Source organism: Dipodomys merriami, unplaced genomic scaffold (genome assembly GCF_024711535.1).
Source record: "Dipodomys merriami isolate MVZ:Mamm:240054 unplaced genomic scaffold, mDipMer1.0.p SCAF_407, whole genome shotgun sequence".
NCBI lineage: Eukaryota > Metazoa > Chordata > Mammalia > Rodentia > Heteromyidae > Dipodomys > Dipodomys merriami.
Genome location: NW_027205682.1, coordinates 750,162 through 894,340, shown reverse-complemented (window position 1 = coordinate 894,340; position 144,179 = coordinate 750,162). Strand labels below are relative to the sequence as shown.

The following is a 144,179-nucleotide window of genomic DNA, read 5'->3' as shown; positions in this document are numbered from 1 at the left end:
CAAATTCCAATGACTTGTCTTTGATGTCACAAATTAGTATATGCCAGAGCTGGGTCTTTTATCCTGGTCTTTCCAATTTATCCTTTCCAATTTTATCCTGGCCTTTCCAATTTGCTCATCCTCAAATAATACTCCATTTGTGTGTGTAGCCTTTGTCATCCCCTACCCTCACCCTCCTTGCTTTTTTTTTTTTTGCCAGTCTTTGGGCTTGAACTCAGTGCCTGAGCTCTGTCCCTGAGCCTCTCTTTGCTCAAGGCTAGCACTCTCCCACTTGAGCCACAGTGCCACTTCTGTTTATGTGGTTCTGAGGAATCGAACCCAGTGCTTTATGCATGCTAGGCAAGAATTCTACCACTAAGTCATATTCCCAGCCCCATACCCTCACATTCCTCTAGCATGGAATCAACAACACCCACAGGTATGATTAAGTACACGGCTCTATTTGGTGAGGAAACTGTCTGTGTTTGAGTCTCATCTTCACTACTGAAGTTGGAATGAAATGTTTGTGGGGCCAAGATTCAAGTTTTGTGATCTTGGCCCTGGGTGATCATTTTTTCTGTGTTCCAGTGGCCAAGGTAATCATTACCTATCTCTTGGGTCTGTTAGCAAGTTCACATAGCAAAAGGTGGGTTGGTTCCTGGGATATATAATCAGCAACCATTAAAGTCAGCTGTTTCATTGAGTAAAGATGGCAACCTACGGCTGGGTGTCTCATTCAGTGGTAAAGCCTATATTTATTTAGCATGGTGAGGAGGAAGAGGGAGGGGAAGAAAGAGGAGGAAGAACCAAGAGGAAGAAGGAGAAGAGGTGGAAGGTGGCTAGCCTCAAACCTATAATCCTAGCTACTCAAGTGGCTAAGATCTGAGGATGTGTTTCAAATCAGCCAGGAAGGGAAGTCTGTGAAACTCTTACCTCTAATAAACTATTCAGGAAAAGCTGGAAATGGCACTGTGCCTCAAGTGGTAGAGCACTAACCTTGATTGAGCCCAAAGAGGCTCAGGGCCAGTGCTCAGGAACTGAGTGCAAATCCCATAACTGGCAAAAATAAATAAATAAATAAAACTGGAGGTAGAAGGAAAAGAGGCAGATTAGGTTGTGTTAGTCATATGTTTTGATGTTGTTGCCATAACAAAATACTTGACCCAAATAAGGGAGAAAGGATTTATTTTGCTCAGTGTCAAGAGATTTCAGGCAATCAGGACAAAGCAGAATAACTCATGGAAGCCAGGGAGCACTGGGAGGGATAAGAGGGAAAGAGAATGCCTGGATTGCAGGCCCCTTTGAATTCCATATGGAACACCAGCCTAAAGGATGGTGCTACCCACAAGCAGGAGGGATTTCTGCTTCAGTTAATCTGCTAGGGAAGGTCCCCCTCCCCAGATTGGTGCTTTACTAATCAGCTGGGTGCATCTAAATCCAATTAAATTGATTCCAATTAAGTTCAACCTCAAGGTTAACCACCACAGATGTCAACTTCATTTGTTTGTATATTTACCTTCCTTGTTCTTTCAAAACTCACCTATCATATGTCATTCTGGAGGGTTTTTTTTTCACTATTAGACTACTTTGTATGTGTGTGTATGAGTGTATGCATGCATGCATGCATGCATGGACATGTGCTGATTCTGTGGCTTGAACTCAGGCTCTAAGACCTCTCCCTCAGCTTTTGTGTTTAGATAAGGTTGATGCCCTACCATTAGAGCTAGGCTTCCACTTCCGGCTTTTTGGTGGTTCTTATGAGATAAGAGTCTCACCAGCCAGGCTATAATGGCTCACACTTGTAGCTGCTCATTAGGCTGATATCTGAGGATTGAGGCTCAAAGCCAACCAGAGTAAGCCTCTTATCTCCAATTAACCACCAGCTGTAGAGCACTAGCCTTGAGGAAAAGTTGTTCAAGGCAACACCCAGACCCTGATTTCAAACCCCATGATTGACAAAAAACTAAAAACTCACTAGCTTTCCTACCTGAGCTGGCTTTGAACTCTGATCCATAGATCTTAGTCTCCTGTAGCTAGGATTATAGGTGTGAGTGAGCCACTGGCACCCAGCTTTCAGACTTTGAGATAATGGATGTTCCTAAAATCGCCAGAACTTTTTGCCTTTAATGGAGCCTGCAAGATGCAGAACAGGGTCAAAGCTGGGTGTGGAGTGGCTCTGCCCAGTGAAGAGGGTAGAGGGGAAAAAAATAAAAGGTCAAAGACAGTTCAAAGAAAGGAACAAAAGAAACTGAATATATTAGTTATATACTTAGGGTTTCATTATGACATTTTCATATATGTTTATAATGTATTCTATTCCTTATTCTCTTCATCATGATGTAAAATAATTTGGACGTTTCATTGTTTTATTCTTATACATGCAAATAATATGTTTATTCTCTTTCTGTCAAAGTATATAGAACCATTTACAAAAACAGTGCAATGAAGTAGGTTAAAATTATTTTAGGAAGGAGAGTGAATGAGGGAGAATGATTGAGTGGGGCTGATGAAGTAAATTATATTATTGTATTGAAATATTACCATGAAGCCAGGCGCCAGTGGCTCACGCCTATAATCCTAGCTACTCAGGAGGCTAAGACCTGAGGATCATGGTTCAAAGCCAGCATGGGCAGAAAAGCAAGAGCAGGAAAGTCCAAAGAGACTCTTATCTCCAATTAACCACCAGAAAACAGGAAGTGGTGCTGTGGCTCTAGTGGTAGAGTGCTCACCTTGAGCTGAAGAGCTCAGGGACAGCGCCCAGGCCCAGAGTTAAGCCACACAACTTACCACCCCCCAAAAAAAAATGTTATCATGAAACTCCCTGCATAACTGATAGATGTTAGTAAAAATATTTGTTTTTTAAAAAGAACAGTAGATAGCCATACATAATGATACATAATGGTGAAACAACAAGTAGTTATATCCTAAAATAAATATATATATACTCTCATCAATTTTAAGTTGCACTGTACTAGAGTTCCTTGTAAGGTCAATTTGACAATAGAAATGTAAGTATCTATGTAGAAAGGAAGGGGTGTAATTATTTTTTGTGCAGATAAAATTATCTTTTTATTTGTGCAATCCTGGGCTATTTGTGCAATCCTGGGCCTAAAACTCTGGGATAGTGTGTTATCCCCCGAGATTTTTACTCAAGGCTAGAGTTTTCCCACTTGGTTTTTTGATGGTTAATTGGAGGTAAGTCTCATATACTTCTTTGTCCAGACTGGCTTTCACTGTAGTACTCAGAAGTCAATCTTCTGAGAAACTCAGATTAGAGGCAACAGCCACTGGTGCCCAAAGCTAACATTTTCTTTTATTTAGAAAATCACAAAACTCATTAAAAGTAATTATGGTCAATAACTGAATTCACTGAACTAACAGGGTATAATGTATGTATAAAAATAATGAACTTGCTGGGAAAGTGGCTCATTGGTAGAGCGCTTGCCTTGCATGCATGAGGCCCTGGGTTTGATTCCTCAGCACAACATAAGTAGGGGAAAAAAAAGCTGGAAGTGGTGCTGTGGCTCAAGTTGTAGAGTGCTAGCCTTGAGCTGAAGAGCTGAGGGACAGTGCCCAGGCCCACAGTTCAGGCCCCATGACCGGACCTCCCTCCAAAAATAATAATGAACTTTCCTTTGTGAGCAATGAACAATTTTAAAATAATGTAGGGAGTCAGTTCTGTTTATACTAGTATAAAAAATAAAACATTTTATGTAATCTCGAAAAATGAAAACTGCACTGTATAGCTAGTCTTCAAAGCACCCCGTTTTTACCTGATCCTTGCCTCCTTGCCTCTCAGTAATTTACTTTTATAGAAGGAAATTATTCTTTCCTTTATATTAGTATAGATACTCTCAATTTGAAGCTTATACTTATAAATATGCCCTATGATCTCCATTTTTATGAGGAATAGATCAGGTCCACAAAAGAGACATGAAGTTCCCATACACTGGAGGACTGAATATCAGGCATGAACGTTTCCTATCCAGTCTTTCCAAATCATACTTTATCATCCAAAATCACAAGAAACCTTTAAGAGAGAAGCATGGAAACTCAGATATGAGGGAGGGAGACAGTAGATTTATTGCTGATTGATAAGGTCTGGGAAGACTAGTTAGAGGTCCCTTAGATATATAGCCTAGAGTTACTGAGTGGAACTTTTAGGACAAGAGGTAGGAATTCAAAACAAAGTAGGGTGTGCAAAGCAAGACAAAAACAGACTGGATTGAGGCAAGTGATAAAACGTCACCACAACTCAGACCTACCCTAAACTTCATTCCTCTACTCAAACCCATATTCACCCTGATTACAGCAATCCAGCATTTCTTGAAGGGCAATAGAGGTAATATACCATGCTCTGAGAAACTCCTTTAGGAGTTTCACTAGTTAGCTGAAGAAATTAATGAAGAAAAGGCAAGTAGAACACAGCAAATTCAAACAGACAGTGCCAAAGGTCTGAGTTCAAGCAACAGGACCAATAGCAACAAACACATTAAAGGAAAGTCAAAATTCAGAAACAACCAACCAAAAATGCCTTATTGTTTTGTTGATGGAATTTGGTAGTTTCTGGGAAATTAGTTAATAGATTAATTTTGAGAAATCTAATGACACAAGCATTGTGTTTTATATCTACCTAACAGTCATACCGTTTCATTCCAGTGTATACATTTGAGCAGTGGAAAATGATCCAAGAATCAATTTAGTGGCTGTGACTCTCTTTACAGTGAGAGGGTAGTTATTCCAAAATTTAAGGCAAAACAGAGACATAGTTTACATTCAGCAGAACATATGTGTTAAACAAAAATAAAAAATGAAAACAACAATCTCATAACCTCAATTACATTATTAGAACAAAGAACTAAAATGCCAACTCATTTAATACTCCCCAAACATTTCCTTTCTCTGTTTGGTCTTGGAATTTTTCAGGAAGCAAACTGATTTTTCAAGAAGAAACTCAACTTACAGTTGGGAGAGGAAGGTCCCCATGCATCTAAGCAAGCCTAGGGTCAAGCATTGGTCCAAGCTCTGCAAGGAGCCTACTTCCTCAAGGATGGCTCATCACTTTGTGGGAATTATAATCTCAATTGCACTTAGATACTTTGAGTGTGTGTGTGTGTGTGTGTGTGTGTGTGTGTGTGTGTGTGTGTGTGTGTGTGTGTGTGTGTGTGTGTGTAGATCCTTCTGCGTGTGTGTGTGTGTGTGTGTAGATCCTTCTGCGTGTGTGTGTGTGTGTGTGTGTGTGTGTGTGTGTGTGTAGATCCTTCTTCATGTGCGCCTCCCCACCCATGATTGGTGTTTTCCATTTATAAATTGTGGTTCCTGGCCCTTTGCATTGCTGTTGGAAGTGCTCTGAAGTGCAGTTTTGCATTCAGTAGGTGAAAGCCCCAAGACAGGCACTCAGCCTCTCTTCAGTGGACTTTGGGAGTTGTAACTGTAAGAGATCTCAAGCTACAGATCCGATGTCAGGCACTAACTGCAAGTTGGGCACAGGACCCAGTGGTTCTACCTTGCAGGTGTTCCTCCAGTCTGGGGTTGATGATTTGTTTGGGAGTCATGAACTTGTGCTGCCATTAGCCTGTGTGCTTCTAGACACCAGAATCTGGCTTCTGAAGCTCCAAGAGCAATTTGGGTGTTTCTCCAGACTAGGAGACCCTGGAACTTTATGTTTATTATTTATTATGACCTAGAGATTTTGTTGTTAACCCATGTGACTTTAATTCACTTTGCCCTGCTGTAACATGAGCATGGTAACAATTGCAGTAAAATTGTAAAGTGTGTGCCTTGAATCTTCTTATATTGCAGTTCTATTTTGGGGTTATATTTTGTTGTTTATCTGAGAGGCATTTTTACTCTGCTTCTGTTTGTTAGCCTTCTTAGCACTTCTGGCTTGTTTACTCATGTTTGTACATAACCTTGTTTTTAGAGAAAGGTCTACATGAGATATTGGAGTAGTGTGTGCTGGTCCTATAGTTTCAGGAATGAAGCCTAGCAAGGAGGGCACCCTACAAATAGAAATCTCCCTCCTAAAGAACAGAGGCAGAAAAGCACAGGAAGGTGAAGATGTTTTTAGCTTTCCTTCCCCTAAGCAATAATTGTTCTACTTCTTGAAGCAATCACTTGATGCTTTTGAAAGGAGCAATCACTTGCCGCTTTTGAAAGGTTTAGACCAACTTTCAGGAGGGAAGGTGAGCTGAGCTGAGGAATAAGCCAGAGCATAGTTATCAGAGGGTACAGGAGGGTATGGTTTAGGGTAGAAGGAAAACTATCACAACTGAAAGTATCGGTCTAGGTACCAATCCCTAATCCAATTCTCAATGATTTATTCAGCTTCTTTCCACAATTATTTATAGTATGTGATCTGTCATACTTATCTTCAGTGCCCCATCTGTGGATTTGCTGATGCTAGCTCTAACATGTTGGTACTTCCTGGCAGTTCAGAGAGTTGAAGAGACCTTTGGCCTTCTAAGAAAATTGTAGAAGAAACCTTGAGAAAATATATATTGCTCAAGGTTGTATGCTTTGTAGATGTTGTATATCCTGAAGATTTAGCTAGTATTACCCATTTGCCACAATCTTCTTAAAAAAGTAATAATTCACTTAGGAAATTCCTTTTGGAAATTGAAGTTAATAAGGCATAAACATTCCTTAAAATACCTTATAGGAACATGTTGGTCCTATTTTTGTGCACTTCTTATGGCATTTGCAACTTTAAAATGTTACTAACATGGATATTCTCTACTTTCTTTTTTTTTTTTTTTGTTTTTTGGGTTTTTTTTGTTGGGGGAGGGGGGTTGGTCGTGGGGCCTGAACTCTGGGCCTGGGTGCTGTCCCTCAGCTCTTCAGCTCAAGGCTAGCATTCTACCACTTGAGCCACAGCGCCACTTCCAGCTTTTTTCTTTTTGCTTATGTGGTGCTGAGGAATCTAGCCCAGGGCCTCATGCATGCAAGGCAAGCGCTCTACACTGAGCCATCTTCCCAGCTCCTCTACTTTCTGTTGTTGATAAATTACAATTTCTCCAAAAGAATAATGAGCATATTTTACACCACTTAAAATGAGAGAGTGCCTAAAAATATATTCCAAGACAATTGATAAACTATAATTAAAATACAATGCCCTCTTTTTATGTGCTAGTCCCAGTTCTTGAGATCAAGGTCTAAACACTATGAACTTCTTTTGCTCAAGGGTAATGTTTACCACTTAAGCCACATCTCTACTCCCAGCTATAATTGGTAGTAATATGTCTAATAAAATAATCTGAAATAGAAATTTTTTAATGAATATAAATTAAAGGTTTATTACAAAATGCAAAATGTTAATTTCTCATTGTCATTGATTCAAGAAAACAAAGTCATGACCCCTGGATGCAGCTGGGGCCAGTAGAGACCAGTATGCAGGCTGGGAGTCAGAAGCCAAGCTTAAGAACGAGCTGACAGACACTGATTCACAACCTCTAGTAGGTGGGTGTTCTCCAGGGCAGCTGCTACTCGCTCCTTATCTGTAAGCTGTTTGTTCACTGCATGCTCCGAGGCGTGGGTTCCTGAGGTAATGTGCACATCCATCTTGAAACGCTGGGGAAGGGATCGCAGAAGCTTGACTTTGATAGACAAACCAATAAGGGTGGCCATGCTGCAGTGCAGAATGGTGGGCGTGAAGGCCACCGCCACTGTGCTCTCAGGGTCTCTAACCTGAACCCAAACTTGCTCTACTACGTTCAACTCCTCTAGGGTCAGGGGATGCCCTGGGTCATTGATGGAGCGAGTAAGATCGAAGATCTCTGGTGCATCAGTGCTGTAGGGAACCTCCTCGTCCTCCTCCCCTGCAGTCACGGGCCACTCCCCAGAGCGCTCATAGATGAGGGGGTTTGCATTCTCCAGCAGGCCACGGCCACCGCCTACCATCCAGCAACTGCGGCCAACCTGAAATAGAAATTTTTTAATGTTTAAGGAGTGATCTTCAGTCACTTATGTTTATGATGATAGTCCAAATCCCAAAAGAAAAAAATGCCCACCCTGAAATATATTTCACTCCCAGTGTCAAGCATTGTGAATATAGACACATTGCCAATAATTAAATCTTTTAAAGTTTTTTAAAGTATGAAAGCATTCAGGTGATGCGGACAAAACCAGTAGTAAGATACAAACGTTGCTTTAAAATGATTCATATTGTCTTTCCTAAAACATCCTCACTGAAATCTGCAGAGTAGATTCTCATTCTTGGCAAATATCACCGTAAAGTTCTTTTTTTTTTTCACCAATAGAGAATTCAACATAATTATCTCTAATTTTATTACCAAACATTTATATAGGTGATCAAGGACTTTGTAGGTCTATGTGTTTCTGTGTTTTCTCACAGAGCAATTATGTATGGTCAGTAAGATGGTGTTTCAGATTTTACTTCCTTTTTTTTTCCTTTTTTATTGTCAAGGTGATTTGCAGAGGGGTTGCAGTTATATAAGTAAGGTAATGAGTACATTTCTTTTCAAACTTGTTCTTCCTTCCCTCAATTTTCTTTTACTTTCCCTCCCCTACAACCCAGTTCATGTTATTTTAGATTAGCAAATTTCCATTCTAAGTAATTGTGTAAAAAAAAAAAACCAGAACTGTGGATAATAGCAATTCCTGTGTGATAAACCAACAAGTATAAGCAAAAGTTCACAGCTATTTAATTCATTATATTTAACTTTTATGAATCTAAAATTTGGGGTGTCCTCAGCTTAGTCTTTTGTGTTAATGTTGTTTAAGAAACATAGAAAACTTTAATATTCTGGGTCCTTTGCTGAGGGTGGTTGGTTGGGAATGTGTCACTCCTATGAACAGTATTAGATGTTGCATCTTTATTAGGCCCTGTATCTCCAGCAGGATGGCCAAGGTTCTTTTTTTGGGGGGGGGGGTCCGGTCATGGGGCCTCAGCTCTTCAGCTCCAGGCTAGCGCTCTACCACTTTAGCCACAGTGCCACTTCTGGCTTTTTTCTTTTTCTTTTTTTTTTGAGAGTAGAATTCTGTTTTATTTAAAGATAGGATTTTAAAGGATTGGGACTTCTGGGTATGTTTTTTTTTTCTTTCTTTCTTTTTAACTGTAAAATGGGGTCAAAGTTAGTTTCATATTGAGCTGGAAGATTTTCCTCCTATGAACCTAATGCAGGCTGAGTTCTCTGTTACCTCTTGACCAAGCAATTCTGACGTGGTTGCTGTTCCATGGCTTCATGGAAGGACGTGAACGCATGCATGCATGTATGTATGTATGCATGTATGTATGTATATATATGTATTTATTTTTGTGCCAGTCCTGGGCTGAAACTCATGCACTGTCCCTGAGCTTTTTTGCTCAAGGCTAGTACCACTTGACCCACAGCATCACTCCTAGCTGTGTGTGTATGTGTGTGTGTGTGTGTGTGTGTGTGTGTGTGTGTGTGTATGTGTGTGTGTGTGTGTGTGTGTGTGTGTGTGTGATTAATTGGAGATATGAGTCTGAGTTTTCTACCCAGGCTGGCTTTGAACTGAAATCTTCAGATCTCAGCCTCCTAAGTAGCTAGGATTATAGGCCTGAACCATAGGCTCCTGGCTTTATTTATTTTTTTAAATCTACAAATGGGGTGACATTTTTGTTCTTTGTCTACAAACATTTCCTCTTTCTGCCTATGTTTACAACATGTGTCTCATCGAAGGCCTGCTACCTGGAGTTGGCCTATAGACATGCTATGTTACAATCCCTTGTATCCTATTTCACAACCCTTAGAGGATGCCCCAAACCACAAACGGAACTGAGCCTTGAAGGACCAATGGTTTTCCTATCCATGTACACCTAGGATAATGTTTCGTTTGTAAACTAGGCACAATAAGGGATTGGCAAAAACAACAATCACAACAACAAACTGTAAGAAGTTAGTTAATTTTTGGAATCCTCCACTTAGTATTTTCAGACTGCATTTGCTTGTAGAAGCCGAGAAATGAGGTCATGTGCTCTAGGGGCTGCTTCCAGCCAATAGCTGACCATTAAAACATTCTTCCAGTTCCTTCCATTTTCATCCCCAAATTGAAAGCAATGGTAACAGCCTCAGGTAGTTGATCACATTTTCCTTTGCTCTGCTTATTGAATCAGATGAAAGCAGTTGGGGAATCTCTAAATTCAATAGAGTATTAGAAGGAAGAGTGACAGCCAGGAACTTCTCACTGATGAGTAACAGACAGACCAATTTCACTCGTAAGTCTTCATTCACAACATCCACCAGATCTTGTAGCCAATGCAACTTCATCTACAAACTGCTGGCCCATGATAGGTGCTGTTGCGGTTTGAATGTGCAGTGGAAACTTAAATCCCCAAATGGTTTCATGCTCATTATTAAAGAGCTTGAAGTTGTGAGTCCAAGCTCTTTCTCTCTCATTGCCCCTTCCTCTTCTGCTTTCTGCTATGAGATGATGCAGCATGAAGGGTCCCTCTATCTTGCATTTCCCAGCTTAACTCCACGGCTGGTCTTCAAAACCCCAGGGCCTGCTTCCAATCCGGGCTTTGACAGCATAAGCCATTGACAGGCTGAAGGCCTTGTCATTGCTCCCTTTCCACTTTGGACATGTTACTTCTCCAGGACTTGAAATGTGCAACTTAGAATCTCTTCCAAATAGGGAGCATCCTCAGTGCTGGTAAGTAGTTTGCAGGGTCCCTAAGACTGTTCACTTCAGCAGGACCAAGGCTTTGGCGGTCAGTGGCACTTACCCCAGGCCCTTCTGCATACCCAGATGACAAACATACAACCAGTCTAATGGAACTGTAGGCTGTCAGGGAAGCTATCCCAGGGAGGTGTCACCACAAAGTCCAACAGGAGGTGCTGGAGGAAGCACTGCTTTCTGGAGACTACATCCCACTGCCTGCTGCAGAAATCAGGGTACTGGGGAGTGCGCGGCCTTTTGGGCCGGGAGGTGAGGCGAGGCCGGGGCTGGGCGGGGCCGTGCTCCAGGCCCCAGAGTTCTCTGAGTTCTCTGTGGCCAGGCCCCTCCCGCATCCTGCTGCCGGTGGCAGGGGTCGCCCCAGCTTTTTTCTTTTTGCTTATGTGGTGCTGAGGAATCAAACCCAGGGCCTCATGCATGCAAGGCAAGCGCTCTACCACTGAGCCACCTTCCCAGCCCCCAAGGTTCTTAATTTGACTGTTTAGGAAAGTGAGAATTAGGAGCTTCTCAAACCTGTGTTTGCATCATCTTTACTGGTGTCAAGCAGGTTCAATGGCAAATAGCAAGTCATTGCACAAGGGTGCTCTGAGTATTTCGATACAGGGAATTAGGCCATTTGACAACCATTATTGGAACACTATAACATTAGAAAAACCAATTGTATATATTTTTTCCGGTATAACTCTGGGTGAGAAAAATTAAGTTATAACATACATGCATTCCATGGTGTCTAAGTATGTATGAGGTAGAGCACAAATGGTCACTGGAGTCCTAAGATGGATACCTGTGCATTAATAGATTAATAGCTCATGTGTCCCTAAGTGTATTTCAGTAATAACTAGTTTTAGTAAAAATGTGATATAATTTTTTTTGGTTTCAATTATTCAATTATTTTGTGGGAACATTAGTTTTTATGAATTCTACATGTATATTAAACATAGACATGAATTGCTTTTATACTATACCAACTAATGGACTGTGGATTTGTCTTTAGTGTTCAATGCTTTACTTCACACTTGAAACAATCTTCCCTTATAAGAAGGCTTTATGCTTTTCCAGCTTATGTATAATGGTTTGAGCAGGAAAATCTGGGGCAAAATCACACAGGTTTTTTCCTGACTCTGTAATTTGGCTTATCTTCCAGCCATGCTTCCAGAATCATCTGTTCATTGTCAACAGCAAGAAAGAATGAACGGATCTCTGGTGAGTTGCTTTTTATTCCTCTTTACTGTACATTCCATTTTATGAACCTAAGTATGTCTAAGATTTAAAAACAGAAAAAACAGGTCCAGCTTGAGGAACATGTTCATAAATTAATTAAAAATTGCTTATAGATTTAGTAGTTTATAAAATCTCACCTTTTGTCTTGAGTGCAGATTTGCTTGTTTCCAATGTTTTAAAATTTATTTATTGAGATGAAGTGATTACTTAAATTTCCACAATATTTTGGGATAGTTAGCCAAAGTCAAAACACATTTTTAACTTTACAAGGCTAATTGTCATCATCATGGTCTATGAAGCTTGTGAACTCTACAAACTTTGACAATACAACTATCTCTTCCATGTCGGGTGATATGCACATTTCTTTCTTTGTGCTTAGTGTAAGCTATTCCCTCTTTCTCTCTCATTCCCTCCCTTGCACCACTGCCCTTGAGTTGTGTATGTAGTTCACTTTCATGGATGTCCAGGGCAGCTGATAGACCCCTTTGCTGTATTTTATCACTTGTTTCTTTCTGATTCTATACCCTCCTCCTAGATTTCCTCATATGTGCACTTGTATATCAGGGAGACCATATGTCAGCTTGGCTTATTTTGCTCAACATGATTTGTTCTAGTTCTATTTTCCTACAAATGTCATTATTTTGTCCTTTCTAATGGCTACATAAAAAATTCCATTGTATATAGGTACCACAATTTTGGATCCATTCATCTGTAGTGGGCATCTGTGTTGTTTCCATATCTTGGCTATTGTGAAAAGTGCAGCAATGAACATGGAGGTGCATGTGTCCTTGTATCCTGGTTCCTGTTGCTCAGGGTAGATACCTAGGAGTGATATAGCTGGGTCATAGGTAAGGTGTATGTTTAGTTTTCTGAGGAACCTCCAGACTGCTTTTTCCAGAGTGGTTGCATTAGTTACATTCCCACTGCTAATGCATTCCCACCACTAATCTTTCTCCACATCCCCACCTTCATTTGTTGTTGTTTGAATTTAGGATCTAAGCCATTCTGACTATGGTAAGGTGGTACCTCAGGGTTGTTTTTATTTGCATTTCCTTTATGCCCTGGGATGATGAACATTTCCTGTGTTTAATTGCCATTTTTATCTCTTCTTCTGAGAAATTTCCCTTTAGATCCCTTTCCCATTTAATTATTGGTTTGTTAGATTTGGGAGAGATTAGTTTCTTGAGTTCCCTGTATATAGTGGATATTAGGCCTTTGTCTGGTATATTGCTGGTAAATATCTTTTCCCAGTTGTTTGGCTGTCTTTCTAGTTTGGTAGCTATGTCTGTAGCTGTGCAGAAACTTTATTTTAAGGTAGTCCCAGTTGTCGAGTCTCTCTCCAATTGTTGTGACCCTGGGACTCTCTGTTCAAGAAGGTACTGCTTGTGTCTTTAAGTTCCAGTGTCTCTCCTACTCTGTCCTGCGGTAGTTTCAGAGTTTGAGGTTTGATGTTAAGATCTTTAATCCATTTTGAGTTGATATTAGTGCATGGTATTAGGCTGGGGTCCACTATAGTTTTCTGCATGTGGCTGCCCAGTTTTCCCAGCACCAATCGTTGAAGAGACTATGTTTTTTCCAGTGTATGTCTTTAGCTCCTTTGTCAAACAGCAGCTGATGGTAAGTATGTGGTTTTATTTCTAGGTCTTCTAGTCTATTCCATTGGTTTTCAGGTCTATTTTAGTGCCAACACAAAGCTGTTTTGTTATTATGACTCTATAGAAGAGCTTGAAATCTGGTATTGTGATACCTCCTGCTTTGCTCCTTTTGCCTAGGATTGCTTTGGGTATTCTAGGTCTTTTGCAGTTCCTGATGAATTTTTGGGTTGTTTTCTCTATTTCCATAAAGAATGTCATTGGGATTTTTATTGGAACTGCATTGAATTTGTATATCATTTTTGGCAGGATGGCCATTTTCACAATATTGATTCTGCCTATCCAAGAACATGGAAGGTCTTTCCATTTCCTGATGTCCTCTTTAATTTCTTTCTTTAGGCTTTTATAGTTTTCACTAAATAGGTCCTTTACATCTTTGGTTAGGTTAATTCCTAGCCATTTGGAGGTTATTATGAATGATGTTGTTTTCCTGATTTCCCTTTCTTCTTGTATATTGTTGATATACTGAAAGGCAACTGATTTTTGTGCACTAGTTTCATATCCTGCTACTTTGCTCAAGTGACTTATAAGTTCTGTGAGTTTGGGAGTGGAATTTTGGGGGTCGTTTAGGTATAAGATCATGTCATCTGCAAATAGGGATAGTTTAATTTCTTCCTTCCTTTTGTGGCTCTCTTTAATGTCCTTTTCTTACCTTATTGCTCTGGCTAAGGATTCCAGAACTATTTATTCTAGATTTTCTACTCACTAGCTTTCATTATTTTTCTCGCTCTCTCTTTTTGTATCTATTTTTCTATCACTTTTTCATTTTCTTTCTCTCAGGGCCTCTTCCATCCATCTGTCTCTTTTTTTCTTTTCTTCAACTGATCTATCTGGGAACTAGTTTTTCTTACTGATCAATTTAATTTGCTGATGTGGCTCTTAGAATTCAGATTTTTATTATCCATTATATAGGGAAAGTGTTGCCTAGATAGTTCTATGGGATTCCAGAGCCAAAGAAAATTAGAAAAACCTAAAGACATATACACATAGAGAGATTGTTAGTTATTTCATTATAATTTTGATATGAATTTTTCTCATTACTATTATTTACTATTTGCATATATTCTTCAGTTTTTTTCCCATTTTAAAATCAGATTTTCTGTGCAGTAGTTTTGGATTGGTTTTATATTTTCTAATGCATTCCAGTAATTAACATATTTAGAAATATTTGAGAACATTTTCTTTTATACCATGTTTTTTCTTTTTGGTTCATTGTACCTTTTGAAGGAAAAGTTTTAAGTGTATGAATTTAAATAATGTTTAGCTTTGTATCAGATACTTTTGGTGTCCTATCCAAGGAGTTACTGTCAAATCTAATGTCATGAAGCTTTTCTTCCCTCCTCTCTTCTTTTCTTCCTGCCCTTTCCCTCTCTTTCCCTCCTCTCCACACCTCTCTTGCCCCTCTTCTTTCTTCTTTTCCCTACCCCTTTGCTCCTCTTCTCTCCCTGTTCCACTTTTTCTTTTCTCTTTAGCTCTGAGATGAGGATTGCTGTGTTGTCACAGTTGGTATCTAACTTGGAAACTCATTTGATATTCCTACCTCAATCACCATCATACCTTTCTTGGGCTAGTACTGGATCTTGAACTCACAGCCCTCATAGTCAGTTAGCTTCTTCATTCAATGTTGGGCCCATCACTTTAGCCATGAGTCCAACCTGCTTATTAGCTGCTTAAATTGAGTTGTCTACTCAGGCTGGTTTATAGACCTCAGCCTCCAAAGTAAGTAGGATAGGATACCAGTTGAGCCAGAAGCAATTGTTTTGTTTATTCTTACCTGAATATTTAACATTAACAGTTAATTGGATATTACAATGAAACAAGATTATTGTTATTGGTTTATGCAGAATTAATATTCAACCTAAACTCAAATATTTCATGATTCAAATTAAGTGTTGTATTTTATTTCAAATAATCTTTTCAAGAAATATTTTATTACTCCCTCACCTATAGTCTATATTGTAGGAGGTAGGCAGTGTTTACAAAAATTCATGCTAGCAGTTCTTTTTTACTTAGGAAGGAAGTATCAGAATATCTATGACCTTACTACATTCTTTAGAAAATTAATAACAAAAATGATTGACATAGGATATTGTTATTGTGGGAACTAAGTCAAATCTTGTATGGCCTTATCAATCATTAGCTACTTTCTTGAGTACTATTACTCCATTTAACATTAACCTGGACACTGTGCTTTTTGTAGATCTACTAAAGTGGTATGTAGTCCATGTGATGTCCTTAATGTGTTTTGATTGCTTACAACAATACTTTTTAATAGAAGATCTAAATAGGCTCTTCACTGGGAAGAAAAAGTAATTTTTTTTACTATATTGTTACCCTAATATGTAGTAAATTTTATCAAAACATCTTTCTGGTACCTACTTATATTTAATGTTATCATGTCAGGTTATTAGCTCCTTAGAATTGTTATCTTCTTTCTCTTGCTAGCACCAAAAATGTGTTCTGATTTATTAGGGAATCTTTGTATTTTAATTAGTGTTAACATAGAGGCAAAATATTTGATTTTTAATTCTCCCAATGTATAGATGACACAAAATACATGTTAAAAGGGTGAAATTCCGGACCTACTGTTCCCATGACTGAAGGCTAATTATTTGATGGAAATATACCCTCACAGAAGCTGGTGTCATTTGATGATTTGTCTGTGGACTTTAGCTGGGAGGAGTGGATGGACCTGGACACTGCTCAGAGGACCTTGTATAGAGATGTAATGCTGGAGACCTACAACAACCTGGTGTCTTTGGGTGAGCAAAAGTCATACTAATTTGCAAAGTCAAATGATTTGTTTTCAGTAGATATCTGAATATTTCTCAGATTTTCAATAGTATTTAAATGTAAAGTTCCAGTGTGTGAGAAGTATCATGTCTTCCAAAGGAAAACTTCAACTTTATCATGTAACTCTTGAGGCAATTTTATTCTCATTCTTCAAGGAGCAAATCAGAAATTTGACAAAAGTTTTAAACTATGCTCCACTAACAGGAGACTGTCTTCCAAACTTGAGGTGATTATTTTAGGTGGTATACAGTAGAAGAGGTATGACTATTGGAAATATGAACTGGAAATCACTAGTTGAAAGTGGCTATTTATAATCCAAACCTGTCCCTGGGTGCAATGGTTCAGGCCTATAATCCTAGCTACTCAGAAGGCTGAATCTGGGGAATTTCAGTTTGAAGCCAGCAATGGCTGAATAGTCCCCATGAGACTCTTATCTCCAATTAACCACTCAAAAATTAAAAGTGTAGAGGGGACTTAAACTTTTACAATGCTATCATAGAGCACAAGGGCCGAGATTAAGCAACAAAACCAGTAAAATAAATCCAAAGCTGGGGGAAAGTCAATCATGAAGCCAGTGAAAACTGAGAAACAACATTTAAGAGCAACATTGTGAACAGGATGTCTGAGATGTTAGAGGAATAATGACTCAGCATGAACAATAGTTCTGCACTGGTTCTTATTAACAGAGCACTGTGTTCCTAAACCTAACTTGATTGTCAAGCTGGAGCAAGGTGTAGAACCATGGATAGGAGAAGCCTCAGACAAGAATTTCTCAGGTAAGTTAATGCACCTTGCATAGTGACATTGGATCCAGCCCCCAGTTGGTAAGTTCATCTTGTGCTGAACTGAGCAATAATGTTCCTAGTCAGAGAATTATGTGATCCTTTATCTCCTTTGTGAATCAAGAATTAATATGGAGATACCCTGAATTCTGTGTGGCAGTTGAGTTATAGTTAGCAATTCTCTTTCTCTGTATGGAAATCATTCTGAAACAAACCAACAAAAAGTAATGGAGGAAATGAGATATCATTTTCTTTGAAACTAGCACAATCCGGGTAAGTGGAAATAAGGAGTACTTCTGGGCTACTATCCTTTGAGAAAGCAAATTTCTTTTTTTGGCGGGGGGGGGGTCCAGTCGTGGGCCTGAACTCTGGGCCTGGGTACTGTCCCTCAGCACTTTTCAACATAAGGCTAGTGCTCTACCATTTGAGCCACAGTGCCACTTTCCGGCTTTTTTTTTCTGCTTATGTGGTGCTGAGGAATCAAACCCAGGGCCTCATGCATGCAAGGCAAGCGCTGTACCACTGAGCCACCTTCCCAGCCCCAGAGAAGGCAAATTTCTTATCAGTCATGGTTGGCAGAGACTGGGATTCAGAACCAAAGATTTTAGTATAGAGAGGATAATTGAGTGATCTTTACCTGGAGGATATTTGGTCTTCCATGAATCTAAAAGGCAGGAGTGTTAGAAAAGGAATTTTGATGAAACTTTGTTAAAGATGGAGAGAAATGGTTTTTAAAATTCTCAAAGGGACCTAAAAGTAATTCTTACTAAGAAGTTAGAACTGAAGAGATATAGGTATGAATCCTTACTTCTGAGAACAATTCCTGTTTAAGTGAAAGGACAAGGGGTGTATAAAACATTCTTTTGGTCTCTGAATCTAGAAAATATTACTTTTCCTAACCTACTAGTTAAGAAAAAAGCAGCACAGTACATAAATTTTTTCAAGAAAAATGAAAAACACAGCAGCTATCCCCTTATGATCAAACAAAAGTATATTTGAGAAAAACAACACCGTAATTACTAAAGGCAGATGGCTAGTACTTGGCTTAAAATTCTAGCAGCACATAGTTGAGTGATTTGAGTAAATATTTCCTCTGATATAAAAGAAGAAAAAATTTAAACACAAAAACATTATTTTCCACTGGAAGTAATCAGTATTACTTCAATACATTTGAGAAAAAAGCATATATTTTCTATAAATCATTTCTGACTTTGATATTTTAAAATCTCTAACAGTTACAATGAAATAAATGTCTACACTAAGTGAACTTTGGATTTTACTTATTTTTTATATTTTTTTCTATGACTCATCTTAGATGTCCCAGGAATTGAGGATGTGATTAAGATGTGCCAGAAAAGTCCAGATGAATGTCTGTGTGAAGCAACAGTCACGAAAATTAACACAGTGGAGGAAAGGGTGAGATTAGTAATGACCCTTAATTTGAGCTCAAAACATAAGCCAGAGGTGATTAGAAATAATGTGAACTCCTTAGAGATAAGGACTGAGGATTTCATTGAGTATCAGTATAGTGAGCCTGATGAGATGCATGCTGCATGTAGGCCTGGTGTGTCTCCTGTAATTGAAGAATCCTGCAGATATTCAGAACATTTTAGTCAAAAGTATGAGAACTCCAAATGAGCTGCAGAATTTTGAATATGGAGAAGGGAAGTATTAAACTCAGAGACCATATTCTTTTTTAAAATTTTTCTTATTTAAAAAGCTTTTTTGTCAGTTGTGGGGCTTGAACTCAGGGTCTGTGCACTGTCCCTCAGCTCTTCAGCTCAACGCAGTGCTCTACCACCTGAGCCACAGCACCAATTCCTGTTTTCTGGTACTTTATTGGAGATAAGAGTCTCACAGACTTTCCTGCCCTGCCTGGCTTTGAACCACAGTTCTTAGATCTCAGCCTCTTGAGTAACCAGGATTACAGCATAAACCACCAGTGCCTGGGTTAGAGATCATATTCTTTTTTTTTTTTTGGTCATGGGGCTTGAACTCTGGGCTTGGGTGCTGTCCTTGTGCTCTTCAGCTCAAGGTAAGCACTTTACCGCTTGAGTCACAGCACCACTTTCGTTTTTCTAGCAGTTTATTGGAGATAAGAGTCTCATGAACCTTCCTTCCTGCCCGGGCTGGCTTTGAACCGCAATCCTCAGATCTCAGCCTCCTGAGTAGCTAGGATTACAGGCGTGAGCCACCAGCGCCCGGCTAGAGATCATATTTTTTAGATGTAACTGGGTTTGTGTGAGAGAGACCTTCCACTTAGTAAATATAGAAAATACTATAAGTCAGCTCTCCTTGTCTAAGAAATACTTCAGAGAGTAAGGAGAGCACCTGAATGTATGGTCTGTACGAAAACATTCTACTTTAGCCTTATAGTCACTACACATCAGAAAATATACTCAGGACAGAATCCTTGTCCATGTAGTGGACATTAGTCCATTAGTCTTTCACTAAAGCAATATACCTTACAAAACCTCAGAGCAAAGCTCCAGAGGAGTAGTCTGATGAGTTTCCAATTTGCAAAATTTATCTTTCAGAAGTCAGACCTGACTTTCCAGCCTGAAACACGCACAGTAGAGCTACCCTATGCATATGAGGAATGTAGGAAATTTCCCACCCAGAAGTCATCTCTCAGCAGGCATCGGAGAACTCACACAGAAGAGAAAACTTCTGAATGCAAGAAATGTGGAAAGACCTTCAGGCAGTCATACCTCATTTTTCATCAGAGAACACACACAGGAGAGAAACCTTATGAATGTAACAAATGTGGAAAATCTTTCAGACACAAGGCAAACTTTACTGTCCATTGGAGAATCCATACAGGAGAGAAACCTTATGACTGTGACAACTGTGGAAACTCCTTCAGACATAAGTCAGGCCTCACTTTGCATCAGAGAAGACACACAGGAGAGAAACCTTATAAATGTGACAAATGTGGAAGGTCTTTCACCTGTAAGACACACCTTCATGTTCACCACAGAATACACACAGGAGAGAAACCTTATAAATGTGACAAATGTGGAAGGTCTTTCACCCGTAAGACACACCTTCATGTTCACCACAGAATACACACAGGAGAGAAACCTTATGCATGTATAAAATGTGGACAGTCTTTCACCCGTAAGGCATCCCTTCATGTTCATCAAAGAACACACACAGGAGAGAAACCTTATGAATGTGACAACTGTGGAAACACCTTCAGACAGAAGTCAGACCTCACTTTGCATCAGAGAAGACACACAGGAGAGAAACCTTATAAATGTGACAAATGTGGAAGGTCTTTCTCCCATAAGACACACCTTCATGTTCACCACAGAATACACACAGGAGAGAAACCTTATAAATGTGACAAATGTGGAAGGTCTTTCACCCGTAAGACACACCTTCATGCTCATCAAAGAACACACACAGGAGAGAAACCTTATGAATGTAACAAATGTGGAAAATCTTTCAGACACAAGGCAAACTTTACTGTTCATTGGAGAATCCATACAGGAGAGAAACCTTATGAATGTGACAACTGTGGAAACACCTTCAGACAGAAGTCAGACCTCACTTTGCATCAGAGAAGACACACAGCAGAGAAACCTTATAAATGTGACAAATGTGGAAGGTCTTTCGCCCGTAAGACACACCTTCATGTTCACCACAGAATACACACAGGAGAGAAACCTTATGCCTGTATAAAATGTGGACAGTCTTTCACCCGTAAGGCATGCCTTCATGCTCATCAAAGAACACACACAGGAGAGAAACCTTATGAATGTAACAAATGTGGAAAATCTTTCAGACACAAGGCAAACTTTACTGTTCATTGGAGAATCCATACAGGAGAGAAACCTTTTGAATGTGACAACTGTGGAAACACCTTCAGACAGAAGTCAGACCTCACTTTGCATCAGAGAAGACACACAGCAGAGAAACCTTATAAATGTGACAAATGTGGAAGGTCTTTCGCCCGTAAGACACACCTTCATGTTCACCACAGAATACACACAGGAGAGAAACTGATGCCTGTATAAAATGTGGACAGTCTTTCACCCGTAAGGCATACCTTCATGTTCATCAAAGAACACACACAGGAGAGAAACCTTATGAATGTAACAAATGTGGAAAGTCTTGCAACTGGAAGGCAGAACTTACTATTCATCAGAGAACACACACAGGAGAGAAGCCTTATGAATGTAAGATGTATGAAAAGTCCTTTACCTGAAAGTCAACCCTCAACAAACAAAAGAATTCACACAGGTGAGAAACCATATAAATGTAACGAATGTGCAAAGTCTTTCATCCAGAAGACAGAACTTCATGTCCATCAGAGAATACACACTGCAGAGAAACCTTATGAATGTAAGATATGTGAAAAGTCCTTTACCCAAAAGTCAACCCTCAACAAACAAAAGAATTCACACAGGTGAGAAACCATATAAATGTAACGAATGTGCAAAGTCTTTCATCCAGAAGACAGAACTTCGTGTCCATCAGAGAATACACACTGCAGAGAAACCTTATGAATGTAAGATATGTGAAAAATCCTTTACCCAGAAGTCAAACCTCAAGAGGCATAAGAGAATTCACACAGGTGAGAAACCTTATGAATGCAATAAATGTGGAAAGTCTTTCAGCCGGAAGTCACATGTCACTTTGCATCAGAGAACACATACAGGATAGAAACCTTATGAATGCAACAACTATGGAAAGATTTTAAGTGGAGGTCACACATGATAGAATTCACACAGTTGAGAAACCTTATAGATGTAACAAATGTGGAAAATCATTTAACCAGAACCTCCCAACTCAGCAGGCATAAGTGAATTCATACACATGAGAAATCTTAGGAATATAACAAATGTGGAAGATCTTTCACCTGGAAAAAACTCAATTTATATCAGAGAACCCACACTGGATAGAAGCCTCATGCATGTAGCAAATGTGCAGTTTTTCACTCAGAAGGCACAGCTTAGGATTCTTCATTGACTACCCACAGGAGAGACATATTATGAATACAACAAATGTGGAAAGTTTTTCAAGAAGACATAGGTCAGTTTGTCTCAGAAAATACCCAGAGGACAGAAGCCATATGAATGTAACAAATATGGAAATTCCTTAGCCATTAAAGCATAGCTGAGCCCTGGATTCAAATAGAACATGACATCTATACAATGAATAGATTATTCTATGCCACAGTTCCATGTTGGTTGTTGTGGACATGTTACTCCTGCCTATGTTATTCCAATTGTCTAACCATGGGAAAGTCAAGTGAGCCTTAACTCTACATCCTTTATATTGCAGCTCATAGATAATATCTACTGTTTCCTGTGATCTCAACCCAGCCCTGAGGGAAGGGTAGATTGTTTTTAAATACTTCCTCAGAATCCCAACACTCCTGAGTAATGGTAATGAGAAAAGAATCTAGTTGAGTGCTGGAGAGCTATCTCCTGGAACCCTTCATTCCTCTGTATAATGTCATGGAATCCAAAGCCAGAGCAAGTTTTTTTCCCTTTCTTCAAATCTTCATCAACTTATCCTGGAAATACTGATGCTCTAGTAGATAGCCTAAGCCAGGAAAAGATTCAAATCATGAATGCCTACCAAGTCTACATTTCCACTCCTGGCGAAAAATAGGTCACCTTCTTCGAAATGGACTTTTTCTGAAGGACATGAGGAAGAGCACACTTGTACAATCCACTCACCATCTTGCTGTCAAAGACCTCTAGGGAGCCTTTCTGATCAGTAGGTGACCCCACCTGTGACCATTGTTCTACGTGGCTCCCAAGATGGTTCACAGATCAGAACATCCTGAACCAATTACCAATTGATATCTGTGCCAAGAATTCACTTTTCCTTGACTCATTGGCCCCGGTTAGTCTTTTGTCCTACTGAAGTGATGCTATGAAGGGAATGACAACTTTCTGCTGATTACTGATGTGAGTCAAACACGCCAGGGGTCAAGGTCAGCTGAGAAAAGTTATCTGCCTCTTCAGGTACTCCTCAACAATCAGGGGCCCAGTCAGTCTTACCCTCACCAGGTGCTTCAGGATAGATACCCAGTCACTCCCACAGTCCTTAACTCACTGAGAACCATCCAAGCTATTTTCCCTTCATCATCCACTATGCACTCTACTGACCTGATGACACTACGCCTTGTGACTACTTCCTCAGGATCCCCCTAGTCACAGGGACAAAGTTATCTTCTCTCTTTCAGGGACAGTTATCCTCTCTCTCTCTCTCTCTCTCTCTCTCTCTCTCTCTCTCTCTCTCTCTCTCTCTCTCTCTCTCTCCTCTCTCTCTCTCTCTCTCTCTCTCTCTCTCTCTCTCTCTCTCTCTCTCTCTCTCTCTCTCTCTCTCTCTCTCTCTCTCTCTCTCTCTTTCTCACACACACACACACACAAACACACTACTCTGAAAACCCTTGTAAAATTTCTGGATTTCCATGTCTAATGTTTTCTATTTGGACATCAACACAAATAAGATGATGCACAATTTGTTTCATGATATTCTATTACTATATTTATCTTTTTTTGTTTGTGCTCATAGAGAGCTTTAAACTCATGGCACATTAGTCTTTGGTTTTTATGCTCAAGCTTGGTGCTCTACTCCTTATGCCACATATCAAATTTTGATATTGTTCTATTTTGTATCACGAGTCCTTCTGATAAGGGCAGTGAAGGTGTGCCCCCTGTTACATTTTCTCTTCTAAGATGTTTACAAAAAGATGTTTACATTCAAAGAACTACAATATTTTAAATTAGAAAAGTATTTTTAAAAATGGTTTCATTGCAGAACCTTAAGTCAAAATGTAGTATTTTGTTGCATATTTAAAAATAAGTAAAGATATTGTTTGGTTTTTTTTCTTTCTTCCTTTTTTTTTGTCTTTCCTGGGCCTGGGCACTGTACCTCAGCTCTTCAGCTCAAGGCTAGCGTTCTACCATTTCAGCCACATCACCACTTCTGGCTTTTTCTGCTTATGTGGTGCTGAGGAATCAAACCCAGGGCCTAATGCATATAAGGCAAGCACTCTACCACTGAGCCACCTTCCCAGCCCCTATTAGAGAATTTTTAAAAAGATGAGGAATAGCTGGGCACTGGTAGCTCACACCTGAAATCCTAGCTTTTCAGAAGGCTGAGATCTGAGGATCATGGTTGAAAGCCAGCCCAGGAAGGAAAGTCCATGAGACTCTTATCTCCAATAAAAACCACTCAAAAACTGGAAGTGGCGCTGTGGCTCAAGCAGTAGAGAGCTCCCCTTGAGCTGAGAAGCACAGGGATAGAGCCCAAGCCCAGAGTTCAAGTCCCACGACTGACCAAAAAAAAAAAAAAAAGATGAGGAATATAGATTAAGTAACATTGAGCAGTCTCTTGTAAAAGCAGCATTCAGAAACTCTAAACATACCTCCATAACAATAGTAAAGATTTCCCATTTCTCAGAATTTTAGAAGGAACCTGAGCATATCCCAACTGTTCACAAATGTGAACCTCTTGGCTCTCAATGACAGTTGGAGTTGAAGGCAAGACTTCATTCTTCATCTCATTGTGGTAAGAGGTCATAGAATGTTCACATTGAGCACCTGCCAACATACACATTGACATCGTATTGTTTCAAAAATAAATCCCACAACCACATGTTACTATAATGTCTGGATATGAAATCATTTTAAAATGGCAAAAGAGAGCATCAATCAAAATGTACTTTCATTGATTGAAAATTTCAGTGTGAATTAAAAAAAAAACAATAAAATTGGATTGGAGGAAACGCCATCACTGGAGCCCGTGAACTTCAAGATCCAGGGCCAAGTCTCAGCCTTAATGCCACTCCTGCCACCACCCAGAAGCCACTGAAACCCTGTCTGTCCTCCACCACCTACTCAGGACACAAAATCCAGTCATGGGTACAAATGAGCTGGTACAGAAGGCCAAACTGACCTAGCAGGCTGAGCAATATGGTGACATGAAGTCTCACTGAGCAAAGAGCTGAATTGTCTAATGATTAAAGGAATCTTCTCTCAGTTGCTTACAGAAATGTTATAGATGCCTATAGGTCATCTTAGAGGGTCATTTCAAGTATTGAGCAAAAAAATGGAAGGTGCTGAGAAAAACAGCAGATGATGAAGAACATAGAATCAAGAATGAGCTAGGAGATAGCTACAATGATGCACTGTCACTTTTGGAAAAGTTCTCTATCCCTAGTGCTTCACAAGCAGAAAGCAGTCTTGTATTTGAAAATGAAGAGAGACTACTACCACTACTTGGCTGAGATTGCTGCTGCTGATGACAAGAAAGGGATTGTGAATCGTTCATAACCAGCATACCAAGAAGCTTTTGAGATCAGCCAAAAGGAAATGCAAGCTGAGTGCTAGTGGTTCACACCTGTAATCCTAGCTACTCAGGAGGCTTAGATCTGAGCATCACCGTTCAAAGCCAGCCCAGCCTGGGCAGGAATGTCTGAGAGACTTTTGTTTTTCTTGTGAAAATAGTGTACAGAGGGGTTACAATTACATGAGCAAGGTAATGAGTACATTTCATATCAAGCATTGTTGCCTCCTCCTTTGTTTCCCCATCCCATCCCTTCCTATCCCCCCCTCACATCTCATCACACCCTCCACCCCCATGTGCCAAAATTGTAAAATTCGTTTTTCGGCATAACGTGTTGTACTTCATATTGTTGCAATGGGTCCACCTGTATCCCTATTTAAACAATTTGTTTTTTCCTTTCCCCTCCACAAATTATACAACATCAAATACAGTGAAAACAGGGGTTATACCATCAGGGAGGGACATACAAAGCAATAAAGAAATCTTATAAATATGTTAGAAACAATAGCAAGATAGAAACATTTGAGACTCTTATATCTGATAAACCTCTCAGAAAACCAGAAGTGGCGCTGTGGCTCAAGTAGTAGAGCACTAGCTTTGAGCTGAAGAGCTGAGAGACAGTGCACAGACCCAGAGTTCAAGCTTCACAACTGATAAACCTATCAGTTTGGGTCTGCCCCTTAACTTCTCAGTGTTTTATTATGAAATTCTGAACTCCCCAGAGGAAGCTAGCTTTCTTGCAAAGACAGCTTTTGATGAAGTCATTGCTGAACTTGATACATTCAGTGAAGAGTGGTTCAAAGACTGCACGCTAATAACGTAGTTACTGAGCGAAAAGTTGACATTGTGGATATAAGATGAAGTGAAAGCAGGAGAAGGAGGGGAAAATTAATTGGCTTTCCAACTTTTGTCTGCCTCATTCTAAAATTTATACAGTAGACCATTTGTCATCCATACTGTCCCACAAATAGTTTGTCGTTTATGATTTATGACAGGTTTACGTTGCTTCTATTTGAATTTCTATATTTCCCAGGGTTTTTTTTGTTGCTTAATATTAGGGGAATAGATATTGCCCATTAACATTTAGTAAGCTATCTGTTTTCATCTTGAGATGACCAATATGAGGATGTAGAATTTTTATACAAGTTGTAAATGTTTGGCATGTACTTTGGTACATGGTGACTTCACAAAGGCCAGTGTTAAAACTGCTTCCAGGTCAAAGTGAAGAAATTTTCCTACATATTGGTTTGTACTGGTGGAGAATAAAAGGGAAAACTGGTTCCAGGCACAGGTGTAGTTATTCTGGATATTAGAAAGTTTGGGCGCACTTGCAGGGCTGTGGTACAAACATATTCCATGGCTGTTACATGCTGGAATCATGTATTTCTGTGGAAGAGTTATCTCAGTGTGCACAACTTAGAGTACAGCACTAGAAGTATTCTTTGACACAAAGTTGCGTCTCAATTAACTCTGGATAAGGGCAGAAATGGTTCACATTCCATTATTTGTAATGTTTGCTCATTATTTTTGCTACACATTTTATTTGTATTTAAATGTTTTAGGCAACCTACAAACAAATGTAAAAGTAAAGATGCAGTGAAAATGAACTGTTTGGTAATCATTATTACTACTTTCTCTACAACTTTCATGTAAATTAGTCTTTTGGTTTTGAAACACCTCAAAAGAAATTGTACATTATTATAAACTTGTTCCTTACTCCCTTTTGGCAGCTAATGGGCTTTCACCAAGTTTAAAGTGCAAAGTTTATCACAATAGCAAAAATACTAATCTATCTAATGACCATCTCCTACAGAGCCAAGTTTTTCCTTTGGGAGGGGAAAATTGATTTGAAAAGTAATATGTTCCAGTTAAAATTTTGATATATAGCATTTTCTAACTTAGGAAGCCACAACGTTTTTGACCCATCATGACATTGGTTAGCATTAACTATAAATTCTGTTTTGGTTTTTGAGAATTTCTTGATTCTGTTTGCCTTCTGATTTTGGTCATCTTATTTGTCAGGTGCACAGGATTACCTTCCTTTTTTTTAGTCTTCTGTCTTGTCACCAACCATTCCTCCTTGGTGGCCATGTGCTTTGGAAAAGGTCACATGACTTTTCTGGCTCTACTTACTGTCTAAGATCCCTTGCTTTCTTTGCTTGCATCCCACAAACTATTAACCTCATCCTCTACTGCAGCATATCTCACCTTACTTGATGAGACTGTATATCTCCTATAAACTCTATCCCAAATGGTCTGCCATTGTTTGCCTTTAAATCTTCTCTAAGTAATGATGGGTCTGAGTTATACCAAATCTCACCCTACAGAGTATTTCCTCAGAATGTTACAGAAGACACCAAATAAAAGTGCCATTTTAAAAGACAGGTGGGGCTGAGAAGGTGGCTCAGTGATAGAGTGCTTGCCTCACAAGCATAAGGCCCTAGTTTCTATTCCTCAGCACCACATGCACAGAAAAAGTCAGAAGTGGTGCTGTGGCTCAAGTGGTAGAGCACTCACCTCAAGCTGAAGAGCTGAGGGACAGTGCCCAGGCCCCACGACCAAGAAAAAAAAAAGATATATTTTTTTTCTTTCAGAATGTAAGATCCTCCAGAGCAGGGACAATATTTTCTGTATGTTCTATTATGTCAGTACACTGTAAATGCTCAATAAATATTGATTATTGGAGGCAAAAAAAATCTGCTGTCATTGGAAATATCAACTATACCAATTACTATTCTTGAGTTTGATATAGTTCTAAAATAAAAACTGCCATTCTTTCAAAGAAACAGACACATATGTGTATATAAACACACATACAATGCTTTGGAGTAATCAGATTACATTTCATTAATATGAAATATTAAATCAGTGTTTTGTATAAATCAGTACAAACTCATCCAGTCAATTGAATCCATCCAGACTCCTTCATAACACCTGTAAACTTATCAGATCTTTTGCACAAGCATTAGTCCTCCTGAGTTAGCTGGTCAGGAGAAGCCACAACAGGACACAAGGTGTATTATCAGGGCCTTAAAAATAGGCCCACAAAAGAGGTGTGATCAGTTTTGAAAGAAGGGATGGATATCAGTAAGATTATTAAATTATTTGGGATTGAAAATCAAAGAAATGAAGATCTCTACAAAGAAGGGGACTAAAAAGAAAGGAAACACCTCTGAGGTCCAATCAGTCCAGTGTTCATGTACAAGTCTTCCAGGGGTGATGGGCCACAGTGTGATGCCCAGGGGCCCACATGCTTAACTGCTCAAGGCAGGATGAGATGAAGTCTGGGAGCCTGTATACAGGAAGGCTGAAGGTCAAGGTGATAGGAGGCAGAACCTCTATAAGAGGGGCCCTTTGTGTGTAATCCTCGTTACTCAGGAGGCTGAGATCTGAGGATCAGGGTTCAAAGCCAGCCCAGGCAAAAAAAAAATCTATAAAACTTTTTTTTTTTTTTTTTTTGCTACTCCTATGGCTTGAACTCAGCATCTGGGAGCTATCCAGAGCTCTTTTGCTCAAAGGTAGCACTCTATGCCACAGCACCACTTCTAGATTTTTCTGTAAATAATTGGAGATAGGAAACTAACAGATTTTCTTGCCCAGGCTGGCTTTGAACTGACATCCTCAGATACCAGCCTCCTGAGAAGCTAGAATTAAAGGCCTGAGCAATTGACACCTAGCTCATACGAAACTCTTATCTCCAAGTAATCACCAAAAGGCCAGAAGTGGAGGTGTGGTTCAATTGGTAGAGTGCTAGCCTTGAGCATATATATTAAGGGACAGCACCCTGGCTTGAGATCAAGCCCCAGGATCAACAGAAGGAATAGAAAAGAAATAATCTGAAAATCACAAGCCAGGAAGATGCAGGATATGGAGCAGAAGGAGTCTACTGTGTTTATGTAGGAGATAGACAAGGTGAGACCCAATGAGACCAGAGGTCTGTGGAGCAGGTAAGACACTTGCCTAAGTGTCTCCTAGAATGGCAACATGCAGCATTTTGCATCTTTACCAGCAGGTGGCACTAAAACAACAAGGTTAGGCAGGCCTAGTTGGTTGGATCTGAGTAATGAGCAGGTGATTTTGTATATTTGTCAGGTGTTGGGGGTGGAATGGGGTGAACTGAGGCCCTTCAGGATTCCTTCATTCTTCCATTATCTTGCTCATCATTCCATTTTACAGATGAGGAAAGCTCTGAGCTGATTTTTTAAATTAGTTATTTGCCTGATTTTTGCTAGCATTGGGGCTTTAACTCAGAGTCTGTCACTCTTACTTGGCTTTTCTTCTCAAGGCTGGCACTCTTCCCACTGGAGCCATATGTTCACTTTTGGGATTTTGCTGGTTCATGGGAGAAAAGAATCTCTCAAATATATCTGCTGGGGCTGGCTTTGAACTGAGATCTTCAGATCTCTGCCTCCCCGAATAGATAGGATTACAGTCGTAAGCCATCAGTGAGTTGTTTTAGAGATGATTTTTTAAAGTAATATTTTTTCTTTTTCTTTTTATTGTGAAAATACTGTACAGAGGGGTTACAATTACATGGGCAAGATAATGAGTACATTTCTTATAAGATAATATTTCTGTGTTCATCCATGGTGTGTGTGTGTGTACCCTCGTGCACACATACACACACACACACACACACACACACACACACACACACACAGAGAAGCAGGGACATTGTCCAAGCCCAGTCAAAGGACAGAGCAATGTTCACACCAACCATTTATTGTCCAGTGGTCTTAGATTTTGGGTGAGGGGAGGGGAGTGTTCTGTTACTCCCTGCCTTTTGGGCTATTCCTATTCCTTCCTGGTGACTACTTTGTTTCTCATCACAGACTCCCAAAACTCTCCTAGGGAGAACATCCTTTCTACCAGAATGGGAGTTCAGGGCTGCCACCCCCAAGAGCTCATGTCTTTCTTTCCAGCTGTAGGCTTTCTCATTATGGGAAGAACATGGGCTCACGAGCCAGGGATCATAAATTAGCCACCTTTACTGCCTTAACCTGAAACCTGCCACATCCCTAGATGGAGGCTGGACACACAGACTTCATTCCTTCATTCTGCAAGCCATTCCTTTGCCATACTGCACATGGCAGCATGCGTGATCTGGGAAGGGTCTCAGATCAGCTTTCTGGACAAAAGCAGATAAATAGTAACAAACAGATATGGAAAAATAACATAGGAAGGATTCTGGAGGCGGAGAACTAAGGATCTTGGTTCAAAGACAACTTGGGTAGGAAAAGTCCCTAGACTTACCTTCAAAGAACCAGCAAATATTCCAAAGTTGGGCTGTGTTTAAAGTGGCAGAGTTCCAGCCTTGATCAAAAAAGTTAAGGGATAGTGACTAGGTTCTGAGTTGAAGCCTCATTACCAACAATAATAGATAGATAGATAGATAGATAGATAGATAGATAGATAGATAGATAGATAGATAGATAGATAGATAGATAGATAGATTTTCTGTGTACTGGTATTAGCTACTCAGGAGACTGGGAGTGAGGCAAGAATCATGGTGTGCAGCCAGACAGGAAAGTCCATAAGACACTTATCTCCAATTAACTATCAAAAAGCTGAAAGCAGAGCTGTGGCTCAAGAGATACAGAGATAACCTTGAGTAGAAAAGCTGAGGGACAATGTGCAGGTCCTAAGTTCAATTCCCAGGATGAGCGTGCACACATGCACACATGCATACATACACACACGTGTGCATGCGTGCATACACACACACACACACAGAGGAAGATACAGTAGTATGACCATGGGGTATGGGGTATAGAGGGGGTGGCTGACTGGGAGCCATGTTTTGGGTGTGGTGCTGGGGACAGAACTGGAGGAAGGGTCTCCTAAAGGCCTAAGAATGGGGACTTCAGTAACAGGAAGAGCCAGCATCCAAATCTAAGGGAGAACAGCAAACGGGGAGGAGACAGAACTCTCTACACAGTTCTAGATTGTTCTGCAAGGTCCTAGTGTGGTAGGCAGGTGAATGAATGTTCTCTTCATGGCCTTCATCACTCTGGCTGTTAGTGGACCCCCTTGGTGTGTATGCAGGTCCTTGGTGTGTATGTATGCAGGTCCTGGGGCTTGAATTCAGAGCCTGGACATTGACCTTGAGCTGTTTATGCTCAAGGCTAGCATGCTACTTTTTGAGGAACATCTGTGCTTCCAGCTTTTTAGTAATTAAAGGGAAATGAGTGTCTCATAGCTCATGCCTGTAATCCTAGCTACTCAGGGAGCTAAGATATGAGGATCATGGTTCAAAGCTAGCCCAAACAGGAAATTCCATGAGACTTTTATCTATAATTAACCAAACGAAAACTAGAAGTGTTGCTATGGCTCCAAGTGGTAGAGTGCTAGCCTTGAGCAAAAGAGTTCAGGAACACCTAGGTCCTGAGTTCAAGCCTTGGTACTGACTCCCTCCTACCCCCTGTAGTAACTCAAAAAAAGAAGTCTCACAAACTTTCATGCTCAGGTTGGCTTTGAACCATGATCTTCAGATTTCAGCCTCCTGAGTAGCTAAGATTACAGGTGTGAACCACCAGCATCTACCTCACTTGACTTTTCACTCAAGACAGCCCTCTACCACTTGAGACACAGCTCCACTTCCAGGTTGTTGTTGTTGTTGTTGTTGTTTTGAGTAACTGGACATAAGAGTCTGTTGGATTTTTCATCATTCTCTGATCTCAGCCTCCTGAGTAGTGAGAATTACAGGTGTGAGTAACGAGCACCTGGCTACAGCTCTCTTCTTGTCCATTTTTCAGTCCCGCCAACCTCCCTAGCTTCCTGCCCTGGCTTTTCACTCCCTTGCTATCATTGGTGTTGATTGTCACTCCCTCCTATTTTGAATGAATCACTCAGTCTCTGGTCCTAGGAATCTACTGCAATGCTATTATGATGAGTAGGGCAAACATAAGGAAATAAGCCAGGGATAGACAGTATGGAATCTGAGCCTGCTACCTCTTACATCTGCCACAGTATGAGTGATCTTGGGGCTTCTGATAATGCCACTGCCCTCTTGGAGACCTCTAAGGAGTTAGATGAATGCCCACTCACTGCAGACATGCCAAGTCCTGGGGTGCAGGGCACTAGGCTCCTCCTGTACCCTACTGCCACCACTGGGACTGTGAGAGGTCACCTCTGTCTTCTGAGCCTTCATTTCCTCCATAGTTCACAGACATTGTCCTTAAACCCTTGCATTCCAATCCCTTCTCCTTTCTCCTGGATCTTTGCCAGAAGTCTCAGACTTATGATTTTTGGGCTTTGCTTTCAGCTAAGCCGATCTGTCTGGTGCCAGCCTGGAAATCACACCATTATCATCATCCTTTCTTCATAGAGAAGAGAATGAATGGGGATTAAAGGTTTGTGATGATGAGATGGGAAAATGGAGACCCAGTCTTTGAATCAGGAGTTTGTTAAAGAATATTAAAAACATGGAAGTGGCTCTGTGGCTCACGCGGTAGAGCACTCGCCTTGAGCTGAAGAGTGCAAGGACAGTACCAGGCCCAGAGTTCAAGACCCACGACAGACAAAAAAAAAAAAAATATTAAGAACAAGCCAGGCACTGGTTCCTGCCTGCCATTCAAGCAACTTAAAGAGGCTGAGATCTAAAGACCTTGGTTTGTAGTCAGCCTGGGCAAAAAAGCTTGTGAGATTCTTACCGACAATTAAGTTTTAAAAAGTCAGAAATGGGGGCTGAGAAGATGGCTTAGTGGTAAAGCGCTTGCCTTGCATGCCTGAGGCCCTGGGTTCGATTTCTCAGCACCACATAAGCAAAAAGAAAAAAGCCGGAAGTGGTGCTGTGGCTCAAGCAGTAGAGTGCTAGCCTTGAGCTGAAGAGCTGAGGGACAGTGCCCAGGCCGAGTTCAGGCCCCACAACCCGAACCAAAAAAAAAAAAAAAAAAAAAAAAGTCAGAAATGGAAGTGTGGCTTAAGTGGTAAATACCAGACTTGAGCAGAAAATCTAAGCAAGAGAGCAAGCCCTATTATCAGAGCACTCGCACATGCATGCACACACACACACACACACACACACACACACACACACACACACACACACACACACACACACAAACACACACACACATACATACACACACAATAAAATGTGTTTTAAATACTGACCCATAAACCAGCACTTCCAGGTGAATCTATTCTTTTTTCAAAACCCTTGGCTAAGGCTTTGGCTTCATCAGCTTGAGGTCCCAGAATAAATAGCATCAACACTGAAGATCCCTAAAAAAGCCAAAGTAAGGACACCTGGTAGGAAATTTTGTATCCCACCAGGAAGGTTGAAGACACAGACCACAGTTTGTTAAAATAAATACTTAAATAAAAAGGGACGAGGATGTTGGTGGCTCATGCTCGTAATCCTAGCTACTTGTGGGACAGAGATCTGAGGATCACTATTCGAAGCAAATCTGGGCAGAAATGTCTATGAGTTTCTTTTTTTTTTGGGTCCAGTCGTGGGGCCTGAACTCTGGGCCTGGGCGCTGTCCCTCAGCTCTTCAGCTCAAGGCTAGTACTCTAACACTTGAGCCACAGTGCCACTTCCGGCTTTTTTTTTTCTTTTTGCTTATGTGGTGCTGGGGAATCGAACCCAGGGCCTCAGGCATGCAAGGCAAGCGCTCTACCACTGAGCCACCTTCCCAGCCTGTCTATGAGTTTCTTTCTTGCTTGCTTGCTTTCGTTTTTATTTTTTGCCAGTCTTGGGCCTTAAACTCTAGGCGTGGGCACTGTCCCTAAACTTTTGCCTAAGGATTGCGCTCTATCACTTGAGCCATATAGCCACATCTGGCTCTTTCTGTGATTGACTGGAGATAAGAATCTCCTGAACTTTCCTGCCTTTACTGGCTTTTAAACCCAGATTCTCAGATCTCTGCCTCCTGAGTAGCTAGGATTACAGGTGGGAGCCACCAGGATAGGCTTGTCTGAGACTCTTTTTTTTTGTCGGTCGTGGGGCTTGAACTCTGGGCCTGGGCGTAGTCCCTCAGCTCTTCAGCTCAAGGCGAGCGCTCTACCACTTGAGCTACAGCGCCACTAGTCTGAGACTCTTATCTCCAGTTACCCACCAAGAAAACTGAATGGGGAGGCTGTGGTTCAAGGGGTTGAGTGCTAGCATAAGCAATAAAACCTCAAGGACAGGACCCAAACCTTGAGTTCAAGGCACAGGACCACACAAAAATAATAAAGAGAGAAGTAGCAAGGGGACAGTGGGAGGAGAGACTTACCATTCATCAAATACAATAGTCTAGAAGCTGACAAGGTGCTGACCCAAGTCACAACTAATCATCTATTTGAGGAAGCACAGTGACAACCAAGTAAATAAGCAAATATGTGAAGCAACCATAGCAAGATCAACAGTGCAGGTGAGAGGGCTTTAAAGGGGTCATTGTGAGTCAAGTGCTGGTGGCTCACACCTGTTATCCTAACTACTCAGGAGGCTGAGATTTGAGGATCCTGTTTCAAAGCCAGCCCAGGCACTAAAGTGTAGGGAGCCGAGGCGAGACTCCGCCCACTCCCTTGCAGCTTTGAGGTTTCCACCCCAGACGGTGCTTGGCGGGAGGCCTGGGCTGTGCGCGTGCACGAGCCAGGTAGAGTTCCCAGCCAATCCCATGACACCTGGTGACGGTGAAAGGCAGGCGACCAACAATAGAAAGACCCGTGTTCCAATTCCCTATATAAGCGGCTGTATTTCGGGTGCACGCTCTCTCGCGCCCAAGCTCTCCTACAACTAAAAGGCTCTCCAATAAAGCGTGATCTGAGAAGACTCCTGGTGTGGTGGTCGTTTTTCCTCGCTGGTCACTACAACTGGTGCTGAAACCCGGGAACGAACCTGGGACGGGACCCGCGCGAGAGGCCGAATTGGAGCCAGAACTCAACACGCGGAGAGGAGACGTCGGTAAATATCCCCCGGTATGCTGTTCAATGTAGATTTAGATATTTATTGGTTGCTTGCATTGCTTCTTCCTTTGTGGCTTGTCTTTTTGATGGTGCGCACTTGCCTCGAGGAGGGAGGGTTTGATTTAATCCAGGAAGGACGCAAAGTACTAACGCAGCATCAGGATAGTCTATCAGAGTCAGCATACAGTAAGGGGGAGGAAAATAGGCCTAAAAGAAAAAGGGAAAAAAGAGAAAAGGATCCTAAAGAATTAAAGCAAGAGGGGCTGCAGCCCTCACAAAAGGAGAAGGGTTTCAGAGAGGAGGGGGTCTCAAGGAGACTCCCTTGCCCTTCTTTAAAAGCAAACCGGTTCTCAGCCCTACATGTGGAAGGGCGGGACCAAGAATATAGTAATCTTGTGAGTGACTCAGAGGAAGAAATGTTAGAGGAGGAGGGAGAGCAGCTCGATCCAGCTGATAGTGAAGACTTAGAAGAGGCTGCGGCGGAGCACGTGGCAGACAGATATGGAGGGTGGCGCCCCCTAGGGGTGGGAGTACCGCAGCAGCCAGGGAGAGGAAACGGAGCTGCCCCTCACCCGTCGGCCCCCCCGCCGTGCCCGCCGGCAGGGAAGAGTCACTTTATAAAAGGCAGCACCTGGTCGCCGTTAGCGGCCGCCTTTCCAGTTTTTGAAAATCCCATTACTAATGAGAGAATTCTTGAGCCGGTTTCCTACTTCCAGCTTAAGGATTTAGTTGAGGCAGTCCGGACTTATGGAGTGACGGCCAATTATACCACTGCCTTGCTTCGAAGGCTAACTATTAATGCTATGATTCTGTGGGAACAAAAACTGTTCAATATTTTCCTAAATTAGTGGCTAAACAGGCAATTTTGATCTGAGAAAAAAATAAAATAAAATAAAAATAAAAAAAAATAGAGGCAATTTTGGGTATAAAGTATTGTTTGATGCACTTTGCAAAAATTCCAGATAAATTAATTATTCCATACACCCGTGAGCAAGTTGAAATTTTAGCAGCCACAATGGATATGTGGGCAATTCTTGTTTGCTCATTTCCAAATGTAATTGATAATCATTATCCTAAGCATCCTCTGCTTGCCATAGTTAACAAAAATTTAGTGTATTTTCCTGTTGTCACTTCAAAGGAGCCCTTGGTTGATGCTCTGACCATCTTTACGGATGGATCAAAATCTGGACAAGGTGCCTTTTTTGTTCAAGGACACAAACAGCCGGTAGTTTTTAATTTTCGGCCGAATGTCCCACAGGCTGTTGAATGTTTAATTGTGCTTGAAGTTTTTAAAAGATTTGATCAACCTTTTAACTTATTTTCTGATTCATTATATGTTGTAAATGCCGTTGCTTCTCTTGAAGTTGCTGCTTCAGTTAAGCAGGCCAGTACAATTTCTAATGTTTTGTTACAGATTCAGTCCCTTATCTTAAACAGAAAACATCCTTTTTATATTGGACATATTCGCGCCCACTCTATGTTACTGGGCCCAATGGCAAAGTGTAATGATTTGGTGGACCAGGCAACTCGGGCTGTGGCTCTGGTCGCTGCTGATCCTGTAGAATTGGCAAAAGACTTTCATAGATTGTATCATGTACCTGCTAATACCCTTAGGAAAAGATATAATTTGTCCAGGCATGTGGCAAGAGATATTGTTAAAGCCTGTAAATCTTGTGTTACCTTTCTTCATCCTCCCCATGTGGGGGTAAACCCCAGGGGGTTGAGACCAAACGCCCTATGGCAAATGGATGTTACTCATCTGACGGAATTTGGTAAGTTGAAATATTTACATGTGTCTGTGGACACCTTTTCCGGTGTCATTCATGCCACACCTTTGGCAGGAGAAAAGGTGTCTCACGTCAGAATACACTGCTTAGAAGCTTGGGCAGCTTGGGGAAAGCCCCTTAGACTCAAGACGGATAATGGCCCTGCTTATACTTCCCATGGTTTTCGCGCCTTTTGCGCACAAATGCAGGTTGCCCACACCACCGGATTGCCCTACAATCCTCAAGGACAAGGTATAGTGGAAAGAGCTAATAGAAGCATAAAAGAAATGCTTCAAAAACAAAAAGGGGGAGTTGCTGAGTCCGCGTCCCCCAGGGAAAGACTTTTCTCTTGCGCTCTTTACCCTTAATTTTTTAATTCTAAATGACAACGATCAGTCTGCCGCAGATCGGCATATGACAAGAGACTCCATGGATACTAAAGACATGGTTATGTGGAAGGATGTTATTAATAATAAATGGTATGGACCGGATCCGGTAATAACGAGATCCAGGGGAGCTGTTTGTGTTTTTCCACAGAGTCAAGAAGTACCTCACTGGGTGCCAACGAGACTGACCAGGCCGGTGGAGACTGCAGAAAAACCCCCTCTTGAAGATGCAGCTGATCTTCTTGCTGTTAGCAACAGTGCTAATAGCAATCCCTGTGATAGCTAAACCAATGATGCTGTGGGCTGTTACAATTTACTGACTGGATTGCCTCTGTGGTGTCCTTTGTCAAAGAGCGGGTGGGAGTCGGAATGTTTTTAGCCTGCTGCTTGGGAGGATGCGTGGTCTGCCTATGGTTGGTCTGTCGCCTTCGAGCCCAAACCAGAAGGGACAAGGTTGTTATCTCGCAAGCATTAGCCGCTTTGGAGAGTGGATCCTCACCCCAGATTTGGCTGTCGGCCCTAAGAGGCAGTTAAGCCTTACCATTCTGCATAGCCTTAGCACCCCGAGGGATCAGGGGATCCCATTGCACTGGGACAGGTATGCAATTTGCAATTTGGGACAGGGTGCAAGGCAAGTGCACTGTACTTGAGGAGATGGTTCTCATCTCCTCAAGAAGAGCATGCTGGGTTGCAAGTGGGTTGATGCCCAAGATCCCACCTCTGCAAAAAAGGCATCGGACGGGCCTGGTCATCACTGGGGAAGGCGCGCCCCTCAGGCGAAGGCCAGTGCAAGGTCCTCTCATTAATGTCTTAGACAGAGGCCCAACCTCTACTCTTACCTGTTGCCATAAAACAAAGAAGGGGGAACTGTAGGGAGCCGAGGCGAGACTCCGCCCACTCCCTTGCAGCTTTGAGGTTTCCACCCCAGACGGTGCTTGGCGGGAGGCCTGGGCTGTGCGCGTGCACGAGCCAGGTAGAGTTCCCAGCCAATCCCATGACACCTGGTGACGGTGAAAGGCAGGCGACCAACAATAGAAAGACCCGTGTTCCAATTCCCTATATAAGCGGCTGTATTTCGGGTGCACGCTCTCTCGCGCCCAAGCTCTCCTACAACTAAAAGGCTCTCCAATAAAGCGTGATCTGAGAAGACTCCTGGTGTGGTGGTCGTTTTTCCTCGCTGGTCGAGTAGACGGTCACTACACTAAAGTCCATGAGACTTTTATCTTCAATACACTACTTAAAAAAGCTGTGGCTCAAGTGGTAGAGCACTAGCCTTAAGCTCAAGGACAGGGCCCAGGCCCTGAGTTCAAGCCCCAGTCCTCAGACTTCAGCTTCCTGAGTAGATAGGATTACATATGTGAGCCACCACAGCCAGGCAACCTTTTACTATATATTATCTCATTTAATGCCCATGGCTGCCCCAATAGGAGGGCTCAGTCTGAAAGTATCAGTTCTCATTTACTTTCAGTCAATGATCAGGTCTGTTTTTCCACTGAAAGTAGTCTTGTCTCTGGGAGGAGGATAAAAATCCCTTGTTTGGTGCATCCTATATTACAAAAGTGATGAAAGGGGCTGGGAAGGTGGCTCAGTGGTAGAGTGCTTGCCTTGCATGCATGAGGCCCTGGGTTCGATTCCTCAGCACCACATAAGCAAAAAGAAAAAAGCCAGAAGTGGCGCTGTGCTTCAAGTGGTAGAGCGCTAGCCTTGAGCTGAAGAGCTGAGGGAGAGCGCCCAGGCCCAGAGTTCAGGCCCCATGACCAGAACCAAAAAAAAAATAAAAAAGTGATGAAAGGGCATGAGATTAAATCTGGGTTCTTAAAGTATTGTGGGGAAGCCTGGCCTGGTTTGCAACTTTGATTAAAAAGTGACTCTGTGAAGATAAAAGGAAAACAAAACACACCTCAACTCCAATTTCCTTCAGAGTACTCTAGGAAGCTAGTTGAAGAGAGGTGAAGGGGAGAGAGACTAAATAATTTCCTTCCTTTTATGACTTTGACTGCTATACTTCCTTCAAGCAGTAATTACTGAATACAATAGCTACAATGTACCTAGCTGGGGAAGGTCCTCAGTTTACTTTCCCAAGGTGGAGAAGTATATGAGCTAAAATCTTCAGGTCTCAGCTTTACTTTGGCTGCTTGGCTCAGGGAAGAGGGGGACCTTTTCTGAAAATTCTTCTGTCCAGAAAGAGCTCTAGTTTATTCTCAATAAACACTAGCAGGTGCTGCTAGAGATAAGGATGGTATAGAATAGTTTGTGACCTAGGAGCTCACATCCTCAGGAGGGAGGCCCAAACTGAGACCTGCTCTGTGGAGAAATCAAAGAACTAGTGAGAAAATGAATATTTTAGGTCAGCAGGCAAGGGAAGGGGTTGCTGAGGTAGAACTTCTGCTCCTGTTCCTGAGAAAATGGAGAGAACTACACAAAGGTTTATTGTGTGTGTGTGTGTGTGTGTGTGTGTGTGTGTGTGTGTGTGTGTGTGTGTGTGTATGCATGCCAGGGGGCTTGAACTCCAGGTCTCATGCCCTTGCTTAGCTTTTCGTGCAAGGCAGATCCTCTACCACTTGAGCCAAACCTCCACTTTGAGGTGTTTTGCTAGTTTATTGGAGATAGGAGTCTGTCAGCTTTGTCTGCCCAGTCTGGCTTTTAACAAGTATCCTCAGATCTCAGCCTACTGAGTAGCTAGGGTTATAAGCAGAAGCCTTCAAGTATCCAGGTCCACACAAAGGTTTAGAGAAGAAATTTCTAGAAGTTTGCAAAGGCCCTGCCTGATTTGTTAACTTTTTGGGTATTTATTTAGTTAGGAAAACAGCAAGATCAGCCTAACTAGGAGAAAAGCAAAAGGTGTAAATCGGTCATATCATATGGACCTTGCAGGCTGTAAGGATTCTTGTGGATTGTTAATGTGAAGGAAAAGTACTGGTGAGTCCCCACAGTTCACCTGGGGTTCTAGCCGCTCCTCTGGCTACTCTGTTACAGCAGTGTGCCCAATATAAAAGAACTATAATATTAGTCATCGCATCATTCACAGTAGTGGAAAGGTAGGAGCAACCCAAATGTCCATGGATGAATAAACAAAATGTGATCTATGCATCCAATGAAATACTATTCAATCTTAAAAAGGAATGGCATTCGGACCCATGCTACATGAATGAATCTATATATTGTAAGTGAAATAAACCAGATATAAAAAATGACAATTTGTTTCCACATCCATAGTTAAACAATAGTAAAAATAAATAAATAAAAGTCAAATTTGCTGGGTACCCATGGGTCACATTTATAATACTAGCTTCTCAGTGGGCTGAGAACTGAGGATGGAGGCTTGAAGCCAGGCTAGGCAGAAAAATCTCTGGGGCTCTTAACCCAATTATACCAAAAAGTCAGAAGTAGAAGTGGGACTCAACAGTAGAATATCAGCCTTGCGCAAAAAAAATTCAACTTCGAGTGGAGAATGAGTCGGTCAGTGCGGGTGAGAAAGAGCAAGCTTTCTGGGTGCAACAGCACTGTGGCAGAGCAGAGCACACAAAGCCAGCCCTAGGCTGATGAGGAAGGGCAGAAAAGACAGCAGAAGTTTGATTACTTTTATTGGCCAGCCCTGTGGGTTGACCCCAGGGCCTGGGTCCTGCTCCTGACCCTCATTGTGCTTAAGGCTAGTGCTCTACCACTTGAGCCACAGCCCTGACCTGCTTTTGGCTTTTTCTGAGTCTTTATTGGAAATAACACTTTCATGGACTTCCTGCCAGACTGGCTTCAGAGATTGATCCTCAGATCGCGACCTCCCGAGTAGCTAGGCATACAGGCATGAGCTACTACTTCCCCCCCATTTCATTAACTCTTGTGTGTCATCCCCAGGAATGTGCACTGGAACCAAGGTGACCCAAGCCTTCAGGGGAGCCCCAGACCCCGGGGGCTGAGCAAAGGTGCGACTCCAGCATTATCTCCAAAGCCCAAGGAACTCGATTCCAGTGACCATTAGCAGCAGCAGAGGAGGCAGGGATCAGACTGGAGTGCACTCCAACTGCACCAAAATGCACCAGGAGCACCAATGCCCAGCGAGCACCAATTAGCTCCCAACAACCCAACTCCGCCTCTTTCTCACTGCCCAGTGGGTGAGGGAGCTACCGGGGAGCAGGATGCACGGTCGCAGCTTCAGAAGAGGGACTGAAGAACGCAAAAAATCATATATATATATATATATAATGACAGCACCTAACAGCCATTTTTGCTTCTGTATGAATTGCTTTGTACTGGATGATTGTATGGTTTTTGTATGATTTTAACTGTGACTGGTTTTAGTTACTTAGTAGTGGAATGTCAGCCTGGGAGCCTAGAGTTGCTTAGTAAAAGACTTCAAAGGGTTTACAGCCCTGACCAAGGGGCAAAGTCCTCAGAATTATCCCCACAGCTGCAACGCCCCTCCTGGAGGCTGAGGCAGTAAAGCCCTAGGGAAGAATTATAATGTTTTAAGAAACCTAAGCAACTCCATTTTTGTTTAACACTCCATCTCAGTTCTGCGACTTGACTCGTGATCCACTTTAGCCCCAATGCTAGGAATTTATGACAGAAAGCCATGCACAATCCTTGGAGCCATAGATGGCATTTGCTTAAGGCAGGTGTTAGCCCCCAAGTGGTGTTGCCCCCCACCCACCTAGGACTAAGAGTTGTTAACCAACTCATTCTTCAGTGCCCGGGGCAAGGCATGCCATGCATTCTGTTGGTCCGGGTGTGACGTAACCTTTTTCGGTCAAGCTATGGACCAAGGACATTTTTTCTGTAAAGGTCAACCAATCATTATTTGCCCAGTTTAGCTTGCTTTAAATGTAAATGTTAACCAATCATGTAATTTCTTATGTAAAAGTTCCTTAAAGTTGTTGGTTCAATACTATAAAAACGGCCCTGAGGCTCAGGGCCTCTTAGTGTCACCAGTTACCATGTGCCCGGAGGACCAAGCTCGAGCTTGCAATAAACCGGCTCTTTGTTGCTTGCATTGATCGTGGTCTCTGGTGGTCTTCTGGGGGTCCCCGAATTTTGGTATAACAGGACCTCTAGTGTTGGACCCACAGTTGGCACCCAGATAGACTTGAATCTGCACGCGAAGGTGAAGGCGAGTGATACAAGCATTTGCTAGCAAGTGTAGAATAGGGAATCATGGGTCTGTGGTGGCTTCACAGTGCCCAACACTTGCATTGGCGGCGCCAACTTACCCTGCAGCTGTGACTCAGTGGTATGGCCCAGCTTGCTAGTCAGGCAGCGGTGGAAATGCTATAGAGTCAGAGTGGGGACAGCGCCATTGCTGTCTTGGGTTTGGTTAGTTGTTGCCGCTGCCACCACGTGGACACACGGTCAGGTCTGACTGTCCATATTGGCCACATGGTGATTGTAGAGTCTGGCATGTAATCTTCATGCTGGGGGAGGAAAACCAGCCTCCCAGATGAGAGGCGTGCCCGGATCCCTGGAGGCAGGGGTGGGCACTTGGCTGATAGGTTATTGAACCTGTCAGTCCAATGCCTGGGACTGGGAATTTCCGGTGGATCTGCCCGTGCTCGGATCTTTTTAGGCCAGGTGGTGGGCGTGTCCGGATCCCTGGGGTGAGCACTTGGCTGATAGGTTATTGAACCTGTCAGTCTAGTGCCTGGGACTGCGAATTTCAGGTGGATCTGCCTGTGCTCCGATCTTTTTAGGCCCAGACCAGCTTAAGTCTTGCCACGTGTGTCTCCCTAGTCGAGTGCTGGGTCCTGTCTCATCTCTGGTCATCATGCCATGGTAATTCAGATCTCCATGGAAGCTGAATTGCCTTGTTGGTATTGGTTTTATTTCTTTCCTCTTTAGCATGTTTGCTAGCTGGTTTATGTGTATTTGGGGGGCTGTGGGCCTTTGTAACAACGGGCGGCCTGCAGCCTTTTAACTGTGTAATAAAGACTCCAGTATTTCATATTCCAGAATGTGGCTTCAGGGATAGCTCACAACACAGCTAGTGCGGAGCAGGGCTGCCGGGCTCTGAAGGGGCTTTTTCAGGCGGTGGTACTGATGGCCCTGGTCTTCCTGCCCAATGTGGGGCCGTGGCCTTTGGACCGTGAGAGGCAGCTCGGTGGCACCCGTGGGGGTTCAGAAAAAGTGCTGGTTCTAGCTGCGGGCAGGTGAGTGCCTCGGTCCGGTATGGCATGGAATGCTGCGCCCCCCCTTCTCCAAATACTTTTCTACTGCCCCTTCTTGCTCCTTCTCCTCCTGTCGGAGTCCTCAGAGGTAGCATGGGAAAAGTCTGCACTTTTTCCCACTTTTTTCCCCCAGATGGGGCAAATTGAGGCTCCAAGGATGAAAATGTGTCCACTCAATTGAGTCAGAATTAGAACCCAGGGCCATTGGTGCCCCAGTCTGGGACTCTTATTTCAAATTTCCATGCTTTACAGTCAGTCCTCCTTTCTGTTGCCCTCTCTCGTCCCCTGACCTCATCCAATGTTCTCTTTCTGGAGAGAACCCTGTATCCCAGGGTATCATGCCTTCTGTAGGACTGGTTCCCTCATCTCTGCTCTCCTCCCTCATCCCCCCCCCACCTCACCTGATCCTGTTGTTTCTGCTCAGGTCAGTCCCTTTTTCATTTTACCATTTGCACAGGGGCCCCTGGGCCTCCCTGCTCCCCTCTCCCTATTTGGCTTTCCCCATTCCTTTTTTTTTCAGATCCTGTGGATTCCTTGGGGAGTGAGTACAGAGATCCTCTTGGAGCTTCAGGTGCATTGGATAGGGCTAAAGGTGAGTTTCTGGTTCCTGAGGAACTTGCCACCTTTAACTCTCCAGGAGTATGGAAGTGTCCTGGTGGAGGGATTCCCAAAATGTCCCAAAGCACAATTCCTTGAGGGTAGAATGCCACATGCCTTCCTCCTCTCCTCTGAATTGACGGGACTTGGTATTTTTTGCATTTCAAACTGTGATCATTTTTGTTATTGCCTTTTTGAAACTTAATCATGTACCTGTACCTGTGTACATGCATTAGGCTAAATTTGCATTTTTCTGTGTGTGTGTGTGTGTTCAGATCCTGGGACTTGAACTCAGGGCCTGGGTGCTGTCCTTTAGTGTTTTTCACTCATGGCCCGTGCTCTGCCGCCTGATCCACAGCTCCACTTCCGGCTTTTTGGTGGTTCATTGGAGATAAGTCATACAGATTTCACTGGCTTAGAACAAGGATTCTCATATTTCAGCCTTCTGAGTAGCTAGGATGGCATGTGTGAACCATTGGCTTTGACTGCTCCCTCACATCATTCCAACTCCCTTATCTCCTAGCAAGTCTATGGGTACTTAAATTGCTTCCTATAGTGGGGCATTTCAGATTTGCTTATGGGATTTTTCCTGGTCCCATAAGAAGTGGGTAATTTGTGTATCAGGATCTGACTTGACTGACTGTTGGCTGGACTCAAAGGAAGAGGCTGAATTTTTTTTTGTTGGGGGGGGGGTCCTGTCGTGGGGCCTGAACTCTGGGCCTGGGTGCTGTCCCTCAGCTCTTCAGCTCAAGGCTAGCACTCTACCACATGAGCCAGAGCACCACTTCCGGCTTTTTTCTTTTTGCTTATGTGGTGCTGAGGAATGGAACCCAAGGCCTCATGCATGCAAGACAAGCACTCTACCACTGAATTTTTGAGGTTGATGCTTTTCCTTTCTCCTCAGTCTCTGGCTGATCTCTGGCCATTCTGGTGTGTTGAGTACAGAGGGCTCTTTGCCACAGGGCTAATCAGTGGAGATTAGCAAATGCTCTAGTTAATACCTTGAGGTTAACTTGGCAGCTAGAAGTATGTCCTGTAGTAGTTAATTGCCCTTGTCAGTGTTTGAATTGTGTGAGTTGTGTGTTCTGTATTTTGCATATGCCGGACCCTCTGCATTTCATACATGTGTCAGAGTCAGAAAGACAAAGACTTAAATGAAACTCTTGCTTCCTAACAACCACAATGGAACTGGGAATGGAGGGAGCCTCTGTAGCATGTGCAGTGGAGTGGGGAAAGGAGGTGAGCCACAGATAACCTAGCCCGGATCTCTCTTTGAGACCTCTCCTCTTTCCCAACTTCATATGGGAACTGAAGGAAAGCTGGTAACCAGAGCTGCTAACACTAGCCCAGGGCCTGCAGGCAGGGTTAAGCTCCAGAGCTGCTAACACTAGCCCAGGGCCTGCAGGCAGGGTTAAGCTCTCCTCAGCAGGGATGATTAGCAGGTCTGGCCTTATTCTGGAGGAATGGAGCTGGCAGCAGGGGAGGTTCAGGAGCCTCTAGAGAAGCTCACCCCCACTTCAGGGTGATGGGTCCTAGGTATGAGCCTAGCTCCAAGGTTTCTCAGTGGGCCCTGGCCTTATGGATTACCAGAGTGCTAGTTAATAAAGGAATATAGTTAGTTAGCTGGGCACCAGTAGCTCATGCCTGTAATCCTACCTACTCAGGAGGCTGAGAACTAAGCTCATGATTCAAAAACAGCCTTGGCAGAAAAGTCTGAAACTTTGCTCTCCTATTAACTACTAAAAAGCCACAAAGTGGATCTATGGCTCAAGTGATAGGAGCACAGAAGCTCAGGGACAGGATCCAGGCCCTGAGTTTAAGCCCTAGGACCAGTCCCCAAAATAAAACAAAACTGAAACACAAAGTTACTCTGTGCTATGGCTGGCAATTCTAGGTGCTAGTAGGACTCTCATTCCAGAAACCTATAAGGAAACTAGGGTTCTGTGGGGCTTGAACTTGTTTAAGATCCCTACCATGAGCTAGATTACCATTGGCCTTCCTGGACTTGTGCCCAAGGCTATCTAATTATTGGGCATGTACAGCCTTTTAATTTAACTTTCATTTCCTTGCAAGTGAGCTGCGGCTAAAGTGGTAGAGCATCAGCCTAGAGAGAAAAGGTTATGAGAGAGCACACAGACCCAGACTTCAAGCTCCAGCACTGGCACAAATAAACGCACTCTCTTTTCCACCTATATGAGCCATGGAGAGACTGGTGTTGGAGTGAATGCAGTTGTGCTCTTTTGCTTACTAACTGGTGGGTCTTTATGTACTTTATAGTGCCAGCTGTGGCTTGAAATCATGGCCTGGGTACTATAAACTGAGCTTTTTTGCTCAGTTCTACCACTTAAGCTACAGCTCTAATTCTAGGTTTTTAGGTGGCTCATTGGAGGTAAGAGTCTCATGAACTTTCCTGCCCAGACTGGTTTGACCCATGATTTTCAGATCTCGGCCTCTCCTGAATAGCTAGGATAACAGATGTGGGCCACCAGCACCTGGCTTAGCTGGCTAAAATGCAAAAACCACCTGGAGGCAGGCCCAGAGACTTGGATTTAGTTGGTCAGGTTGGGGCTGGCACTATGCTGTGTGTCTGTGTCTGTACGTGCTTGTGTAGTTGCCTAAACACAGGACCTCATATTCTATTTTGTTGTTGTTGATGCTGGGGTTGAACTCAGGAACTAGGGAAATATCCATGAGAGTCTTTTTCTCAAGGCTACCACTGAGCCACAGCTCTATTTCCAGCTTTTTCTGAGTAATTTACTGAAGATAGAATTTCATGGAGTTTTGTGCCCAGGCTGGCTTTGAACTGTGATCCCCAGCATCCTGAGTAGCAGCAGCAAGGATTACAGGTATGAGCCAGCAGGTCCCAGCTCATATTTGTAAAGAAGGATGAAGTAGTGATTATCTTTTATCATAAAGCTTGCCTCTGGGCATAAATAGTTTGTGTACTACTTGTTGTTGTTATTGTTGTTATCACGTCAGAGGTGGGGATGGAACTCAGGACCTTGTACTTATCAGGACAGGCTTCTCCAAGAGCTAAATCCCCAGCCCCACCTCATATTTTTTATTGTTTTTTTCCCCTCACAATTGGTGCTCTACCAGATGAGCCCCATCTCTATTTCTGTTTTATGTTTTTGATTTTTTTTCTTGTTAATTGGAGGTAAGAGTGTCAGACTTGCCTGCCCAGGCTGGCTTTGAACTGCAATCCTCTCATCTCAACCTCAGGAAGTAGAATGGTGGGCTTCCAGAGGCTGGGAAAAGGCATGGATGGGTGCTGCTAATTAAAAGGTACCCAATTTCAGTTTGGGATACTGAGAAAGTTCTAGAAGTTGGTATCAGTGAGGTTGCTTGAAATGTGACTGTACTTAAAGCCACTTCTACTTGGTTTGTATAGCATGTTTTATGCTATACTTATTTTCACACAATGAGAGAATAATTAACATTGCAGCCAGAGAGGGGCTGGACAAGAAGGGTTGGCAGGAGGTGTAAAGTTCACTCATTCAGTTTCTCACCACCAAATATCTGTTGTTGGACCATTTGTGCTGGGCCTGTGCCAAGTTGGAACAAAGGCAGTGGGTGGTTGCTTGGAACTGGTGGTCTATTATTTGAGCCACACTTATACTTCTGGCTTTTTGCAGGTTAATTGGAGATTAATCTCTCAGATTTAGCTGCCATGGCTTGCTTTGAACTTAATATACTATCTTAAACTCATGAGTGGAACCTGCTCTCTCTCATTTTTTTTTTTTTTTTGTCAGTCGTGGGGCTTGAACTCTGGGCTTGGGTGCTGTCCTTGTGATCTTCAGCTCAAGGCGAGCGCTCTACCCGCTTGAGTCACAGCACCACTTCCGGTTTTCTAGTGGTTTATTGGAGATAAGTGTCTCATGAACTTTCCTGCCCGGGCTGGCTTTGAACCATGATCCTCAGATCTCAGCCTCCTGAGTAGCTAAGATTACAGGCATGAGCCACCAGCTCCCGGCCTGCTCTTTTTTTTTTTTTTTTGATGTTTTTGGTTATCAGGCTGGGCACTGACCCTGGGCACTGACCCTGAGTTCTTCTGCTTAAGGCTAGTTTTCTACCACTTAGATCCACTGCACTACTTTTGGTTTTCTGGTGATTAATTAGATTTGAGAGTCTCACAGACTTTGCTGCTCATTAGCCTTTATCTTCAATCCTCTGATCTCAGCCTCCTGAGTAGTTAGGATTACAGGCAGGAGCCCCTGCACCTTGCTGGAGACCTGCTCTTCTATGAGGGAAGGGGCTCGGATTATCTCCATTTTACAGATGTAGAAACAGAGGCAAAAAAATTAAAATGACTTGTCTATGATGTCATGAGTTAGTAAATGCCAGAGCTGGGACTTTTATCTTTTAGCAAAGCTCACCCTCAAATAATACTCCATTTGTGTGTGGCCTTTGTCATCCCATCATATTCCTGTACCAAGGAATCAACACCCACAGGTGTGATTAAGAACATGGCCCTGTCTGGTGAGGAGAGTGCCTGGGTTCGAGTCTCATGTTCACTATTGAATATGGATTGAGATGTTTGTATGGCCAAGATTCAAGTTTTATGATCTTGGCCCTGGCCAATCATTTGTTCTGTGTTCCAGTGGCCAGGTCTGTAAGACTAGGATAATTTATTACCAAGTTCACCCATTAAAGTCAGCTTTATAGTTCATTTGAGTGAAGATGGCAACCTTGGGCTGAGTATCTCATTCAGTGGTATTCTGTACATTTTTAGCATGGTGGGAAGGAGGAGGGAGGTGAGGATAGAGGAAGAAGAACCAAGAGGAAGAGGTAGAGGTGGAAGTTGGCCAGGTATCAGTGGGTGGAGCCAGTAATCCTAGTTACTCAGGGGGCTAACATCTGAAGATGATAGTTCAAACCAGCCAGTACAGGAAAGTCTAAGATTTTTGTTGTTGTTGTTGTTGTCAGTCATGGGGCTTGAACTCTGGACTTGGGTGCTGTCCCTGCACTCTTCAGCTCAAGGCTGAGCGCTTTACCACTTGAGCCACAGCGCCACTTCCAGTTTTCTAGTGGCTTATTGGAGATAAGAGTCTCAAGGACTTTCCTACCTGGGCTGGCTTTGAACCTTGATCCTCAGATCTCAGCCTCCTGAGTAGCTAGATTTACAGGCGTGAGCCACGAGTGCCCGCCAAGATTTTTATCTCAAACTACTCAGAAAAGACTGGAAGTGGAACTGTGGCTCAAGTGGTAAAGTACTAGCCTTTTTTTGTGTGTGTGGGGTCTGGTCCTGGGGCCTGGGCGCTGTCCCTCAGCTCTTCAGCTCAAGGCTAGCACTCTACCACTTGGGTCCCAGCGCCACTTCTGGCTTTTTTCTTTTTTGCTTATGTGGTGCTGAGGAATCGAACCCAGGGCCTCATGCATGCAAGGCAAGTGCTGTACCACTGAACAACCTTCCCAGCCCCAAAGCACTAGCCTTCATTGAACACAAAGAGGCTCATGGACAGTGCTCAGGCTCTAAGTTCAAGCCCCAAGACTAGCGAAAAAGTAAGAGACAAAAGCAGAAAAGATAGGGTTTTGTGTTAGTAATATAGTTTGTTGTTGCTGCGACAAAATACTTGACAGAAATAACCTAAGGGAAAAAGGATTTCTTTTGCTTCATGTCAGAGGCAATCTTGGCAAAGCAGAACAACTCATGGTAGCCAGGGAGTTAGGGGAAGGGGTAAGAGTGGGAAAGAGAATGCCTGCCTGCATTGCAGTATTCTCTCCCCCACCCTACTTTAATTTCATATGGCAAGCCTGCCTATGGAATGGTGCGACCTATATGCAGGAGAGATTCAGTTAATCTGATATCCAGCCCAACCCCCCCCACACACACACACAAAGGCGTGCTTTACTCATCAGCTGGATGCATCTAAACCAATCGATCTCAATTAAGTTCATCCTCAAGATTTAACCATCACAGATGTCAGCTTCATTTGCCTCCAGATTTACCTTACTTGTTCTCTCACAACTCACCTATAATTTGTCATTGTTGGGTTTTGTTTTGTTATGTTTTGTTGGTTATGGGGCTTGGGCCTGGGCTCTGTCCCTAAGCTCTTCAGCTTAAGGCTAGCAGTCTACCACCTGAGCCACAGTGCCACTTTGAGTTTTCTGAGTGGCTTATTGGAGATAGGAGTCTCACAGACTTGCCTGCCTGGGTTGGCTTTGAACTATGATCCTCAGATCTCAGCCTCCTGAGTAGCTAGGATTACAGGCATGAGCCACCAGCACCCAGCTTCATTGTTGGTTTTTTTTAAGCACTCTTAAACTACTATGTGTGTGTGTGTGTATGTATGCACCTGCACGCATGTGTACACATGCTGATACTGTGGCTGGAACTCAGCCTCTGTGAGTGAGTTCTTCCTTTTGTATTCAAGATAAGGCTGATGCTACCACTTGAGCCATGCCTCCATTTCGTTTTTTTTAGGCCAGGCTCAAGTGGCTCACACTGTAATCCTAGCTACTCAAAAGGCTTGATATCTGATGTTGAGGTTCAAAGCCAGCCAGAGCAGGGCTTTTATCTCCAATTAGCAACCTACTGTGATTTAAAGTGGTAGACCACTTGCCCTGAGGAATAGGAGTTCTGGTGGGTACAGCAACCAGGCCCTGAGTTCAAATTCCACAAACAACAACAAAAAAAAAACTGAAAACTCTCATGAACTTTCTTGCCTGACCTGAGCTGACTTTGAAACGTGATCCTTAGATCTGAGGCTCCTGAATAGCTAGGATTACAGGTGTATGTGAGCCACTGGCACCCAGCTTTTAAATTCTGAGATAATGGATGTTCCTAGAATTGCCAGAACTTTTTGCCTTGAATGGAGCCTGCAAGATGCAGAACAGGGTCAAAGCTGGGTGTAGAGTGGCTCTGCCCAATGGAAAGGGCAGAACTGATCATCTTTGCAAGCTGAGTGGCTTAGACAACAGTTGTTAACCCTCCCCTGGGGTCCACATCGGTCAGACCTTGGGGCCTTCCAGAGCAGCTTTGTAAGTCACAGGGGGGGGGGGCGATGTTGTATATAGAGTTATTCAGTCAACTAATCCAGTAAACAGGATCAGCAGGACCTAGCTGGATTTATGGATTGCCAGAGGGCCTTTCACTGAAGGAGATGTGCCTGCTTGTGGCTCTTCTGCTCACCACTGGCCAAGCTTGAACTCAGTATCTGAACACTGTTCCTGGGCTCTTTGGCTCCAGACTGCTACTCTACCACTAGAGCCATAGCTCCATTTCTGGTTTTCTGGTGGTTAATTGAACATAACAGTCTTATGGACTTTCATGCCCAGGTTGTCTTTGAATTGTAATCTTCAGATCTCAGCTTGCTGGGTAGCTAGGATCACAGGTATGAGGTACCAGCTCCCAGCCATTTTTTTTTTTTGAGCCCAAGTTTTTCTGTTTGTAGAATAGTGATGTTCTGAGTACATTTGCAGTATTGTTATTTTGTGTTTCTGTGTGTCTGTGTCTGTGTCTAATGGTCCTGGGACTTGAACTCCGGGCCTGAGTACTCTCCCTAAGCTGTTTTTTTGTTTGTTTGTTTTTGTTTTGTTTTGTTTTTTTGCCCAAGGTTAATGCTCTACCACTTGAGTCTAAGCTCCATTGCTGGCCTTTTGGTAATTAGTTGAGTAGCTAAGAAACAGGCCTAAGCCACCAATGAGAAAGGTACATTTTACCAAAACAAATATGCTTACATCCAAAACAAGAATACACATGTCATGTCAGGTACCCATGGCTCATGTCTGTAATCGTAGCTCCTGTGTGAGCCCTGTGACAGGCTCTACCTTTTAACAGCAGTCATTTTTCCTCACTTACTTACTGTCTCCAGAATTCTTTCATTAGCTGGGCACCAGTTGCTCATGCCTGTAATCCTCACTACTCAGGAGGCTGATATCTGAGGATCACTGTTCAAAGCCAGCCTGGGCAGGAAAGTCCCTGTGAGACTCTTAGTTCCAATGAACCACTGTAAAACTGGAAGTGGAGCTTTTTGGCTCAAGTGGTAGAGTGCTAGCCTTGAGAACAAAAACTCATGGATAGCACCCAGATCAAGATTTTAAACCCCAGGACCAGAAAAAAAAATTCCTGCATTGTGCAGAAGTGACAGTACATACCACTAATCAATACTTAGAGGATTGAGTGTGATTAAGATTCCTTCCTAAGCCAGGGACCAGTGGTTCACGTCTATAATCCTAGCTACTCAGGCAGCTGAGATCTGATAATCAAGGTTTAAAGCCAGCCTGGGCAGGAAAGTCTGTGAGGCCCTTATCTCCAATTAACCACCTTTTGAAAAGCCAGAAATGGAGGTGTCACTCAAGTGGTAGATCACTAGCCTTAAACAAAAGATCAAGGAGGGGACCCAGACCTTGACTTCAAGCCCCAGAATTGGCACACATGCACAATTTTTTCCTATGGTTTCTGTTCTCTTGGCCTCTGCATGCAGGCCATGAAGCATGGCTGGTGTAGATTCAGAACCACTGCTGCCTTGTTGGTTGCCAATGATGCCCATTGAGCAATGCCCTCTGACCCTTTTACCATTTCCATGGCTCTGCTCCTCAGCCCTCAACACCTGTGGCTTTCTTTAGAGGAGAAAGCAAAATAGAGGGATGACCAAATGGATTAGGGCAGCAGGAGGAGATTGTTCACTGCAACTCAAGGCTCTCCAAGTTCAGGTTTGCACAGAACCCCATATCACCCCGTTATACTTTGCTTCTGCTGCTGATCCCCTGGAACATCTTACACCTTACATATAATCATTTCATGGACTCCCTGGAAACCTTGAGGAAGCATCACTCCTTCATTGCTGTCTATTCTTCTTCTCTGTCCACATACTGACTTCACTGAGTATATCCCTCTTCCCCTGCATTCCTTCAGTCTCCATGGAAGTGCATTGAAGGGACATAGGCATGTAAATGAGAGTCACTGTCTGACAGATCTATTGTGTGTATGTGTGTGTGTGTGTGTGTGTGTGTGTGTGTGTGTGTGTGTGTGTGTGTGTGTGTGTGTGTGTGATTCCTAGGGTTTGAATTCAAATCTGGGTGATGCCCCTGAGTTTTTTGGCTCAAAACTCGTGCTCTGCCGGGTGCTGGTGGCTCACGCCTGTAATCCTAGCTACTCAGGAGGCTGAGATCTGAGGATTACTGTTCAAAGCCAGCCCGGGCAGGAAAGATTGTGAGACTCCTATCTCCAATAAACCACCAGAAAACCGGAAATGGCGCTGTAGCTCAAGTGGTAGAGTGCTCGCCTTGAACTGACGAGCTGAAGGACAGCGCCCAGGCCCAGAGTTCAAGCCCCATGACCGACAAACAAAACAAAACAAAACAAAACAAAACACACAAAAAAACTCGTGCTCTACCACTTGAGCCACAGCTCCATATCCAGGTTTTTGGTAGTCGATTGTAGATAAGATTCCACTTGCTTTCCTTCCCAGGCTGTCTTTGAACCATGATCCTTAGATCTCAGCCTCCTGATTCAGCTAGGTTTACATGCATGAGCCACAGGTGCCTGTCCCTAAGCCTTTTTAATTTACCTTCAAGGTCACTGAAAGCCCAAGAGTTCTTCAGACAATCTGACAACTCTCCAGGAATCATAACTGTCCTTGATTCTCTGCCCTCATGAGGGCGCTCTGAGTATTTGGATACAAGGAAATGTGCCATTTGACAATTATCATTGAAACAGTATAACACAAAAAATATGTGTTGTGTACATTTTCCCTCTATAAATTTAGGTGAAAAATACTGAGTTACAATATTCGTGTTCTCCATGGTGTTTAAATATGTAAATGAATGTTAGAATACAAATGCTCAGTGGAGTTCTAGGATATCTTTGCATTAGTAGAATAATAGATCATACATCTCTAAGTGTATTTGAGTAATGGCTAGTTTTAGTGAAGATGTGACTTTTTGATTATTCAATTATTTTTGTAGGAACATCAGTTTTTATTAATTCTGTATGTACATTAACGGAGAAATGAATTGCTTTTGTACTATCTGTTAGGGTATATTAGACTTTGCAAGAGAACCATGCAAACATCCAGGTACAAAGAACAAAGAAAGTATTATTGACAGCAGTGGAACTGGCAAGACCCCTTCTCACAAGTGAAGAATGAGAAGTGCAGGCTATTGTTTGCGGTGACCTATATAACTCGGGGCTAGGAGGTGGAGACCCCAGTGTGGACATGTGGACCAAGGGATCCATCATGGTGGACTAGGATTTATGGCTGCTTGCCCAAATAGTAGATAAGGGGCTCTGCAGCTGCCCAGACCTTAAGGTCACTCTAGGGAGTTCTTGCTGCCCTATATCGTAGTAGCTACCCCAGAAGAGTGCCATCTCAAGATAAAGGGGGCTTGGAGGGAGGCTGATTATTAACTGCCTAGTGTTGACCAGGAAGGGAGCATGCCAAGCTGTGGAAAGGGGAAGGAGCATGCTTAGCTATGGGAAAGAAGCTTATTGGGCTAACAGTATCTAGCAACTAAGGACTGTGGATTTGTCTTTAGTGGAGAGTTTGATGCTTTACTTGAGACATAAAAGATTCTTCTCCCATAAGAAGGCCTTTCCTCCCATGTATAATGTTTCGAGCAGGAAAATTTCAGTAAAATTACACTGGTTCTTTCCTGACTACCTCATTTGCCTTCTCTCCCAGCCATGCTTCCTGCATCTTCTGTTCATTGTCAACAGCAAGAAAGAATGAAAGACTCTCTGGTGAGTTGCATTTTATTTCTCATTTTGTATTACATTCCATCTTATGAACTTAAAGGTGTCCAAGATTTAAAAACAGAAAAACAGATCCAGCTTCAGGAACATGTTCATAAATCACATAAAGATGGCTATTAGGTTTAGCATATTATAAAATCTGACATTCTGTCTATGTTAAGTGCAGATTTGCTTCACCTTGTTTCTAGTTTTTCTTATGTGAGAAAAAGTATTCACACTGTTATGTGATTCAGTAACCTAGAGGAGGTGATATCTAATGGAAGATGAAGGTTCCCTAGCAACTTGTCAGAGATCCCATCATAAGTAACATTGAACTATCTTAATGAAGTCTTTGGTCACACACACCTTTGAATGTTTTAGAGGACTGAGTAAGTAAGCAATATGTACTTAAATTACTCTTCATACCTTATTGGACTGCTTCATGGTCATTTTCTTACTTGAAACTTAGGCTATAGGCGATGATACGGTCTATGATTTTTCTAGAAATCCCTCTATTTTTTCTAAGGTGTCCTCACAAGATTCCCCCCTCCCCCTACTATTTTGTTTCAATCTTTGTTTTCTGCTCTCTAGCTTTGCTTATTTGTATTTTTCTTTATGTATCTATTTTTCTTTCTGTATTTTTTTTCTCCCAGCCTGTCTTTCCTCCATCTGTCTCTCACTTTTTACTTTTCTTCGAATGCTGTGTCTGGGAACTAGTTTTTCTTACAAATTTTCCTTTGCTGCATTGGCTCTTAGAATTGACATTTTTCTTATGGTTTGATTTTTCCGTATTCCCTTTGAAGACAGGTCTTGCTATGCAGTCTAGCTTGCTCTTGAAATTTTATGTAGCCTAGGCTGGCTGGTAATCCCAAATTCAGAAAGTATAGGTATATTCCATCCTTTTTGGCTACATTAACCATTACATACGGCCACATTGTTTTATGGTTATGCCTTCCATCCATCTACAGCATTTTTTACCTTCCATAAATGAAGCTGTAAAAATCATTAAATACACAGCTCCTACCAGTCTTTGGAACCATTATAGTTACTGGGTCTGTGAGTTTGTTGATCCATGGAAGAGCAGTAAGGGAAATCATAGCATGGCTGATACTTGATGCCTGGTGTATTTTATTTAGCTTATTGTATTCAAGATTTATCCCTGCTGTAAAATGTATTAAAGTTTTCTTCCTGTTAAACACATTTATCTATTCTTTCCAGGCTTCTGTCTTTTGGTTATTGTGAGTAGTTGTTGTGTAGTGATTCTCCAAATATTTGTTCTAGTCCCTGCTTTCACTTCCATTGGTATAAATCTAGAAATAGAAGTGCTAGACCATATTCCTATGTAATTCTATATTTAGTTCTTTTAGAAGTCTCCATACCATCGTTGATTATTTTACATTCCTGCCAGAAATGCATCAAAATTCACTTTATTTTCATATCTTTCCCAACAGTTGTTAGACTTTGGAAACATATTTGTTTTTGTTTAAAAGTGTGTATGAAGAAGTAGATATTTCATTTTGATTTGAATTTTTCTAATAACTATTGACATTGAACTTTTTTATATTTAATGAGCTACCTGTATACTTTTTAGAAAAGTCTCTTCAGTTTTTTCCATTTTTAAATTAGATTTTCTGTGGGGGGGGAGGGAAGGGGGTCGGTGTGGTTAATTATAGGATTTTGTTTTATGTGAACTCTGGGCCTGAGTGCTGTCCCTCAGCTCTTCAGCTCAAGGCTAGTACTTGAGCCACAGCACCACCTCCGGCCTTTTCTGCTTATATGGTGCTCAAGAATCAAACCCAGGGCCTCAGGCATGCAAAGCAAGCACTCTACCACTGAGCCACCTTCCCAGCCCCATTTTTTTATGTTTTTAATTCACTGTGGTTAGTAATCTATTTAGAGAAAAACTAATACCATGCTTTCTCTTCCTTGTTGATCACGCTTTCTGATATACAATGTTTTAATTATATGCACTAAATTTGATTTTGTTTAGTATTAAACACTTTTGGTGTCCTATCAAATGAGTCACTGGCAAGTCTAATGTCATGAAACTTTCCTCCCTTCCTCTCTTCTTTTCCTTTCCCTTCCCTTCTTTTTCCCTTTTTTTCCACTACTGTCTTGTCAGCTCTTCTTTTCTCTGCCCCTTTTTTCTCCTCTCCCCACCCCATTCATTTTCATTTCTCTTTATGTCTGAGGACTTACTGTGTTGCCACAATTAGTGTCAAAGCCCCAACCATGCTTTCTTGTGCTAGTACTAGATCTTGAACTCAGTCAGTCAGCTTCCTCAATCGCTGTTGACACGCTCATTTAAACCATGCCTCCAATCTGTTTTTAGCAACTTAATTTGAGTTGTCCACCAAGGCTGCTTCCAGACCTCAACCTCCTTAGTAACTAGGATACATTCTCGTTCCTGAAACACTTGTTTTTGTTTTTCTTACCAGCATATACTGTTATTGGCTTATGTGGAATTAATATTCAACCTCAACTCCAAAATTTCAAATGAATTTGAGTTGTCTACCATGCTGGCTTCCAGATCGCAGCCTCCTTGAGTAGCTAGGGTCTGATAACAGTCTTGAGCTAGAGCACTTGTTTTGATTTGCTTTTTTCTTACCTGAACATTTAATACTAACAGTTAATTTGATACTAAAACAAGATTATTGTTACTGGTTTATATAGAATTAATATTCAACCTCAATTCCAATATTTCACGTTTCAAATTAAGTCTTGTATTTTATTTCTAATAGTTTTAACTATTCTAACTGGTATATTTTCTTCACTAAGCAAACAGTTTAGGCTAGCACAACTACATGGAAGGATTGTTTTATAATTAATTTAATTTATTGTTATAGAGATACAGAGAGATTACAATTACATGAGTCAGGTAATGAGTATATTTTCTTTCACAGAGTGTCTTCCTTACCTTACTCTCTCACAATTCCTCCCTCCCTTCTCTAATCATGAGTTGTATAGTTTATTTTTGTTAGTGTCTAATGAATTCCACTGCTGTACTTTTTCCCTGTTTCCCTGGAGTTCTGACTTTCCCCCACCCTCCAGAAAATATACCTGTGAATAGATCATACATAGTTAAAAGCATTTGTTTTTAGTGCAAAGGCGAAGTAACAAAGTGACTGCTTTTCATAGCCTATAAAACATAGTGATAATGTACATTTCTCCCATATCCATGCTAATTTCCCTGTGTTTATTTCACTCATAGATTTTTAGAAATATATTACTTAACTGTAATGTGTTTATAACCTAGCTTTATATCTCATTTTTTCCTAGGAAGTTTGTCTTGAGAATTACTCTCATTGTTTTAGTCTTCGTAAAATTAACACTGCAGTACTTTATAAACAGCATTTAGTTTGAAATAATGCCAGTGATATGTATGTTCCTGCTGATGTTTTGTCCTGATGTTTATAAATTAGAGGAGTATTACTTTTCCAATAGTAATGGAAGATTAAAAAATTACAATTCTGTGGCCTTTTTTGCACAGTTCCTTGATCTCAGGCATTCATTCTCTCTAAGCTTCTTTCCCTGAAGTCTAGCACTCACTGCTTGAGCCACAGCACCACATTCAGCTTTTTTTGTTCATGTGGTACTGAGGAATCAAAACCATTACTTCATGCATGCTAAGCAAGCACTCTTTATAAGCCATGTTCCCAGCCCTAAATTTATTGCCTTTTTATTTTCTTTTGGTAGAATTAATTCGTTGGTCTCAGGCCTTCATATTTATCAAGCAAGTAAAGTATTAATTGATACATATGCCTAGTGCAAATACTTTGTGTATAATACACTTGTGCATTTGTATATTGAATCTTAATAAATTAGTTTTTCTTCCATGAATTGTTTCAGAAAGATTACCTAAAATCTAACATATGTTCTACAGATTTCCTTTTTAATGACCTTGTCCTATGTGTACATGCATGTTGGCATCTTATTCTTTTGAAGCAGGATAATTTTTTGTAACAGTCTTAAAATGCAGATGTGTTATTAATGAATTATCTTTCCATTTAAATATCTCCAATCTACATTTTCTGAAGAGTTCCGCTACCCAATGGATTATCTATTGAAGATTATTTTCTTTCAACACTTGACACATATATTTCCTTTTTTGTGTGCTAGTCAGCATTCACCACTAGTATTGTCACGCATGGCTGGATTGGTAGGATGATCGTTGGCTATTCTTCCTTTGTAATGAGGTTCAAAATGGGAATCAAAAGACTTTCCTTTTAGCCTCTGCAAAACAAAATAGTACTATATTTCATTCCAACTTTTAAAATTTCCTTCTGTAGGTTTTAGGTAGCATCACTTTTTATCCTTTTTATTCTCTGTTGTGCTGTGGTCATATTTCACAATTTTTTTTTGTCATTTTTTAATGTTCCATAAGCCTTGTGCCCTTTGCCTCCATCCTTCAATAAAAGACTGATAAAATGCAATTGTAGTCAAGGAACATTTTATTCCTCTGCCACCTAAATTTCTTATTGTAGGAGGTATGCAGTGTTCACAAAAGTTCATGTAGCAGGTCTTACAGAGGAAGGAAGTATCAGGGTATCTATGACCACATTTCAATCATTAGAATTTCTTCAGGCTGGGGAAGCATCAGCTGCTGCATGGGGAGGAGGCTGCGGCCACTGCTCCATGGGCCCCTGGCCCCTCTGTGTCTGGGAAAGCCAGTGTAAGATGAAGATAGTCTTTCCCCAGCCACCTGGATAATCAAGAGTTTGGGACAGATCCTTCGATAGTGAGGAGCCAGGAGAAAAGCACAGAGTATGGTGTTATATGGATTAATAAGGAATAATGTTCTCTTATATTCTGTTATGTAATGACGGCCCATATCATGGAGGTGTATTTTTTTAACAATTCATTTTCCTACAGACTACCCAACAAACCACCTGAGGTTGCATTTACAACAAGAATTTAGCATCCAAATATTAACAATATTGACAGTATTTGTCTTGATATTCTAAGGTCACAGTGGTCTCCTGCTTTAACTATTTCTAAAGTTTGTTTATCCATTTATTTACTGCTATGTGATCCGATCCTAGAGATTGCATGGACAATAAAACAGACAGAGACAAATACAACAGAGTATCTTGGAAATAGAATTAAAAGTATGTCATGTGATGATACCTAAAAGTCAGAATAACCTGCATTATAGCTGGAATGAACTTGAAACTACTGTTCCTTTTTTGATTTCTTATCTGGCTGCTCCCCTATTAGATGTCATCTTTTCTTTTAAATTTTATTTTTCACTTAGCTCCCTCCCTCCATTCATTTAGATTCTCATCTGAGTAGACTTAAACTGTAGTTACAAGAAAGCAGTTGCCCAAGACTCAAAAATTTTTTTAAAGTTCAACATTTGTATTATACAGCCAGTATGTTCACTTTTTTTTTTTTTTTTGGTCGGTCATGGGGCTTGAACTCTGGGCCTGAGCGCTGTCCCTCAGCTCTCCAGCTTAAGGCTAGCGCTCTACCACTTGCGCTACAGCACTACTTCCTATATTCACTCTTTTTTATCTTTTTTTTTGTGCTTTTCTTTTTTTATTGTGAAAATACTGTACAGAGGGGTTACAATTACATGGGCAAGATAATGAATACATTTCTTATCAAGCATTGTAGCCTCCTCCTTTGTTTCCCCTTCCCATCCCTTCCCATCTGCCCCCCAACCCCCACCCAACCTATATTCACTCTTAACCTGATTATGAAACCAAACCATTCCTCACTACTCTAACATGATGAAGAAGCCACCTGAGGGGGCGGGAGCTGGATTCTCAGTTGTCACATCAAAGGAAACAACATTCTAGCAGCATCCATTCTTGTTGAAGCCTTCCACTGTTAGAGATTTGAGGTTACATGTACTTTATGCTCCTAACTGATGTGGCTGGAGAATTGATATTGAATTTATAGTATCAGCAGAACAGAAAATGTGGTGTATTTTATACAGGTCAATAAAGATGTGAGCTGTTCTTCTCCAGAGAGTGGAAATTAGAAGTCAAACACCCTTTGTATTTCAAAATAGGGTGTCAAACATTTTGTAATTTTCATTTAAATTCTTAGGAGGCTTGGAGCTATTAGTTAAACGGTCTTCCAATACACTGCTTAATATAGCACTGAATAAATGATGCAAGTTGTTACTAGATAAGTGATGGATAGCTCTGCTAGTAATTGATTTATTTTTCTTCAATAAAGTTTCATAAACCAGTTAGCTGCCTGAATTAATCAGTATGGGGAATATATTTTGTAAATGGAAAGCTGTTTTTATTATTTTCCATGTACATTCCCTAACTAAACCTCTTTATCATGTGCATTTGAAGCTGGGGGGTGGGGAGGAGGGAAAAAGGAAGTAATAGTAGGTTACAGTTTACAAAATAAAGTACTGTTGTGGGAGTCGTAATGAGGCTGTGTTGACTATAACCATGAGATATTGGGCATCCGTGGGTTTGTTCAGCCATTTACATTAATGAGCATTAAATGCAGCAGATATCATTTCAGGTGACTTAACATGAATAAATAAAAGTCAATGCTACTATAAAAAATTTTAATAACAAAAACAGTTAACAAAAATATTTTTATGTGCTAAGTCAAATCTTAAAATGTCCAAATCAGTCATTAGCTACTTTCTTGAGTACTGTTAACTCTCTTTTACATTCACATGAACACTGCTTTTCATAGGTTGATGAATATGGTATATATTCGATATAATATCCTGAATGTGTTGTGCTTGCTTATGTGAGAGCACTTTTTTTTTTTTTTTTTTGGTCCGGTCATGGGGCCTGAACTCTGGGCCTGGGTGCTGTCCCTCAGCTCTTCAGCTCAAGGCTAGCGCTCTACCACTTGAGCCACAGCGCCACATCCGGCTTTTTTCTTTTTGCTTATGTGGTGCTGAGGAATCAAACCCAGGGCCTGGAGCATGCAAGGCAAGCGCTCTACCACTGAGCCACCTTCCCAGCCCATGTGAGAGCACTTTTTAAGTGAGGCAGAATATGAAAATGCAAGAAAAGCTTCCTGTTTACTCCATTGTCACCCTGATACATAGGAAATTTTATCAAAGTAAGCTAAACATACTCTTTTACTACCTAGACTTAATGTGGGCATGCCAGATTATTATCTCCTTAGAAATGTGGGGTGATGTATTAGGGAAACTATTTTTTTATTATTTTTTTATTTTTTTTATTTTTTATTTTTTTATTTTTTTTAAATATGATTTTATTTTATTTGAGAACATACTGTACAGAGGGGCTACAATTACATGGGCAGGATAATACATACATTTCTTACCAAGCATTGCAGCCTCCTCCTTTGGGAAACTATTTTTTTTTATTTTTGTTGTCTGTGGGATTTGAACTCTGGGCATGGGTGCTGTCCCTGAGCTCTTCAGCTCAAGACTAGCACGCTACCACTTAAGCCACAGAGCCACTTCTGGCTTTTTCTGCTTATGTGGTGCTGAGGAATCAAACCCAGAGTCTCATACATGCTAGGCAAGCACTCTAATACTGAGCCACCTTCCCAGCAGGAAACCTTGTATTTTAATTACCAAGTTAATACAGTGGCAAACATTTCTACTTTGATCATTCTTTCTCCCACTGTATAGATAACACTTCAAGCTCCAAACATTTTTATATAATATAAATTGCATACCTGTAGACGAATGAAATTCCAGCCTTCGTGTTCTCATGACTCAGGGCTAATTACTTGACAGAAATGTGTCCTTACAGAAGCTAGTGTCATTTGATGATGTGGCTGTGGACTTCAGCTGGGAGGAGTGGCAGTACCTGGACGTTGCTCAGAGGACCCTGTATAGAGATGTAATGCTGGAGATCTACTGTAACATTGTGTCCTTGGGTGAGCAAAGTCACATTAACTTGTAAGGTCATGTGCTTTGTTTTTCATAAATATATGAATATTTATGTTATTTAGATGTAGCATTCCAGAAGACTGTCTTCCCAACCTTGAGCATATTATTGTAAATGGTTATACAATCTAGAATATAATGTATATCACTGTTGGAAAGATGATCTGGAAACCACAGATGATCTATCTGTAGGTGACTTTGGTCTGTTAAAGCCGCCAAAAATCAATGTGTTTGGATCTGTGCATATTACGGGTTAAGTAGTATCTGTTTGATGAAGGGGGTATTCATTTGGGGTATAGCTATTTAGGATTATTATATCCTCTCATAGGAAAGGTCCATTTATTGGTATGTCATGGCCTTCTTAGTCTTCTTACTAATTATAATTTGAAATATATTCTATCTGATATTAGTATTGCTATTCGGGCCTGCTTGGGAGTATTTCCTTGATTGAATTTATTCTACCCATTCACATTCAGGATACTTATTTCTGTGGGCAAGGTGTGCCTCTTGAAGACAGATAGATGGTCTTGTTTCTTGATTCAACTTATCAATCTTTTTCATTTAATTGGGAGTTAAGTCCTTGAGTATTGACAGGAGTGAAAAGTTTTGGCAATTCCTGCTATGTTACCCACCTTTCTATGGCCTGTGCCTTCTCATTCTTACTATGTTTATTTGGTTCTATGGTAAATCGCTATTTCTCTGACTATATCAAGACTGGGCTGGGTGCTCTTCTTTTCATTTTCATTTTATTGTATTGTAAAAGTGCAGCACAAAGGAGTTATAGTTACACGTGTAAAGTAATGAGTACATTTATTGTTGAACATCATTACCCTCTCCTTTCTTTATCTCCTACTATCCCTTCCCACTCCCACCTTGAAGTTGTCAAGTTCATTTCCAACATACTGTCACCCCTTTAATCCTATCACTTTTGGTTAAATCCACTATTTGAATTAATCTGGAGTGCAACTTCCAACCATGGTGTAATTGCTGTGGCTCAGAAATCCTATCAGAAGCTACTCTCTGATTGGTTCATATGTGATACTCTGTGTGGGGTTGGGTTATAAAGATGCCAGTGAGCCATCTTGCTCTCCATGAGCCAGTGCTCCCAGCTCATTCATTTCCTATGGAACCAACATCTCCATGCCCTCCCTGCAGAACCTCTTGAGCCACACTGGCAGGCTAGGCCATTTGAGATGAGGGCTCTATCCTGCCTCTCTGGAGAGCTACCAATGTTCAGTGTGGGTGGAAGAGCCAGGATGTCTGAGCTTTTCAATTCAGTCATTGCTCTAGAACCCCATCATGGCACTTTTGTGGTACACGTGTCCTATGCACACTCCATCAGGAATCTGGAGTAAATTCAGCCTAAAAAAACTGGAACAAGATCTTGTTTTTACAACTAAATGGTGTGAGCATACCTCCATGTCTTGGGGCAGTCCTTGACTGTAATTTACTGTGCAAGCAATAAGTTGGTTTACAAAAGAAAGAAATTAAGTAGATGTCATTTCTCAGGTCCCAAAATAACAAAAAGCAAGGGCTGGGAAGGTGGCTCAGTGGTAGAGCACTTGCCTTGCATGCCTGAGGCCCTGGGTTCGATTCCTCAGCACCACATAAGCAAAAAGAAAAAAAAGCAAAAAAAATAAAGAGTATTACTTGTGCCTAGAATCCAAGCTACTCAACAAGTTAGAGATCAATGGATCACAGATCAAAATGATCCTGAACAGGAAACTCATCTCCAGTGAATCAGAAGAAATCCAGAAGTGGAACTGTGGCTCAAAATGGTAAACCACTTGAGTAAGACAGCTTAGGGACAACACTCCAGCTCCAAGTTCAAGCCCAGGATTGATCAAGAAAAGAATAAGTCATCCCTCAGGTTGGTGATTCACACCTGTTGATGAGATCTGAGGATCACAGTTCAAAGCCAGTCAACCCAAGAATGACAGATAGTTATCTTCAATTACCCAATGAAAAGTTGGAAGAAGAGTCTGTGGGTCACCTGGTAGAGTGCCAGCCTTGAATGAAAAAAGCTGAGGGTGGACAGTGACCAAGCCATGCATTCAAGTACCATTCCTGGCACACAACACAGACACACAGAAGAAGCAAAAGAGAAACAGAAAGAAAAATAACCATCTCACTTTCTAAGAGACTGAGAATGTTTATTGACTGAATAAATAAGCAATGTATACATGGGTTCTGTTATGTGCACATGATGTATAACGAGCTAAACTTAAATAGCTTCTTGAGATTGGAACATCAGTAAAATACTATTTCTCATTTTAAAAATCAGATGATGAGCAACATGTCAGCTGTATGCAGTGTAATGAACACCATGGGAACTCTCATAGTCCATGGGAAGGGCAATACACACCCATCCTAAATACCAGAAGTAACCTAACACATGTAAGTAAAAATATCTAAAGCTGTTGATCACAGGAGACTCATGACTATAAACCTGATGTCTGCGGATTGAGCCTTGAAACCAGCCTCAGAATAAAATTCCATAAGATTCTTATCCCCAAATAATCACCACAAATGTGGGAAGTAGAATTAGAGATGTGGTTCAACTGGTAGAGCAGTAGCCTTGGGAAAAGCTCAGGAACAGCCCTGAGGCAATGAGTTCAAGCCTTAAAATTGGATGTTTGTGATGTATAGAAATTAATATAGTGTGTATACATGTGTAAAATGCACACATATGTGTCAGTTGTGGGGCGTGAACTTGACCTGAGCACTGTCCTGCAGCTCTTAAGCTCAAGGCTATTGCTCTACCACTTGAGCCACAATGCCACTTCTGATTTTCTGGTGGTTTATAGGAAATAGGATGTCTCACAGAGTTTTTTGTGTTGGCTGGCTTTGAACCATGATCCTCAGATCTCAGCCTCCTGAGTAGGATTATAGGTGTGTGCCACCAGCACCTGGCAAAATTCACTTTTTAAGAATTGCTCTTAGGGACTGGGAAGGTGGCTTGGTGGTAGAGTGCTTGTCTTGCATGCATGAGGCCCTGGGTTTGATACCTCAGCACCACATAAATAAAAAGAAAAAAGCCGGAAGTGGTGCTGTGGCTCAAGTGTAGAGCGCTAGCCTTGAGCTGAAGAGCTGAGGGACAGCGCCCAGGCCCAGCGTTCAGGCCCCATGACCAGACCCCTCCCCCCAAAAAAAAAGAATTGCTCTTAGATGTAATAGGGTTGTGGGGGTATTTCATTAAGTCACTATTCATTTGAGGATGGCAGTGAACTCATTTCAAATAACAGTAAACCAATTGTGATGGAGTAGGCTTATAATTTTAATTGAAGAGGTGAAGTCAGGAAGTTCGCTAGTTTGAGAGTAACCCAACCTACATACTAAGATCCTGCCTCCAAACTAAGTTTCTGTTTGTGTGCATATATGGATGTTTTTATATATCCACACATTCAAGCATGCATGCATACATGTGCACATAGATAAAATACTGCTAGGTTATTGTAAAGAATGCTCATAGCAATGGTGAGCCAGGGAATGTGCTTAGTATCCTCTTTATATATACATACTGGTCCACATAGAAGTAGACATATTTTTGTAAAGCTGAGCACTTGAAATTTCATCTTGTTTTATGCTGCAACAGACATAAAAGTAAAGAAATAGCCAAAGGTGGTGTTTGCCTCTAAGTCTAGATATTCATGAACTGAGATGTGAAGATCAAGGAATAGAGCCACCGAGACAGAAAAGCCTACAAGACTAGCTCCAATTAGCCACCAAAAAAGCTGAGTTGTGGACATGGGATAAGAGGTAGTGAGCTCTGAGCAAGGAAATTCAACAAGCACAAAATCTGAGTTTATAAAACAAGGTAGAAGCTGAGTTGTGGCACAAGGATTAGAGCACTAGCCTTGAAAAAAAGCTCAGAAAGCCCTCAAGCCCTGAATTCACCTGCAGGCCACACAAATGCACACAAAATTGTTCAACCATATTAAAAACGTTACTGTCTACTACTCTAGAGATGGGGATGGTGGCTCAGGAGTAAAGCATGAGCTCTACATGGGTGAGGCCCAAGGTTTGAACCTTAACTACTACAAACATTAAGAAACTGGCCTTGGGGCTGGGTGGGTGGCTCATTGGTAGAGCACTTGCCTTGCATGCATGAGGCCCTGGGTTTGATTCCTTAGCACCACATAAGCAAAAAGAAAAAAGCCGGAAGTGGTGCTGTGGCTCAAGTGGTAGAGCGCTAGCCTTGAGCTGAAGAGCTGAGGGACAGTGCCTAGGCCCAGAGTTCAGGCCCCCCGACCAGACCCAAAAACACCGGCCAAAACTTTATATGTGCATTCTAACTTAAATGTTTGTTACCAAAGGTTTGATGTGGAGACTTCATCTGATGTGGTGGAATTGGTTGGGCTCATGGTCTATGCCAGAACTCAAAGTGGAAGGTACAGGAAAGAAAAATTTGGTAAGGAGCCAGCTGAGTAGAGGAGGGCTCTGGCAAAGTCTTCATGCAACCGGCCAACCAGGCAAGCCCCTTGGGACAGGAGTGAGAAGCCCAGAGCAGGGTATGTGCTACCCCTCAGTCCACCAGCACAGCACGGCACCTGCAGCATGGGCCAAGGTGCACACGTGTTTCCTGCAGGGCTGACTGTTGACACAGGGACCAGTCAGAGCAGTCAGTGGCCTAATGTAATAGTCTTGTCCTATGTAGATAAGACAATTGCTTGTGGACTAGAAGAATTGGTAGTAAAACATTGTTAGATGAAGTAGTAATGTGTGAATGTGTGTGTCCTAAGAAGAAAAGAAATTGAAAAGGAATTCTATGATAACTCAAATGACAAGTGTGGGACTTGAGTGCACAGCAAAATAGATCCATTACGATCACAACAAATAGGTGAAAAGGAAGGGTTTCCTTCATTTATTTTTACCAACCCTTACAAATCCTTTTGTGTTCAAAATAATAAAGGCAGAAATGTTTCTGTTGATGTTTACTGTTGTACAACAGCTAGTTTATAAGTGACAGCAGAAGCATAGGGTCTCTTCTGTATGCAGCCCCTGAACTCTCTGGAAATGAGGACAATACTATTGAAAGTGAAATTATGTCACTTGTAAGTTTGTCTTTTAAATTGCAGGGGAAACATTGACTAATTTAAATGAGCAGACTTTTTGTTTTGCTGGTCCTCTGGTTTGAACTCAGTATACAGGTGCTTTCCCTGAGCTGCTTTTGCTCAAGGGTAGCACTCTACCACTTGAGCCACAGCACCACTTCTGGCTTTTCCTGTGTATGAGAATCTGAGGAATAGAACCCAGTTCCTCATTCATGCAATGCAAGCACTGTACCACTTAGCTACCTTCCCTGTCCTATAAGCAGACTTTTTATGTTAAAAGAAGAAAGAATAGGGGCTGGGAAGGTGGCTCAGTGGTAGAGCACTTGCCTTGCATGCCTGAGGCCCTGGGTTCGATTCCTCAGCACCACATAAGCAAAATGAAAAAAGCCGGAAGTGGCGCTGTGGCTCAAGTGGTAGAGCGCTAGCTTTGAGCTGAAGAGCTGAGGGACAACGCCCAGGCCCAGAGTTCAGGCCCCACGACCGTGCCCCCAAAAAAAGAAGAAGAAGAAGAAGAAAGAATAGGTTGGTAGGCAGTATCCACTTTCCATGTGCAAGTCCCAAAGTTCAACCCCCCAAAGTGAAAGGAAGAAAGTAGAAAATGGAATGACAAGAAGTATTCAGTTACAACTACAAAAAAAAAAAAAATAGAAGAACAAAGGCAATGAGCAAGTAATTAGGTTTTTGTTTGGGATTGTTTCTTTTTTCTTTCAGTTGTTAGCTGTGGGGTTTAAACTCAGGGAAGGCCTGGCATATTCCCTCTGCTTTTCACTAAAGGCTGGCATGCTACCATTTCCAGCCAGAATGTCACTTCTAGTTTTCTGGCATTTAATTGGTGATAAGTCACAATGAATTTTCTGCTGATGTGGTGCTGAGGCATAGAAACCAGGGCTTTATGTATGCAAGGCAAGCACTCCACCATTGAGCCACACTCCCAGCCCTGCCTCCTTTCTTAAAACAGTGTGGTTGGGGCTGGCTTAGTGATAAAGTGCTTGCCTAGCATGCATGGAGCACTAAGTTTGAAATCTCAGTACCTAATAAACAACAACAGCCCCCAAATACCCTTAGAAGCACTGGTGCTGTAACTCAAATGGTAGAGTGGTAGCCTTCAGCATAATGATATTCAGGGACAGTTCTCAAGCCCTGAGTTCTAGCCTCAGGAATGTCAAACAAGAACAACAACAACACGATGAAATGGTAGATGAAAACAAGAAACCCAATGTCAGCAAGTTTCATTGATAAACACAACACACAAACACTCACACATAGATACAGACACACACACACAAATACACATTTATTAAACCATATTCACCTCTTTTTCCCTGTCTGCTCACCCTCCCTGCTCCAACTGCTGCCTACATCCACTGGAGAACTTATTCTATGTTTCTGTTGTTTGTGCATTCATAAAAAATTATTGTGAAGATTATATATATACATATATATGAGAGAAAATTGCATAAGCCAGTATGCATTTTTGCACAATTCCACCCAGTTATTAAACCTGGTGTTTATTTCCCTATATCACATTAAAATGTACCACTGTAAGTTATTGATCTCATTGTCTGGGTGCTATCCCTTACCATTTTAACTTAAGGCTCTATCACCATTTCTACTTGTAGATTTTTAGGTGATTAATTGTAGATAAGAGTTTCATTGACTTTTCTGAAAGGACTGGATGAAAACTCAATCCTCAGATCCTAGGTTTACCACCATGAGACACTTGTGTCCAGCACGTTTAAATAGTATTACATGCACTATGTTGTTTGTGGTATTTAGTAGTGGACTTTTGTTTGTTTTTGTGCTGGTCCTTGGCTTGAACTAATGGTCCCAGAGCTGTCCCAGAGCTCTTCAGATCAAGGTGAGCACCCTACCACCTGAGCCACAGCACCACTTTTGTTTTTCCTGTGATTAATTGGGGATAAGAGTGTCACTGACTTCCCTGCCCAGGCTGGCTTTGAACTGTGATCTTCAGATCTCAGCCTCCAGACTAGCTACAATTGCAGGCGTGATCCATCAGCATCCGGTTGTACTTCAAAATAATGTATTTACCTATCTATGCAATACAAAATGGGGCGGGGAAGGTGGTTCAGTGGTAGAGTGCTTGCCTTGCATGCATGAGGCTCTGGGTTCGATTCCTCAGGACCACATAAGCAAAAAGAAAAAAAGCCAGAAGTGGTGCTGTGGCTCAAGTGGTAGAGCACTAGCCTTGAGCTGAAGAGCTGAGGGACAGCACCCAGGCCCAGAGTTCACGCACCATGACTGGACTGCAAAAAAAAAAAAAAAAAAAAAAAAGATGAGGATCACTATTTACCTGTATTTGACCTATCGAATATCTAAGCACAATCTTACTTCTGTCTCTTTGTGTCTCTCATTCCATGGATTCCTGTAACCATTTTCTAGCTAGTTTGTGCACTTCAATTTTTTTTAACATATTTCTAATGATTTCATTACATTTCTGTGCTGCTACCATGTCTTAATTGTGTTTTGGTACAATTATCAAAAGGGAGCTGGAGCAAGGAATAGTAGTGGTGGTAGAGAGAGGTTTATCCTCCTGAGAACTAAGTTTCAGCCTCTAGAAAAGTGAGAAAACACAAATTCTTCACATCAGGAACACCGTGTTTCATTATAACTCACTCAGCAGAACTACAAAATGGGCTAAGAGTGAATCAATCCAAGTGGCTTATCACAGTGGTTAATTAAACATAAAGTAAGCACTGAAATCCTTTTGGGGTTACTAATCAAAATCCAAATGCTTATGACTCTTGCTTTTATCAGCAAAGAAAGTGGAAGTGCAGGCACGGCTCAAGTGGTAGAGTGCTAGCCTTGAACTGAAGGGCTGAGGGACAAGCTCAAACCCAGAGTTCAAACCCCATGAGCGACAGTAAATAAATAAGTGAACAAAAATTAAAAAAAATAAATACCAAACAAAACAAGATTAAGTGCATACAATGAAAACTTTGTATACTGAAAAGATCTATCAACGAAGAAGCAAAAGCATGGTAGGAGAAAATATTTGCCTATGTCTTTAAATAGATTCCTAACAAATCTGAATTAGAAAATATAAAGAAAATCCTACAAGTAAAACCCCCACAAAAAAATTTAATTTAAAATGGGAAAAATATTGAAGAGACTTTTCTAAAAAGGACATACGCAAATAGCTGATAAAAATGTAAAAGTAGTATCAATAATCAGGAGACAAATTCAAATCAAAATTACAATAAAGTATCTATTTTATACATGTTAGTGTGGCCGTAGTTTTAAACAAAACAACAAAAATCCTTCCAAAGTCTAAGAAAAGCTAGGAAAGATGTGACAACAATGTGAACCTTGGTGCATTTCTCTCAGGTATGTAAAACTATCAGAGATGGGACAATGAGTCCTAAAAAGAACTGAATATAGAATTACATAGAAATATCATCTAGTACTACTACACTTGTACATACCTTTGGGAAAAACAGAGATTTCTATAATTACCGTGAAATACAGCCTAAGAGTCAAGAAAGACAAATACCAAAAAGCAGTCCAAGAGTATTTACAGAGATTAATTGAAGTACTTATAACACACTCACTCCTATACAACAGTCAAAGTTATGTTTGACCACACTATTTCAGCAAATCCATTATAACTTCATTAGGATAGTCTAAGGTTATGTATGAGGCTGTGATGGCTGACCAGATTCTAGCCAACCTTTACCTTCCATGAGAAGTTACCTCCTAGGTGTCATTGAATCACATAAAAAGTGAGGCAACTTTGTCCTTGAATTAAAAAATGAGAAACAAACTAAAGCAAAACTGTACTTAACTTAAGGCAAGATTTGATAATCGGATAAATCTCCAAGCCAATCTTTAGCTTCTTCAGAAACATGTTCCTGAAGCTGAATCTTTTTTTTTTCTGTTCTTAAATTTTATACACAGTTAGGTTCATAAAATGGAATGTCAAACAGTGAGAAATAAAAGAATCTCATCAGAGATCCTTTCTTCTTTCTTGCTATTGACCATGAGTAAAGATTCTGGAACCATGGCTTGGAGAGAAGCCAAATGAGAGAGTCAGAAAAGAACCTGTGTGATTTTACCCTAGAAGTTCCTGGTCAGAACATGATAGGTGGGCTGGAAAAGCATAAAGCCTTCTTATGGGAAAAGAAACATTCCTGAATCAAGTAGAGCTTTAAAGTATCCTCTAAAGACAAATCCACAGAAGAGTCAAGTCTTAAGTGTTACTAAACAATATTAACAGAAAATACACCCCAAAATGTAGGTGGTATTTCAATATTGTGATTTGCATTTTTTTATGGCTAGGGATGTTGAACATTTCTTCATTTGTCTATTGGCCATCCTTTCCTCTTCAGAGAATTTTCTCTTTAAGACTTTAGCCCACCTATTTATTAGGCAGTTGTTTCTTTGAGGATGTGTTGTTGGGGGATTTCATTTTGTCTTCCAGGTATATTTTAGATTTATAGAAGTTCCTCAAAAGACTACACATAGAGCTCTCCTGTGATGCAGCAATCCCACTTTTGGGCATTTATCCAAATGATCACAAACAAGAATATCCTAAAGCTACCAGAATGACTACATTTATTGCAACATTATTTATCATAGCTAATATATGGAACTAATCCTGATGCACCTCAGTAGATGAATGGATCAAGAAAATGTGTCACACAATTGAATTCTATGCCTCCATCAGTAAGAATGAAATTGCCCCATTTATTAGGAAATGGAAAAACTTGGAAAAAATTATATTGAGTGAAGTAAGCCAGGCCCAAAGATACATAGGTCCCATAGTTTCCCTTATAATAACTGGTATATGTGTGAGACAAGCAGAAACGGTAAGATAAGTTGATGTTAGGGGAAATAAAACTGAAGATAAGGACACCAATGTTTTTTCTTGCTGCCTATTGTTGCTAATATATATAAAAGATGATTTCTTTGTTGCTTTGTATGTTTCTACCATGGTATAATCCTTGTTTTCACTGTATTTGATATTGATATAAATTGTGGAGGGGAAGGGAAAAATTGTTTAAATAGAGATATAGGTGTACTCATTCCAACAATGAAAAGTACAAGATGTTATGTTGTAAAATGAATTTTACAAGTTTGGTGGGGGGTGTGGGAGATGGGAGGGCAGGGATGGTAAGAGGAAACAAAGGAGGAGGCAACAATGCTAGATAGGAAGTGTACTCATTACTTTGCTCCTGTAATTGTAACCCTTGGGTTTGGTATTTTCACAACAACAACAAAAAAAAAGTAAAAAAATGGCTTTTACAAGAAGTATACTCTTTATCTATTTAGAAAAGGATGCAGAGGCTGTAACATTTAATAAAGTGATTTAAAAAAATCAGTAATATTAAGTAAGGAGGTCAGGCCTGGCTGGTGCCATATTGGCCACAAGGTAGATGGTTGGGTCTGCCATCTTGTATTCATGCTCGGGGAAGGAAATGACAACATTCATCACCTGCCTCCCAGATGATGGATGTGCCTGGATCCCTGGAAGCAGGGGTGAGCATTTGGCTGATATGTTACTCAATCTGTTATTCCACTACTTGGGACTGGGAGTTTCCTATGGACCTGCCCCCTGCTCCGGCCCTATTTAGATTGGACCATCAGTGGCACCAGACACCATGCCACATGTCTCTGTGATCCTGTCCTGTGTCCTGTCTCCTGGCTTGTCTCTGGTAATCATGGTGTCCCAATTCCCAATTCAGTGCTGTATTGGTTTGTTGGTATTGTTTTTATTCTTTTTTTTTTTCCCTTTCTGGCCTGTTGCCAAGCTGTCTATGTGTATTTGTGGACAGCAATACTTTGTTACAACGGGCTGCTTGCAGACTGCTACCGGTGTAATAAAGATTCCAGTATTCCATCTTCCAAAATATGGCTTCTGTGCTCACTTCGGCAGCACATTGGCTGAAATTGGAACGATACAGAGAAGATTAGCATGGTCCCTGTTTAAGAATGACACGCAAATTCGTGAAACATTCCATATTTTTACAAAATAGTGTTCTAAACGTACCAAGAGCCTAATTACATCATTTATACAATAAAAAAATGTGACTTCTGGGAAAATTCACCTTACAACAAATATACTGTCTTCATTTACATAAACACAAAGTTGGACCTAAAGTTAGAATTTCTAGAGCCAAGATAGATCCCTCTGTATAGTTACGTATTTAAACGTAGCCTGGATGCATTTAGAAAAAATGTCTGTGTTACATCAGAAAGTGCTTAATTAGTAAACCAAGACCAAGACTCCAGATCCTATATAAGCCAGTCATTCTAGATAAGTCCAGAGCTGTTTGCTTCCATGAAGAGCTCTACTTTCACACTTTCATGAACAAATGTTTTTGTGACAATATGAGGTCTTCACCTCAGAAACTGCTTTAACATACTTGATATTTTCTCTTTTTTTATTTTTATTTTTTATTTTTATTTTTTATTTTTTTTTGGGTCCGGTCATGGGGCCTGAACTCTGGGCCTGGGCGTTGTCCCTCTGCTCTTCAGCTCAAGGCTAGCGCTCTACCACTTGAGCCACAGCGCCACTTCCGGCTTTTTTCTTTTTGCTTATGTGGTGCTGAGGAATCAAACCCAGGGCCTCAGGCATGCAAGGCAAGCGCTCTACCACTGAGCCACCTTCCCAGCCCTATTTTCTCTTTTTTTAAAGCAACACTATCACTCTACCACTTGTGCCACATCTTGATTTTTGGTGGTTAAGTAGAGATATTTCTACTGTCTTTTCTGCCAGAGCTGGCTTCAAAGGAGATTCTCTCATCTTGGCCTCCATAAAAGCTAGGAATCAAAGCATGAGCCCTGTGGGCTTTTCTGAAGAAATCTTCTCTCTCTGGGAACAAGAGGTTTCATTGAGTACTTCACCTCAGGCTTCCTGTGCCTTCAACAATTTCAGTATTTGTTTTTATTGTTCAAAGAGAATCCTTAAATCCTGGCCACGATTCCATTTACAAGACAAGGAGAGTGGACTTCACATTGCCAGATTTAGCTAGGTTGCTAGCTTAACTCCTTCCCTCACACTGTTCACCCTTCTGGTGGTCTATACAGGCCTAGTACAAAAATGGACGGATTGGGAGGCACTTGTGCCCTTGGCCTTCCTACTTGTGGCACACACACACACACAGAGGCATATACCAGGCATTTGGAAATAGCTCATTCTCCCATGTTTACACACTGGATGCTTTCTGAGAAGGGATGGTTCACAGAGTGGAGTCCTTCTACCTAGGCCTGTCATATAGCTGAAAGTAAAAGGTGGGAACCAAAATACCTCATTCATTCAACATAGGTCTGATGATAACATTTAATTATTGCTTTAATCATTTTTATTACTATCACTTGGCTAATACTTTTGGTTGAGCTCAAAATTTAAGGGACTTACTGCTCACTTAATGTAAGACCAGCAATTAAAAATGAGCCAGTTACATTCCCTCAAGTGTGGAATCTTAGCTACTCAGGAAGCTAAATTAGAACGGTAATATTTGTAGGCCATCCTGTGCAAAACCTTCATGAAAATGGTATCTTAATCAATAAAAGGGTAGATCTGGTGATATGTGCCTATCTTGTTTGCTCCATGTGACATGTAATTATAAAAATTAGTCTAGAAATGCCCAGGCAGAGAAGCAAGACTGTAAGGTGAAAATTGAGTGGTACAAAAGGGCATCTGGCATGGAAGGTAAAGGAAGACTTACAAATTTTCCCCCTGAATTCAACCTGAGGACTGCTAATATGACCTGTGCAAACAATACATTCTTCTAAATACTTAGTAGAAGAATTTGGATGTGGTTTACAGAATGATAGGTAAACAGTCCTTTACCAAGTGATTGCAAAAGGACTTTTGCATATGTCTATATGATGTTATAAATTTTATGTCCTATTCTGTGGAAACCATGATTCCTGCTAGAATCAAGTAGTTTAGATCTACTGATCTAACAGGGCACTGGTGCTACACATCTGAATTCTTAGTTGCTCAAGAGTATGAGTTTTAAGGATACAATTGAAAGGCAAACTAGGTAGAAAATGCTGTGAAGGTGTTAGCGCCAATTATCACCAAATTTCCCACAAGTAGTGCTGTGAATCAAGTTGATAGACTATCATTACCTTTGTTCATTTATTTAAAAAGCTCAGGGACAGTACCCAGGCCTGAGTAGAAAAACTCCAAAGCCAGGGAAGATATTTTTTTTAAATGGGCTCTTTGTCCCTTGTGCAGAAAAGTTATCATTCCTGTTTAAGCCTAATGTACTCCATAGGGTATAGTCATTGTCCCTCAATTGAAGTTGATATTGAAATGTCTTATAAGCCAGGGTAATGATAGATTGTCATGAATATTTGGGTATCTTTTGTCATGTGAATGGACGAGCATATACCTTTATGTTTCTGACTAGTTCATAGGTCCTTGCAGAGGTTCAAGTTACTGTGTAGGACAATGTGGTCCATGTCTGTATGGAGTGGAATGAGACCTTCAATGAAAGATCTCAACATATAAAATGTGGCCAAATATTTCAGTATACTTGAAACAGTATCATAAGAAATGAAGGAGGCAAATAGTGTTGATTTAAGATCCTAGAATACCAATATATCTGAACGAGAAGACTGTGGTCTTGTACTAGGTGCACATAGATGCAGGAGAAATACTCTTTTCAGTCTGATCTGTCAGATGTATTTAAGCATTTTTGTTGTTTTTCCCTTTCTGATTGCACTTTATTTCAAGGCCACTCCAAGGGGTGAGTGACAGGATATTTAGTTTCAGCTCATTCTACAAGCTCCTATGTCCTGAGAAGAGAAGTGGTGAACCATGACTTGGGTACATATTCACCCTAGACCCAATCACTAAGAGTGGGTTAAGTTATATAATTTTTCAGAATGTCAAGGGTCCTACCACAACTTTCATCCTGTAGTAATTTCCAAAGTTAGGCCTTAGAAGAGTTCAGCTTTTGTATGAAGATTTCAGCTCTAAATTAGATTATTTTCAACAGCCATCTATTGAATGTTACTGGATAAAGTGTACAAATAAAATCATATTTATGTTATAGAAAATTGTGTTATCATCATCAGGGTCAGTTAATATGACCCAAAGTCATGACCCTGAAGAGTCTGCTCTCCAGAGATCTAAGTATTTATCCAAGAACCTCCAGTTCCCAAGCAATCTTGACCCCAATGAGAGAGCAGGATGTCAGGTGAACCTTTTTTCTTCCTCAGGTTAACCTGGAATGATGCACCTCAGAGTGACTGGAAGGGACAGAAGCTGGGATACTGAGCACAGTGGATACTGAACAAGGCTATCATAGGATTTTCACTAGACCCTCAGGGACCACCCAAGACTCCCTTGCATTACCTTGAACACTTATATCTTTATGATTCTCAAATTCTAGGTCATTTTTCCTCCCAGAATTAGGTTAACATTAAGTGTACATTTTTTTGTTCCATCAATGAATATTGAATTTCTTTTAAATTTTATTCTTTAAGTTTTCTGGATCACTTACACCCTTGTATGAAGTTCTTGTTATAGAAGTCTCAGTACTTTGAGTACATGACTACCTGGAGCATCCACAGTCAACCATCTTTTGCCTCACTTGTATATGAAGTCTGAGCAAATCCCAGCCAAAACATTCTAACTTAAATATTTCTTACAAAAAGTTTGATGTGGAGACTTTATCTGGTGTGGTGGAAGTTGGTTGGGCTCATGGTCTAGGCTAGAACTCAAAATGGAAGGTACAGAAAAAGAAAAGTTTGGTAAGGAACCAGCTGAGGAGAGGAGGGCAGTGCCAAAGTCTTCATGCAAGAGAACAGTCTGGCAAGCCCCTTGGGACAGGAGTGAGAAGCCCAGAGCAGGGCCTGTGCTACCCATCAGTCCATCACCAGCACAGCATGGCACCTGCAGCATGGGCCAAGTTGTGCATATGTTTCTTACAGGGCTGACTGTGGACACAGGGACCTGTAAGACATGTCAGTGGCCTAATGTAATAGTCTTGTCGTATGTAGATGATACAATTGCTTGTGGACAAGAAGCATTCGTAGTAAAACAATTGTTAGGTGTACTCGTATAAATTCTTCAGGACGTATGTGTTTGTGTGTGTCCTAAGAAGAAAACAAATTGAAAAGTAGTTCAGAGAGAACTCAAATGACAAGAATGTGGGACTTGAGTGCACAGCAAGATAGATCCATTACAATCACAACAAATAAGTGAAAAGGAATGGTTTTCTTCACTTATTTTTACCTACCCTTACAAATCCCATTGTCTTCAAAATAATAAGGGCAGAAATGTATCTGTTGATGCTTACTGTTGTACGACAGCTAGTTTATAAGTGACAGCAGAGGCATAAGGTCTGTTCTGTGAGTGTCCCCTGCAATCACTGGAAAGACAGTACTATTGGAAGTGAACTAAAGCCACTTATTGCAGAGGAAGCATTTACTAATTTCAATGAGCAGACTTTTTGTTTTGCTTGTCCTCGGGCTCGATCTCAGGGCCCAGGTGCTGTCCCTGAGCTGCTTTTGCTCAAGGGTAGCACTCTACCACTTGAGCCACAGCACCACTTCTGGCTTTTTCTGGGTATGTGAACCTGAGGTATAGAACCCAGCTCCTCATTCATGTGATGCAAGCACTGTACCACTTAGCCACCTTCCCTGTCCTATAAGCTGACTTTTTATGTTAAAAGAAGAAAGAATGTGTTGGTATGTACTATCCACCTTCCATGTGCAATTCCCAAGGTTCAGTCCCCCAAAGTGAAAGGAAGAAAGTAGAAAATGGGATGACATGAAGTATTCAGTTACAACTACAAAGAAAAATAGAAGAACAAAGGCAATGAACAAGTAATTAGGTTTTTGTTTGTTTGGGACCATTTGTTTTTTCTTTCAATTGTTGTGTGAGAACTTTAAACTCAGAGAGGGCCTGACATGTTCCCTAAGCTTTTCACTAAAGGCTGGCATGCTACCACTTCCAGCCACAACGGCACTTCTAGTCTTTTGGCATTTAATTGGTGATATGTCACAATGAATTTTCAGCTGATGTGCTGCTGAGGAATGAAAACCAGTGCCTCATGAATGTAAGGGAAACACACTACCACTGAGCCACACTCCCAGCCCTGCCCCCTTTCTTAAAATAGTGTGGTTGGGGCTGGCAATATGGCTTAGTGATAAAGTGCTTGCCTAGCATACATGGAACACTGGGTTTGATTTCTCAGTATCTAATAAACAACAACAACCACCAAACACCCCTAGAGGTGGTGCTGTAGCTCACGTGGGAGAGTGGAGGTCTTCAGCATAACAAAATTCAGGAACAGTTCTTAAGCCCTGAGTTTAAGCCCCAGGAATATCAAACAACATCATCATCAACAACAACAAATGAGTAAATGAAGACAAAAAAACCAATGTCAGCAAGTTTCATTGATAAACATAACACACACACACACACACACACACACACACACACACACACACACACCCCTACACAAACACACTTTTTAAAAACCATATTCACCTCCTTTACCCTGTCTGCTCACCCTCCCTGTTCCAACTGCTACCTACATCCACAGGAGAACTTATTCTATGTTTCTGTTGTTTTTTCATTCTTAAAAATTTTTTCTGAAGATTTTATATACACACACACACACACACAGGTATCGATATATATATATATATATATATCGATATATATATATATATATATATATATATATATATATATATATATGGGTGAAAATTACATGAGCCAGTATGCATTTTTGCACAATTCCACCCACTTACTAAAACTGGCATTTATTTCCATATATCACATTAAAAGTACCAATATTAGGTATTGATCTCATTGTCTGGGTGGTATCTCTGACCATTTTATCTTAAGGCTCTTTCACTCTTTCTACTCCTGTATTTTTAGGTGATTAATTGTAGATAAGAGTTTCATTTACTTTTCTGAAAGGGCTGGATGAAAGCTCAATCCTCAGATCTCAGGTTTACCACCATGAGACACTTGTGTCCAGCACATTTAAATATTATTACATGTACTATGTTATTTGTGGTAGTTAGTAATGAATTTTTTGTTTGTTTTTGTGCTGGTCCTGAGCTTGAACTAAAGGTCCTAAGTGGTCCCAGAGCTCTTCAGTTCAAGGTGAGCACTCTACCACTTGAGCCACAGCACCATTTCTGCTTGTCTGGTGATTAACTGAGATCTGTGTCTCACAGACTTCCCTGCCCAGGCTGGCTTTGAACTGTGATCCTCAGAGCTCAGCCTCAAGAGTAGCTAGGATTGTAGGCATGATGGATCAACATCCAGTTATACTTCAAAATACTGTATTTACCTATTTGTGGAATACAAAATGATGAGGATCACTTTTTACCTGTATTTTACCTATTGAATATCTAAGCACAATCCTACATCTATCTGTTAGTGTCTCTCAATTTATGGATTCCTGTAACCATCTTCTAGCTAGCTTCTGCACTTTATTTTTAACATATTTCCAATATTTTACATTACTTTTTTTTACTGCTACTATGTCTTAATTGTGTTTTTGTACAACTATCAAAAGGGAGCTGGAGAAAGGAATAGTAGTGGTGGAAGGGAGATGTTCATCCTCCTGAGAACTCACTTTCACCCTCTAGGAAAGTAAGAAAACACATCAGGGACTCTGGTGTTTCATTATAACTAACTCAACAGAACAAAAAAATGGGCTAAGAGTGAATCAATCATAAGAGGCTCATCACTAGTGATTAATTAAAGATAAAGTAAGCACTGAAGTCCTTTTGGTTACTAATCCAAAACCAAATGCTTATGACTCTTGTCTTTATCACAAGAAAGTGCAAGTGTAGCTATGGTTCAAGTGGTAGAGCATTGTTAGCCTTGAGAAGAAATGATTCAGGAAAGTGTTGCTAGGCACCAGTGTCTCAGGCCTCTAATCCTACCTTCTCTGCAGACTGAGATCTGAGGATCATGTTTCAAAGCAAGACTGGGCAAGAAAAGATTAGGAGACTCTTATCTGCAATAAACAACTCAGAAAACCCGAAGTGGTGAGGCTCCTCAAGTGGTAGAGCAGTAGCGTTGAGCTGAAGAGCTCATGGACAGTGCCCAGGCCCAGAGTTCAAGACCCAAGCCCAATTAAAAAACGTAAAGTGCCTACTCTCTGAGTTCAAGCTGTAAGACTTGTTGTAACCTGTTTGGTTTCTCTGATGCAAAATGAGTTATCTTCCAGGTGAGACTTCCCACATTTATTACATTCCTAAGGTTTCTCAGGTGTGTGAATCCTCATAGGTGAATGGAGGTGTGAATTCAGGGTGAAGGACTTACCCATTTCTTACATGCATAAGGTTTCTCTCATGTGTGTTCTCTGATGCAAAGTAAGCTTTCATTTCAATCTGAAGGGACTTCCACATTTGTTACATTCATAAGGTTTCTCTCCAGTGTGAATTCTCTTATGTGTGTTGCAATCTGAATTCCAGGAGAAGGACTTTCAACATTTGTTACATTCATAAGGTTTCTCACTTGTGTGAATTCTATTATGGCTGCAAAGCTGTGACCTCTGCTTGAAGGATTTTCCACATTTGTTGAAATCATAAGGTTTCTCTTCTCTATATGTTCTCTGATGAAATGCAAGTTGTACCTTCCAGTTGAAAGACTTTCTACTTTCCTGATAGTCGTATGTTCATTCTCTGATGAACATGAAGGTTTGACTTAATGGTGGAAAGACTTTCCACATTTGTTACATTCATAATTTTGGTCTCCTGTGTGCTCTTTGATGCAAAGTGAGTTCTACATTTCTTGCATTCATAAGGTTTCGGGCTGGGAACGTGGCTCAGTAGTAGAGGGCTTGCCTTGAATGCATGAGGCCCTGGGTTCAATTCCTCTGCACCACATAAGCAAAAAGAAAAAAGCCGGAAGTGGCACTTTGGCTCAAGTGGTAGAGCACTAGCCTTGAGCTGAAGAGCTGAGGGACAGCACCCAGGCCCAGAGTTCAGGCCCCACGACCAGACCCAAAAAAACAAATAAATAAAAATAAAATAAAATAAAAAATAAGGTTTCTCTTCTGTGTGAATTATGTGGTGCGTGCTGAGAACTGACTTGTACATCGAAATTTTCTTACATTCCTCATATTTATAGGGTTTCTCTACTGTGGGCTCTTGTGGAGGGAAAATCAGTTCTGTTTTCTCAGACATAGATTTTGGACACTGCTGATGCTCATCAAGCTTCTCCTGTGGATACATCCTCTGAGGTTTTCTTAGGTGTATGTCCTTATTGAAAGATTTTGCAAATCCAGTACAAATATAAAGATTCTCTCCTGTGTACATGTTTTTATGTGAACTGACTGTAGGTATTTTTTTTTTTGGCTCCAGTCATGGGGGCCTGAACTCTAGGCCTGGGTGCTGTCCCTCAGTTCTTCAGCTCAAGGCTAGTGCTCTACCACTTGAGCCATAGTGACATTTCTGGCTTTTTTCTTTTTGCTAATGTGCTGCTGAGGAATTACACCCAGGGCCTCAGGCATGCAAGGCAAGCACTCTACCACTGAGCCACCTTCCCAGACCTACTGTAGGTCTTAAGTGGAATGATTTTGCACATACAGTACATTCAGGTGTTTTCCTCCCTCCCTGAAATATTTCTTGGGCAAGGACAGTAGAATTATCACACTCTTCTCTATATTCATTATGTTTACTGGAGTGTCCTCCAATACTGTCTAAAGAATATGGTCTCTTATTGTACTACCTTCCGTTCTCTACCATATTCAAATGTTGCAGCTCATTTGGATTCTCATAATTTTGGATAAAAATGCTCAAAATATCTGTGGGGTTCTTCAACTTCAGTAGACACCCTGGGCATGCATCTCATCAGGTTCATTGAAATCCTTAGTCCTCATCCTTCAGGGTTCCCATTAGTCCTAGTCAGCTCTGCCTTATATTTTGAGCTCAAAATAAAAGTTGTTCCTAATCACACTCTTCCCTCAACTGTATCAGTAGTTGTGACTATTTCACACAGAGATTTATCCTGGAAAGACTTAATCACAGCATCTATTTTTTTGCACCTCTAAAATGATTCATAGGAAAAAAAATACAAAAACTTAATTGATATCCAAAAACTCTTCATTATAAAGATAACACATTATGTTTTTAAATTTAAGATTTTAAAATAGCAAAGTAGGAATTTATGAGAATTATATGCCTTTCTCTCTAAGGTATTATGAAAGTAATAATGATATTTTACGATGGAAAATAATATTTTTCTGTGTTTAAGTTTTTCTTTCTTAGTCAATTCACACTTCTAAAAATGCAGATTATGGGTATTTTCAGGAAAGGTTATTAATTAATAACACATCTCCCTCTAAAACTGTTACAAGAAATTTATCCTGCTTCAAGACAATAAGAAAGATGTCAACATGAAACTACACATGAAAATTATAAATGTGTAGGTAATATAAAGGAATGTATAGAACATATATTTAATGTAATCTGTCTAAAATGATTTGTGAAGGGAAAACACAGCACAATATTCATGATTCATAAAGCATGAAGATTCAATATATAAATAGGTATAATCAAAACAAAATATGTGGATTAGTAATATGCATTAATTAGTACTGTACTTGCCTGGCAAATATGAGGACCAATGTTCAAAGAATACCAACAAAAAATTAAAAAGTGTAATTGATTCAGATTTTCAATGGAATTATTCCATTGAAAAGTAACTATATTATATAAGGTCATAGGCTAGTATTGTGAGAATATTGTAAACTCTTAGAGTACCTAGTAATAATGCAATGCAGTACCTCCAGTAACTTAACTACCTATGTCTGCCATAAGAAAAATGAGACTGTTTGGGAAATTTACTTTCTTGCAGTTCTATAGTATAGCAACAATTATGATGCATGTTTTACATATTTAGAAGTTCTGTGCTTCATCCTAAGGATGGTCTTTATTCTGTACACAAAATTTGTAGTAACTTCTTTTTTTTTTTAGATTTTATTTATTTATTTTTTATTGTGAAATACTGTACAGTGGGGTTACAATTACATGGGCAAGATAATGAGCATTTCTTATCAAGCATTGTAGCCTACTCCTTAGTTTCCCCTTCCCATCACTGCCCATTCCCCCGACCCTCCTACCCAATCCTCCCCCGCCACCAAAGTTGTAAAGGTTGTTTTTCGACATAATGACTTGTATATCTCATTGTTGCAATGGGTCCACCGGCATCCCTATTTAAACGATTTGCTTGGGGTTACTTCTTTATTAAAGAAACAGTCAAACTACAAGATTAGGTTACAGCTACTGTATAAGAGCATTTTTTTTCTTTTTGCTTTTCATCAGTCAAGGGGCTTGATCTTTGGGCCTGGGCTCTGTCCCTTATCTCTTCAGCTCAAGGCTAGTGCTCTACCACTTGCCACAGCACCACTTCCAGCTTGTTCTGTTTATGTGGTGCTGAGCAATCGAATCCAGGGCCTCATGCATGAAAGGCAAGCACTCTACCACTGAGCCACCTTCCCAGCCCCTCTATTAGCATTTTCAAAGGAGTATATTAGGCCTTACATATTTGTTTGTTTCACAGATTCAACAAACCATAGAACCAAAATACTTGACAAAGTATGGCACCTATAGTAAACATGGAGTCTTTGAAAAAACTGGCATTATCATGAACCATGCAGTATAACAACTATTTAGTAGGATTTAAAATGTAATAGGGATCAGAGGTGATTTGCAGTGTATAGAAGATTGCCTGAAATTATATTACAGGTGATTTGCACTGTATAGAATGCTGTCTGTAGGTTACATGAAAGCAAACTAAGAAAGAAGAATCAGATGAGAAATAATAAATAGCAAACATAATAAATAGCAAAGTAATTACTAAAATGAAATCATATTTATATTATAATCTAAAAATACTAAATATATCAGGTAATTTCTGATTTAAACTGAAGAAAATATACTCAAAAAACTCAATAAGCCATCCAAAGAAATATACATTAATTATTAAGAAATCAAAATAAATCAATAATGATACCTGAAGCAAAAAGCAATAATGAAAAGTAAAATACTGATAATATGAGAGGAAATAAACATCAGCACAAACTGCATTACCACAGATACAGAGCATTGATAATAACAGGTATATCATCAATCTATATAATAAAAATTTTATTTTGAAAAGTAGTGTACAAAGGTATGGTTAAAAGGCCAAAGAATGTTAATTTCTTTAATCTATAATTATGATTGTAGAATTAATACTCCTCTTTTTTTTTTGTCAGTCGTGGGGCTTGTACTCAGGGTTTTTTTTTAAATTTAATTTTATTTTATTTGTGAACATACTGTACAGAGGAGTTACAATTACATGGGCAGGATAATGCGTACATTTCTTACCAAGCATTGCAGCCTCCTCCTTTGTTTACCCTTCACATCCCTTCCTAGCATCCCCCCTCCCCCCCAATCCCAATCCTTCTTCTTCCTCCCTTCCCCCCCCACCCGCACGGACTTTGTAAAGCAACAAAGAGACAATCTTATAAATGCATTAGAAACACATGCATGAAAGAAAAAAACATTAAAATACATATCTAAGGGTTCATTTTCCTGACATCACATTATCTGACCTTTTCCGCTTGACTCATATATATGCTAGATATTACAAATAAGAGAAACCATGGGACCTATGTTTCTTTGGGCCTGGCTTACTTCACTTAATATAATTTTTTCCAAGTTTTTCGATTTCCTAACAAATGGGGCAATGTCATTCTTTCTGATGGAGGCATAGAATTCCATTGTGTATATATACCACATTTTCTTGATCCATTCATCTACTGAGGGGCATCTGGGTTGGTAAATAATGCTGCAATAAACATAGTTGTGCTGGTAGCTTTAGTGTGGTCTTGTTTGTAAACATTTGGGTAAATGGCCAAAAGTGGGATTGCTGGGTCATAGGGGAGTTCTATGTGAAGTCTTTTGAGGAACCTCCATACTGCTTTCCAAAGTGGTTGAACAAGTTTACATTCCCACCAACAATGAAGTAAGGTTCCTTTCTGTCCACATTCCCTCCAGCATCTGTTGTTGTTAGAGTTCTTGATTTTTGCCGTTCTAACTGGAGTGAGGTGATATCTCAATGTTGTTTTGATTTGCATTTCTTTTATGGTAGGGATGTTGAACATTTCTTCATGTGTCTATTGGCCATCCTTCTTTCTTCTTCAGAGAAGTTTCTCTTTAAGTCTTTCGCCCACTTATTTATTGGGCAGTTGTTTCTTTGAGGATTTGTTGTTGGGGGGTTTAATTTTTTGAGTTCCAAATATATTTTAGATATGAGACGCTTGTCTGTTGTATGGCTAGTAAAGATCGTCTCCCAATCCGTGTGCTTTCTATTGATCTTGCTAGCTATGTCATTTGCCCTGCAGAAGCTCTGCAACTTTATGCAATCCTATTTGTCCAACCTTTCTTTGATTTGTTGTGTTTCCGGGTCTCTATTCAGAAAATTTCGTCCTGAGCCAAGGAGACCTAGGGTTTCTCCTATTCCATCCTGTAATGTTTTCAGAGTGTGTGCTTTGTGTTCAAGGTCTTTGATCCATTTGGAGTTGATTCTGGTGCAGGATCATATATAAGGATCTAGCTTTAGTTTTCTACATGTAGTTAACCAATTTTGCCAGCACCATTTACTGAAGAGGTTGTCTTTCTTCCATTCTATTGTTTTAGCTCCCTTATCGAAGATTAGATGGCTATAGGTCTGTAGGTTCATTTCTGGGTTTTCAATTCTATTCCATTGGTCCTGAGGTCTGTTCTTATGCCAATACCAAGCTGTTTTGATTACTATGGCTTTATAGTAGAGTTTGAAATTTGGTATTGATATTCCTCCAGCAGTGTTCTTTCTATTGAGGAGTGTTTTTGCTATTCGGGGTCTTTTATTGTTCCATATGAATTTTTGGATTGCCTCTTCTATTTCCTTGAAGAATGAGGATGGAATTTTGATAGGTATTGCATTGAATTTGTAGATAGCCTTGGGAAGTATTGCCATTTTCATGATGTTAATCTTGCCAATCCAGGAACATGTATTCCTCAACTCTTGATATCAAGGTGAGTGCTCTACCACTTGAGCCACACTGCCACTTCCAGTTTTCTAGTGCTTTATTGGAGATAAGAGTCTCATGGACATTCTTGCCCGTGCTGGCTTTGAACTGTGATCCTCATATCTCAGCCTCCTGAGTAGCTAGGATTACAGGTGTGAGTTACCGGGGCCTGGCATCTAATACTCCTCTTAATGACTGAACAACCAGATAAACGGTCATCACACACACACATGTGGAAGGCATTATCTTTATCTAAGTGCTGTTTATAAAGAACTATGCTGTTATATTTACCAAGACAGACACACTGAGAATAGATCTGAAGACAAATTGTCTAGAAATTTGAAGTACCTGGTTTCAGATGCCCCCTTACAGACCACCAGAGACCATGATCAATGCAAACAGCAAAGAGTCGTTTATTGCAAGCTTGAGCTTGGTCCTCCGTGCACTCAGTAACTGGTAATGCTCAGAGGCCCCAAGCACAAAATTAGTACAACTTTTATAGTATTAAACAAGTTCACAAGTTCAGGGCGTTTCCACACAAGCAAGTTCAGGGGGGTTTCCACACAAGCAAGTTCATAAGTTCAGGGGGTTTAAGTACACCCTGACTGTACTTCCCTTTTTCTGATGGAACACCTGGGCAACTGTTCTGTTCCTTAAGGTTGGGCAGGGTTGGTGGCAATCTGCGGTTTTTCTGAGAACTACTTTTTCCTTTGGCAGCACAGCTCTCTTTGGTGGTTACTCTGAGCGCAGCACAGTTCAAGGGGCTTGATCTTAAAATAGAGTTACTTTAGCTCTTCAGAAATCAGTATGAGAAAGAAATCTATGTTATAAACACAATAAAATCCAACAATATGTTTCTAATAATCTATCAGTCAAACAAACAGATGGAAACTAGAATGGATCTGTAACAAATGTATGCTATCACTATGATTTATAGAATATTAAAGGGAGCCACACTCTTAATTCAGTTGTGAAATAATACAAGTGCTTTCAATTATGTATGGTGTATTCACATGTATATCTTCTGGAGGGTGTGGCAGAGCCACAGAATTTGAGGGATATAGGCAGATGAAAATATAGTATACAACTCAAGAGTAGAGATAGGAGGGAGGGATTGGGAGAGAGTGAAGGAATGGAAGACACTGTATAAAAATAAAAGTATTAATCTCTGTATGCATTACCTCCATAATAACATTAAATTACATTAATAATAAAATAATACCTCCAGCATAAACCATTTGCTTGGTGATCAAAATCTACCATAGTTAGAAGAACAGTTTCAATTATTAGACATATAATGCAACACTTAAATGGAAAGATAAACTATTTCAGTTTAGGTTGACTATTAATTCTACATAAACCAATAACAATAATCTGTTTCATTGTAGTATTCAATTAAGTGTTAATGTTAAATGTTGAGGTAAGAAAAAACAAGACAAGCACTTCTGGATCAAGACTGTCATTTAACCTTAACTATTAAGGAGGAAACTGAGGTCTGGAAGCCAGCCTAGATAGAAAATTCAAATTAAGCAGCTAATGAACAGGTTAGAGGTAAGACTCAAGTGATAGTGCCAACAGTGAGTGAGGAAGCTGACTGACTGTGAGACCTGGAGTTCAAGCTCCAATAGTAGCTCTAGAAAGCTATGGTGGAGTTTGAGTTATGTGTATTACATGTGTTTCTAAATTAGAAACCTAATGGTTGTGAAAACTGGCAAGTCTTCATCTCAGACATAAAGAGAAAAGAAAATGAGTGGAGGAGAGAGAGAAGGGAAGCCAAAAGTCAGGGAAAAGGTGGAAGAAGAGGAGACAAGAGAGTAGTGGAGAGAAGGGAAAAAGAGGAAAAGGGAAAGGAGGAGGAGAAGACAGGAGAGGAAGAAAGCCTTCTGGCATTAGATTTGACAGTAAATCTTAAATAAGACACCAAAAGTGACTCATGCAAGAAAGAGGCAAACAAACAAGTGCCAGGCTCTGGGGGCTCACACCTGGAATCCTAACTACTCAGAAGAGTCAGATCTGAGGACCATGGTTCAAAGCCAGCCTGGGCAGGAAAACCTGTGAAATCTTATCTCCAATGAAGCACCAGAAAGCCAGAAGTGGTGCAGTGGCCCAAGTGGTAGAGTGCTAGGCTTGAACTGATGGGCTGAGGCACAAGCTCAGACCCAGACTTCAAGCCACATGACTGACAATAAATAAATTAATGAATAAGGGCTGGGAAGGTGGCTCAATGGTAGAGTGCTTGCCTCGAATGCATCAGGCCCTGGGTTCCATTACTCAGCACCACATAAGCAGAAAAAGTCAGAAGTGGGTGCTGTGGCTTAAGTGGTAGAGTGCTAGCCTTGAGCTGAATAGCTGAGGGATAGCACCCAGGCCCAGAGTTCAGGCCCCAGAACTAACCAAAAAGAACAAAACAAAACAAAGCCAAGAAAAAAAATAATAAGTAAAAATTAAAAAATAAATACAAAACCAAAAAAGAAAAAAAAACAAACAAGATTAAGTGCACACAAACATAATCTTGTATAATGAAAAGAACTATCAAGGAAGAAGCAAAAGCATGGTAGGGGAAAATATTTACATATGTCTTTAAATAGATTTCTAACAAATCTGAATGAGAAAATATAAAGAAAATCCTACAAGTAACCCCCACACAACAAAATCTAATTTTAAAATAGGAAAAAGATTGAAGAGACTTTTCTAAAAAGGACATACACAAATAGCTGATTAAAATATAAAAGTAGAATCAATCATCATGAGAATAATTCAAATCAAAATTACAATAAAATAACTATTTTACACATGTTAGTATGGCCATAGTTTAAAAAAAAAACACCAAAAATCCTTCCAAACTCCAACAAAAGCTAGGAAAGTTGTGACAACAATGTGAACCTTGATGCATTTCTCTCAAGTATGTAAAAGTATCAAAGATGACGCAAAGTGTCCTAAAAAGAACTTAATATAGAATAACATTGAAATATGGTCCAGCACTTCTACACTTGTACATACCTTAGAGAAAAACAGAGATTTCTATAAATACCATCAAAAATACAGCCTAAGTTTCAAGAAAGACAAATACCACAAAGCAGTCCTAGAGTATTTACAGAGACAATTGAAGTACTTATAACACACTCAGTCCTGTACAACAATCAAAGTTATGTTTGCACACACCATTTCAGCAAATCTAGTAAAACTTCATTAGGATAGTCTAATGTGTATGAGGATGTGATGTCTGACCAGTTTCTAGCCAACCTTTACCTTCCATGAGAAGTTACCTCCTAGGTGTCATTGAATCACATAACAAGTGGGACCACTTTGTCCTCACATTAAAAAATGAGAAACAAACTAAAGCAAATCTGCTCTTAACTGAGAAGGCAAGTTTTGATAATCTGCTAAATCTCTAAGCCATCTTTAGCTTTTTTAGAAACATGTTCCTGAAGCTGAATCTTTTTTTTTTTTTAATGTTCTTCAATCTTGTAAACACTTAGATTCATAAAATGGAATGTCAATCAGTGAGAAGTAAAAGAATCTCATCAGAGATCCTGCCATTCTTTCTTGCTGTTGACAATGAATAAAGATTCTGGAACCATGGCTTGGAGAGAAGCCAAATGAGAGTCAGAAAGAACCTGTGTGATTTTACCCTAGAAGTTCCTGCTCAGAACATGATGATAGGTGGGCTGGAAAAGCATAAAGCCTTCTTTTGGGAGAAGAAACATTCCTAAATCAAGTAGAACATTAAAGTATCCAGTAATGACAAATCCACAGAAGACTAAACTTATGTGTTACTAAACAATATTAACAGAAAATACACACCAAAATGTAGATCCATAAAATCTAAATGAAACAACTTATATAGGGATGTGCTTTTGCTTATACTTGTTGGTTGATGACACAGGAAATTCTTTTATCCTCGTTCTGTTTTTTTTTCCCCCATTTACCCACAATGGTAATTGTTAATATAAAATATATGAACTTTACAGTGACATTTTCAAAAAGTAAAATTTTATTCTGTTTACTTCAGTGAGGTTGTTTTTGATAGGAAACACAATATGAATCTTTTAAAAGAAGTGTTAGCACATTAGTACTGGGGTTTTCTACATCATAAGAATATTTTCTTTCTTTGAAAAATTAAAGTGCAACTGGGAAGGTGGCTCAGTGGTAGATGATTGTCTTGCATGCCAGAGGCCCTGGGTTGCATTCCTCAGCACCACATAAGCAAAAAGAAAAAGCCAGAAATGGCACTATGGCTCAAGTGGTAGAGGGCTAGACTTGAGCTGAAGAACTGAGGGACAGCACCCAGGCCCAGAGTTCAGGCCCCACGACTAGACCCCCCCCCCCCAAAAAAAAAAAGAGAAATCTTAAAACGTATTTATTGTAGCCTAAAGGTTCACATTCACAATACTTAAGATGAGGAGTGTTACACATTTCAAAGTGGGATATTTTTGTGTGTTTGGGGATTTGGACTGTCCTCATCTACATTAGTGACTGAACAATCTGCCTTAAAATTGTCAAGTTTTCTATTTCATCTTATTTTATTAGAATATAATCTGAATTTAAAAGAGGACATTGTAACTTGGCTCTCAGGTCTAATGGCTGTAATCTTAGCTTCTCAGAAGACTGAGATCTGAGGAAAGTTAATATTATCCCCACCTTTGCTCCTCAGCTCCTCCAAGACTTGGGCTCCTCCCAGACCTAGAGTTCCCTCCATACTGCTGACCACTCCCTCCCTCTACCCACACCTAGCTGAGCATGCACCTACCTAACTTCCTGCCCCCAGCTCCTGTGGCTACCTGAAGACAGACACATGCATGTGCTCCCTCTCCTGGGAAATATGGTCCTTCTAGTAAACCTTATAATAATCTTTCTCCTGTGCCTGCATCTGGTCCCATGGGATGCACATGATGGATCCCTATAAGGGTCACAAAATGAAGCCATTGGTAAAAGAATGTCTGAGAGACTTATCTCCAATAAAATAGCCAAAGTAGCTGGAAGGGGAGGTGTGGCTTAAGTGGTACAACATTATCATTGAACCAAATAATTTCATGGTCATTTTCCAGACCTTGAGTTCAAGTATCAGGACAAGCACACATATATCAAGGTCATTGTATTATATTCAAATTATATTTTAACAATTAAATTGGAATACATACATAGGAAGTCTCTCTCTCTCTCTCCTTTTTTGTTGGTTGTGGGGCCTGAACTCTGAGCCTGGGAACTGTTCCTAAGCTCCTAAACTCAAAGCTAGCACTCTACTACTTGAGCCACAGTGCACTGCCAGCTTTTCCTGCTTCTGTGGTTCTGAGGAATCATACTCAGGGTCTCATTCATGCAAAGCAAGCACTCTACCACTGAACCACCTGCCCAGCCAGTCTCTCTCATTTTAAGTGATGTAAAATAGACTAATTATATTAATGGAGAAATTGTAATTTGTCAAGAAAGGACACAATAATTGGAGTATATCTGTGCCACGTGCATTTTGAAAGTTTCAAACACCATAGGAAGTGCAGAGGGTGAAAAGAAGATCACTATGTTTATATAAGACATATTCAAGGAATGTTTACCATTCATTGGCTTCAAAGCACAAAAACCAAGTTGATAAAGCCACATGGGTGAGTGCCAGAATCTCTAGGTGCAGTCTCTAGACTCTTCTTGTCTAGAGAACCAGAGGATTCTCAGCCAGTTTCTTGCACCTGCAGGATCAAGTGCTAATGGCAGCACAATTCCATTAGGCCAAAAAATATCCTCAACCTCAGACTGGGGAAAGATGGTAAGGGCAGACTTTGGCTGGCAACTCAGATTGCTTCAAGTTACAGCTCCCAAGTTCCAAGTTCCTCTGAAGAAGAGACACTGGGCTTCTTCCTCTTGGCTCTGGCGATAGAATGCAAAGCTGTACAAAGTAAAAACACCAACAGTGGCCAAGTAGGTTCAAGGGCCTTACCCCGGCAGCCCTCCATTCTTTCAAAGGATCTGTGCCTCAATAGAAACTACAATTCCCATAACACGATGCATTCAACTAAAGGAAGTGGGCTTGTTACAGGGTTTGGACTGGCACCAGACACTTGGTCCTAAGTGTGCATGGATGCATGGGGACCTTTCTCTCCCAACTCCGGGAACTAAGGTGAGTTTCTTCTTGAAAAATCAGTTTACCTCCTGAAACATTGTGAGATCAACCAAAACAAAGAAATGTATTAGGATCATTAGATAATTTGGCTTTTTAATTCTTAGTTTTATTAATGTAATTGAGGTTATGAGACTCCATGGTTATTGATTTTGTTTTTGTTCAAAAGTATGTTCCTCTGAATATAAATTAGGTCGCTGTTTTGCCTTAAAAATTTGAATATCTCCCCTCTCACTTTAAAAAGGTATTTGTAGCTGGGTACCAGTAGCTCATGCCTGTAATCCTATGTACTAAGGATGCTGAGATCTGAGGATGCTGCTCCAAAGCCAACTCAGGCAAGAACATTCATGAGCTTTCTCTCCAATTAACCACCAAAAATACGGATGTGGCCTTGTGGTTCAGGAGGTGTAGAGCTCACCTTCAGCAGAACAGCTCACGGATATTGCTCAGGCCCAGAGTTCAAGCCACAAGATCAGGTATTTACATACACTGAGCTGATTGATTCTGGAATTATTTTCCCCTTCCCTAATACATATATGTATATACAATATATAATATATATTGTATATACATATATATGAATAAAATAGCAGAATTTTAAGGTAGACATACTTTATAATCTTAGAATTGAATACATTGGTCAAACTCTACCCATTATTTTCCCAGAAACTCCCAAATTCCCTCTATGAAATTTTAAGGAGTTTTTGGTTATTGGCATATGAAATTTGCCTTTTCTTTAATAATTTTTTCCCTCCTTTTGTTGTTGGTCCTGTGGCTTGAACTCAGAGCATGGGCACTGTCTGTGAGCATTTGCAGTGCTGTACTTGCCTTTCTTTTATTAACTGCTTCAGGAAACTAGTGAAAAGTTTCCTCCCAGGGAGTTCTTAGAAAATGGTACTCCTCCTCCAAGACTCTTTCAAAAATGGTTGTCTAGGGTCATCAGGGTGAATGTGGGTGGAGATAGAGTTCAGGGTAGGTCTATGTTCATGTGAAGCTTGATAACGTGATCCAAACCAGTCTGTTTTTACTTTTCTGTTTTGCATATCCTGTTGTTTTGATTTTCTACCTGTTCTGTGATCCTAGAAGTTTCTGCATGCTAGGGGGTCCTCAGAATTGTCTTCCCAACTGTATCCATTACACTGTGGAATAAACCTTTTGCCTCCCTCCCTCATGTCAGACATCCTAAGCTTTTCTCTTAAGGATTTGTTGTGCTTGTTGATGATCCTTTCCACACATCATGATTGGGAAGGATTGTGTAGGAAATATTCATGCCTGATATTCAGTCCTCCAGTGCATGGGTCCTTCCATGCCTCTTTTAGTGGACCTGAGCTATTCCTCATTAAAATGGAGATCATGAGGCACATTTGGATATATAGACATCAACTTTGGAGCAACTATAAAATATGAAGGAAAAATAATACTTTCTTTCTGTAAGAGTTAAAAGTTCCTGAGAGGCAAAGAGATAAGGATCTGGTCTAAATGGGTGCTTCCTAGACTAGCTATGTCACATAGTTTTCATTGTTCAAGGGTACATTTTTCAAACATTCATTTCTAAGTATTATGTTCATTGTACTAGTAGAAATAGAATTCATTTCCTACATTATTTTTGAATTGTTCAATGCTCACAGAGTAAGTCTCATTTTTTGTTATACAGATATTATATCGTCTTCCTTCATTCATCTCAATGATTGACTGTTCCAGATGCTGAGGTAGAAGGTACAAGTATGGTACGGTATTCAGGGATAAATTATGGTTCTGATGTCCTCTGGAGGAAAAGGTGAACGAATGGAAAACATGTAGCTCATGGATAACACTTTGGCAGGAGATGTGGTGCACCCCTCATGGGTTCCACTATGCCCGGAGATTCCTGTGGTTGCAATGATGCACCACCATGGAGGGCATGTGCATTATGGAGAGCCTGTGGATTTCACATCTTGTCTACTGTTGTACTGGTGGAAGTCTTCCAATATGCACTGCATAAATGGGCTCAAGGAGTGACGTGATCAGTGGTACTTTGCTGGCCCCATGTTTGTCAGCCTGTTTTGACAAGCTCACCCTGACATCTGCAACTGGTTGCTGCTGAGGCCTTTTGGACTAATGCCTGTCTACATCCCAGACTATATCAGAGACGTGTCCTGTTTCATGGTTTTGTATCAGTTACTGTGCAATGTTGTGTTATGTATCCATACATGCAGTTAGTAGAGCTAGGTATGGTTTTCAAGGGTGGAGTAGTTTTTGATGCCTCTAGCAGGAACAATTGTGTTCTCACTAACTGCATAAATACTCTGAGACTACTATGCAATCATCTTATGTTGCCTGTTCTCCTGATATAACCATTATGGTATAATAAGTTTGGGTCTCTGTTTGCTATTGAGGTTTATAGGCTCTTAGCCATTGCTGCAGATTTTTTGGAATATTGGTTGCCAGCATTTTTGCTACCCTAAATGTTCTTGCTAGTGTTACTACTTCTGCTGTGAAACGTATCCAAACCATATATACAACACAACATGTTAATAGTTTGGCTTGATATGTTTCTGGTGCCCTGGGATGCAGGTGGGCTTAGATAAGTTTGTGATATGTGTTATGATTTGGAAACAGCAATGATGTATATTGATAATCAAGTAGACGTGCTAAAGACCCAGTTAAAAATGATGTGACAGGGGCTGGGAAGATGGCTCAGTGGTAGAGCACTTGCCTTGCATGCATGAGGCTCTGGGTTCGATTCCTCAGCACCATATAAACAAAAATAAAAAAGCCGGAAGTGGTGTTGTGGCTCAAGTGGTAGAGTGCTAGCCTTGAGCTGAAGAGCTGAGGGATAGCGCCCAGACCCAGAGTTCAGGCCCCATGAACAGACCCCCCCCCAAAAAAAATGATGTGACATGCTGATGGTTAGTATGTCTGTGTTATCCCTCAATATGATATGGGCCAATATCCAGTGATATATTTGAGGAATCTGGCCCTTTGATAATTTTTTCTTTTGGGGATCTGGTCTTAGGGCTGAACTCTGGGCCTGGGTACTGTCCTTCAGCTCTTCACCTCAAGGCTAGCGGGCTACCACTTGAGCGACAGCGCCACTTCTTGCTTTTTTCTTTTTGCCTATGCGGTGCTGGAGAATTGAACTCAGGACCTCATGCATGCAAGGCAAGGATTCTACCACTGAGCCACCTTCCCAGCCCTCCTTTGATAAATTAAGCTTAGACATTAGGCAGCTTCAGGGTCAGAAATCTGATATTGGTCAATCCACCCTATAGGTAGCACACCCTGCAGATTTAGCTGCATCAGTTCTCCATTATATACAGAGATTCAGCCTGGGAAATAGCAATCCTTTTTCCATTTCTTAGGCATTTTCCTATTTCTTGTTTTGGTATTCCTTTTTCTTCCATTCTTCCTGAGATGTAGGATCTGCTGCATTTTCCAGGCTCAGGCTGATAGACATTTGCTCAATTTACAAAATAAAAAGGAGGACTTGTTGCAGACTCAGAGGTGCCAGGACTGTCAAGGTGAGAGCAAAAGCTCCACAACCATGGACTGCAACCTTCAGGGCTGTAAGTACTTGCCATTTTCATAGGAGGGAGTGTTCCTTTTAGCTTCTGGGCCTGGGGCCTTACCTGTAGGAGTTTGGTGGACAAAGGTTGAACTAGAATGAGGAAGGATTCACATGATCTGCAGTTGTTGCCACATTGAGTCCTAGAACAATGTGATGCAAGAACTGGACAGATATAGAAAGTGTCTATAGCTAAGGATATTGCAGAAATAAAGAGAGATTCACCATTGGCCTGGTCTCTGTCTCTTCTATTATCATCCCCTTGTTCTTCTGGAGCACTGCTGGTGTTGTGGCTGGCCCCCAGCAGTGGTAGTAGGCTTACCTAGCATCCCTGGTTCAAGTCCTCACTACCACATACACAGGAACACAAAATGTGGAATTGTGGCTCAAGTAGTAGTATGATAATTTTGAGCAAAAGAAGTTCAGTGACAGTGTCCATGCACTGAGTTCAAGCCCCAGGGTTGGGACATAAAACACAAGAAATGCAAGTTGGGTGCTGGTTCCTCATGTCTGTAATCATTGCTTTTGAATAGGCTGAAACCTGAGGATCCCAGTTCAAAGTCAGCCTGGCCACCAACATGTGTGAGACACTTATCTCCAGAGACAATTAGAAATCCAGAAGTGTGTTGTGGCTCACATGGCAGAGTACTTGAGCTTAGAGATGGTTCCCAAGTTCAGAGTACAAGTGCCACGACTGACAAAAAAACAAAAAGATAAAAATATAAGTAAATGCATCAGAAATATAGGCTTGAACAATGAAAACTACACTTCACATGTAGTCTTGGAAGTACTCCAATTCTTTCTGATCCTTTTCTCCTTGCCTCTCAGGAATTTACTTTTATAGAATGAAATTAATTTTTCTTTATATTATTAGAGGTGCTTGTAAGTTGAAGTCTATAAATCCAAATATGCCCTTTGATTTCCATTTTCATGAGGAATAATTCAGGTCCACAAAGGAGATATGGAAATCCTATACATTGGAGAGCTAAAACCAGGCATGAAACTTTCCAATCCAAACCATCTCAATTATATTGTATGTAAAGGATCACCAAAAGTCACAATAAATATTTAAGAGACAAGTATAGGATCTCTGAATATGAGAGAGGGAGACTGTTGCAGACCCTGGGGTGCCTGCCAGGAGCAGGCAAACTGAACAAAGGCTTCAGGGCCATTGACTCTCACCCTCAGGGCTGCAAGTCCTTGCCCTTTCTTGGTTAGAGGAAGTGTGTGTTGTAGCTGTTTGGCCTGGGGCTTTAAGTGACAGGAGGCTTTGGTGGAAAACATAGATTGAAGTAGAATGAGGATACATGTGTACTGTTTGCACTTTTTGACACAGTGGGCTTAGACCAATATTACACAAGCATTTGAGAAATATAGCAGAATTGTGCCATCAGCCATCTCTCTGTCTCCTTAATTATTATCCCATTGTCCCACAGAAGTCTTGCTTGTGCTCTGTTAGGACTGTGACAGAAGACAAAGATTAATTCCACAGCTTAATGGATAAGGTCTGGGAAGACAAGTCTGAGGTCCCCTAGATATGTAGCCTAAAGCTACTGAGAGGAACTGTTAGGATCAGAAAAGAGGAAGAATTCTAAAGAAGTCTAAAGTAGTGCTGTGGCTCAGTGGTAGAGTGCTTGCCTTGCATGCCTGAGGCCCTGGGTTCGATTCCTCAGCACCACATAAGCAAAAAGAAAAAGCCGGAAGTGGTGCTGTGGCTCAAGTGGTAGAGCCCTAGCCTTGAGCTGAAGAGCTGAGGGACAGTGCCCAGACTCAGAGTTAAGGCCCCACAACCGGACCCCCCCCCCAAAAAAAAATTCTAAAGAGATTTTCACAATCAAAATGAGAAGACAAAAGCAGACTGGTTTGTAAATGATTAAGATTCACATCAACATAGACCTACACTAAACTTCACTCTTCTACTCACCTGCATTCATTCTGACCCCCAAACCACTCTCTTTGTAGGAAAATCAGGGAAATGTGCCATGATCTTAAGAATCCCTGTGAGGAAACTTTTCACTACTTACCTGAAGAAATTATTAAAGGAAATCCAAGTAGAGCACAGCAAATGCTCACAGACAGTGACCAAGCTCTGAGTTGAAGCCTCAGGACGAACAGAAAAAGAAAAATCAGAAAACCCTTAAATGAAAAGCAAGATTCAGAAACAGCCAAAAACTCAATTTCATTTAATAGATAGAATTGGGGATTTTCTGGAAAATTAATTGTTTGATTTTGCAAAATCTAAATCAACACATGGATTATGATGCATATGTACATAAACATCTTCTTATTCTATGCCAATGTGTACATTACACTAATGGAAAATGACCCGGTATAAGTTCAGTGTCTATGAGTACGTTTGTAAGATGAGAAGGGAGGTATTAAACAATGTAAAGCAAAACAGAGATATAATTTACACTCAGCAGAACACAGGCATAGAACAAAAAGAAAGGTATGAGAAACAGTCTCATAACCTCAATTTCATTATTAGAACTAAGTTCCAAAAAGTCAATGCATCTAATTCTCCCCATGTATATCCATTTTCTGGTTGGTCTTACAATATTTCACGAAGGAAACAGTGGTTTTGAAGAAGAAACTCAGCTCCCACAGCAGGGAGAGAAAAGTCCCAATGCATCCAAGCACTCTTCTAACCAGAGGTGAAGCAAGGTGGCGCCGAGTATTATGGGAATTGTAGTCTCCGTGGAGGGCTTTTGGTTTGAAAGTCCTGAGTTGTTTTTGTTTTGGGAGGGCGGAAGTGGCGCAGAGATCCTTTTGCACATGCACCTCCCCGCCCACCTGGGGCGTTATAAGTCTGCCCCTTCTAGATTCTTTCCCTTTGCCTTGCTGCTGGAAGTGCCCTGAAGTAAAGTTCGGCCTTCCATAGGTGGGAGCCAGGAGGCAGGCGCCCAGCTCTGTGCAGTGAAGCTTGGGAGCTGTAACTTGAAAGAATCTTAAGCTTTGGAACTGATAATCAGGTAGGAACTGTGGGATTGCTGCTGGAGTCTATCCTCCATGGGTTTCTTTTTCTGGTTCTGTTTTTTCTTGGTCGTTGGTGGGGCTTGAACATTGGGCTTGCAAGCAATGTTCCTGAGCTCGTCAGCTCATAAGGAGAGCTTTACACTTGAGCCAAAGCACCTGTTTTCCCCTCCACGCTTTTCTCCACTCTGGGGTTGATAAACAAGAACCTGTTTCCCAAATGTCTGAGAGCAAGCTTGGTGATTCTGCAGACAAGGAGAGCCCAAGAGCTGTGCATTTGTACTCCAAGACCAAGGGATTTTTCTATTAACCTATGTGATTTTATTTGCTTTGCCCAGGTGGAAGAGGAGTACAGGAAAAATTCTAGTGAAATTGTGAGGTGTGTGCCTGCCTTGAGTCCTCTTACATGGAAGTTGTATTTGGGGCTTCTGTGTTGTTTCTCCAAGACATATTTTAATCTTTTTGGCTTGAAGTTTTAATCTCCTGGCTTGAGTTCACAGATGTTTGTTCACCATCCTGAGACAGTTGTACATGGGATATTGGAGTAGTGAGTGCTGGGCCTGGATTTTTAGGAATGAAGCCTAGCAATGTTTGAAGCAGAACACCCTATGAATAAGAATCTCCATCCTAAATGGACAGACCTTTTCAATTCTGAGAAGCCCAAAAGGGAAGAAGCAGAAAAGCACAGGAAGGGGAAGATGTTGCTAGTTTCCCTTGCCTTATGCAAAAATTGTTGCAACTTCCCTAAGCACCAGATTCACGTGGTACTCTTACCTACATCACTCTCAATCACTTTGTGTTGTTGCAAGATTTAAGCTGATTTCTAGGAGTCGTGATGAGCTGGCTTGAGGAATAACCCAGAGGCTAGTTATCAGAAGGTACCTGAGACTGTGGTTTGGGAAGGTGGGGTAATTGTTATGACTGAAAATATCTATTCATATAGTAATCCCTAATCCTCTTCTTTCTAATTTATTCAGCCTGGGTTACCACTATAATTTTTAGTATGTATTCATTGAAACTTATCTTAAATGTCCCATCTATGGATTTGTTAATGCTAGCTCTAATGTGTTGGCTGTGCCTCCTAGTTCAGAAAGTGTTGGTTGGGGACATTTGGCCTTAAATGAAAAATCACAGAAGAAAACTTGAGGTAATATGTCTTACTCAAGGTTGTATGCTTTGTAAGTGTTGCTTATCTTCAGGTGTGGCACTCCTATATGGAGTATTTTATGTTGTATCTTTAGGATGGTCAAGGTTCTTTCCAAGACTGTTAAGGAAAATGAACATTAGGGACTTCTCAAACCTGGGTTTACCTCATCTTTACTCATGTTCCTTTGGCCAAAGCATGTTAAATGGCAAATTGCAAATCATTGCATATGTTTGCAATGATACAGTGAAATGTGCCATTTGACAACCATTATTGAAATTGTATAGCACAAGAAATATATTCTGTACATAGTTTCCTCTGTAACTTTGGGTGAAAACTACTGAGTTACATCATACATGCTTTCCATGATGTTTAAATATGTAAATGAATGAGGTAGAAAACAAATTCCAATGGATTCCTAGGATACCTTTGCATTAAAAAAGCAGTTCATACATCCCGAAGTATATTCAGTAATAATTACTTTTAGTGGCAATGTGATATGTTTTTGCTTTCAGTTAGTCAATATTTTTTGTAGGAACATTCAGTTTTATATATAGTATGTACATAAACATAGAAATTAGTTGGTTTAATAATATCTATCTACCATGAAATGAACTGGATTTGTATTTATTGGAGACTTTAATGCTCTGCCCGAGACATTAAAGATTCTTCACTTATAAGAAGTCTTTGCCGTTTTCCAGCCAATGTATTATGTTGCAAGAGGAAATTCTGGGCCGAAAGTCTCACAGATTCATTTCTGAATACATCATTTGTCTTGTATCCCAGCCGTGCTTCCAGAATCTTCTGCTCATTGTCAGCAGCAAGACAGAATGAATGGATCTCTGGTGAGTTGTTTTTTTATTTCTCATTTGGTTTTATTCCATTATATGAACCTAAAGATGTTCAAGAATTTAAAACAAGTCCAACCACACAGATTCAGCCCCAGGACCATATTCATATGGCTTATAGATTATCAGATTAAGATTGCTTGTAGGTTTAGCAGATTAAATGGTTATATTCTTTCTAAGTTGAATGCAGATTGGCTTCAGAATGTCTAGGTTTCATGTTGTCATAAAATGTAATCAAATCTGTTATGTGATGTAATGACACCCAGCAGGTTACTTCTTATGGTAGGTGATGGATAGCTTGTAAACAGATCACATCCTCATGAGCAACATTAAACTATTTCAATGAAATTTTCCTGGAATTGCTGAAATAGTGTGGTCATACATACCTTCATGTGTTCTTAAGGAATGATTAACCTATATGTACTGAAATTACTCTCCATATATAGTACTTGGACGACTTCATGGTCTTCGTCTTACTTGAAACTTAGGCTATATTTGTTGCTAAACTTTATGGTCTTTCTACAAATTCCTGTTTGTTTTCTAAAGTATCCTCACAAAATTTCTTTCCTCTATTTTATCTGTCTATTTTTGATTTTCTACTCACTAGTGTTGGTTATTTTTCTCTTTCTCTCTCTTTGTATCTATCTTTCTATCATTTTTTCTTACTTTTCTCATTTTCTCTTTCCTCCATATGTCTCTCAGTTTTTTCTTTTCTTCAAATGATCTATCTGGGAGCTAGTTTTTCTTAGTGATCAGTTTTACTTTGCTGACATGGCTCTTAGGTTTGACATTTTTCTTACCCATTGTATAGGAAAATTGTTGCCTAGAGAGTTCTACAGGATTCCAGAAACAAACTTAGAAAATCACAAAAACATAAACAGATAGACTTAGGGAAAACCAGGGTTCGGAAGGCCCTCTGGCACTTGGTCCCTTGGTGCCAGCAATCAGGCATAGTTCCTTGAGTGCACACAGGGAAGATTACCATTGATAACATGCAAAAATGAAGTATCTATATTAATAGTACAATCAGAGCCACAACAGGTTGTGAGGAAAACATGTTTCCTAATCTCCTGAGACAGAAGACTGGCTCCCAGATAAAATGCAGACATGAAGTTCACCTTACCTAGCCTTGAAGGTGAACAGCAGCTCAGTTTCAGATGCTATCTTTCCAACAGTAAGGAAAAGGCCTGCCCTCCAGTCTCTTAATCCTCTCCAGAATTCTCTTTTATCCCTTCTGTGGCCAGCTCTCAGTGTTCTCATTGAAGTCAGGCTCGAATTCCAACCTCTCAAACCTTTTCCCCCTTGGCTCAACCTCAGAGTTCCCCACAGAAAAGTATTTCCTTCGCCCAGCTTATAAACTACAAGAAAATCAGTTTTCTCCTGATTCTGTTATCTTTGGTCTAACTTCATTTGATGTGGTATTCTGTTTTGTCTTTCCTTCCCACTACTTTTGAATACTTTAATTCACTGCCAGCATAGGATAGGAACTGGTTTTGATAAAAAAAAAAAATACAGTGACAAGGTGTTCTTTATTAGAAATATCACTTGTTGCAAAATCTCACGGATGATTTCTCAGGAATTGATTTGGATCTCTGAGGAATTTTGCTATTAACTAACATAAGTGCAAATATATCCTTAGGGATCTACTGGAGAAATGACTCAGGAATATGTGACAAATTGGAGCATTTGTTCATATTCATCATTTTTTCATATTGAGTATTCCTTGAGCTTGTATACATTTTCCTCCACCTTCCATGAAGCCTATTAAAATGAAAATATTGTAAAGAATATTTTATTCCCCTCCTACATATATTTTGTATTGTAGAATGTAGGCAAAGTTTACCAAACCTCATGGTAGCAGTTCTTTTTTTACATAGGATGTAAATATCAGGGTATCTGTGACCACTTTTCAATATTTAGTATTTAAACCAAACATGGTTAACCTAGGATATTTTTATGTGTGAACTCAAATCTTATATGGGAAAAATAAATCATTAGCTACTTTCTGGAGTATTGTGAGTATTTTTTAATATTTATGTGGACACTGCTTCTCATAGGTCTAGTAATGTTCTATGTTCTGTATTCCATGTCATATCCTGAATGTGTTCTGGTTGCTGATGAGAGTACCTGTTAATAGAAAGTCTAAATAGGATTTAGGGTGAAGCAATATATGTAAATGCAGAAAAAATATTTGTTTAATTCATTGTTACCCTTAAATGTACTAAAATTTTATCAAAAAATGATAATATAATTTTTCAGACACCTCCTTAGACTTATTGTTGTCATGCCAGATTATTGTCTCCTTAGAGTTTTTACCTTGTCTCTATTGCTAGCAGCAGAAATGTGTTTGCATGCATTAGGGAAACTGTAATTTTTTATTGGTCTTGGAGCTTGAATTCTGGGCCTGGTTGTTATCCCTCAGCTCTTCAGGTCAATGTGAGTGCTTTACCACTTGAGTCACAGTGCTACTTTCAGTTTTCTGGTGGTTTATTGGAGATAAGTGTCTCATGGACTTTCCTGCCTGGGCTTTCCTTGAACCTAGATCCTCAGACCTCAGCCTCCTGAATAACTAGGAGGATAAGCCACCAGTGCCCTGCCAATCTGTGTGTTTTAATGACCAGGTTTATATATTGTCCAATATTTCTAATTTGCTATTTAATTTTCCCAGTGAATATATAACACAGCAAGCTGCAAACATTTTATGTAAGACAAAAGCATACCTGCAGCATAATGAAATTCCAGATTGGAATTCTCATGACCTAGGTCTAATTTCTTGATGGAAATGTGCCATTACAGAAGCTGATGTCATTTGACGATGTGGCTGTGTACTTCACCTGGATGGAGTGGCAGGATCTGAATCCTGGACAGAGGAACCTTTATAGAGAAGTAATGCTGGAGACCTATAGCAACCTAATGTCCTTGGGTGAGCAAAGTTACTTTTATTTGGAAGATCAAGTGCTTTTATTTTAGTAGACATTTGACTGTTTATGTTATTTAGGTATAATCTTCCAGTCCACTCCCAGGTAAAAAACTGCTAGTATAAAAGCCAGCCAAATTCAGTTCTGGGTGCTTGGTGTTGTTTGCCTTTCGCACTACTGCATGAACCACAACTCCATTTTGGCTTTTGTTTTGGGGTATATTCTGGGTTTCCATGCTCAGGTTGGTTTCAAGCCTGCCACTTCTGATCTCACCTCGTCAATGAAGGATTAAAGTTATAAGCCTTTGAATCATATCATTTTCTAAAACAAACAAACAAACAAACAAAAAAACTAAAAAAGATTCCAGTCCATGGGAAGTGTCATTTCTTTGTAAGGGAAACTTCAACTTCATTATATGTAACTCAAGAGCTAAGTTTATTCTCAATCTTTAACATTTCTAATCAATAGTTGTACAAATGTTCTAAAGTATGATCCAATAATAGGAAACTGACTTCCCAGACTTGGGGTAATTATTATAGGTGGATCTACAGTCTAGATAGAATATACATTACTACTGACAGTATGATCTGGAAATCAGTAGGTGAACGTGTGTATTTGTAAGCCAAACTTGACACAGAGTTTAGTACATCAAGATTGGAATTCTAGATACTCTGGAGTCTGAAATCTGAAGATTTTGGTTTGAAGCCAGCAACTGTGGAAAAGTGACCATGAAATTCTTATCTCCAAGTAACCATTCAAAAACTAGAATCGTAGGCAAGACTCAAACAGGTAGAATGCTAGCTTTGAGCAAAAGAGCTGAGTTCAAGCCACACAATGGACACAATAAACTCAAAGCTGGGGGAAACTCCACCATGGAGTTATTAAGAATAAAGAAACCATGGGCTGGGAAGATGGCTCAGGGGTAGAGTGATTGCCTTGCATGCTTGAGGCTCTGTGTTCGATATCACAGCACCACATAGGCAGGGAAATAAAGCTAGAATTGGTGTTGTGGCTCAAGTGATAGAGTGCTAGCCTTGTGCTTAAGAGCTGAGAGACAGCTCCCAGGCCCAGAGTTCAGGCCCCACAACTCGACTGCCCCTCACAAAAACAATTGAGAAACCAGATTTAGGAGCAACCTTATGATCAGGATGTCTGCGACCTTACATTAATGATGACCCAGCAAGAGCAATTGTTCTCCACTATTTCTTATTCACAGGGCACTGTGTTCCTAAACCTGAATTGATTGTGAAGCTGGAGCAAGGTGCAGAACCATGGATAAGAGAAGCCTCAGACAAGAATTTTACAGGTGAGTTAAAGCATCTTGAATGGTGATGATGGATCCAGAGCCCAGTGGGTCTGTTTATATTCAGCGGTACAGAGCAGTAGTATTCCTAGTGCCCCTGAGTCATGTGTGGCAGAGAACTAGGTGATCCTTTGTCTCAAGGAATTGTCAATCCAGAATTCATGTGGAGGCACACTGAATTTGGTGTGCCAGTGTAGGTAGTGTTAGCAATTCCCTTTTTCTGTAGAGAAGTCATTCCTAAAGAGAAAAAGAGAATAAGAAATGTAGAAAGGAGACCTCATTTTCTTTTAAACTAGTATTATGCAGGTAGGAGGAAAATAGGAGTATGCTAGGGCTGCTATCCTCTGATGGGGACAATTTCTTATCAGTGGTGCTGGGCATAGAGGGCGATTCAGAATGGAAGCATTAAGAGTATGGAGATGAATAATTTCAGGAAATATTTCCTGGGACAACATATAATAATCTGAAATACAGAAAAACGCTATTTTGCATTGTAAAATGTCAGTACTACTTTCTTAATTACTACAGTGCAGAGAAAAGTATATATTCTGCATAAAGCAATGCTTTGATATTTGAAAATCTAGTAACAGAATGTGAGGAAATATCATTATCGTAAGGAATTTGTGGGTCTCATTTATGTTTTTGTCTATTTTTCTATTATTCATTTTAGATGTCCCAGTAATGGAGGATGTGATTAGCACCTGCCAGGAAAGTCACAATAAATATCGCTCTGAAGTAGCAGTCATGAATAGTAACCCAGGGGAGGAAAAAGTGAGACTTATAAAAAGTTTTCATTTGAGCTCCATACAGAAGTCAGAACTGATTAAGAATAATGGGAACTCCTTAGGGATGAGGATAGAAAAGGTCACTGGGTGTCAGAAAATGGGTGTTTTCAGTGAACCTGGTAAGATGTGTGCTGCCTATAATCCTCATGTGTCTTCTGTAGTTGAAGAATATAAACAATGTGAAAAGTCTTTCACTGAGAATACACACCCTGTTGTCCCTCAGAGAACACACACAAGAGAGAAACCTTATGAATGTAACGTGTGTCGAAAGTCTTTTACCAAGAAATCAAATCTTACTGTCCACCAGAGAACACACACAAAAGAGAAACCTTTTCAATGCAACATTTGTGGAAAATCTTTCATCTGCAAGGCATATCTTACTAGACATCAGAGAACACACACTGGAAAGAAAATTTATGAATGTAACTTATGTGGAAAGTCCTTCTCCTGGAAGTCAAATCTCACTGACCATCAGATAACACACACAGGAAAGAAACCTTATGAATGTAATGTGTGTGGAAAGTCTTTCGCCAGGATGGCATATCTTACTGTCCACCAGAGAACACATACTAGAGAGAAACCTTATGAATGTAACATGTGTGGAAAGTGTTTCACCCAGAAATCAAAGCTTACTGTCCGCCACAGAACACACACAGGAGAGAGACCTTATGAATGTAACCTGTGTGGAAAGTGTTTCACCCAGAAATCAAAGCTTACTGTCCACCAGAGAACACACACAAAAGAGAAACCTTTTGAATGTAAGATTTGCGGAAAGTTTTTCACCCAAAAGGGATATCTTACTACCCACCAGAGAACACACACAGGAGAGAAAAGTTATGAATGTAACTTGTGTGGAAAGTCCTTTACCTGGAAGTCAACCCTCACTGTCCATCAGATAACAAACACAGGAAAGAAACCTTATGAATGTAATGTGTGTGGAAAGTCTTTCACCAAGAAATCAAAGCTTACTGTTCACCAGAGAACACACACAAAAGAGAAACCTTTTGAATGTAACATTTGTGGAAAGTCTTTCACCTGCAAGGCATATCTTACTAGACACCAGAGAACACACTGGAAAGAAAATTTATGAATGTAACTTATGTGGAAAGCCCTTTACCTGAAAGTCAACCCTCACTGTCCATCAGATAACACACACAGGAAAGAAACCTTATGAATGTAATGTGTGTGGAAAGTATTGCATCCAGAAATCAAAGCTTATTGTCCACCAGAGAACACACACAAAAGAGAAACCTTTTGAATGTAACATTTGTGGAAAGTCTTTCACCTGCAAGGCCTATCTTACTAGCCACCAGAGAATACATACAGTAGAGAAACTTCATGAATGTAATGTGTGTGGAAAGTCTTTCAACCACAAGGAGTACCTTACTGTCCACCACAGAACACACACAGGAGAGAGACCTTATGAATGTAACCTGTGTGGAAAGTGTTTCATCCAGAAATCAAAGCTTACTCGCCACCAGAGAACACACACACAGGAGAGACACGTTATGAATGTAACACGTATGGAAAGTCTTTCACCAAGATGTCATACCTTACTTGCCACCAGACAACACACACAAGAGAGAAACCTTCCTTATTAATATAACATGTGTGGAAAGGCTTTCACCTGGAAGTAAAACTTCACTGTCCATCAGAAAACACACATGAAAGAAACCTTATGAATGTCATATGTGTGGAAAGATTTTCAGCTAGAAGCTATACCTTACTGTCCACCAGAGAGCACACACAGGAGAGAAATTTTATGAATGTAACCTATGTGGAAATTCTTTTACCCAGAACATACACCTTTCTGTCCACCAGAAAAAAACCCACCAGAGAGAAATGTTATGTATGTAGTAGGCATGGCAATTCTTTCATCTGGAATGCAAACCTTAACATCCATCACAGAACACAAGGAGAGAAACCTTATGAATGCAACCAGTGTGGAAAGACCTGGAGTTCACAGTTTAACACACAGAAGTTGATTCACACAAATGAAATAACTTAGGATTGTTCCAAATGGGGAAAGTCTTTGATCTGTAAGAAAATTGAAATTGCAATACTGAACCAATACAGGATAGAGACCTTATGATATAGCAGATGTCGAGTCCTCGAACTACAAGACACAGCTCAGAGTGCATCACAGAACACCCAAAAACACACAGAAACACAGACACATACTCTCACACACAAAGAGGAGAGAAATCATATGTAGGAAAAAATGGAAAGGTTTTCAAGTAAAATTCCTAAGTCAGTTTGCATCAGAGGACAGACACAAATGAGAAAATACAAATATATCAAATGTGGAAAGTCCTATACTAAGTATTCATAGATCCAAGTTCATATCACACACAGCAGAGAAATCTAAAAAATATTACAAATGTGGAAGGTCTTTGACCTGAAAGGAATATCTCAGTGTTCATGAGAGAACTGACTCACATAGGAGAAAAGGAAGTAGTGCATAGAACATATGTGAAATGACTTTCAATCGGAACTGAGTCCTCAGCATATGTGAGATCATACACAGGAGAGAAATTATGAGTATAGAAAACATTTTGCCAGAAGTCTAATCTGTACCGGTATCAGAGACCTGGACACATGACAGAATTTCTGTAAATATAAACATGAGAGGAAGTCTTTCAACCAGAAGCCAACCTTCAGCAATTATTAAAATATTCACCCAGGAAAGAAACCCAATGTAGGAAAATCTTTCTCAGAAAACCTCTGTAAATTATACAGAGAAATTCTCCATGGCAGAGGTAAGTTATGGGTGATGGGAAACCATTCTTCATTCTTCAGCTCTCTTTGAACCAACATTTGTCATTATGTTGAGTGTGGATGGTGTCCTTCAATATTATCCAAAGCATGTAGAAACAACCTGTCTCGACAAGGAATTAAGAAATTGAAATAATTCACTTGTGTCTTTTATACTAAGGAATGGCGTGTCAAGGTTATTTGATAAACTCTTCTTAGAAATATGAGCTCTAGCCCTTTGGGACTGGATTCAGATCATCTCCAACATGCTTATGGGAACAATAGATAAGTAAATACTGTTATGATTCTAGGCAAGAACATGAGAACAACCATATTTCTACTGCTCCCTTAAGTCTTCCTCTGTATGTGTGATCCATGTGTTATAGTACAAATGACTTACTTATTCCAGTTCAGTTTTTGAATGAAAGATCTAAAGGAAGACAGTCCTTGTTGCAGTACATACATAGTAGTAAAGTCTTTCTCAGAGATGTAACAATGCTCAAAAGGTAATGTATTCATGACCTAACTCATAATGGTATAACCAATCTGTACAGTATGTTTAAAATAAAATATATATTTAAAAATATGATAGATTAATAAAGACTAGAATCTGCATTGTGCCTTGGGGGAGAACCCCAAAGTGTCTTCAGTGCTTGCTCTTTTCTTTTATCACGAGCAACTTGTGATCGATTCACTCTTAGCCTATTTAGTTGTTCTGCTGAGCAAGCTATTACAAAACACCAGTGTGGATGATGTGTCGCACCTGTGTTATCTCATAGAGGGCCAAAGTAGATAGGATATTAGGGGAAATAATTGAGCACACAAAGATATTGATCAACCTCTCACAAAAATTGAAGTTAACAAAAAAATAAAACCATCTGCCACTTGAGTTACAGCATCACTTCTAGGCCCTGAGAGGAAGGAAGGAAAGAAGGAATGATAGAAAGAAGGAAAGAAAGAAGGAAGGAAGGAAGGAAGGAAGGAGTGATGTGAGAGAGGGAAAGAGGAAGGGAAGGAATGAGGAAGAAGGAAGAAATAAACTATTCAAAAGAAGAATGTTTAATTTTTGGTGAATGTGAGAATTATTGTTTCAGAGATGGGGCTCAAGAAAAATGGCTTTTACAAAAGGTAATTCTTGAACTGTTTACAAAATTATAAGGAAGCTGTAACATTTTATAAATTGACTTAATATTTCAATCATATTAAGTAAGGAGGTCAGGTTTGGCTGGTGCCCTATTGGACACATGGTGGATGGTGGGGTCTGGCATCTTGTCTTCATGCAGGGGCAAGGAATACCTCCTTCATCACTTGCCACCCAACTGATAAGTGTGGCTGGTTCCCTGGAAGCAGGGGTGAGAATTTGGTTGATATGTTACTCAATCTCTTAGTCCAGTGACTGGGAATTTCCTGTAGACCTCCCTCCTGCTTAGGCCCTATTTAGGCTGGACCAGCAGTGGCACTAGCTGCTATGGTACATGTCTCTGTGATCATGTCCTGTGTCCTGTCTCCTGGCTTGTCTCTGGTTATCATAGTGTGCCAATTCAGCACTCTGTGCTGATTGGTTTCTTGTTGTTGTTTTACTTCTTTTTTTTTTTTCCTTTCTGTCCTGTTTCCAAGCTTTCTATTTGTGGACTACAAGTCATTTTTACAACAGGCTGCATGCAGACTGCTAGCTGTGTAATAAACACTGCAGTATTCCATCTTCCATAATGTGGCTTCCAACAAGTGTACTGTCTTCTTTTACAGAAACACAAAGGTTGACCTAAATTTAGAATTTCTAGAGCCAAGATAGATGCCACTGTTTTTCCTCCCATAATTAGCATAGTATTAGGTGTACATTTTTCTTGCTCCTTTGAGAAATATGTTACCCTAACCTCTCTTTTCTGTTTCCTCAATGAATTGTGAAGATCTTTTAAATATTTTTTTGTTCGGGTTTCTTGATCAGAAACATCCTTGTATGAAGTCCCTGTTATAGAGTTGTCAGTACTTTGAGAAGATCACTACCTGGAGCATCCACAGCTAACCATCTTTTCTTCACTTGTCCATGGGGTCTGAGCAAACCCAAGCCAAATCTTTATATGTTCATTCTAACTTAAATGTTTGTTACCAAAAGTTTGATGTGGAGACTTCATCAGGTGTGTTGGAAGTTGGCTGGGCTCATAGTGTAAGCCAGAACTCAAAATGGAAGGTACAGGAAAGAAAAGATTGGTGAGGAGCCAGCCGAGGAGAGGAGCACAGTGACAAAGTCTTCATGCAATATGCAAGCCCCTTGGGACAGGAGTGAGGAGCCAGAACAGGGCCTGTGCTACCCATCAGTACACCACAAGTACCACATGGCAAATCTAGCATGGGACATGGTGTGCCCAGGTTTCAGGAGGGCTGACTGTTGACACAGGGACCTGTTAGTCAAGTTAAGCCAGTGGCCTAATGTAATTCTCTTGTCTTATGTAGATGATACAATTGCTGTGGACAAGAAGAATTGGTAATAAAACTATTGTCTGATGAACTAGTTAAAATTCTTCAGGATATTTGTGTGTGTGTGTGTGTGTGTGTGTGCGTGTGTGTGTGCGTGTGTGTGTGTGTGTGTGTGTGTGTGTGTGTGTGTGTTGTGTGTGTGTCCTAAGAAGAAAACAAATTGAAAAGTAGTTCAGAGAGAACTCAAATGACAGGAGTGTGAGATTTAAGTCCTCAGCAAGATAGATCCATTACAATCACAACCAATAAATGAAAAGGAAAGGTTTCCTTCACTTATTTTTACCTACCTTGACAAAGCCCATGGAGTTCAAAATAACACGAACAGAAATGTATGTGTTGCTGCTTACTGTTGTACAACAGTAGTTTAAAAGTGACAGCAGAGGTAGAGAGTCTCTTCTGTGTGCGGCCCCTGCACTCACTGGAAAGGAGGACAGTAGTATTGAAAGGGAACAAAGTTACTTGTAAGTTTGTCTTTTAAATTGCAGGGGAAGCATTGACTAAATGAGCAGACTTTTTGTTTTGCTGGTCCTTAGGCTTGACCTCAGAGGCCAGGTGCTGTCCCTGAGCTGCTTTTGCTAAAGTGTACCATTCTACCACTTGAGCCACAGCACCACTGCCAGGTTTTTCTGTGCATGTGGACCTGAGGAATAGAACCCAGCTCCTCATTCATGCAATGCAAGCCCTGTACCATTTTGCTACCTTGCCTGTCCTATAAGCTGACTTTTTATGTTAAAAGAAGAAAGAATAGGTTGGTATGTAGTATCCACTTTCCATGTGCAAGTCCCAAGGTTCAATCCCCCAAAGTGAAAGGAAGAAAGTAGAAAATGGAATGATATGAAGTATACAGATACAAGAACAAGGAAAAATAGAAGAACAAAGGCAATGAGCAAGTGTTTAGGTTTTTGTTTGTTCCTAATTGTTTCTTTTTTCTTTTAATTGTTAGCTGTGGGGTTTAAACTCAGGGAGGGCCTGGCATATTCCCTAGGCTTTTCACTAAAGGCTGGCATGCTACCACTTCCAGCCAGAATGTCACTTCTAGTTTTCTGGCATTTAATTGGTGAGAAGTCACAATGAATTTTCTGCTGATGTGGTGCTGAGGAGTGGAACCCAGTGCCTCATGTATACAAGGCAAGCACTGTACCACTGAGCCACACTCCCAGCTCTGCCTCCCTTCTTAAAACAGTGTGGATGGGGCTGGCAATGTGGTTTAGTGATAAAGTGCTTGCCTAGCATACATGGAGCACTAAGTTTGATATTTCAATACCTAACAAACAAGAAAAACTACCAAACACCCCTAGAAGCACTGGTGCTGTAGCTCAAGTGGTAGAGTGGTAGGCTTCAGCATAATGAAATTCAGGAACAGTTCCCACACCATGAGTTCAAGCCCCAGGAATGTCAAACAACAACAAATGAGCAAATGAAAACAAAAAACCCAATGTCAGCAAGTTTCATTGATAAACACCACACACACACACACACACACATTTTTTTAAACCATATTCACCTCCTTTACTGTGTGCTCACCCACTGGGCTCCAAATGCTACCTACATTCATGGGAGAACTTATTGTATGTTTCTGTTGTTTTTGCATTTTTAAAAAATTGTTGTGGGGGCTGGGAAGGTGGCTCAGTGGTAGAGCACTTGCCTTGCATGCCTAAGGCCCTGGGTTCGATTCCTCTGCACCACATCAGCAAAAAGAAAATAAAAAGTGGGAAATGGCGCTGTGGCTCAAGTGGTAGAATGCTAGCCTTGATCTTAAGACCTGTGGGACAGCGCCCAGGCCCAGAGTTCAAGCCCTACGACCAGCCCCCCCCCAAAAAAAATTATTGTAAAGGTGATATATACACATCTACATCTGTACATACATACATATGTATGTCTATATATATACATATATATGTACATATACATATGTATACATACATATATATGTATATATATGTATATATACATATATATACATATGTGTATATATACACATAGATGCATGTATGTATGTCAAAGTTACATAAGCCAGGTATTGAATTCATTACTTGATTGATTATTCGATTGATTTCATTGATTTCATTACTTATTGAACAATATGCATTTTTGCACAATTCCAACCACTTTTGAAAAGTAGAATTTATTTCCATATAACCCAGTATAATATACCAATATTAGGTATTGATCTCATTGAGTGCTGTCCCTGACCATTTCATCTTAATGATCTATCACTGGAGCCCTCTATCAATTTCTACCCCTGGATTTTTAGGTGATTAATTGTAGATAAGAGTCTCATTGACTTTTCTGAAAGGGCTGGATGAAATCTCAATCCTCAGGTCTCAGGTTTACTGCCCTGAGACACTTGTGTCCAGCACCTTTAAATATTATTATATGCACTATGTTATTTGTGGTATGTTTTTTCTTTTCATTATTCATGCAGCTTGAACTCTGCGCCTGGGCTCTGTCCCTCAGCTCTTCAGCTCAAGGCTACTGCTCTACTCCTGAACCCACAGCACCACTTTCAGATTCTTCTGTTTATGTGGTGCTGAGCAACCTAACCCAGAGCCTCATGCATGCAAGGCAAGCACTCTCCACTGAGCCACCTTTCCAGCCCCTACAGTAACATTTTTAAAGGAATATTTTAGGCGTTACATATTTGTTTGTTGCACAGATTCAACAAACCATAAAACCCAAAGACTTGACAAAGTATGGCACCTATAGTAAACATGCAATCTTTGAAAAAACTGGTATTATCCTATGAACAATGAATTGTAACAACTATTTAGTAGGATTTAAATTGTAATAGGTATCAGAGGTGATTTGCAGTGTATAGAAGATTCTCTGGAGATTATATGAGAGGTGATTTGCATGGTATAGAACGATGTGTGCAAGTTGCATGAAAGCAAACTAAGAAATACATGTCAGATGAGACAAACATAATAAATAGCAAAGTAATCACTAAAATGAAACCATGTTAATATTGTAATATAAAAATAGTAAATATATCAGGTACTGTCTGATTTGAACAGAAGAAAACATACTCAAAAAACTCAATAAGCCAAACAGACATACATTAATTATCAAGAAATAAAATTAAATCAATATAAACATACCATAAGCAACAATCATTATTGAAAAATACAAGTAGTCATAATATGAAAGGAAAGGAACCTCAGCACAAATTGTGTTACCACAGATACGGAGCATTGATAATAACAGGCAAATTATAAATCTGTATAACAAGTTCTATTCTGAAAAGTAAAGTCTACAAAGACATGATTAAAAAGACAAAGAATGATAATTTCTTTAATCTGTCATTATGATTGGAGAAGTAATTTTCCTTTTAATGACTGTATAACTAGACAAATGGTCACTAGAAACACAGACAGGCATAGCATTATCTTTACTAAATGCTGTTTATAAAGCACTATGCAGTTATATTTACCAAGACAGACACACTGACAATAGATCTGAAGACAGATTGTCTAGAAATCAGTATGACAAATAAATCTATGATATAAATACAAAAAAATCCAACAATATGTTTCTAATAATCTAACAGTAAAATAAACAGAAGGAAACTAGAATGAATATGTAAAAATGTATGTCTGCTATCATTGTGATTTATTAAAGAGAGCTACTTCACTTGTGAAATAAAAACAATTGCTTTCAATTATGTATGGTGTATTCACATGTATATCTTCTGGTGGGTGTGGCAGAGTCATAGAATGTGAGGGAAATAGTGTGATGAAAGTAAAATATACAACTCAAGAGTAGAGATAAGAAGGAGAGATTGGGAGAGAATGAAGGCATGGAAGACACTGTATGAAACGAAGGGTATTTTTTACCTCACTCATGACATATCTCTCTATACATCACCTCCATAATAAGATTAAATTACATTAATTATAAAACAATACCTCCAGCATAAACGATCTGCTTAGTGAAGAAAATCTACCACAGGTAGAACAGGTACAGTTGTTAGAAAAACAATACAACACTTAATTTGAAAGATAAACTATTTCAGTTTAGGTTGCAAAATAACTCTACATAAACCAGAAACAATAAACTATTTCATTGTATTATCCAATTAAGTGTTAATGTTAAATGTTGAAGTAAGAAAAATCAAGGCAAGTACTTCTTGCTCAGACTGTCATTTTAGCCTAGCTACTAAGGAGGAAACTGAGGTCTGCAAGCCAGCCTGGATAGACAACTCAAACTAAGCAGCTAATGAACAGGTTAGAGGTATGGCTCAAGTGATAGTGCCAACAGTGAGTGAGGAAGTTGACTGAATATGAGACCTGAAGTTCAAGCTCCAATAGTAGCTCAAGAAAACCATGAGCTATGTTTATTACTGTGTTTCTAAGTTAGAAACCTAACTGTAATGATACTAGCAAGTCTTCATCTCAGATATAAAGGGAAAAGAAGATGAGTGGAGGAGGGAGAGAAGGGAAGCAAAAGGTCAGGAAAAAGAAGGAAGGAGAGAGGACAAGAGAGTAGTGGAGTGGAGGGGAAAAGAGGAAAAGGGAAAAGAAGAGAAGAGAGATGGGGAGGAAAGTTTCATGGCATCAGATTTGACAGTAACTGGTCTGGGAAGATTGCTCAGTGGTAGAGCGCGTGCTTATCATGCATAAGGCCCTGGGTTTAATTCCTCAGTACCACATAAGCAAAATGTTGGAAATGTTCCTTTGGTTCAATCTGTAATGTACTCAGCATGAGCTGAACAGCTGAGTGACAGCACCCAGGCCTACAGTTCAGGACTCACTGCTGAGAAAAAAGAAAAGAAAAGAAAAAAAAAATAAAGCAAGATTTGACAGTAACCCCATAAATAAAACTCCAAAACTACCTCTTGGAAAAAACAAACAAACAATGTGAGTCTCTGGTGGATCACACCTGTAATATTACGTACTCAAGAGGGTGAGATCTGAAGATCGGGTCTCAAAGTCAGCCTGGGCAGGTATAGCTGTGAAATTCTTACTTCCAGTAAATCACCAGAAAACCAGAAGTGGTGCTGTGGCCAAAGTGGTAGAGTGCTAGTCTTGAATTTAAGAGCTGAGGGACAGTGTTCAGGCCCAGAGTTCAAGCCTCATGACCTACAATATATAAATAAATAACTAATAAATAAATACAAATGAAAACGTTGTATATTGAAAAACACTACCAATAAAGGAAAAAAAAACATGTACGTGAGAAATATTTGCATATATCTCTAAATGGATTGCTAACCAATATGAATTAGAAAATATAAAGAAAATCCTTCAAGTAACCCAGACAACAAAATCTAATTTTAAAGTTGGAAAAAGATTGAAGAGATTTTTCTAAAAATGACATACATATGTAGTACATTAAAATATAAAAGTAGTTTAATATCAGTAGTCATGAGAAAAATTAAAATTAAAATTCCAATAAAATAACACTTGATACATGCTAGTATGGACATAGTTTTAAATAAAAACAACCAAAATATTCCCAAAGTCTCAAAAAATCTAGGAAAGATGTGAAAAGGATGTGAACCTTGGTGCATTTCTGTCATGTATATAAAAATATCAAAGATGAAGCCAGGTACCCATGGTTCACACCTGTAATCATATCTACTCAGAAGGCTGAGATTTGAGGATCACGGTTCAAAGCCAGCATGGGCAGGAAAATCCGTGAAACTCTTATCTCCAATAAAACCACCAGAAAACCAGGAGTGGTGCTGTGGCTCCAGTCGTAGAGCGCTAGCTTTGAGTTAAAGAGCTGAGGGAGTACGGCTCAGGCCCGGAGTTCAAGCCCCTTGATCGACCTAACAAACAAACAAACAAATAATCTATCAAAGATGGTACGAAGAGTCCTAAAAAGAACTAAACATAGAATTATATAGGAATATGGTCCAGCATTTCTATGCTTGTGTGCAACAGCAGATAAAGCAGGGAGTACAACAAATGCTTGGAGAATCACTTCTCAAAATCTACTCACAATAAGCAAAACATTGAAGCATGTAAAACAATAAATGTGTTCAAAGGAGAAAACTTTACTACATTTTATGGCAGGGATGAACTTTAAGTAAAATAAGCTAAATAAAACACACCAATCATAAAGGAGCAGCCATGGTATAATTTCCCTTACTGAGCTTCCAAGGATCAACAAACTTGTGGAGCCCAAATGTAGGATGATTCCAGAGACTGGGATAGAGAGGAACAGGGGCTGCCTATTCAATGATCAAATAGCTTCACAGATGGAAGATGAAAAGTGTTGTAGCTGGATGGATGGAATGGCTTCACAACAGTGTGGCCCAGTGTTTTATTAATGAACTCTACACATAAGAATGGCTAATGTAGCCACACACAGTCTGAAACACAAGTATTCTCCCTGGACTTGGGAAACTCAAGAAAGATTATTTGCCAGCCTAGGCTACATAAAAAGATGAAGAGCTTGCTTGGAGGTGGGTGGGGGAGTGTAGTCCAGGAGATGGGAGGGCTGGGATGGTAGGGGAAAAACAAAGGAGGAGGCAACAATGCTTAATAAGAAATGTACTCATTATCTTGCTCATGTAAGTGTAACCCCTCTGTATGGTATTTTCACAATACATAAACTCATTTAACAAAAAAGAGCTTGCTGCACTACATAGCTAGACCTATCATCCAAAGAAACATGGAAAAATCAAATTTTGGATTCTGTGAAGACATATGGGTGACAAACATATCTATTTTACCTACTAAAATAATAAACAAACTGAAAGTGTTTGAACACATGCTCAAACAGTGTTTAGTTGGAAATACACACTACAAATAGCATTAATAACAAACACACATGGACAAAAATACAAATTATTATAATCTGTGTAGGTTTTGCAGATGATTTCACTGACTATTGCTCAAGTGTGTCACATATTCCTGAACCATTTCTTCCACTAGATTCCTACGGATACATTGCCACACATGCTATTTAGTATTGAAGTTCCTGAGATTAAAGTTTACTACTTAGCAAATGTATGTCATAATTTTCCATTAGTGATATTTCCAATACCAAATCTATAGTCACTGTATGTTTATTTTCACAACAAGCTTCTATGTTATAACATCAGTGAATGCAAATATTCAAGCAGAGCAAGAAGAAAAAGGAAAACTGCAGGAACCACATCAAATGAGATTTTAAACCAGAGAAAGATAATAGAATCTGGAAACTCAAATTATTTTATGTTTAGCATCAATTTTCCTGTATAATGAATAACAAAAATGTCAATTCTAAGAGCCATGTCACCAAAAGAAAACTGATCAGTAAGAGAAGCTACTTCCCAGATAAAACATTTGAAGAAAAGAAAAATTAAGAGACAAGTGGAGGAAAGAGAAGCAGAGAGAATGAAAGAGAAAAAGAGACAGAGAAAAATAGACAACAAGAGAAGAGAGAAATAAAGCTAGTGAACTCACATGGTGGTGGCTCATGCATGTAATCCTAGCTACTCAGGAGGCTGAGATCTGAGCATAGAGGTTCAAAGCCAGCCCAGGCAGGACCATCTGTGAGACTCTTATCTCCAATTAACCACTAGAAACCTGGAAGTGGCGATGTGGCACCACTGGTAGAGTACTAGCCTTGAGCTGCAGAGTTTAAGTATAGCGACTAGGCCCAGAGTTCCAGACCTACAACTGAAAAAAAAAAAAAAGAAGAAAGAAGGATGGTAAAGGGAAATGAAGGAGGAGGCAACAATGCATGATAAGAAATGTACTCACTATCTTGCCCATGTAATTGTAACCTCCCTTTATGGTATTTTCACAATAAATAAATGTAATACAAAAGAAAGAAAAAAAGCTAATAAACATGAAAAATAGAATGAATTGGGAAAATAGGAAAGAGAACTCCTATGAGAGCACCATAGAGAAAAACAAAGATTTCTATAAATACCATCAAGCTCAGCCTAAGTTTCAAGTAAAACAAAGAGCACAAAGCAGTCCAAGAGTATTTACAGAGATTAATTGAAGTACTTATAGCTCACTCAGTCCTGTAGAATATTTGAAGTTATGTTTGGCCACACTATTTCAGCAAATCCAATAAAATTTCATTAGGATAGTTTAATATTACATATGAGGATGTGATGTCTGAGCAGTTACTAGCCATCCTTCACCTTCTATGAGAAGTCATCTCCTAGGTGTCACTAAATCACATAACTAGTGGGACAACTTTCTCTCACACTAGAAAAAGTAGAAACAAACTGAAGCAAATCTGCACTTAACTTGGAATGCAGATTTTATAATCTTCTAAATCTCCAAGCCATCTTCAGCTTCTTTTTTTTTTTTTTTTGTCAGTCCTGGGGCTTCAGCTCTGGGCTTTGGTTCTGTCCCTGTGCTCTTCAGTTCAAGGCAAGTGTTCTGTAGCTTGAGCCACAGCACCACTTCTGGGTTTCTAGTGGTTTATTGGAGATAACAGTCTCACAGACTTTCCTGCCTGGGCTGGCTCTGAACCCTGATCCTCAGCTCCCAGCCTCCTGAGTAGCTAGGATTACAGGTGTGAGCCACTGGTGTCCACCTACATCTTTAGCATTTTTAGAAACATGTTCCTGAAGCTGATTCTTTTTTCTTTTCTTTTCTTTTCTTCAATCTTGGACACCCTTAGATTCATAAAATGGAATGTCAAACAAAGTGAGAAAGAAAAGAATCTCACTAGAGATCCTTTCATTCTTTCTTGCTGTTGACAATGAATAAAGATTCTGGAACCATGGCTAGGAGTGAAGGCAAATAAGGGAGTCAGAAAAGAACCTGTGAGATTTTACCCTAGATGTTCCTGCTCAAAACATGATATGTGGGCTGGAAAAGCCTTCCTATGGGAGAAGAATCATTCCTGTCTTAAGAAGAGCATTAAAGTGTCCACTAAAGACATATGCAAGGGGGCTGGGAAGTTGGTTCAGTGGTAGAGCACTTGCCTTGAATGCCTGAGGCCCTGGGTTCAATTCCTCAGCACCACATAAGCAAAAAGAAAAAAGCTGCAAGTGGCACTGTGGCTCAAGTAGTAGAGCGCTAGGCTTCAGCTGAAGAGCTAAGGTACAGGGCCCAGGCCCAGAGTTCAGGCCCCACCACCAGACCCCCGCACCTCCCAAAAAAACAGAAAATAAAACTAAAGCTCCTACAAAAGATTGTTGAAAAATTGAACCCAAAAAAGGAAAACATGCCACCTGTTCACTAAAAGTAATTACCACTGAAATACATCTCGGGATATATAAACTATTTTTCTATTAAGGTAAAGGTATCTTAGGATTCCATTGATTATTTGTACTCTACCTCATTTATTTACATATTCAAACACATGTATGTTATGAACAGTATTTTCACACAAAGTTATAGAGATAAAATATATACAACACATATTTTTTTGTTTTATAATATTTCAGTAATGGTTGTCATATGGCACATCATCCTTTATGCAAATAATTAGCATACCTTGTACAATGACTTGCAATTTGAGTTTGAACCTGCTTTCGCCCAAGGTACCTCAGTAATGATGATATAAACACACATTGAGAAGTCCCTCATTTTCCTAAGTAGTCATATTAAGAATCATGTCCATTCTGCTGGAGATACAGGGCCTAATAAAGATGCAACATAAAATGCTGGTCAGAGGAGTGACAAAATCCCAGTCAACCATCCCCAGCCAAGGCACTAGTAAATTGAAGTCTTATGTGTTACTAAACAACATTAACAGAAAATACACCCCAAAATGTAGATCCATCAAAATTAAAACCAACCAATTATATCCCGATGTGCTTTTGCTTGTACTTATTGGTTGATTACACAGGATATTCTGTTATCGAGTAGTGATGTAGTTTTTACAATTATGTAGAATGGTAATTGTTAATATAAAATACATCACCTTTACAGTGACATATACAAAAAGTGAAAATCTATTCTGTATACATCATTGAGGTTGTTTTTGCTCAGAAAGACACTATGAATCCTTTAAAAGCAATACTTGCACATTACTACTGGGTTTTTCTGTCACAAGAATGTTTTCTTACTTTGAAAAACTTAAAAAAATTTATTATAGACTAAGTGTTCACATTCACAATACTTAAGATCAGGAGTGTTACAGATTTCAAGGTGGGGGCATTTTCTGTCTTTTGGGATTTGGACTGTCCTCATACACATTAGTGACTGAACATTCTGCCTTAAAATTTTCAAGTTTTCTATTTCATATTATTGCATTAGAATATAATCTGAATTTAAAAAAGAGCATTGTAACTGGGCTATCATGTCTAATAGCTGCAATCTATGGTATTCAGAATGCTGAGATCTGAGGAAAGTTAGTATTATCCCAACCTTTAGTGCTCAGCTCCACCCAGACCTGAGCTCCTCCCAGACCTAGAGTTCCCTCCCTACAGCTGGCCACTCCCTCTCATCTCAGACACACCTGAGCATGTACTTAACTCACTTCCTGCCCCTCAGATTGTGTTGCAACCTGAAGAGGGACAAATGCTTGTGCTCCCTGTCCTGGGAAATATGGTCCTTGTAATAAACCTTATAATAATCTTTCTCCCGTGCCTGCTTGTGGTCCCCTGTGATGGACATGAAGAAACCCTACAAGGATCACTGATTTAAGCCAGGGTGATAAGAAAGTCTGAGAGTCTTATGTCCTATAAAATACCAAAGTAGTGGGAAGTGCAAATGCGGCTTAAGAGGCAGAACATTATCATTGAACCAAATAATTTCAAGGTCAGTTTCCAGACCTTGAGTTCAAGAATCAGGACAGGCAGACACATATCAAGGGCATTGTATTGTATTCAAATTTTAACATATTTTTAACATTTGTTATATTTAATAATTATCATATTTTAACAATTGCTTTTGGTGTAGATGTAGAGGAAATCTCTCTCATTTTTTTTTGTCTTTGTGAGGCCTGAACTCTGAGCCTGGGCACTGTCCCTCTGACCTTCAGCTCAAAGCTATCACTCTACTACTTGAGCCACAGTACACTGTTGGCTGTTTCTGGCTTTTTCCTTCTGAGCTCTCAAACCCAGGGCTTCATTCAAGCAAGTCAAGCACTTTACCACTGAACCAACTGCCCAGCCAGTCTCTCTCATTTTAAGTGATGTAAAATAGGCTAAATATATTAGTGGAGAAATTGTAATTTGTCAGAACAGACACATCAATTGGAGTATATCTGTGCTAGCAGCATTTAGAAAGTTTCAAAATCCATAGGAAATTCAGATAATGAAAAGAGGATCAGTATGGTTTATATAAGACATTTTCAAGGAATGTTTACCATTCATTGGCTTCAATTCACAAAAAGCAAGTTTATAAAATCAAATGGGTGAGTACCAGAATCTCTAGGGTCAGGAGTATAAACGCACAACTCCTGACTCTCCTTGTCTCGAAAATCAGAGGTTTGTAGCCACTTTCTGGCACCTGGAGGAACAATTGCTAATGGCAGCACAAACCCATGAGCCCTAAAATATCATCCACCCGAGACCGGGGAAAGATGGGAAGGGCAGAATCTGGCTAGGAGCCTCACATTGCTTCAAGTTTCAGCTCCCAAGTTCCCCTGAAAAAGAGAAGCTGGGCTTCTACCTCTTGGCTCTGACTATGGAGTGCAAAGCTGTACTTCAGAGCACTTCCAGCAGAAAGGCAAAAGAAAAGAAACCCTAATTTACAAACTAAAAACAACTTTGGGCAAGGTGGCATTGGCGCCTCTTCCCCCCCCTCCCCCACCTACTCTGATTACTCCTCCCCTCTCTCCCCCACCCACACACAAGAAACTACAATTCCCAGAATGCGATGCACAATTCACCTAGAGGAAGTCGGCTTGTTACAGGGTTTTGACTGGCACAAGACGTTTGATCCTAAGTGTGCAAGGATGCATGGGAACCTTTCTCTCCCAGCTGCGGGAACTTAGGTGAGTTTCTTCTTGAAAATTCAGTTTACCAACATAAATATTATGAGACCAATTAAAAACACAAATGTATTAGGAGCATTGTATATTTTGGTTTTTTATTTCTTAGTTCTTTTAATATAATTGAGGTTATGAAATTACGTAGGTTTTATTTTTGTTTTTGTTCAAACAGTACATTGTGCTGAATGTAAATTATGTCTCTGTTTTTCCCTAACGTTTTGAATATCTCTACTCTTACTTTACAAAGGTATTTGCAGCTGGGTGCCAATGGCTCATGCCTGTAATCCTAGGTACTCAAGAAGCTGAGATATGAGGATCCCAGTTCAAAGCCAACCTGGGCAGGAAAGTTCATAACTCCTATCTCCAACTAACTACCAAAAAAATGGAAGTGGCCTTGTGGCTCAAGTGATAGAGAGCTCACTTTGAGCTGAAAAACGCAGGGATAGTGCTCAGGCTGGGATCAAGCCACAAGATCCACCAAAAAAAAAAAAAATACTTGGAGACAGTAAACTGATTGATTCTGGCATCATCTTCCCCTGCTCTAATATTTATACTGGAATAAAATAATAGAATTTACAGACAGATATACTTCATAATCTTTTAATTAAATTGATTTGTCAAATTCTACTCATTACTTTCCCAGAAACTCCCAAATTCCATCTATGAAATTTTACGGAGTTTTTGGTTATTTGTGTCTGAAATTTGCCTTTCCTTATAAAGTTTATCCCTCATTTTGTTGTTGGTCCTGTGGCTTGAACTCAGAGCTTGGGCACTGTCTGTGAGCATTTGCTGTGCTGTACTTGCCTTTCTTTTATTAATTGATTCAGGGGATTAGTGAAAATTTTCCTCTCAGGGGTTTCTTAGAAAATGGTACTCCTCCTCCAAGACTCTTCAAAAAAATGGTTGTCTAGGTAGATCAGGATGAATGTGGGAGGAGGTAGAGTTCAGGGCAGGTCTATGTTTATGTGAAGCTTGATTACTTGCTCCAAACCAGTCTGTTTTTACTTTTCTGTTTTGCATATCCTATTTTGTTTTGATTTTCTACCTCTTCTCTGAATCTAGAAGCTCCTGTCAGCATGTCTAGGCCACATATCTAGGGGTCCTCAGACTTGTCTTCCCAGACTGTATCCATTACACTATGGAATAAATCTTTTGCCTCCCTCCCTCATATCAGACATTCTAAGCTTGTCTCTTAAGGGGTTATTGTGATTGTTGATGATCCTTTCCACACATCATGATTTGGAAGGATTGTGTAGGAAATTTTCATGCCTAATATTCATTCCTCCACTGTAAGGGTTTTCCATCCCTCTTTTAGTGGACCTGAGCTTTTCCTCATGAAAATGGAGATTGTGAGGCACTTTTGGATGAATAGACGGCGAACACCTATAGAATATGAAGTAAAAATAATGCTTTCTTTCTGTAAAAGTTAAAAGAAAGTTACTGAGAAGCAAGACATAAGGATCAGGTAAAAATGGGTGCTTCCTGGACTAGCTGTGTCCCATAGTTGTCATTGTTCTTGGTTACATTTTTGAAACATTTATTTCTAAGTATTATGTTTATTATACTAGTTTAAATAGAATTTACTTCGTACATTAATTTTGAATTGTTCTTGGTTGAAATAGAATGAGGAAGGATGCATATGGTCTACACTTGTTCGCACAGTGAGTCCTTCAAAAATGTGATGCAAGCACTGGACAGATCTAGAAATGCCTATAGCTAAGGTTATTGCTGGAATAAAGAGAGATTCATCATTGGCCTTCTCTCAGTCTGTTCCATTATCATCCCATTGTCCTTCCAGAGCACTGTTGGTGTTGTGGCTGTCCTGAAACAGTGGTAAAGTGCTTACTTAACCTGCATGAAGCCCTGGTTCAAGTCCTCAGTACCACATACATAGAAAAAGACAAATGTGAAATTGTGGCTCCAGGAGTAGGGTGCTAGTTTTGAGCAAAACTTTAGGGACAGTGTCCAGGCACTGAGTTCAAGCCCCAAGGCTGGGACATAAAAGAAAAGAAATGCAAGCTAGGTGCTGGTACCTCATGTCTTTAATCCTAGCTCTTCAAAAGGCTGAAACCTGAGGATTGCATCCAAAGTCAGCCAGGGCAGCTATGTCTGTGTGACACTTATCTCCAATAAAAACCAGAAAACCAGAATTGGTGCTTTAGCTCACAATGTAGAGCACTTGACTTGAGCTGAGGGACTAAGGGATGGTTCCTAGGCTCACAGTTTAAGTGGCATGACCCAAAACAAAACAAAACAAAAGGAAAAAGGAATAAAGAAATTCATCACAAATGTATGCTTGAACAATGAAAACCATATTTCAGGGATGGGAAGATGGTTCAATGGTAGAGTGCTTGCCTTGCATGCATGAGGCCCTGTGTTCCATTCTTCAGCACCACATAAGCAGAATAAGCCAGAAGTGGCACTGTGGCTTAAGTGGTAGAGCACTAGCCTTGAGCTGAAGAGCCGAGGAACAGTACCTAGGCACAGACTTCAGGCCCCATGACTAACAGAAAGAGAAAAGAAAAGAAAAGAAAAGAAAACTACATTTCATAGGTACTCTTGGAAGCACCCCAGTTTTATCTCTTTGTCTCACAGGAATTTAGTTTTAGGGAGGAATTTTTTTTTTTTTTTTTGGTTGTGGGGCTTGAACTCTGGGCCTGAGCACTTGTCCCTCAGCTCTTCAGCTCAAGGCGAGCGCTCTACCACTTGAGCCACAGTGCCACTTCCCAGCAATTTAGTTTTAAAGAATGAAATTATTTTTTGTTTATATTGTTAGAGGTGCTTTTAAGTTGAAGTCTATACATTCAAATATGCTCTTTGATTCCCATTTTCATGAGGAATAGTTCTGGTCCACAATAGAGACATGGAGAACCCATACACTAAAATCAAACGTGAAAGTTTCCAATCCAGTCTTTCCCAATTATTTTTTATGGAAGGGATTACAAAAAATCACAATAAACATGTAAGAGACAAGGGTAGGTTCTTTGATAAGAGAGATGGAGACTGTTGTAGACCCTGGGGTGCCTGCCAGGAGAAGACAAAATGTGAGCAAAAGCTTCAGGGCCATTGACTCCCACCCTCAGGGCTGCAAGTCCTTGCCCTTTATTGGTTTGAGGAAGTGTGTGTTCTAGGTTTTGGCCTGGGGCTTTAACTGACAGGAGGCTTGGGTGGAAAAGATGTATTGAAATAGAATGAGGAAAGATGTGTGCTGTTTGCACTTTTGGGCACAGTGGGTCTAGACCAATATTACTCAAGCATTTGAGAAATATAGCAGAACTGTGTCATCAGCCATCTCTCTGTCTCCTTAATTATCATCCCATTGGCTCTCAGAGCCTTGCTTGTGCTCTGATGTCATTGTGGCAGGAGACAAATGACTTATTGCACATTTTAATGGATAAGGTCTGAGAAGACAAGTCTGAGATCCCTTAGATATGTAGCCTAAAGCTACTGAGAGGAACTGTTAAGATCAGAGAAGAGGTAAGAATTCTAAAGAAATTTTCACATGCAAATTGAAAAGACAAAAGCAGACTGGTTTGCAAGTGATTAAGCTTCACATCAACATAGCCTAGCCTAAACTTCACTCTTCTATATCTCCTGCATTCATCCCTGACCCCCCTAACCACTATCTCTTTGAAGGTAAATGGAGGTGATGTGCCAGGTTCATAAGAATCGCTGTGTGGGAACTTTTCACTAGTTACCTGAAGAAATTTATAAAGGAAATGCAAATAGAGCACAGCAAATGCTCACAGACAGTGCGGGGGTTGTGAGGTCAAGCCACAGGACCAACAACATAACAAAACATAAAATCCTTAAATGAAATGCAAAATTCAGGAAAATAATAAAATCTCATTTGATTTAATAGATAGAATTGGGGAGTTTCTGGAAAATTAATTGTTAGATTTTGTGAAATCCAAATCACCAGAAGTATTATGCTGTACATTTACCTAACAAGCTCACTATTTTATGCCAGTATATACATTACAGCAATGGGAAATGACCCAGGTATAAGTTTAGTGGCTGTGAATACCTTTGTAAAGTAAGAGGGGATGTATTAAAAAATTTAAGACAAAACAGAGATATAATTTACATTCAGCAGAAGGCAGGCATTGAATAAACACAAAGGTATAAGCAACGCCGTCCATAACCTCAAGTTCATTATTAGAACTAAGACCCAAAAAGCCAGTGTAGCCAATTCTCCCCATATATATCCATTTTCTGGGTGGTCTTATGTATTTCAAGAGGAAACAGTGGTTTTCAAGAAGAAACTGAGCTTAACTCCCACAGAAGGCAGAGAAAAGTCCCAATGCACACAAGCCACTTGTTCCCAGGTATGTAGCAGGGTGGCACCGAGCATTGTGGGAATTGTAGTCTCCATGGAGGATATTTTCTTTGAAAGTCCTGGTTTGTTTTTGTCTTTTGGAGGGGGGAGGTGGGACAGGAGATGCTTTTGCGCAAGCGTCTCCCCGCCCACCATAGGCGTGTTAAGTTTGCCTCTTCTGGATTCTTTTATTTGTCTTGCTGCTGGAAGTGCCCTGAAGTACAGTTTGTCCTTCCATAGGTGTTAGCCAGGAGGCCGAGGCCCAGCTCTGTGCAGTGGAGCTTGGGTGCTGTAACTTGAAAGAATCTCAGGCTTTGGAACTGATGTCAGGTAGGAACTGTGCGATTGCTGCCGTAGTCTCCCCTCCATGGGTTTCTGTTTCTGTTTCTGTTTCTGTTTGTTTGGTGGGGCGTGAACTCTGGGCCTGCAAGCAGCATTCCTGAGCTCCTCAGCTCAGAGGGAGAGCTTTATACTTGAGCCAAAGTGCCTACTTCCCTCTCCACGCTTTTCTCCAGTCTGGGGTTGATAATTTGCTTGAGGTTCAGGAGTTTGTGCTGCCATTAGCCTCTGGGCCTTCAGATGCAAGAACCTGGTTCCCAAATGTCTGAGAGCAAGCTGGGTGATTGTCCAGACTAGGAGAGCCCAAGAGCTGTGCATTTGTACTCCAAGACCAAGGGATTCTTCTATTAACTCATGTGACTTTATTTGCTTTGCCCAGGTGGAGGAGTAGTACAGGAGAATTCTAGTGAAATTGTGAGGTGTGTGCCTGCCTGAGTCCTCTTACACTGCAGTTGTATTTGTGGCTTCTGTGTTGTTTATCTTAGAGTGTTTTAATCTATTTGGCTTGATTTTTTATTTTCCTGGCTTGAGTTCCCAAGCATTTGTACACGATCCTGTTTCTAGAGACAGTTGTACATGGGATATTGGAGTAGTGAGTACTGGGCTTGTATGTTTAGGAATGAAGCCTAGCAATGTTTGAAGCAGAACACCCTATGAATAGGAATCTCCATCCTAAATGACAGACCTTGTCAATTCTGGGTAGCCATATAGAGCAGAAGCAGAAAAGCACAGGAAGGGGAAGATGTTGCTAGCTTCCCTTGCCTTATGCAAAAATTGTTGCCACTTCCCTGAGTACCAGATTCACCTGGTATTCTTTCCTACACCACTCTCAATTACTTTTTGCTGTTGAAACATTTAAACTAATTTCTTGGAGTTGTGATGTGATGGATTGAGGAATAAACCAGAGCGTAGTTATCACAGGTTACCTGAGGCAGTGGTTTGGGATGATTGGGCAATTATTTTGACTGAAAGTATTAATTTATGTACAAATCCCTACTCTTCTTGCTAATTTATGCAGCCTATTTCTGCCGCGGACCGGGTTCTGTCGGGACGAGGGAATGCTGGAGACCTATAGCAACCTAATGTCCTTGGGTGAGCAAAGGTCACTTTTATTTGGAAGATCAAGTGCTTTAATTTTAGTAGACATTTGACTGTTTATGCTATCTATGTATAAGATTCCAGTCCATTCCCAGGTAAAAAACTTCTAGTATAAAAGCCAGCCAAATTCAGGTTGGGGAGCTTGATGTTGTTTGCCTTTCACACTACTGCTTGAGACACAACTCCATTTTGGATTTTATTTTGGGATATATTCTTAATTTGGATGCCCAGGATGGTTTCAAGCCTGCCTCTTCTGATCATACCTCCTAAATGTAGGGTTACATGTGTAAGCCTTTGGACCATTACATTTTGTTGAAAAAAAAAAAAGGATTCCAGTCCATGAGAAGTGTCATTTCTTTCTAAGGGAAACTTCAACTTCATTATATGTAACTCAAGAGCTAATTTTATTCTCATTTTTTAAGAAGGCAAATTAGTAGTTGGACAAAAGTTCTAAACTATGATCCACTAACAGGAAACTGACTTCCCAGACGTGGGGTGATTATTATAGGTGGATCTACAGTCTAGATAGAATATACATTACTACTGTCAGTATTATCTGGAAGTCAGTAGTTGAAAGTGTGAAAGTGTGTATTTGTAAGTCAAACCTGACATAGGTTGCATTGCTTCAAGCTTGGAATCCTAGATACTCTGTAGGCTGAAATCTGAAGATTTTGGTTTGAAGCCAGCAACTGTAGAAAAATGAACATGATACTCTTATCTCCAATTAACCATTCAAAAACTAGAAATGTAGCCAAGACACAAACTAGTAGAATGCTAGATTTGAGCAAAAGAGCTGAGTTCAAGCCACACATTGGCAAAATAAACCCAAAGCTGGGGGAAAGTACACCATGGAGCTGTTAAGAATTGAGAAACCATGGGCTGGGAAGGTGGCTCAGTGGTTCACCCCGTGATTGCATGCTTGTGGCACTGTGTTCGATTCCTCAGCACCAAAAAAGAAGAAAAAAAAAGACAGAATTGGTGTTGTGGCTCAAGTGATAGAGTGCTAGCCTTGAGCTTAGGAGGTGTGATACAGCTCCCAGGCTCAGAGTTCAGGCCCCAAAACCGATCCCACCAACAAAAAATAAAACAATTGAGAAAGCAGATTTAGGAGCAACCCAGTGAACAGGATATCTGCAACATTACATTAATGATGACCCAGCAAGAGCAATAGTTCTACACTATTTCTTATTCACAGGGCACTGTGTTCCTAAACCTATATTGATTGTGAAGCTGGAGCAAGGTGCAGAACCATGGATGAGAGAAGGCTCAGAAGAGAATTTCACATGTGAGTTAAAGCATCTTGAATAGTGATGTTGGGTCCAGAGCCCAGTGGGTCTGTTTATCTTGAACTGTACAGAGCAATAGTATTCCTAGTGCCCTGAGTCATGTATGGAAGAAAACTAGGTGATCCTTTGTCTCAAGGAATTGTCAATCCAGAATTCTTTTGGAGATAAACTGAATTTGATGTTCCAGTGCAGGAAATGTTAGCAATTCTCTCTATCTGTAGAGAAGTTATTCATAAAGTGAAGAAGACAATAAGAAATGTAGTAAGGAAATCTCATTTTATTTTAAACTAGTATTTTGCAGGTAGGAGGAAAATAGGAGCAGGGCAATTTCTTATCAGTGGTGCTGGGCATAGAGGGAGATTCAGAATGGAAGCATTAAGAGTACGGAGATGAATAATTTGAGTAAATATTTCCTTGAGAAAAATATAAAAATCTGAAATACAGAAAAACATTATTTTCCATTGTAAAATGTCAGTACTACTTTCTTAATTACTACATTGCAGAGAAAAGTATATAGTCTGCATAAAGCAATGCTTTGATATTTGAAAATCTAGTAACAGAATTTGAGGAAATATCGTTATAGTAAGGAATTTGTGGGTCTCATTTATGTTTTTGTCTATTTTTCTATTATTCATTTTAGATGCCCCAGAAATGGAGGATGTGATTACCACCTGCCAGGAAAGTCACAAGAAGTATCTCTCTGAAGTAGCAATCCTGAATAGTAACTAAGGGGAGGGAAAAGTGAGACTTATAAGAAGTTTTCATTTGAGCTCCATACAGAAGTCAGAACTGATTAAGAATAATGCGAACTCCTTAGGGATAAGGATAGAAAAGGTCACTGGCTGTCAGAGCATGGGTATTTTCAGCGAACACGGTAAGATGTGTGCTGCATATAGTGCTCATGTGTCTTCTGTAGTTGACAAATGTAAACAGTGTGAAAAGTCTTTCACTAAGAAGACATATCCTATTGTCCCTCAGAGAACACACACAGGAGAGAAACCTTATGAATGTAACAAGTGTGGAAAGTCTTTCACCCAGAAATCAAAGCTTACTCTCCATCAGAGAACACATACTAGAGAGAAATCTTATGAATGTAATATTTGTGGAAAGTCTTTCATCCATAAATCAAAGCTTACTGTTCACCAGAGAACACACACAAAAGAGAAACCTTTTGAATGTAACATTTGTGGAAAGTCTTTCTCCTGGAAGGAATAGGTTACTAGACACCAGAGAACACACACAGGAGAGAAACCTTATGAATGTAACAAGTGTGGAAAGTCTTTCACCTGGAAGACACACCTTACTCGCCACCAGAGAACACACACAAAAGAGAAACCTTTTGAATGTAACATTTGTGGAAAGTCTTTCTCCTGGACAGCATATCTTATTGTGCACCAGAGAACGCACACAGGAGAGAAAGCTTATGAATGTAACAACTGTGGAAAGTCTTTCACCAAGAAATCAAACCTTAGTCACCACCAGAGAACACATACTAGAGACAAACCTTAGGAATGTAACGTGTGTCGAAAGTCTTTCACCGAGAAATCAAACCTTTATCGCCACCAGAGAACACACACAAAAGAGAAACCTTTTGAATGTTACATTTGTGGAAAGTCTTTCTCCTGCAAGGCATACCTTACTTTGCACCAGAGAACACAAGACAGGAGAGAAACCTTATGAATGTAAGATGTGTGGGAAATCTTTCATCAAGAAATCAAATCTTAATGTCCACCATAGAACACATACTAGAGAGAAACCTTATGAAAGTAACTTGTGTAGAAAGTCTTTCACCCATAAAAGAAACCTTACTGTGAACCAGAAAACACACACATTAGAGAGACCTTATGAATTTAACATGTATGGAAAGACCTTCTTTTGGAAGTCAAGCGTCAATGTCCATCAGATAATACACACAGGAAAGAAACCTTATGAATGTCATATTTGTGGAAAGATTTTCAGCCAGAAGCTACAACGTTCTATCCACCAGAGAGCACACACAGGAGAGAAATTTTATTATTATTATAATTTTTTTTTTGGGTCCGGTCGTGGGGCCTGAACTCTGGGCCTGGGTGCTGTCCCTCAGCTCTTCAGCTCAAGGCTAGCACTCTACCACTTGAGCCATAGCACCACTTCCGGCTTTTTTCTTATGTGGTGCTGAGGAATCGAACCCAGGGCCTCGAGCATGCAAGGCAAGTGCTCTACCACTGAGCCACCTTCCCAGCCCCAGGAGAGAAATTTTATGATTGTAACCTATGTGGAAAGACTTTCATCCAGAACGTACACCTTTCTGTCCATCAGAAAAAAAAACCCACCAGAGAGAAATGTTATGTATGTAGCAGACATGGAAATTCTTTCACCTGGAAGGCAAACCTTAACATCCATCAGAGAACACAAGGAGAGAAACCTTATGAGTGCGACCAATGTGGAAAAACCTGGAGGTCACAGCTTAACACACATAAGTTGCTTCACACAAATGAAATAACTTAGGATTGTACCAAATGGGGAAAGTCTTTGATCTGTAAGAAAATTGAAATTGCAATACAGAACCAATACAGGATAGAGACCTTATGATATAGCAGATGTGGAGTCCTCGAACTACAAGACACAGCTCAGGGTTCATCACAGAACACATAAAACACACACACACACACACACCCTCACACACAAAGAGGAGAAAAATCGTATGTAGAAAAAATGGAAAGGTTTTCTAGAGAAAGTCATAACAGTAGTAAAGTCCTTCTTGGAGGGGTAACAATGCTCAATAGAAAATGTATTAATGACCTAACTCATATAATGGTATAACCAATCTATACTGTATCTTTACGAAAAAATATATATTTAAAAAATATGATGGATTAATAAAGACTAGAAACTCTGCATTTTGTCTTGGGGGAGAACCCCAAAGTGTTTTCATTGCTTGCACTTTTGTTTAATTAATCACTGGTGATGAAAAACTTGTGATTGATTCACTCTTAGCCCATTTAGTTGTTCTGCTGAGTGAGCTATAATAAAACACCAGTTACCTATAATAAAACACCCATGTTATCTCATAGAAGGCCAAAGTAGATATAATATTAGGGGAAATAATCAAGCACACAAAGATATTGATCAATCTCTCACAAAAATTGAAGTTAACAAAAAAATAAAACCATCTGCCACTTGAGCTACAGCATCACTTCTAGACCCTGAGAGGAAGGAAGGAAGGAGTAGGGAAGTGAGAGAAGGAAAGAGGAAGGGAAGGAATGAGGAAGAAGGAAGAGATAATCTATTCAAAAGAAGAATGTTTAATTATTGGTGAATGTGAGAATTATTGTTTCAGAGGTGGAGCTCAAGAAATATGGCTTTTACAAAAAGAAAATTTTTGAATGTTTACAAAATGATATAGAGGATGTAACATTTTATAAATTGATTTACTAATTCAATAATATTAAGTAAGGAGGTCAGGTGTGGCTGGTGCCCTATTGGCCACATGGTAGATGGTGGGGTCTGGCATCTTGTTTTCATGCAGGGGGAAGGAAATGACCCATCCATCACTTACCACCCACCTGATGGGTGTGGCTGGATCCCTGCAAGCAGGCATGGGCATTTGGCTGATATATTACTCAAACTGATAGCCTGGGCCTGGTAATTTCCTGTAGACCTGCCTCCTGCTTAGGCCCTATTTAGGCTGGCCCAGCAGTGGCACCAGATGCCATGCCACATGTCTCTGTAATCATGTCCTGTGTGCTGTCTCCTGGCTTGTCTCTGGTCATCATAGTGTCCCAATTCAGCACTCTCTTGGTGCTGAGTGGTTTCTTGGTGTTGTTTTTATTCCCCTCCCTCCCTTTCTGTCCTGTTTCCAAGCTGTCTAAATGTATTTGTGGAGTGCAAGTCTTTGCTACAACAGGCTGCTTGCAGACTGCTAGCTGTGTAATAGACTCCAGTATTCCATCTAAAATAATGTGGCTTCCAACAAATATACTGTTTTCTTTTACAGAAACACAAAGTTTGACCTAACATTAGAATTTCTAGAGCCAAGATAGATGCCACTGTATAGTTATGTAATTAAAGATATCCTGGAAGCATTTAGAAAAAAATGTTTGTTACATCAGAAAGTGCTTAATTAATAAACCAAGTCCAAGTCTCCAGATCCTATATAAGCCAATCATTCTAGATATGTCCAGAGCTTTTTGGTTACTTGAAGAGCTCTGCTTTCACACTTTCATGAAGGAATGTTTTTGTGCCAATATGACATGTTGAACTCAGGAACTGAGTTGAAGCCAACTCTGGCTTCAAGATGAGATTCTCTCATCTTGGCCTCCATAAAAGCTTTTTCTTTTTGCTTATGTGGTGCTGGGGAATCCAACCCAGTTCCTCATGCATGCATGGCAAGTTCTCTAACACTGAGCCACCTTCGCAGGCATACCCTTCTGCTTATTTACAGAGGCCTAGTAAAAAAAATGGGATTGGGAGGCACCTGTGCTCTTGGCCTTCCTATTTGTACCACTCTCTCTCTCTCTCTCTCTCTCTCTCTCTCTCTCTCTCTCTCTCTCTCTCTCTCTCTCTCTCTCTCTCTCTCTCTCTCTCTCTCTCTCTTTCTCTATCCATTTGGAAATCGCTCATTCTCCCATGTTTACAAACTGTATGCTTTCTGAGAAGGGATGGTTCACAGACTGGAATCCTACCTAGGCCTGTTATATACCTCAAATTATGAACCAACATACCACATTCATTAAAAGTATGCCTGATGATAACATATTTTATTAATGTTTTATATTATTTTTGTTATTATCATTTGGCCAACACTTTGCTTGAATTCAGAATTAAAGGGACTTAATGCTCACTGAATTGGTAAAGTACCCTTTGTTCTTTTAATTTCAGACCAGCAATTAAAAATGAGCAATTACACTCCCTCATGTGTGGAATCCTAACTACTCTGAAAGCTAAAATTAGATAGTTTTGTAGGCCATCCCATGCAAAAGCTCCATGGAAATGGTATCTTAGCCAATAAAAGCATGGCTCTGGGTATATGTGCCTATCTTTTTTGCTACTTGTGATATGTAATTATAAAATTAGTGTGTTGAAAGGCCCAGGCAGAGAAGCAAGACCCTAAGGTGAAAAATCAGTGATACAAAAAGGGCACCTGGCATAGAAGGTAAAGGAAGCCTCACAAATTTTTGCCCCTGAATTCAACCTGAGGACCAATAATAAGATATGTGTAACCAATACATTCTTCCAAATATTTAGTGGAAGAATTTGGGTGTGGTTTACCCAATGATAGGTAAACAGTCCTTTACCAAGTGATTGGAAAAGGACCTTTGCATATGGCTATATGATGTTATGAATTTTATATCCTGTTATGTGGACACCATGAGTCCTGTTTGGATCAAGTAATAGAGATCTCCTGATCTAACAGGGCACTGGGGCTTCACATCGGGATTCTTACTTGCTCAAGAGCATGAGGTTTAAAGATCACAATTGAAAGGCAAACTAGGTAGGAATTGCTGTAAAAGTGTTTTGGCCAATTATCACTAAATTTCCCACAAGTAGTGCTGTGAATGAAGTTGATAGACTGTCAACACTTTTGTTCTTTTATTACCAAAGCTCAGGGACAGGAGTAGAAAGAACTCCAAGGCCAGGGAAGATATTTTGTAAAATAGGTTTTAGGCCCTCATGCAAAAAAGTTACCATTCTTGTTTAAGCCTAAAGTCATCCATAGAGTATAGTCATTGTCCTCAATTGTGGTTGATATTGAAATGTCTTATAAGCCAGGGTAATGATAGATTGTATGAATATTTTGGTTTCTTTTGTCAAGTGAATCCACATACACAGACCTTTATGTTTCTGACTGGTTCATAAGTCCTTGTAGTGGTTCAGGATACTATGCAGGACAATGTGGTGCACATCTGTAAAGTGTGGAATGAGACCTTCAAAGAGAGATCTCAACATATAAAATGTGGCCAAATATTTCAGTATACTTGAAACAGCATCATAAGAAAAGAAGTATCAAGTAGTGATGGTTTAAGGTCCCAGAATACCAATATACTTGAACGAGAAGACTGTGATCTTGTGCTGTGTGCACATATATGTAGGAGAAAACCTCTTTTCAATCTGAGCTGTTCAGATGTGTTTAAGCATTTTTGTTGTTTTTCCCTTTCTGATTGCACTTTATTTCAAGGTCACTCCCAGGGGTGATTGACAAGATATCTAATTTCAGCTCATTCTAAAGCTATGTCCTCAGAAGAGAAGTGGTGAACCATGACTTAGGTACATATTCACCCCAGACACAATCACTAAGAGTGGGTTAAGTTACATAAGTTTTCAGAATGTCAAGGGTCCTACCATACGGTTCATCCTGTAGCCCTTTTCAAAATTAGGCTTTAGAAGAGTTCTGCCTTTGTATGAAGATTTCAACTCTAAATTAGATTATTTTCAATAGCCATTCAGTGAATGTTACTGGATAAAGTATACAAATAAAGTCATATTTATTTTAGAGAAAATTCTGATATCATCAGCAGGGGCAGGTAATATGATTCAAAGTCAGGACCCTGAAGAGTCTGCTCTCCAGAGTTCTAAGTATTTAACCAAGAACCTCCAATTCCCAATCAATCTTGATCCCAATGAGAGAACAAGATGTTTGGTGAAACCTTGTTTCTTCCTCAGGTTAACCTGGAATGACTGGAGTGACTGGAAGGGGAAAGAAGCTGGGATACTGAGCACAGTGGGAACTGAATAAAGCTATCATAGGATTTTCACTAGACCCTCAGGGACCACCCAAGGACCCCTTGCATTATGTTGAGGACTTATATCTATATGTTTTTCCAGCTCTAGGTCATTTTTCCTCCCATAATTAGCTTAACATTAAGTGTACATTTTTTCTGTTCCCTCAATGAATTGAGAAGTTCTTTTAAAATTCTCTTTCATTTTTCTGGATCACTTACACCCTTGTATGAAGTCCCTATTGCAGAGGTCTCAGTACTTTGAGTAGATGAGTACCTGGAGCATCCACAGCCAACCATCTTTTGCCTTACTTTTATATGGGGTCTGAGCAAAACCAGCCAAAACTTTATATGTATATTTTAACTTAAATATTTGTTACCAAAAGTTTGATGTGGAGACTTCATCTGGTGTGGTGAAAGTTGGTTGGGCTCATGGTCTATGCCAGAACTCAAAATGGAAGGTACAGGAAAGAAAAGTTTGGTAAGGAACCAGCTGAGGAGAGGAGGGCAGTGCCAAAATCTTTATGCAACAGCAAACCATGCAAGTCCCATGGGACAGGAATGAGCAGCCCAGAGCAGGTATGTGCTACCCATCAGTCCACAACCAACACAGCATGGCACCTGCACCATGGGCCAAGGTGTGCAGGTGTTTCCTGCAGGGCTGACTGTTGACACAGAGACCTGTAAGAGAAGTCAGTGGCCTAATGTAATAGTCTTGTCCTAGGTAGATGATACAATTGCTTGTAGATAAGAAGATTTGGTAATAAAACAATTGTTAGATGACCTAGTAAAAATTCTTAAGCATGTGTGTGTATGTGTATGTCCTAAGAAGAAAACAAATTGAAAAGTAGTTCAGAGAGAACTCAAATGACAAGTGTGGGACTTGAGTGTACAACAAGATATATCCATTACAATCACAACAAATAAATGAAAAGGAAGGGTTTCCTTCACTAATTTTTACCTAATCTTACAAATCCCATTATGTTCAAAATAATAAGGGCAGAAATGTATGTGTTGATGCTTACTGTTGTACAACAGCTAGTTTATAAGTGACAGCAGAGGCATAAGGTCTGTTCTGTGTGTGGCCCCTGCACTCACTGGAAAGGAAGACAATACTGTTGAAAGTCATCTAAAGTGATTGGAAATAATATCTTTTACATTGCAAAGGAAGCATTGACTAATTTAAATGTGCAGACTTTTTGTTTTGCAGGTCCTTGGGCTTGATTCCAGGGCTCAGGTGCTGTCCCTGAGTTGCTTTTGCATAAGGGTAGCACTCTACCACTTGAGCCACAGCACCACTTCTGGCTTTTTCTATGTATGGGGACCTAAGGAATAGAACCCAGCTCCTCATTCATGGGATGCAAGCACTGTACCACTTAGCCAACTTCCCTGTCCTATAAGCCGACTTTTTTTATGTTAAAAGAAGAAAGAATAGGTTGGTATGTAGCATCCACCTTCCATGTGCAAGTCCCAAGGTTCAACCCCCAATGTGAAAGAAAGAAAGTTGAAAATGGAATGACATGAAGTATTCAGTTAGAAATAGAAAGAAAAAGAGGAACAAAGGCCACGAGTAAGTAATGAGGTTTTTATTTGTTTGGGATTGTTTCTTTTTCCTTTTAATTGTTGGCTGTGGGGTTTGTACTCAGGGAGGCCCTGGCATATTCCCTAAGCTTTTCACTAAAGGCTAGCATGCTACTACTTCCAGCCAGAATGTCACTTGTAGTTTTCTGCCATTTAATTGGTGATAAGTCACAATGAATTTTCTGCTGAAGTGTTGCTGAGAAATGGAACTCAGTGCCTCATGTATGCAAGGCAAGCACTCTACCACTGAGCCACCTTGCAGCCCCTGTACTAGCATTTTCATAGCAGTTTATTAGGCCTTACCTATTTGTTTGTTTCACAGATTCAACAAACCATAGAACCAAAATACTTGAAAAATATGCCACCTATAGTAAACATGCAGCCTTTGAACAAACTGGCATTATCCTAATAACAATGCAGTATAACAACTATTTAGTAGGATTTAAATTGTAGTAGGTATCAGAAGTGATTTACAGTGTATAGAAGATTGCCTGGAGATTATATAACAGGTGATATGCACTGTATAGTAGGCTGTGTGCAGGTTACATGAAAGCAAACTAAGAAAGAAGTATCAGATGAGACAAACATAATAAATAGCAAATTACATGAAAGCAAACTAAGAAAGAAGTATCAGATGAGACAAACATAATAAATAGCAAAGTAATTACTAAATGAAACCATGTTTATATTGTAATGTAAAAATAGTAAATATATCAGGTTCTGTCTGATTTGAACAGAAGAAAATACACTCATAAAACTCAATAAGCTTTTCAAGGAGATATACATTAATTATCAAGAAATCAAAATAAATCAATATAAGGATACCCTAAGCAAAAATCAATAATGAAAAATACAAATACTGATAATAAAAAATACAAATACTGATAATATGAGAGGAAATAAACATCAGCACAAATTGTATTACCACAGATACAGAGCATTGGTAACAACAGGTATATCATAAATCTGTATAATAAAAATTTTATGCTGAAAAGTAAAGTCTACAAAGACATGGTTAAAAGGCCAAAGAATGATAATTTCTTTAATCTATCATTATGATAGGAGAACTGGTACTCCACTTTTATTTTGTTGGCCCTGGGGCTTGAACTTGGGGCTTGGGCACTATCCCTCAGCTCTTGAGATCAAGGTGAGTACTCTACCCCCTCAGCCACAGCGACATCTCTGGTTTTCTAGTGCTTTATTGGAAACAAGTGTCTCATGGACTTCCTGCCCATGCTGGCTTTGAAGTGTGATCCTCATATCTCAGCCTTCTAAGTAGGTAAGATTACAGGCGGGACCCACTGGTGCCCGGCCTCTAATACTCCACTTAATGACTAAAAAACCAGACAAACAAGATGTGGAAAGCATTATCTTTACCTAAATGCTGTTTATAAAGCACTATGATGTTATACTTACCAAGACAGACACACTGAGAATAGATCTGAAGACAAATTGTCTACAAATCAGTATGAGAAAGCAATCTATATTATAAACACAATAAAATTCAATAATATATTTTCTAATCTAGCAGTAAAATAGGTGGAAACTAGAATGGATCTGTATCAAATGTATGCTATTACTATATTATGTATAGAATATTAAAGGGAGCAACTGTCTTAAGTCAGTTGTAAAATCGTAACAATTGCTTTCAATTATGTAAGGTGAATTCACATGAATATCTTCTGGCGGGGGTGGCAGAGCCATAGAATTTGAGGGAAATAGGGTCATGAGAATATAGTATTCAACTCAAGCATAGAGACAGGAGGGAGGGATTGGGAGAGAGTGAAGGAATGGAAGATACTGTATGAAAAGAATTTATTAATCTCTATGCATCACCTCCATAATAATATTAAATTACATTAATAATAAAACAATACCACCAGCATAAAAGATTTGCTTAGTGATGAAAATCTACCACAGTTAGAACAACAGTTACAATTTTTAGAAATCTAATACAGCACTCAATTTGCAAGATAAACTATTTCAGTTTAGGTTGAATATTAACTCTACATAAACCAGTAACAATAATCCTTTCATTGTAGTATTCAATTAAGTGTTAATGTTAAATGCTGAGGTAAATAAAAAAAAAACAAGACCAGCACTTCTGGCTCAAGACTGTCATTTAACCTTAACTATTAAGGAGGAAAATGAGGTCTGGAAGCCAGCCTAGATAGACAACTCAAATTAAGCAGCTAATGAACAGGTTAGAGGTAAGGCTCAAGTGATAGTGCCAACAGTGAGTGAGGAAGCTGACTGTCTGTGAGACCTGGAGTTCAAACTCCAATAGCAGCTCTAGAAAGCTATGGTGGAGTCTGAGGTATGTGTATTACATGTGTTTCTAAATTAGAAAACTAATTGTTGTGAAAACTGGCAAGTCTTCATCTCAGACATAAAGAGAAAAGAAAATGAGTGGAGGAGGGAGAGAAGGGAAGCCAAAGGTCAGGAAAAAGATGGAAGAAGAGGAGACAAGAGAGTAGTGGAGAGAAAGAGGGAAAGGGAAAGGAGGAGGAGGAGAAGACACGAGAGGAAGAAATCCTTATGGCATTAGATTTGACATTAAATCTTAAATAAGACACCAAAAGTGACTCATGCAACAAAGAGACAAACAAACAAATGCCAGGCTCTGGTGGCTCACACCTGTAATCCTAACTACTCAGGAGAGTCAGATCTGAGGATCATGGTTCAAAGCCAGCCTGGGCAGGAAAACCTGTGAAATCTTATCTCCAATGAAACACCAGAAAGCCAGAAGTGGTGCAGTGGCCCAAGTGGTAGAGTGCTAGGCTTGAACTGATGGGCTGAGGCACAAGCTCAGACCCAGATTTCAAGCCCCATGACTGACAATAAATAAATTAATGAATAAGGGTTGGGAAGGTGGCTCAGTGGTAGAATGCTCACCTCAAATTCATTAGGCCCTGGGTTCCATTACGCAGCACCACATAAGTAAAAAAAGTCGGAAGTGGGTGCTGTGGCTTAAGTGGTAGAGTGCTAGTCTTGAGCTGAATAGCTTAGGGATAGCACCCAGGCCCAGAGTTCAGGCCCCAGAACTGACCGAAAAAAGAAAACAAAACAAAGCCAAGAAAATAAATCATAAGTAAAAATTAAAAAATAAATACAAAAATAAACAAACAAAAACAAACAAGATTAAGTGCACATAATCAAAATCTTGTATAATGAAAAGAACTATCAACGAAGAAGCAAAAGCATGGTAGGAGAAAATATTTGCATATGTCTATAAATAGATTCCTAACAAATCTGAATTAGAAAATATAAAGAAAATCCTACAAGTAACCCCGACACAACAAAATCTAATTTTAAAATAGGAAAACGATTGAAGAGACTTTTCTAAAATGAATATACACAAAAAGCTGATTAAAATATAAAAGTAGTATCAATGGTCATGAGAATAATCCAAATCAAAATTACAATAAAATAACTATTTTACACATGTTAGTATGGCCATAGTTTTAAACAAAACACCAAAAATCCTTCCAAACTCCAACAAAAGCTAGGAAAGTTGTGACAACAATGTGAACCTTGATGCATTTCTCTCAGGTATGTAAAAATATCAAAGATGGCACAAAGAGTCCTAAAAAGAACTAAATATACAATTACATAGAAATATGGTCCAGCACTTCTACACTTGTACGTACCTTAGAGAAAAACAGAGATTTCTATAAATACCATCAAAAATACAGCCTAAGTTTCAAGAAAGACAAATACCACAAAGCAGTCCTAGAGTATTTACAGAGACAATTGAAGTACTTATAACACACTCAGTCCTGTATAGCAATCAAAGTTATGTTTGACAACACTATTTCAGCAAATCCAGTAAAACTTCATTAGGATAGTCTAATGTTGTGTATGAGGATGTGATGTCTGACCAGTTTCTAGCCAACCTTTACCTTCCATGAGAAGTTACCTCCTAGGTGTCATTGAATCACATAACAAGTGGAATGACTTTGTCCTGACATTCAAAAATGAGAAACAAACTAAAGCAAACCTGCACCTAACTTAGAAGGCAAGTTTTGATAATCTGCTAAATCTCTAAGCCATCTTTAGCTTTTTTAGAAACATGTTTCTGAAGCTGAATCTTTTTTTTCTGTTCTTCAATCTTGGACACCCTCAGGTTCATAAAATGGAATGTCAAACACTGAGAAATACAAGAATCTCATCAGAGATCCTTCCATTCTTTCTTGCTGTTGACAATGAATAAAGATTCTGGAACCATGGCTAGGAGAGAAGACAAATGAGAGAGTCAGAAAAGAACCAGTGTGATTTTACCCTAGAAGTTCCTGCTCAGAACATGATAGGTGGGCTGGAAAAGCATAAAGCCTTCTTATGGGAGAAGAAACATTCCTGAATCAAGTAGAGCATTAAAGTATCCAGTAATGACAAATCCACAGAAGACTAAAGCCTTATGTGTTACTAAACACTATTAACAGAAAATACACCCCAAAATGTAGATCCATAAAATGCAAAGAAACACAACTTATATAGGTATGTGCTTTTGCTTATACTTGTTGGTTGATGACACAGGAAATTCTATTATCCAGCGTTCAGTTATTTTTCCCATTTACCCACAATAGTAATTGTTAATATAAAATACATGAACTTTGCAGTGACATTTACAAAAAGCGAAAATTTATTCTGTTTACTTCAGTGAGGTTGTTTTTGATAGGAAACACAATATGAATCTTTTAAAAGCAGTGTTTGCACATTAGTACTGGGTTTTTCTACATTATAAGAATATTTTCTTTCTTTGAAAAATTAAAGTGGAGCTGGGAAGGTGGCTCAGTGGTAAAGCACTTGTCTTGCACGCCTGAGCCCCTGGGTTAGATACCTCAGTACTACATAAGCAAAAAGAAAAAGCTGGAAGTGGTACTGTGTCTCAAGTAGTAGAGGGCTAGCTTTGAGCTGAAGAACTGAGGGACAGCACCCAGGCCCAGAGTTCAGGCCCCACGACTAGACTGAAAAAAAGAAGAGAAAAACTTAAAGTTAATTTATTATAGCCTAAGTGTTCACATTCACAATACTTAAGATGAGGAGTGTTACAAATTTCAAAGTGGGATATTTTTGTGTGTTTTGGGATTTGCACTGTCCTCATCCACATTAGTGACTGAACAACCTGCCTTAAAATTGTCAAGTTTTCTATTTCATCTTATTTTATTAGAATATAATCTGAATTTAAAAGAGGACATTGTAACTGGGCCCTCATGTCTAATGGCTGTAATCTTAGCTTCTCAGAAGACTGAGATCTGAGGAAAGTTAGTATTATCCCCACCTTTGTTCCTCAGCTCCACCAAGACTTGAGCTCTTCCCAGACCTAGAGTTCCCTCCATACTGGTGACCACTCCCTCCCTCTATCCACACCTACCTG

General features: G+C 40.1%; 2 protein-coding genes, 1 non-coding gene and 1 pseudogene across 3 annotated transcripts; 3 read left to right on the top strand and 1 right to left on the bottom strand.

Annotated features, from left to right (window-relative positions):
• Positions 1–7,395: 7,395 nt before the first annotated feature.
• On the bottom strand, positions 7,396–7,878 carry LOC138806751 (cytosolic iron-sulfur assembly component 2B pseudogene; annotated as a pseudogene).
• An 8,364-nt stretch (positions 7,879–16,242) lies between these two features.
• Positions 16,243–21,760, top strand: LOC138806742 (zinc finger protein 585A-like). Its single transcript, XM_069992088.1, has 6 exons — positions 16,243–16,276; positions 16,994–17,083; positions 18,405–18,505; positions 19,627–21,105; positions 21,343–21,406; positions 21,489–21,760. The coding sequence occupies exons 1-6, from the start codon at positions 16,243–16,245 to the stop codon at positions 21,758–21,760; spliced, it is 2,040 nt and encodes a 679-aa protein (XP_069848189.1).
• A 51,895-nt stretch (positions 21,761–73,655) lies between these two features.
• LOC138806756 (U6 spliceosomal RNA) lies at positions 73,656–73,762 on the top strand. The gene has a single exon (XR_011365975.1). It is a non-coding gene; the product is annotated as a U6 spliceosomal RNA (small nuclear RNA).
• A 13,006-nt stretch (positions 73,763–86,768) lies between these two features.
• Positions 86,769–133,362, top strand: LOC138806741 (zinc finger protein 585A-like). The gene is given in 10 exon segments (XM_069992087.1): positions 86,769–86,795; positions 88,477–88,689; positions 104,203–104,329; positions 106,475–107,477; positions 107,479–107,933; positions 111,618–111,648; positions 129,158–129,231; positions 130,433–130,522; positions 131,254–132,182; positions 132,184–133,362. Coding segments are annotated over 10 exon segments (3,345 nt in total). The 3' UTR covers positions 132,580–133,362.
• Positions 133,363–144,179: the final 10,817 nt, after the last annotated feature.

What these genes read in the sequence shown, in the direction of transcription:
- LOC138806742 (XM_069992088.1), top strand. Translation starts at nt 16,243, where the DNA reads ATGCTGGAGACCTACAACAACCTGGTGTCTTTGG. An exon ending in CTCAGACAAGAATTTCTCAG is followed by an intron (nt 17,084 to 18,404) that starts GTAAGTTAATGC and finishes GACTCATCTTAG; the next exon opens with ATGTCCCAGGAATTGAGGAT. An exon ending in GACAGAACTTCATGTCCATC is followed by an intron (nt 21,407 to 21,488) that starts AGAGAATACACA and finishes CCTCAACAAACA; the next exon opens with AAAGAATTCACACAGGTGAG.